At 51.5% G+C, this 141,775-nt stretch overlaps 3 protein-coding genes across 3 annotated transcripts in view; 1 reads left to right on the top strand and 2 right to left on the bottom strand.

Moving 5' to 3' along the window:
- The first annotated feature begins 84,756 nt into the window (after positions 1–84,756).
- RNF24 (ring finger protein 24) lies at positions 84,757–115,048 on the top strand. The gene is made up of 7 exons (XM_084262778.1): positions 84,757–84,791; positions 92,044–92,125; positions 102,143–102,292; positions 108,617–108,659; positions 109,577–109,618; positions 112,329–112,408; positions 113,225–115,048. The coding sequence occupies exons 3-7, from the start codon at positions 102,150–102,152 to the stop codon at positions 113,361–113,363; spliced, it is 447 nt and encodes a 148-aa protein (XP_084118904.1). The 5' UTR covers positions 84,757–84,791; positions 92,044–92,125; positions 102,143–102,149; the 3' UTR covers positions 113,364–115,048.
- Positions 115,049–117,332: 2,284 nt separating this feature from the next.
- Positions 117,333–134,186, bottom strand: PANK2 (pantothenate kinase 2). Its single transcript, XM_084264019.1, has 7 exons — positions 133,950–134,186; positions 123,553–123,905; positions 122,255–122,508; positions 120,967–121,143; positions 120,604–120,727; positions 118,463–118,588; positions 117,333–118,065 (listed from the first exon to the last, which is right to left on the bottom strand). Exons 1-7 carry the CDS (start codon positions 134,140–134,142, stop codon positions 118,015–118,017), a joined length of 1,278 nt encoding a protein of 425 aa, XP_084120145.1. The 5' UTR covers positions 134,143–134,186; the 3' UTR covers positions 117,333–118,014.
- Positions 134,187–139,528: 5,342 nt separating this feature from the next.
- MAVS (mitochondrial antiviral signaling protein) overlaps positions 139,529–141,775 on the bottom strand; it is a gene marked incomplete at both ends in the record, with an annotated part of 4,573 nt that continues 2,326 nt past the window's right edge. The window contains 2 exons of the mRNA XM_084263285.1: positions 139,529–140,194; positions 140,693–140,814. Coding sequence (XP_084119411.1) covers positions 139,529–140,194; positions 140,693–140,814 — 788 coding nt within the window. The remainder of the gene's footprint in view (positions 140,195–140,692; positions 140,815–141,775) is intronic.

Here is a 141,775-nt window from a genome sequence, read left to right as displayed (position 1 = left end):
TGACCTTCAGGAAAGATGGCAGTTGAGGTGGAAGAGCATCTGTCCTGTTTTCAGAGAGAAATAAAGCCATTATGAAACCTTCCACAATAAAACACTTCAACCATACTGTTTCCAGGAAGAAATACATCCATCAAACCCCAAAGCCTACATACAAGAGTCATAAAATTCTCTCTCAGCTGAGCAGAGGTAGGTAGCAGATGGAGAGCTGCAGGCAAGTTCTGGGCCCTGCAACTCAAGAAAGCCATGGCCCAGGAACTCAACAAAGGCTGCTGCAAAAAGAGGACTGAACAGCTCACTCAGAGTAACAAAAGGGCAAGAGGTCAGCAGTTTTCAACTGCAGTACAAGCTGAAGTCAGCAACTTGGAAAAACTTGGTAAGAACAATGAAAGACTTTAAAGGATCACCCAGGGACGATGGGGAAAGCCCATCACTGGAGGCTTTTAACAACTGTGTTGGGCAAACATCTGCTGGGAAAGTTTAGATAGATCTGCCCTTGTCTTGGGGCAGGAGGTCACGTTAGACAATTTAGTGGGGACCCTTCCGGCCCGGCTGGTTTTCGGTTATAACCACAGTATGGCCCGAGAACACAGCAGCAGCAGCAGCCCCAAAGCACACAAGCTGCCCCAACGTTTCCATAACCCATCAGAGAAACCCTGTGAAATCCCATGTGCAGCAGCTGCCTGTTCCCCCGTGGTAACTTCTCCCTCTGTGCCTGAAGGAGGAACACAAAGATAATCAATCTTCAGAACTCCCCAGCACAGCCTTCCCAACAAGACAGTCCCTCTTGCATCCCACCACACTGTTAACAGGAGCCCAACTGCACTTTTTCTCCTTCACACATCACCCTGCAATCAGAGGAACTCTCTCCCCACCCCATCCCTGCCCCCTAGGCCATTCCTCTGTTCCTCCCTGCACTTTCATGTGCAACATCTTCAAGACTGGATCCCTTTCATGTTTCAGAGAAGCCCCAAGCAAAATGTCTGTGCTTCTAAGAACAAAAAGGCTTGCAGATCATCTGCTTAGCATTACAGGCTCTCATCTCCCCTCTAGCACCACCTGTCCCTCAGCTCAGCTGGGAGCCTGCCATGAGAAATCCCACCTGCATAAAGCTCTTCATGTAGAAACACCTCATTAGTGCTCAACTTTCAGTCATTCCCAAGATCTGCAACCTTCAGTGCTTCCTACCAGCTTGCCCACAGCAGCTGGTTATTGAAAGCCAAGCTGACTTTATGTAGTGTTCCCAGCAAAACTTTGGATCCCCTCCTAACACTCCACTGTGTCACAAAGGGAGCCCACCACACAGTCCTGGATCCCACCCCAAGGGAATGAGGAAAGACAAAATGGGTCCAGTGCCTTAACTCTAAAGCCCCTGATCACATCCAGCCCTTCACCAAGTCCTCTTCAAAGTCCAAGCAGAGGCACCAGTTGCTGTTGTGTAACTGGTGTGGTGGTGTGAGTTCCACATGACTATAAAAGGGACATTTAATTTAGTCTACTACATTACTGGAAGCATGGTACTTCTGCAAGCAGTAGTTAACAGCACAGAGTGTTCTGTGAGGTCAGATCATCCAAGCAGCAGAGTGCTTTGTCTCAGTTAGATCTCAAGCTATCAACTTCAGTAGCACAGCAGGCTTTTAGGAGTTTTAGCTTCCTTTTGTGCCCCCCCACAACTCCTCCCAGCTCATTCCTGGGAATGCAAAGCCACTCTCCAAGCTCTGAGTCACGTCTGCCCGTGGAAGCCCACAGGAAGCAAGATGACAGAAGCAATCCTAGGCAGAAACACCCAGTCCTGTGTGCATGCAAGTACACCCCAAGCACATCTGAGGGCACAGCTTTGCCACCCCAGGAAACCTAAATCTAGGTTTGCACTGTCCTTGAGACAGTCAGGCCCCTGCTTTTTATGTAGTGCTGACAGCAGCAGCCATGGGATGGGCAAGGGATTAGATCCCATCAGAAAAAAACCCTGTAAAAGTAATAATCTGCTGCCAGGTATGTGAGCTCCTTGATCAAGATCTCCTGCCCACACTCACAGCAGAACATACCCAAGCACAGGACCTACCCTTTCCCTGGAAGTTGAGCCTTAAATCTGTATACATCACACACAGGACTATGGCCTGGTGGGGGTGGAGAGTTGTGCAAGAGAGGAAATGAGCAGCTGGAGATAGCACAGCACAGTGACACTGCCTTCATGCAGTTTCACTGCTGAAGCCAGTGTGTTGCAAAATGAGGCTCCTTCCAGCAACTCAGACTTTCCAAAAGGGTCTATGGTTGAGTTCAACTAAAGGATTACCAGGGGCTCTAGTGATGCACATCTTCCTGGCACAGGCATCTGGGGTCACAACTGTTAACTGATTCCAAAAAGGAATATCCTGTTAGAAGAAGACAGATCACAGCAGGAGGTTACACCTACCTACATCCCAGATGCCATTCGGTTTCTGAGTCAACATCTGTCTGCCCAACAGAATCAGTGGGTTCAAGCATACTTGAACACTACACCTGTACAGTGTCTTTGGGAGGAAAAAAAGACCCAAACACTCCCCACATGCCAGGCAAAATGAATTAAACTGAACAGAGCTCTTCAAGGAAAAGAAACTGCCCCTCTCCTATGCAATTCTCAGCTTAGGAGTAGGCCAGGACTACTACCTTAGTAGGTATTTTCTGGCTACACTAGGTACAAGGTGCCTTGAGTACCTGTGTCACAACACAAATGATCCAAACCAAAGTGCTAACTTTTTTTCCCCTCCCCTCTCCTGGAAGTGCTCAAACATCACCATATCCTGCCCAACACTTCAGTCATTCCAAGCATGCCAGCAACCTGCCCTGCTAAATGCCACTCAGCTGAACCTGAAGGACTCACTCCAGACAAACTGGGCCTTAGGCAGAGTAACGCAGGATGACGAAGTTAATCACTTCTGAAGAATGGATAGTTCTTTATCTACCTCCATTTTTACTTTGTCAGACAGGAAAACAAATATTTTATTTCTTAAAAGGTAGTTCCTGCCTTTGAACTCAGTAGACACACACATCAAAAAGAAATTAATGACATTTTCAAGCCATTATAAAGACTGTACAACCCGTTAAAGACCTGATGGATAAAGGAAATCCAAGTGATCGAAACCCAAGACCCCTCACAAACTGAGGTTGTCTATATTTACATCAGTTCAGTGCTCTGGGAACCTCACAGCTGAGGATCTGCCTCACTGGGGATCTGTTCTGTGGTCTCCAGCTTGCTCCTTCCGTCCTCCTATTCGGAGAGGCGAGACATAAACACGGTCTCAGAGGATGATGTGGAAAATGGCTCCGCAGAGGGTTTTTTGTGCAGAAACCAAAGCTCTGAGCTTCACTACTCTGGGGCTGCAAAAATCAGTTTCCCTCAGACCCAGCAAGTTCCCAGCCATCATCATTTTGAGTTATCTGACAGCACTAACAATAGCAGTCTTGTTTTACCACCGAGTCTTACAGAAAACCTCAAAGGATAGTCTGGTAGCAGAGAACTACCCTGAAATAGCTCAGGGATTAAACTCCAGTGTGAACAGGAGGGAGGGGCTTTTTCACACACACATCCCTCCTCTTGAATTACATTCCTGCTAATGGGTTTGTCTCACTACCTTGAGAACAGCCCAGGCCTTCATCAGTACCAAAACACTCCTGCTGCATCCATCCTCACAACCTCCACGCGACTGGCCGCAAGACGCCACAGAACAAAAACCCAAACTGCCCTCAAAACCAAGGACATGATTAAAATTCACCAAAGCAACACCACTCTCTCAAAAAAATCTGCCACATTTCATGAACTCCAGAGAAAAAAGGTCACCAACCTATACGATGCATCCCGCACAGTGAAGGTCTGTGCCACGCTGCTGTCCGGTTCAGCCTGCAAGCAGGTTGTTCTAAAAACCCCTGTGTGCTGCATGACCCGCAGCCAGGGTAAGGCACCCACAGTGTTCCTCCAACCTGCAGTCCAGCCCCTACCCCAGGGTCCCACATGGGTTCTGCCTCAGGTACCCAACACCTTTCCTAAACAACACGTTGTAAACTTGTCCCTGTACTGGGCATTGGTGAGGCTGCACCTCGAGTGCTGGGTCCAGTTCTGGGCTCCTCACCATAACAAGGACATTGAGGTCCTGGAGCGAGTCCAGAGAAGGGCAACCAGGCTGGGGAAGGGGCTGGAGGGCAAATCCTATGAGGAGCAGCTGAGGGAGCTGGGGTGTTTAGTCTGGAGAAGAGGAGGCTGAGGGGAGACCTTATCACCACCTACAACTACCTGAAGGGAGGGTGTAGAGAGGTGGGCGATGGTCTCTTCAGCCAGGGGACAGGAGATGGGACAAGGGGAAATGGCAAGAAGCTGGGCCAGGGCAGGGGCAGATTAGATATTAGAGACAAATCTTTCACTGAAAGAGTTGTCAGGGGCTGGAACAGGCTGCCCAGGGAGGGGCTGAGTCACCTTCCCTGGGTGTGTTTAAAAAAGGGTAGATGAGGTGCTTCGGGATATGGTTTAGCTTAGGATGGGAATGGTTGGACTTGATGATCTCGAAGGTCTTTTCCAACCTGGTGACTCTGATTTGGTGATGTGATGGACACACTCTGGTCAGGTGAAGGACAGTACCATGAACTCCATGAAGAGTATATGCCCTGCACAGCCAAACAGCAATACTGCTGCAACACCAACTGATGATATCCTACTTAAGACAGTTGCATGTGTCAAGTTTAACCTCAAGTGGCTTTATTACAGGTTGCAGTTTACTCTCAGAAGGTACAGGGAGGAGCCAAACCTCACAGGCTCCTCAAAATACATTCCCACCTCTACACAGACACAAACACAGGACCTCAAACTCAGGCTCATACAAAGCCACTCTCCAGAGCAGACAGGCATCACATGAAACAACCACACCAACATGCTTTCCAGGTGCCACAATGTACACAGTGCTAACTGGAGCCACCAAAAAGTCTTACTTTCCAAGTAATTCATACTCCCACCCACAGCATTTCTGGAATTTACTCTTAAAATAAAAGGAAACCATAGAAACATTAGCTTTAAAAAAAAAAAAAAAGCCAAGATTTTTAACCAATTTCCATGGTGACCACTATAAACTCATGTTACTGTGCATACACCCACATGCCCTCTATGGGGAGCATGGGATACCTGGACACATCAACATCAATACACCTCCAAGAACAGATGAAAATGGGACACACCGAGGTGCCTGACAATTGTCACGTTCCCTCAAGGGGAACACAAGGAGGATGACAGCATGTGCTGGAAACAACACAGTGTTTTATGATGCTATTTGTTACCCAGCTCACTTCTTAGGAGTCCATAATAAAACTGCAACCAGTTCTTTGGGTTTTAATGGTTATGCTTCTATCCCTGGTCACAGACCTGCTAGCACATCTGTTGTGCAAGAGGATTTGAACCCCAGCTACCATCACTCGTTACCACATTACTGCTGTGCTACAGGTGAATTTGTTCACCCACCAGAGCAAGCCAGGTGGTTTAGATGCTCAAGAAGAATTCAAATCTATTCTTCACTCCATTTCCAGGAGGAAATAATATTTGTATCTCTTATTATTTACCACTCTGATGCAACATTTTAGCTCACAATGAGAGCTAAATACCTGTTTTTTTTGGTTTGGTTTTATTTCATTTCCATAGTCTTGACTTCATTAACTTCTGGAGAGAACTAATGTTTGTGGCTGCTGGGAAAGGATATTTCTACATTCTTCCATTTTCTGGTCTGTTAATTATGGTTACTGAGAGAAGATGACAGCAGTTAGATTTGTGAAATACAGTGGGCTGTATTTCAGTACTTGTCAAAGGCACAGAGAAAATAATCTCAATTTATTTTTTTAATACAACCCCATCATGCAAAGTAAGTAAATCCACACACTTCAGAAGTCGGCATCACCATTCTCACTAGACCCTCACCTGGGCCAGCAGGAAGTTAGATGGAGAATCTTAGATGTTACTAGGAGGGATTATTTTCCTGTGGGAATATGGTCACAGAAAACATGAAGCACTCTAACTGGGGACAGGCAGCAGAACACCCCTCCAAGCCTCTGAGGCTGAGGAAGGACAGCAATACCTCCTGCAGATGGAAGACTGTGAGAACCCCTCACCATAACACCTCATTAAAGGGACAACCAAAGAGTATCATGGCATCTTTTAGACCAAAGGGAGCACATAAACTATGCATTCTTCTGCTTGAGAGGAACATTAGCAACTTCACAGAGCTCTCCAAACTCTACCTCAACCTCTCCATCCTCACCAAGTCAAGTGAGATTCCCCCACCCCAGGAAAAGACTGACTCAGAGACAGAGTTGACCTGTGACAACATTTGGACGCATTTCTGTGGAAGAGACACTACAGAGAAAGCCCTTCAAGTGAAAGCCAGAGAGGGCTATCCAGGAGTGCTTCCAGCCACAGTAGGGATGGGGACAGGGGCTCCCCAGACACATGTGCTGTAGCAGTGTGCATGGCTAAAACACTATGGACAGTTCAAGGAAATGTGGCACAAAACAGTACAGCTCAAGAGCAGCCGCTCCACCAAGTCAAAGTGTTGAGAAAAATGAACCACCAGACTGCCCAGCATCAGCTTTCATTTTCAGGATGTGAAAGACCCAGACTGTCACACCTATTTCCACATAGAGCTTGACCATAATGTCAGCTAGGTGCTCCTCTAAACCCAAAGATGCCAGGTAAACACTTGAGCAGCTCAGCCATGCTCTGGATCAGACCTAAGACTGTCTTTTTATTTGCTAGCTCAGTAGTCATCCAAATCCGTTTTCCCAGTCCAGCTCCCCACTCCACAATGGGGAGGTCAAAAGAAAGACATAATTCTGGTTTTTTTGGAAGCAAAGCCAGCTGAAACTATGGACCTAGTTACCCACTGAAAAACACCGTACATCTGTTCCACAGCAGTGCCATAAAAGATTAGTAAGTGCTGGGCTAACAATCTGGAAAGGGAAAAGAATCTAGGAGAACAAAACGTTATCAGCAAGTCAATAAAACAACATTTGTAAAAGACTGAAAACATACATCATTCTTGCACAAGGTGCAGGACTGCTCCTAGGCTGACTCCTCACCCTCCACGAAAACCTGTCTGGTAACTCCCTGAACAGGACTGCGTCCTACAGGCTAAGGGAAGAGTGGATATCAACAGGGTGAACTAAGGACAGAGCTCTGGGCTCGACTCTTACTCGTGCAGGACTGAGTGGACGCGCGTTAGCCGATACATATGGTTTCACTTTTAGGTAAAGCTTGTGTTTACATCTAATACAGCAGGGCAGTTACAGCCAGCCTCAGCACTGAGCGTGAAACAGAGCGTCTAGACACTAAGTAAAGGATTTTTAGGGCTGGTCAGAGAGTAAACATCAAGCCAGGCAGCTGTATTTCAGAGGCTGAGGATGTAAATGACTGAAAAGCTTTGTTTTGAGGTCAGGTTGAGTGACTGGCAGGCAGCTCCGTGCATTTCGCCACCGCGGGTCCAGGGCTAATCCCTCACCCGCTGCAGCAACCGAGAGACGCTGCAGTGCCGCAGAAGTCAATGGATGGGGCTGAAAACACGAGCCCAGCGCCGGCTGCCCAGCCCCCGGCATTGTAACAGCTCTGTGTAAACAAGAAGCAGCAGCAGGCAAACGACCTGCGAGTCTTCACAGCTCGTAATTCACACCCCGCCTCACGCACCGGATCATGGCGACCTGCAGACCCAACCTCCACTCGTGTCATCGCCCGAGACGGGGAAAGCGGCGGCACCCGGGGGTGCACACGGCAATACGCTGGCATAAACACACACACACGGGGAGGGAGGAGGCAGGGGGGAACGCCATAAACCCCCAAGAAAACCCCAGCGCAACGGCACACATCGGAGGGTTGTCAGCCCTCGGCCGAGCCCTGCGGGCCCAGGGTGAGGCGGTGGTCCTTCCCCCCCCCCCAAAAGCACAGGTAAGGCTAAAAGCACCACCCCGCTGCCTGCCTCCCTCCGCCGGGGCTCGGTGAGGCACCGGACAGGCTTCCCGGAGGCTGAGGAAGGAGGCTCGGAGCGTTTAACGAGGCGATTCCCAGGCAAGTTGGGCCTGAGGTACGGATGGGACCCCCTACCCGGCCCCCCACGGCGGTCACCTTCTCCCGCCGCAGCCTGGAAATCCTCCTTAGCCATGTTATTAGCCGAGGAGAGCCGGGCTGGCCGCCGCTGACGGGTGGGCGCCGGCCTTCTCACCCCCCGCGCCCCGAGGCCGGCAGCGCTAACAGCCGCAGGTGCCCGAGGGGCAAGGCCGGGGCGCGGCAGGTGCCTGCTGAGGGGAGGACGAGGCGACCGGGGAGCTGCGGGGGCCCCTCGCCCGCAGTGATCTGAGGAAGAAACGGCCGGCAGGCGGGGAAGGAACCGCCACCTTCCCCCGCACGCAGGCACACACACACACCCGCCTTCCCCCTACCTCTCTCTGCGGTGGCCGGATGGGACGGGGTCTCGCCGCCCGCCCGGCTCGCCTCAGCGCCTCGCTCCCCTCCCGCGACTGGCGGCTCCCGGCGCGGCTGCGGCGGCTGCTGGCACTGCGAGGCGAGAACCAGCGCCGGCCTGTTTTCCAGCCGCCTCCCCTTCTGCCCGCCCCGGCTCCGCCTTAAGGATCCCCCGCCTCCTCCTCCTCCCGCTTCCCCCCCACAAGCTCCGGCCCGGCAGGGCCTGCAGGGTAGCTGGGTTCATTCCCCCCTTCCCGGGCAGCAAGCAGCCTACCCGGGACTAAGACCCCCTCAAACCCAACCCACCGAAACGGGCAAAGCCCCGGGGTTAATAATTCCTCCCCTCCTCCTCCTCCTTTAGGACGGGCCCGGGAGAGGAGGGTGCTGAGGATGGCAGCGTTAGCCCCCCCCCCCCAGCGTCCCTCAGGCACAGCCCCTAGTGTGGGGTAGGGACTCTGAAATACCTCTGGGCATAAAGCCTGCACCCCTCTCCCGACGGTTGGGGAGAGCAGAAAATCTCCTTGCAGTTACCACAAGCCGGGAGACAGCATCCAGAGCGGTAAAGCAGAGGGGGACAAGGCTTATCCATCTTCTGACTGTGATGCCTTTCACGCAGCTGAAGGGTAAATGTCTTGTCTGCAAGCAGCAGCCCTGTAAACAGCACGTTTTATTAAATTATAGACTCCTCCTGAAAAAGAGGTTGCAGGCAGGAAGGAGCAATGTGTAATGCAGGGGATGAGGATCCACCAGTGAAGCCAAAATGCTTGGACATCCCCCAAGCACAGTCTGAAACTGCTTTTGGGTGGCTGGAGAAAAGATGCTGCCTGCATGAAAATAGTCGTGTCTGCAACTTGCCTTCCAGCATCCCAAGGCTTTATAAAACATGCTCAGCTGCCTGCTGGAGGTTTGCACCTTTTACAACTGGGGTGAGGTTGCTTAGCCAGCCAAAAGAGCTGGGGAAAACAATGATAATATGGTCTTGGGGCTTCTCAGCTTCACTCAGATATTAAATAATAACTGTGCAACATTTTCCATTTAATTTATACAGCGTTCACAGGTGATTTTCCTCCAGACCTTGTGCTCTTCTGACTGATCTTTACTGCTGCAGTCACTGCTGCCAATGATGCTTACAGAGCACCTCGAGGTACCCTGATGCTGAAGCCACAGTAGTGTTTAACAACCAATATAGGAGGACAACAGGTATCTCATGGCTACACACTGTGTTTGAAACGTGGTCTCTGAGCCTGCAGGTCATGGGTGGCTGTCCCCATCCATTCCCAGGCTGGGAACCGTGGGATGCTAACAGAGAAGAGGCAGCAGCACTGCCCACAGACATGCCCCACAGCCTCAGCAGAGGGTCTCTGGTGAGCCTACAGATGGAAGCAGAGCTTTGCAAATTAAAGGACTTGAGAGAAATGAGACATATCCCTGTTTTAACCAGGGAGGACTTGGCAACAAAGTTGGTTATATTGGCAGCTGGAAAGAGCAGCCTTTCCTATGGGATCAGGAGGAAATAGGGTCAGTTTGATAGTCCAGGTTCGAGCTACCTATCTGTAGGGAATGGGGGGAAAGCCAGGATATCCTGCTTAAGAGTCTGACTCTCACAGAGGACTGACTACCTGTCCCCAGGGCTGCCTCTAACTGAAGCTGACATCTGTTTGTAGCCAAAGAGGAGCCATGGTGAAGAAGTGGTTCTTCCCTTTCCAACAGAGAAGCTGATCCATGAGAGATGCTAGTCATCCAGCAGCTGGGAAAGCTGGTGAGCCAATTCCTACTGAATGGCACTTCTATTTCCTCCATAGCAAATAAACAACCATTCTCCAGGACTGCACTAGCTCTCAGCTCACTTGGCTGCAATGTGAAGGATTTGAACTAAATCTAGAAAGCTCTGAGTAGCTGGGGTCCCCTGGGCTCTACCCTCTTTCTCCAGTTTAAATTTGGCAACAGAGCCCAGCCAGCTCAAAAGCCCTAGGCATGCTCACAAGACATTTTGAGGCAATATAGAAATGCAGTTACATGTGAGAAAATAAAGCTAAAATACATTGCAACTACATGTTTAATACAGTGTTCAGTGCATTAGGAAAGAGGAATTGGCAGATCTGGCTGATGTTGTTGCCATACTTGGACAGTAGTTCCAAAGAAATTTGATGAAAACCTAAAATAAACACTTTTTGTGCTTCTGGCAATTTGTTTTCTTAGCCTGTGGTCTGTGAACAGCTGCCCTTCAAGGTAAAAAGAGCATCTTTCCTGGGAAGAACCCACGAACCACAGCTTTATGAATGAGATGCAAAGTGATCAATGAAAGCCCAGAGAGTGTAACCAAAAGCCTAGGGAGAAAGATCTCCTTGTGCAATGCACCTAAGAAGACCACTAAGAGCTGCAAGCCAGAGACCTAATCAGCATAAAGAAAGAAAAGGATATTGCTGCCTGGAAGGTCTCTTTCTGGGATGGTTGTTGGGTTTTTTGAAATACAGGAAGATCTCCCAGGGACAGACAGAAATAGCTCAGGTCTCCTGTCCTTCCACACAGGTTTAAATGGGGAAGGGAGCCTGGCAAACTCATTAGGACAGCTCATGGTAGATATAAGTGGGGTGGAGGGCTACCTGGGGACAATACTCAGCTGTCCTTCTGAGTTTGGGGGTCTTTGAAGTCTGGTCAAGGGGGTCTATTGGATGGATTCCTCCTTTTTTTTTTTTTTCCTGCCAAGCAAAATAATGATTTAAAGCCATCAAGCCATTCTCTGCTAGATTCCTATTGACCAACTTAATACCCCATTCCTAGAACTGTCAGACAAGATGAGGATCAAGCGTGGCATGAAGGGTTTTTTTGGGAAAATAAAGATCCAGCTGCCTGGAAAAGAGAGCAGGAGCAGAGATGAAAAATAGGCAGCATTCAGTACCCTTCCACGCTCCAAAACACTGCATTCCTGGCATGCAGAATAAAAGCACTTTGCCTCTTACTGTTCTCACGCAGCGTTTTTCATCCCAGATTTAAAAATATTGGTAAAAGTGCCATTAACCACTTGGAAGTCAGCAATTTTTGCAGGCAGAGCCATCTGATACAAGACACAGGGAGTGCCACTGCCTGCTCTTGCTAGGATTGGGAGGGGGTGTTAGGGGCATGTCTGCAGCCAGAAGGCCTGATTGCATGTCAGGAGTTTGGCACGTGCTCAGATCTTTGGGAGATCCACTCGCCCACTGACAGCTACCAGGATCCCTGTCAAGTTAAAATATAGTTCAAAAGCAAAGACAAAATATGTAGCTGGGAAGAGGGGATTTCCAATTTTCTAACCCAGGGATCATTGTCATAAAGGCACCTGGGTGCTGATTTTGGCTCTGGGCCAGGCAACGTGTGACATGCAATGACAGGGCTGCTTGTGTTCCCCCCACGGAGTGCAGTCGGGATATGCCCATAGTAAAGAATTGCATTGCAACAACTCAGGGAGGGGATTGTCCCTCTCTGCTCTGCCCTTCTGAGGCCCCAGCTGGAGTCCCATGTCCATAGCTGGGCCCTCAAATACAAGAAAGATATGGAACTGTTGGAGGGGGTCAGAGGAGCCATGAAGATGATGACAGGGCTGGAGCAGCTCCCCTACGAAGAGAGGCTGAGGGAGCTGGGCTGGTTCAGCCTGGAGAAGAGAAGGCTGTGGGGGGGACTTCATTGCAGCCTTCCAGTGCCTGAAGGGAGCAGAGAAACAGGAGGGGAATCAGCTTTTTGAAAGGGTAAATAATGGCAGGACAAGGGGGATGGATTAAAGCTAAAGGAGGGAAGGTTTAAATTAGATATTAGGGGGAAGTTTTTTCCAGAGAGAGTGGTGAGGGGCTGGAACAGGCTGCCCAGAGAGGGGGTGGATGCCCCGTCCCTGGACGTGTTCAAGGCCAGGTTGGATGGGCCCTGGGCAGCCTTGTGTAGCTCCAGGCCTGGAGGTTGGTGTCCCTGCCTGTGGCAGGGGGGTTGGAGCTCTGTGATCCTTGGGGTCCCTTCCAACCCAGACCATTCTATGATTCTATGTACTCCAAACAGCCAGGTGAGTTTTCCATCCTCTGCACTCTTTGTTTACTAGAGACTGATCCGTTTTACTTGCAAAGCAGACAAAGCAAACTTACCTCAAGGCCTCAGGTAATGCTTTACTATCTTTCCACCCATCCACGAGATGGAGTTTCCACGATTCCTTCACTCACTTGAGGAACACTTGAACAGTTAAACAAATACACACGTTCCCAGGAGAAAAAGCAAAACCACATCCAGTGAAAAAGAGGGAAACATCCTAACATAAATACAAAATCCTGCTAGAAGTTTTATCTGAAGCAAGACTACTGATCAGGAACACAATGGGGAAGGGCAGAAATCAAACGTTACCACTTCTTGTGAATGTTTTTCCCCTTTTCCTCCCAGTCCCTTGACAATAAGTCAATAAAAGGTTTTAACCAGACTACAAAGAGCATCTTGAAAGCCCAGCCACCTCCCTGTGAAAGTATATTCAGGCTACAGGCAGATTCAAAAGCCACTTCACAGAGTCCGCCCTTAGCTAAAAAGCCTTGTGACCTTCCAGTCATTCCAGCGTAGCTGCAGTAATTCATAGGAATGAGTAACAAATGACGTTTGCTATTGAGCCATCGTTTCACAAGCTAAGTGACAGGGAGATCTATCATAGATATTTCCCTGTGATGATAAACAATCTACACACAGAACCACCATCCAACTCACCTTAATGATTAGAAACAAACAAGGCCAGGTGAAGGGTCCAAGTCCCGCTGAAATTCCCCTCGCAGTTTTTTTCTACCTTATTTCCTTCTAGAAGGTGATTTCCAGAATGATACAGCTTAAGCAACAATTTCTTTCAATACCCTGAGAGCTAGAGGCTTTAACACTTTCCTACAGGGGTTCCTGGAAGGCTATACCTAATGAGAAGAGGATCCAACCTCAACAACAGAGACGAAGAAGAATCTGTGTGGAAGACCCATTTCAATCCTCATGTGGCAAGCATGCAGCCTGATGGTTTGAAACATGTCCCTATTCCCAGCTTGTGTCTGTCAGTCTTGAAGTCCCAAATATTTATTCTTACTGCAACCTTCTCTCTACTAAATTAAAACTCCTTTATTGTTCCATTTCTGCAAGTTCTTGTAGCCCAAGTACCCCTGTGGTTTCATTTGGATGAGGAAAGGAGCTTGGACAATTTCTGTACCTTACATGGGCTGCATAAGACTCCTCAGCCTCTATGGTGACAACAACAGCCACCAAAGCTGTTGTCTGTCAGCACCAGACAAAGAAAGTACACAGGAGACAAATCCTTCCCCAACCTTCAGGTCCCCAGCACCATCAGGTCAAAAAGGCTGTTAGTGTATAGATTTGGGCTTTTATTTCACACACTTTTCCCTCGCAGCTTGCTACAACTCGCAGAAATCCTGGATAAGGTCATCTTCAGGAGACAACAGGAAGGACAGCAGTAACCCAGACACACCATAAAGCAGATGCCTCTGAAAAAAATGGTGAAGAAAATATAGAGGCAGCAGCAGAACTGTCCTGGGTGAGAACAAAGGTCTGTCTAGGCCTCCACAAGTGAAAGAACAAAACTCACCCCTCTCAGCTCCCTGTTATTTTCTGCTCAGGGACTTTGTGAGATGGATGTGGCTTCTCTGTATTTAGTAACCTTCTCTGGATTTTGTTTTCATGACATTGTTTGCTCCCCCTCTGTCTGTATCGATGACCCCAACAGCCTGCAGCAAGGAGCTCCACAAAGTAGCCATATCAATGACACGACCTTTGATTTGCTTGGAGCTTGCTATCTTCATGTGATGCCCCCATGTTCTTATACTGGAAGAGACAGTGACCAGCCAACTTCTTTGTGAGTCTCTCTTTTATATACCTCTCTTATATCCTCCTAAAGTTGTCCTCAAGAAGTCCTCACGCACCTAGGGTGCCTTCTTACAAAAGCAGCTGTGGATCTTTACTGCATTTTGTCACCAATTCAACGTAGGCTGCGTGAAATCTCAATCACTTAAGCTATTCTGGACACAAAGAATCAAGGAAATGAAAATTTGGCAGATAGAAAGGAAATCTGGGAGGGGCCTTTGCCTAGAATAGCAGTGCAGCTCCTGCCTTATCGCACAGCAGGTAGCAGAGGAAGGAACCATCAATGGCAACTGCAGTGAGAACAGTGGAAAAATGCAAACTAGTCCTACAAATCTTGGTTTTGATTACCTAGAATTGGCTAGGTCACAGCAGTGCTTCCAGCCAATATATATATTTTTCCTGAATATATATATATATATACACTCTTCCAGCCAACATCTCACTGGTTTGGCCTTAGAGGCCAAAGGCTGATACCTGCAGAGGCCAGTGAATCATCCTGAGAGCCCTGCTGCCCCCACCATCATTTTCATCCCAGTATCAGCAGCCCCTGCATCTTAGACTCAGACTCCTAGCAAGGTTTTTGTGAGGGAAGGGACCTCAGAGCTCTGCCTGTGCTAGCCACTGCTATGGACAAAGACATCCCCCACTAGCCCAGGGTGCCCAAAGCCCCATCCAGCCTGGTCTTGAACTCTGCTAGAAATCCAGGGGCAGCCACAGCTGCTCTGGGCAGCCTGTGCCAGGGGCTCCCCACCCTCCCCAGGAAGGATTTCTGCCCCACACCTCCTCTCCATCTGCCCTCCTGCAGCTGAAGGCCATTCCCCTTGTCCTGTCCCTCCCTGCCCTTGTCACCAGCCCCTCTCCAGCTTTCCTTGAGCCCCTCAAGGAACTGGAAGGTGCTCAAAGGGCTCACTGGAGCCTTCTCTTCTCCAGGCTGAACCAGCCCAACTGTCTCAGCCTGCCTCTAAAGCAGAGGTGCTCCAGCTCTCTGAGCATCTTCATGGCCTCATCTAGACTTGCTCCAACAGCTCCACATCCTGGACATGAGACAGGAGAATGGCTTCTCCTCGCCTGCCTTCACTCTGGGCACTGGGATGCCTGCAAATGCCTGCTCACAGACTGCAGCTGTTCTCACTGACCAGAACAGCCTTGTTGTTTCGCTGTGCCCCACTGTCAGTCGGTGCCTGTCTCTCAGCTCCTGACGATGCTGAGTTTGTGAGCCATCCAGTACAGTCTGCCTTTGTGTTCTGCACATGTACAGTGCCAAGTGCTATGAGCCATCCTGGTACTGCATTTCCTAAATAGAGTTTGCCCCACACACAACCTGCAGTCTTTAAAAGGGGCAGGTCTGGAAGATAAGCCCTAGTGTAACCTGCACAAAATGAGAAGCAAAGGTGCTCCTGGACTGAAGAGGAAAGCTCTGAAGAAACAGGCTAAGTGGAATATACAGCCTCAGCACACCCACAAGCAGCAGAGGAAACCAGTGGCAAGGGGCCTGAGGAGCGAGTGTTACATACAACCTGCACACAGACGTAATACATCAACTGCTGAGCAACAGGGTTGGTGGTTTTTTACAAACAGCCTCCAAGTTGTGAGCATAAAGATACAGCACTGTGAGCAAAACTAATCCAAAAGAGTAACAATCTGCCTAAATTATCTGAAAAAGCATCAAATTTAGCTCCTCCTTTACACAAAGGTACACATTCTGTATACAAAAATACATCCAGATAGCATTGCACCCTTCCATAACTTGCAACATACCCATTTACTCTTTCAGATTTTTATTTTAATAACAGGGGAGTCAAACAAGCTGGATTGACAGGCTGGTTCCCAGGGAAACACGAGCAACTTGTTTCTCTTAAATAGCAGGCACAAATGCTGCCTGTGTTAAACCATGCAGCCTGCTGTGATGTTCAGATCTCTAGGATATAATTCCAAAAGGACAGAATACGTTCACCTGGCTCTAAGGTGGGGAAGGAGAAAGGCAGCAGCACACTACAGCAAGCTGCAGGTCATCCGGCACCCAAATCACTTTCATGGGAACAGGTCCCTTGTCCTAATCCTCAAAACAAGGGCAAAAGAAGGCTTGGTGTCTAGGACCACATTCAGCTTTCACTTACCTCCTCTGAGTCAATAAACTAAACTGGGGATGTTTAGTCTGGAGAAGAGGAGGCTGAGGGGAGACCTTATCACCACCTACAACTACCTGAAGGGAGGGTGCAGAGAGGTGGGCGATGGTCTCTTCAGCCAGGGGACAGGAGATGGGACAAGGGGAAATGGCAAGAAGCTGGGCCAGGGCAGGGGCAGATCAGATATTAGAGACAAATCTTTTCCTGAAAGAGTTGTCAGGGGCTGGAACAGGCTGCCCAGGGAGGGGCTGAGTCACCTTCCCTGGATGTGTTTAAAAAAGGGTAGATGAGGTACTTAGGGATGTGGTTTAGCTTAGGATGGGAATGGTTGGACTTGATGATCTAAAGGTCTTCTCCAACCTTGTGATTCTGTGATATTCCAGTGTTTTTTAAGTAAGCAAGTGATAATTTGGCCTCAGGACAATTCTCCCCCTCTCCCCTGCACAGTTTTTGTTATTAAAAAGAAAAACGAAGATTAAAATGGGGATTTTTTTTTTTTTTTGCTCCGTTGCTTTTGGGATTCAGAAATACAAGTTTTGCATGCCAAAGTTTCCAGGTGCCCAAAGTCCTGTTCCCAGGATGCTGAACAAACAGCCTGCAAACATGATCCCCTGCCTTTGTTCTGCCAGCTGGAAACCGCAGGTCAGTCTGCACCCGGACACCACCACGGACCAGCTCCTCAGGAGGTGATACTCTAATGACCAGAATGGTCCTTTCATCAGACAAAGGACAGAGAAAAGGGACCTGGAGTTTTCTTACTGAACTGGTGGTTATTTTTGTTCACTGAGGAACATTTTCTGTGGAAAGGTCTCTGATGCAAGTGCTTGAGCTCCACAAGCAGCTTCAGTGATTCATTACAGTGGCTGGTGACCTGTGTGGTGCTGAGTCTCTTCCTCACCAGGAAACAACCTTAATAAATAACATCAGCAGTGTGATTCAGTCAGCAGGACCATGGGCTGCAAGTCTCCCACTCAGGTGCTCATTCATGATTTCCCTTCCCCAACTAGCTTTTTCTCTCTGGTTTCCTTCAGCTGGTAGCTCCCCATGCAAGGACTGGCTCTTGCTGCTCATCTAAATCACAGAACCATAGACTGGTCTGGGTTGGAGGGGACTCCAAGGATCACAGAGTTCCAAGCCCCCTGCCACAGACAGGGCCACCCACCTCCAGGCCTGGATCTACACAAGATCTACACGATGGTGCCCAGCACAGGGGAAACTAAGGTGGGCTTCAATGCACACACCAAAGTGCACAACAACTCCACTCAAATGACAAAATTCCAACCATTTCCCTGAACTTTCCATGCACACACATCCACACCCACAGCCCAAAAGCGAAACACCAAAGGTTACCAAAATGAAATGGAATGGGCCAAACATCAAAGGGAAAAGCTGATCCTTCATGGAATTACTTGCTCACAGATACACATCCCAGCTCACACGTCCCAGTCCAGCTCCAATTGGAAACTTCTTATCAGGCCATTAAAACAAGTCAAAATAGGAGATGAAGCAGATTTCTAATGCAGTATGAGAAATGGTGAGAGTCCATGGAAGCAGCCATTTCTCTTTTCTGCATGCATGCCAAATACCCCAATACCCAGCAGCTCCTAAAGTCCTGATGTTTCAGGTTTGTCTGAATAAGTTCCACACAGCTTGAGAAAAGCTGTCTGAAATAAAGTAACTCTGGTCCTACACAACCTAAACATAAACCTGCAAAACTAAGGGTGACTATTTGATGGAACAATCACATTAAGCCCTGTTGTCTTCCTAAATGTGAAAGGTCTTTTCCACCTTTTACAATTGCTGCTGTACTTCGTGGCTGCTGTGAGATTCCTGTTACTGAGGCGTTGTCCAAAGCACAGAACAGAAAGGCACAGAACATAGAAAGGTACTTAATTCATGTACATTTTTTCCTTTTCCTCTCCAGATAATGAAATCAATCTCACTAGAGTCTACCTCACAACTAAAGCCCAGCCTGTGGACCAGAAATCCACAGCCCAACTCAATCCTGTCCAAACACTGACAGGTTTTCATAGAATCATAGAGTTATAGACTGGTCTGGATTGGAAGGGACCCCAAGGATCACAGAGCTCCAACCCCCCTGCCACAGGCAGGGACACCAACCTCCAGACCTGGAGCTACACAAGGTTGCCCAGGGCCCCATCCAACCTGGCCTTGAACACCTCCTGGGATGGGGCATCCACCCCCTCTCTGGGCAGCCTGTTCCAGCCCCTCACCACTCTCTCTGTAACAAACTTCCCCCTAATATCTAATTTAAACCTTCCCTCCTTTAGCTTTAATCCATTCCCCCTTGTCCTGCCATTGTCTACCCTTTTAAAAAGCTGATTCCCCTCCTGTTTCTCTGCTCCCTTCAGGCACTGGAAGGCTGCAATGAGGTCTCCCCACATCCTTCTTTTCTCTAGGCTGAACAAGCCCAGCTCCCTAAGTTTTCTTATGTCCCCATGTTTTTTCCCCCTCTGCTGCTCAGTCATACCATCATTCATGCTGTTGCACAAGGCAATGCGATACCCAGGAGGAAAAAATGCTATATAAACACAAAACCAGATTTAGCTTTCAACTTTTTTACAGCTGGAAGACCCTTAAAAATCTAGTGGAGGACCAGACCCCTCTTGCGGCCTACAGGCCATGGTCCTACTTGGTTTATTACCTTCTGCTGAAACTTGCTGCTGGTGTAGGTGGATTGAAAGCAGGTCCCTTTAAATCCTTTGTTGTGCTTGCACAAGTGGAAAACAGCTCCTATAAAAAAAAAAAAAAAAGATCTTCTGTGTTTGCCAAGCCGTGTGTAGAGATTATGAATCACTAAATGGCAGCCACGTGTCAGCAAAAGTAGCAGGAAGTGTCTTGTGTTTGACCTTTATTTATAGTAGCAGGAGCACTTTGCAGCATATAGTTAGGCTGATCTAATTATCCTTGCTCACCAAGAATTTTTCCATTAAAAAAAAAGAAGGCAAGACTACTATCTGGCTAATAGCTATGGGGCTGAAGGAGTTGTGAGGAAACCCTTTCAGTCTGTGGCCTGTTTGTGTTTGGAAGGCTGAGGACTTGTTTGGAGGTTTTTCCCCCTGGGATCCTGATGGAATGGGGGACTCAAGGCAGCTTGAGCAGCCTCTTGGCTGGTCTTTCAGCACAGCTCTCCTGTTCAGCATACACCCCTGAGTCACTGAATTGAGCTGTGAGTTCGGGAAGCAACAAAGCTTAACATAACAACCCCATGCAGCCCTACAGGCTTGGGGGAGACTGGCTGGAGAGCTGTCAGGCAGAGAAGGACATGGGGGTGTTGGGTGACTGCAGGCTGAATATGAGCCAGCAGTGTGACCAGGCGGCCAGGAAGGCCAATGGCATCCTGACTTGTGTCAGAAATAATGTGGCCAGTAGGTCTGGGGAGTGATTGTGCCCCTGTACTCGGCATTGGTGAGGCTGCACCTTGAGTGCTGGGTCCAGTTCTGGGCTCCTCACCATAAGAAGGACATTGAGGTCCTGGAGTGAGTCCAGAGAAGGGCAGAATCACAGAGGTTGGAAGGGACCTCCAGAGCTCATGGGGTCCAACCCCCCTGCCAAAGCAGCTCCCCAGCTCATATTGCACAGATGGTCCAGATGGCTCTTGAATCTCTCCAGAGATGGAGACTCCACACCCCCTGGGCAGCCTGTCCCAGGGCTCTGGCACCCTCACTGGGTAAAAGTTCTTCCCCATGTTGGTGTGGAACTTCCTGTGCTCCAACTTGCAGCCATTGCCCCTTGTCCTGTCCCCACAGACCAATCAGGCCGGTGAAGGGGCTGGAGGGCAAATCCTCTGAGGAGCAGCTGAGGGAGCTGGGGGTGTTCAGCCTGGAGAAGAGGAGGCTGAGGGGAGACCTTCTCACCACCTACAACTACCTGAAGGGAGGGTGTAGAGAGGTGGGCGATGGTCTCTTCAGCCAGGGGACAGGAGATGGGACAAGGGGAAATGGCAAGAAGCTGGGCCAGGGCAGGGGCAGATCAGATATTAGAGACAAATCTTTTACTGAAAGAGTTGTCAGGGCCTGGAACAGGCTGCCCAGGGAGGCACTGAGAGCCACACACAGGGTCACACAATGAAGTAGGTGAGAGGCACATGCTGGGACACAAGGGAGCACCCCAGCCATGTGACAGAAAAAAGGGATATTCCCCAGAAGGGATCCCATGAGCACAAATCCCTGATAATAACACAGCCACAGTGCCAGTCCCTCCCTTGTCTTTGGGATGAACGATCAAGACAACCTACTGTGTCTGGCATGTGGGAAGAGAGCAGGAAGGCAACCAAGGGTGATGTATGAGAAAAGAGTGAGATGAGGGCCTGAAGCATAAAGATTAGTCCCTTGGGCTTCCCAGACTCCTGCCCTGATGAGGAAAGCCAGTGATCACCCTCTTATCACTAGCCTGAGCCAAGACAGAGCCAAACAGAAACAGGTTTTGGCCACCTGAGCCCTTCAACCCCACAGGTCCCAGTTAGCAGCACTTGGAAGAACCAAACCCAAGCTGAAGAGCCCTCTTGAGCTCTGTCAGCCATGGCAGTACAACAGGCTACTCTCTGCAGACCTCTCCCTGAGGATCTGGCAAGGACATAGCAGAGAGTGGTCTAACCACACTATCAATTACCATGTGCTGGCTTCTCCGTGCTCACCACAGACTACACTTGGAAGTTCAAACCTGCCAGGAGAAGAGAGCACTCCACTGCTCCACGGTCTCCCTCTGCCATCCCCACTGTGATCTTCTCCATTAGCCCCAAGACAGAGATAAGCCAGAATCCCTCAACTGTCAGAGCCTTGGATCCACCCTGGAGTAGACACTGCTGCCACTACCCCAGTAGCCAGCTTAGTGATACCACACTGGGCAACCCTGCTCCTTCTTCAAACTTTTTTTAATTAAAGCTCTTCTTATCAGGTAGAGGTCTCCATTCTGCTTTGCACATGTGTCAAGGATGCAAGAGCAGCCTGTTGCCTCCCCTCCACTATTGGGTCTCCCTTTCTACTCAAACCAACTCAGCAAGAAACCAAATGCTGGATGGTCAGATGCCACTGACACCTAGGTTAGCTGGTGAACACTCCCAAGTATGGCATGTATCAGGGGGACCAGGTCTTTAATCACATGCTCCTTCATGGATTCCCATTGTCCCCCTGAAATTCCTTTATGGCTCCTTCCTGCACTGCTCCTCCCCCTGCTTTGTCTGGTTTAAAGTCATGGTGATCCCCTTGTTGGGCTGCTGTGGAAATCCTGTCACTGCCCAGCACACTCAGGGCTCCTCTGGAGATTTTCTCCAGTGCCCACAGCAGTGCACTGGAGGGAGTGACCTCAGTGACTGTCTCCAAACAGCCCCAGAACCAGCCAGATCTCACCCAGCTTGTCTGAGGAGCTCTGACTCCACGTCAGATCTACTCCACAGCCACATTCTTGGAAAGGGCACACACCCCATGACGTCAGGTTGCTGCAGTGACCACGCTTGACATCATCACCTTTCCCCACATCCACCGCTGTCGTGCAAGGGGTTGTGAAAGCCTCTTTGGCACTGTCAGGCAGCTGCATACTTTAATGTTGGTGAAGGGACTCCTATTCAAAATCAGGAGCAGGAGGAGCAGATGTGTCGTGTCTCCAGAAGAGCAGGATCAGAGAGCAGGACAATCTGCCTTAGCACAACATCCAATGGAGACACAAAGCAAAACAAACAGCACGGCCCCACGGGGCTGGAGTCTGCGGCCTCCAGCAGCAAAGAGGAGCAGGTGCAGAGCTGCCTTGGCAGCACCAGGATATTTTCCCAAGATGTCCCTGGCTGGCTGCACAGGGGCTTGTTACAAAATCCCTCTTTCCTGCAGTACTCCAGGGACACAGCTGGGAGCAGAGCCACTGTTCAGCCCACATAGTCCCAGCAGAGCGAAGCCGCTGTGTGGACTCCATCCTCAAATGACTTTGGCATCCTTGAGGGATGTTGAGTCCTGGAGCTTGTTCCAGGCCTCCTGTGTAGGTGGCTCTTACTTTTGGTGCTAACATTTTATAGCCAGGACAGAATCTGGATGCCCAGAACTTCTACCAGACGCCAGAAAACATGTTGTTCCTGTGTTGATGCCTTTTGTCCCCCTGAAATGCTTCTAGGGCAAGGGACATTGCCAGCTCACACCTCACCATCAGGAGTGTCCTGATCTTTGGAATCTTTCCTAAAACCTATCCTTGCTGTTGCCTAATTTGAGGAATTAGGGTTTATGATGTCACATACACAGCAGAACCCTCTAACTCTTCTAGCCTCCAGTTTGGTGCTTTATGTGGAAGAGGCAGGAAAGCCTAAAACTTTGGTTAAATCCTGTGTCACAAAGAGAAGGAGGAAGGACTGACTGACAACTTCCAGATGTGTGAGGTGGTTACTCCTGGAGTGTCCTGGCAATCCCTTGAGCAGTGTGTGAATTTCCAAGCAGGAACATCTGTTGTTTCTGCAGCAGTGCTTCACTAACATGAAACATCAACATCCTCTCCTTTTGTAAAGCTGAAATCTCATAGGGCTGCAGAGGCCAACACAGGGTCTAGGAGGCAGCTTCATGGGCTGGTATTGCCAGGTCTCTTCTCTGCTCCGCTGAGCAACATCCAGAGGAGAAAGAGAAGGAAGCCAGCCTGATTCTCAGTTGGGGAGAGCTACTATGGACCCCCACATAGGAGACAAAAGAGTGACAACCTTGCAGCTTCCTTCTTCCAGATGTGAATTCAGACTGTGGACCTTCCCTAGCCCCTCCAGACTGACCCTGCAGGGACAGAAAGAGGAGGGGAGCAAGAACAAGTAGCTGGATGTGCAACAGGGATGATAATAGCCAATGACTCCATGTGGATTTGTGCCTTGTTGTCCCACTCTGGTACAAGTTGACTAACAAATTGGCACGAGCTTTATATCTACGATTCTTCTGCCATTGAAGCTGGAGGAAGTTGGTCAAACACTTGAAGAGAAGGGCAGAGATGAAGCCAGTCCTCCCTTCCATACACAAGCAAAGTGTGCTCACAGAAGTTACTTTTCCTTAGGAGACCAAGATAAAGCTATCTCCATGGCAGACACCTATGGAAACAAGCTCAGGAAAGACAGGGGAGCTGGGAGCAGCCAAAGCCTTCAGCCAAGAGCAACAGGTTATTCAAGTCTGGGATGAGGTTACACCCAACAGATGGGATGGACAGCATGACACAGTCGTGTTTCTCAGCACCACCCCACTCCTAGTCCTGCTTCACACCACACCGACCCAGTCAAGCTGTTTGGGAATTTTCCAGACACACTCTTTGCCATCAGAATATGCAGATTCCTGGAAGGCTGAACATTTCACAGAAAACATATTACATTCAGTGGACCTTTGATGAAGCACAGGCAGGGAGAGGTTTCCACTGGAGGAGACAACTTTCCATTGGGAACCTGATGGCTAGTTCATGTGATGGAGTGAGGAACTTACCAATCAACTTGTCCACACTTCTAGGGAGACAGACTTGTAGATTTGCAATATGGATCCCAGGTTATCCAGGAAGAGGACTGATGAGCTCAACTTACACAAAAGCCTCTCTGATAGCTCCTAGTCAGCTCTGGGATAAGTGTGGTGGTTCACGGCTCATGGGCAGCTCGTTGCAGGTGCAGTCTCAGTTCCTATTCTCTCCAGGTTGCTGGACTGTCCTTTGGGAAGCTTCAGTGCCCATCAGCCAGGCAGCACAAGGAGTCATCCAACCAAATGGCCTAGATAGAGCTAAATGTGGTTGGACTGCCTGAGGTCATTGTTCCTTCTCTTACCCCTAGAAATCCCTGCTGCCGCCACCTGAGAACAGCCCAGTTCTTGTTATCTTAAAACAGCTTTAAATTGGGAAGAATCACACCAGCTCCAGTCTCCAGTGCTGGGTCCTGGTGTCCATGGTTGAGTCTGGAAGCAGTGGGTTGTGGCATGGCCTCAGAGGAAAATGTTACCAGATTTCCTTTTAGAAGGGAAAATACACCTTTCTGTAGCCAGTGAGGACACACATGAAATTCACCCTCCCAAGAAATTCCTAGTGCTGACCAGGCTCACTCTGACAGCCCAGAACCCTTCAAACTCATCTGCCTAGCCATGCTTTTCTACAAGTTACACGATCCCATCAAACTACGTTTCTAACATGGTAGAAGTCCTCTTTTTCCTGATCTCAGGGCCAAGCATTAGCAACTCTGGCCAACAATTTCATGCAGAAGATGAAACGTAGGTGAGGGGACAGTGACCCGTTACCATGAGCTGTGGGAAGCTTGGGAAGTAACATGGTCAGGGTTGTCCACGCAGAGTATTTCTCTCCTCCAGAACTCAGAATCACAAGGTTGTAAGAAACCTTTGAATATCATCAAGTCCAACCATTCCCATCCTAAGCTAAACCACATCCCTAAGTACCTCATCTACCCTTTTTTTGAACACATCCAGGGAAGGTGACTCAGCCCCTCCCTGGGCAGCCTGTTCCAGGCCCTGACAACTCTTTCAGTGAAAGATTTGTCTCTAATATCTAATCTGCCCCTGCCCTGGCCCAGCTTCTTGCCATTTCCCCTTGTCCCATCTCCTGTCCCCTGGCTGAAGAGACCATCGCCCACCTCTCTACACCCTCCCTTCAGGTAGCTGTAGGTGGTGATAAGGTCTCCCCTCAGCCTCCTCTTCTCCAGACTGAACACCCCCAGCTCCCTCAGCTGCTCCTCACAGGATTTGCCCTCCAGCCCCTTCCCCAGCCTGGTTGCCCTTCTCTGGACTCGCTCCAGGACCTCAATGTCCTGCACCATGTATTGGCCTTGAGAGCCCTAATGTGTGGAATGGAAACCATTTTACTCTAGATCCTTGTCTCATTTGCTGCAGGTATTGGCAGATAGAGTGACAGAGGCAGAAAAAGACATGTTATTCTGTTAGAAGTCTCTAATGACATTATCACTGACACAAAAAGTGTCATTCCTGAGACATTTGCAGCCTCAGCTTGTCATTTCTTCTTACTCTTCAAATGTCTTTTGCATGGGGAGTGTGTTCAATAGCACTGCCCTGCCACATTTTGACTACAAACCCCACAAGGAAGCTGACAGCAGAACAATTATGGACAGACACCTCAGCTATGTCAGATAACCCCAGGTGACTCTCCAGAAACACCCAAGGGAGGAATGGGTCTGGCTCCCTACACCAAAGAAACAGCAGTCTCCACTCTGATGTAGAGAGTGGCAGAGGGTTTTCATGGGCTTGGAAGAATGTTTAGTGCTGATGGGAGGAGGGTTTTATTTGTAGAATGTAAAGCAGAGGATTCACCTGGGGATGTTACATGTTGTCTTGCAGCCAGGGCAAGCTCATAGCTTCTGCCATAGGATAAAAAGTTGGAGCCTTCCATCAGGAAAAAGGATGAAGTGGATGGAGATGAGACAAAGGAGTGGAGCACGAGTCCAGGGGAGCCAGGTTTGCTTTTTTTGCTGCTGTGGCTGGAGAGGACAGAATTGCCAGGAGAGAGGCAGTCACTTCCCCTCTCTCCTCTCTGCCACCTCCCCCCAATCCCTTAGCCAGGGTGCCAGATAAGAACTCATGCTTGAATAGGCTGCTGACCCAATTAAAGGGGCCCAGGAGGGGCACAACAGTTCAGATTTTAGGTTAGTCAGAATAAGAGAATAACAAAAACCTGTAACAGAGTTACAGAGGGAGCAGTGGGGCAAGAAGTGACATTCACTGCTCACTTCAGGATGCCATCCCAGCAGGATACTCATTCCTCCATACTCTGCATTTGCAAGCAGATCAGTGCACAATGGTGGTGTTATGGGTAACTCCAGGAGGCATCTCTCAGATCACACATTAATCACTTTCAAGGTGTGTATCTACACTTGCTGTCTATATACACATATATTGACATATCTCAAAATCATGGAACATTCTAGGTTGGAAGGTACCTCTGGAGGCCTCTGGTCCAACCTGCTGCTCAAAGCAGGGCTAGTTAACTCAGGGCCTTCTTCAGCTGAGTTTTCAGTATCCCCAAGGATGTAAATTCCCCCAGCTCTTGGTGCCTTGGTCCAGTATTTGACCATCCTCCCAGGGAATAATTCTGTTTTCATATCTAATTGGAATTTCCCACGTTGCAGACTGGGCCTGCTGCATGCTGTCCTTCCACTGCCCACCTCCAGGATGAGTCTTCTCTATCTTCTCTACACTCTCTAAACAGCAGTAATGTATCATCTTAGCCTACCTTTCTGCCAGCTGAACAAACCCTGCTCTTTCAACCCTTCCTTCTATCTCAAGTACTCTAACACCCTGGCCATCTCAGTACTCTCCCCTGGGCTTGCTCCAGTATAGCAATGTCATTCTTTTACCAGGTTGACCAAACTAGGACAGAGTAGCTGGATGTGTCTCAGGAATGCTGAGCAGAAGGAAATAGTCACCTTCCTCAGCCTCCACTCTTGCTATCCCGGTGTTACTTGTGGCTCATCACTGTGGCAGATGTCCAACTTGCTGCCCACCAAGGTCTCCAGGATCTTGCATAAAAGCAAGGTTTGGGTTTTGTTTGGTTTGTGGGTTTTGTTGTGGTTTTTTGTGGGTTTTGTTGGTTGTTTTTCAGGGTTGTTTTGTTTTTTTTTTCAATCCAGGAGACTCATGGCCAGCCTCACATTTCTATCCACCTCTAAACCAAAACAGTGGTTGTGGTTACTCAGTGGAAAGGCAGTCAGAGAACCCTTCCCATTCTCCTGCTGGGAAACTCCCTTCTCTCTGTCACTGTTCCCACTGCTCCCATTGCAAGAAAACACACAGAAAACCTCAAATAAAAGCAGGCCAGGACTCCAACTGTCCTGTTTCAAGCTCTCTTTGCAAAGGAGAACCTTGCAAGTCAACTAGTCACATTTGTCGAGCCTAAGTACTTTCTCAAGGGCTTAGACCTTCCTGTTTTACTCTGTAAAACAAGGCTGTGGACTTTTTGATTGCAAAGTTAAAATAGATCCTTCACACACACACACCTTGAACAAGCTACAAATGATCCAATTAACTCCAACTATCTCTGTACTGTCAAAATCACCCTCTCCAGGAAACAGCTTCTGGTCTCCAAGCTAAATTGTGTAGGCCTTTGTCTGTAAGATTTGCCTGGAATTGACTAGCCATGTCTGCTCTGAACCCTGCTTGCTGCAAGTCTCTTTGGGTCCCCTGGTCCCTTTGTGTACAAAATGTAATTATTATTGTTTTCTTCTTTTTCCATTTCCAAGACCTTGCAGGGACTGTGTCACAACGTGCCAAGTGATGTCCAGGGTCTGTGCTGAGAGCTTTTGGACAAAACTGTAGGCATATGGGCATGGCAGATGGTGCAAGACATGCTGGGATAGTGCTGGAGAAGACCATCTATTTGGCCAGAGCCTGTCTACAACCTGAGTGATTTTAGCCCTGATACCCTGATGAGGCAGCAATGATCCACACGTTCCTCAGCCCCAACATAAGCCCTGAGCCAACAAACATGGGTCAGGACACTTCCCCATGATGAGGTTGTTCTGTCAGTGCCCATTGTGAGTTGCAGCTCACAGGCATCACCATGCTCAGTGGGTTGCTGGTCTCATTCCAAGGACCAGTTCCTGACCCCCAGGACAACCTCAGTAGCTACATCTGCTGCTGGGACATCAGCTCCCAGCCCAGCTGCCCTTGAGGTCCTGGCAATGCACACATTGGGCAGATATATGCTCTGCATGACACCTACATGCCATTACTTGTCCTGTCACCATGCAGAGTGACACCTGGTCTTCTGAGCAGTTGGGCAGCTGCCCCTCACTTCTTCTGCAAGCCAAACCACTCTGTCCTGCAATTGTCTTCTTACCCCCAAACATGGCATTTACCATTCTCAGTCAGCAAGCCCATGTTACTCAAGGTCAGGCTATTTAAACACCAGCTGCAGTGTTTCTCTTGCTTTTTTGTCAAGGAGACAGTTTCAGCATGTACAGCACTTCCTCTTCTGAGACATTTGAGGACTGAGACTGTGACCTTTGGCTGCTGTTTGGGTTCAGCAGCACAGGCAGAAATCCCAGGAGTGAGTTGAAAGAGAAAAGCCCTATCTCCTGATGGACAAACTCAGGGCAAAGCAAGCAGCCAGCTGCAGGAGAAACACAGGGTCTGGGAACTGCAAGGAAGACCTTCTCCATGCAGACCACAGCTGAATCAGTAAAGTGGCTGAGTACTGTCTCAAGCACAGGGGTAAATCCTCAGCCCATACTCTGAGCCTGGGCAGCATTTAGATTCAATACCTGACTTTGGTAGGGTTAAAAGTAAGTGAAATTAACCCCAGTGGAAAGTCTTTACAGACAAGTATGAAGAAGTGCCCAGATGTCCTGTCTGGGTGTTGACCAAGCAGCACATCTAAACCAGAGGGTACTCAAGGGATGGTTTAACTTGTAAGTGAATGCACTGACCCAGCCTCAGATGCCTCCTTGAGAGCAACCTGGCAGGACACAGTACACATGCTAAAGAGAAGCGAAGCAAAGTCATGACCAGAGTGCTGGATCTTGGACTCTCAAGTCCTCTGTTCATGGTGTCCATCTCCTGATAAAGCAGAAAAACCTCCAACCTAAGACTATTTTAAGCTAACTGGTGAAACTTGCACTTAGGCACACAGAAACACCCAGCTCTGTAAGAAGGCCAGCCCTCTTACAAACCACAGACTCACATGATTGGAAAAGACCTTTAAGATCACCAAGTTCAACTGTCCAAAGGCTCCTGATATCTCAGCTCCAACATGTGTTACATGTAGGGCTGTTTGTTGCAGTCCATGGCTATTCAGGACATGGCCTGTGAACTTCACACCTCTGAATCCCAACAATGTCCTTTAGCTCATAAAAGGCTAATTGATGCCACGTTTCAGTCAGCAGCTCCCACACTAGCCCTGCATCAAAGGTTAAAGGGTTGGAAACCTTCAGGGTTTCTGGTCTGAGCAGAGAAAGAGAGACCTCATTCTTTTGGGTAGAAATGTTTGCTTTTAGGTCTTAGGAAGGTAAGCATAGAGAGAACTACTGAATCCAAGTGTTTCATTGGCAACCCCAGGGACAGGAGGTCTCCACTGATCTGAAGCCAGTGTGTCCCAGTGGAGTACTTGGGACTTTCTAGATAAAAGCAGCATTACCTGCAGTACTGCCCAGTTGTGGCTTCCCTCATGATGGGCAGAGGCAGCACAGAGACTCACTACCCCCAGTGGGATGATGTTACCCAGAGCATGGACTGAGAAAAGCTCTTCATCCCCTCCAAACCAGCCTGTCTTTTGTACCCTCACCTCCAGACTTCAGACCCTCAAGATGCAAATCTGCAAGAGCTGTCACAGTGACAACTAACCAGACCCGTACCTTACCTTGTGGATGAAGTCACCTCTCACTTCTGCCTCTGAACAGAGCAGCTACTAGCCAAGCACATGCTTCAGCTTTTCCCAGGCTACCTCTGGCATAAAATGCCCTCCTTGACCCTGTGGAAGGAAGCCAGATGGGGAAGCTGATGGTAATTTGCAGCTGCAGCAAAGCAGAGACTCACAGCCATCAAAACAGTGAGTGCAGGCATCGTGACTTCCCTCTTCCCTCGTGATCTGTGTGAGGCAGGAGAGCCAGGGTCCACACTGGGAGCCTCAAGAGCCTGGAGCTTCCCAGGCATAGGCACCTCTTTCATTGACTGAGTAGTTCACCCACTGGTAGCCAAAGGGAACATGATGCTAAGCCTTTAAAGGTCACCACATTGACCTGGGCTAGCAGGGACTGCAGAAAGCACAGTTCATGGCCCCACCACCTTTAGTCGTGGCCTTAAATGAGGGCAGCAGTTTCCATCCCTGCTGATTCCCCTGTGTGCCCCACTAGGAGGTCAGTTTTACAAGGAAATTAAAACCTTCCTCAAGTCCCCATTCTTCCTGACCAAAGCACAAGGTGCATCGAGTCTGTGGCTTCACAGCATCAGGTCTTGGCAGAAAAACCTGCTGAAGGTATGGCTGCCTGCTTCATCCTTCCCCACCCACCACTGCATCCTGCAGCCGCCTTGTCCTCCCAGTTGCAACCAGCACAATCTCTCAAAACCACCACATTTGCTGTTGTTGCTGTTGTCTGCCTGTTTTTCAGGTGGATCATCTCCCATAACTGTACCTCTGCCTGACTGTAGAGTCAACAGAGAGGATGTGGCAGGGACACAACTGGGGATGGGCACTGGGAAGGAGGTGTGTATTTATGTTTACCATGGCAGTCAGGGTACACAGATGTAAGGGCAGGCAAGTGCCTTCAGGTCACAAAGGTCCTGCATGGTCTGCCTGATGCTTGTGGTCCACATGAGGCTGGGGAAGAAGACAACAGCATCTTCTCTGATGTGCCTCAGCTGTAAAACAAGTACTTGCTCAAAACTGAAAAGAAATAGCAAAGCTTGGTCTGAGCCTTGTGAGATTACTCTTGAGGAATAGGATCAAGAAAACCATGAGATGTCAAACACAACCAGCCTTGTTGCAGGTGTCTAAGCTGTAATACAGATGCAGTTTGACCTACCTACAATAACTGTTTCCCATTGAATCCAGAGGCTCCAGCTGTAAAGGATCCACAGGTGATCAGCAGACAGAGGTTTAAACCAGCACTTTGGCTTGGTATTAGAAAGTTTTGAGAGTATGGTGACATGGAATATTAAGCACAAACAGTTTCTAAACTGTTTGATATGTGGGTTCTGTGGAGGTGACTTACCCCTTCCCTGCACAAAGCCTCTGGCCAGTAATTAGTGTCATATCCACCAGAAGACAGGAGAAATTCCTACAGCATCCCACCAAAACTCTCACAGCATCCTCACAATTCCTGAGACCTATAAAATAATGGAGACCCTAAACCCACTGTGACCATCAGAATGGCCACCAAGGTCTGTTCACCCCAGTGACTTGTCTTTGTCCATGGCCAAGACTGGATGTGTCAGAATACAGCAAATAGTTTGAGATACTTCCCCAAGACACCCAACCAGTTTCCTGTGGCTTCCTGTCCCACAGATGGTTTTCATATTTAATTACCTGTAGTGAATTTTTCTTCCATGAATTGATCTGGTTGCTCTATGAACCCACACTGATGTTCAACATCCACAGCATCCTGTTGCAAGGAGTCCTACAGCTTTAATTATACACTGGGAGAAGAACCACCTCCTCTTGTTTGTTTTGGACTTGCAATTTCTGGTTTCATCTCATGTAGAGATAGAGATGGTGAACATACTCTCCCTGTCCACCCTTCCCATACCACTCAGTGATTTCTAGTCCTCTGACATAACCTCTCTGACATGTCTTCCTTCCAGCCTGATGTGTCCTCACCTACTTAATGATACAGCAGCCACCACAGAGTTTTGAGTGTCTTTTCCAACTTCAGTCTGCATTCAGATGCCTTTTGAGGTCAGGGAACCATTCCTAACAGAGACCACAAGGCCCCTTCCCATCAGGGGGTGTATATCACATATGGGATCAAAGCAAAGGGGCAGCCAAACACCTGAACAGGGAATTCCACCAGGCCAAAGCATCTTTAACTCTAGTAGCAGGTTCTCTCACTTCACTGAGGAGTTGGGGGTCAGCACTCAGTGTTTGCACATGGTCTCAGAGGGCTGCATTTTTTTTTTAAAGGGAAGAAAGGTGCCAATATTTTTGTACACACTGCAAGGGTACTGGAGGGAAGACAAATAGCAAGAGGAAATTCAAGTTTCTCCAGGGTGACTTCCCTGAATGAAAGCCTGGAGGATGGCTGTCACAGCACTGCAGATATGTCAGAGCAGTGGCATCCTCCATGAACTTCCCTTTCTACCTGTGTTAGCTCAGGTGCTGGGAGAACCACGTCCAGCACCAGCATTGCCAAGGAAGTGATGTCTGCATTGGCCAGAGCAGCTCACACACATGCTTTGCCAGACAAACATTCATGCTTGCCCATTGTTGGCAAAGTCATCAGAGAGGAACAAGCCCCAGTTTATAAACACTGAGCCATGAGGCAAGAGCTAACAGCCAAGAGAGGAGGCCCTGGGGTAGCCCAACATGTTGATCCCAATCCACAGACTGGGAAGGTGGGAAGTGTAAAAGGATTGTCAAGTAACTTTGGTGTGAGACCATTCTGCCCCTCACTCTGCTGCTTTGTTGTTGTCAGAGCATCTGAAGAGGTGTCCAGAGCACAGTGTGTCCAGAACTGCAGTGTGTCTGGGGGTGTACAAACATGGACAGCCCTCCCTATGAGCACAGCTAAGCCTTTAAGAGGCTCAAACTGAAGTACAAATTCACCAGCAGATCCTGTTTGAGACCAGCTGGTGTTGGCTGGCAATAACAGCCTGCCTGCCATGCAAACATCCATCTGTCTCCCCAGCACTTACGTGTCCTTTCTAGTCAGCATCCCACAGCTTTGTCTGTCTGGGATACCCCAGGGAACCAGCCTCATGCCTGTTGATAGCACAGTGCCAGCAAAAGAGATTGCTTAAATTAGAGACACTTCATAATTCTGGGAGCATCCAAACTCCTGCTCATTCAAGCCCATAAGCCCAGGATCCAAGCAGAGACCATTAGTAGACACTAACATGAATGAAAGCAAACACAAACCAAGATAAAACATACAATGCTGGGTCTTACCAAGCCTTCCACTGTGTACCATCACAGCACTGTGGTGTTTTAAGAAAGCACTTGAAGGAGATCAAGGATGTTTAAAAGAAGTTCTCCCCACTTCTGTGTGGGGAGTGACCATAGAAGCAGGTCTAAAAAAAGAGCAAGGAGGCCTCAGACAGCATGGGCTGAACAGAAACAGGGCTCAGCTCTTTGGTAGAGAAAGGCAGTCATCATAGTGATGAAGGTACCAGATGGCAAGGGCAACAGATGAGGCTGGCAGCTTGTGAGGACTAAGAAGGACCCAGCACAAAGGGCATCAGCAGGATTTTGCCACAGCACAGTTTTCAGGGGCTGGGATAAGATGTGTGTAAGCAAGAGGGGGCAAATTCACTGTGTCAGCAGACACAGTGGTGTCCTCAGGCTTCAAAAAAAAAAAAAGACACCAGGGCAGCACAGGAGGCATGAATTAACTACGTTGAGCACAATCCAAACTGTATGAGGCCTTGTCAGATGCTGACCAAGGTTTTAGTGAAGACATGAGCTAGGTCTTGGCATAGTATGTGCACAGAAGTGGCAATCAGCTCGAGCTGGAGGGGGATGTCAGAGCTGAGGGAGAGTTGTTTCAGATGGGAAAGATTAAAACTTGTTTGGGCTGTGAGGAGGAGAACCAGAAGCTCCTGGAAGGGTAAGCAAAGGGAAGAGCCAAAGCAGCAGGGAGCATCAGGTGACAGAGCGAGGAGGATGGCAGGGACGGGTCTGGGGCAGGAAGGGGTTGCTAAAGGGAAAGGAAGAACTGTGTGCTTTTGCCAAAGTCCCTTTGGAAGAGAACAGAGAGCTCCTGTTCAGAGCCAAAATGGGGGGAGGGGGGAGCATGGGGGAGGATGAAGGAGGAAATCAGCTTTATCACGAGATATCCCACAGCAGGAGAGCGGGGGAGGGAAGTGGAGGCTGGAAGGCGGCCACGGCTGGCGGGATGGCCAGGGGAACCTGTGGTGAGCTGGAGAGAGCCAGGCACTGAGGACAGAGTTTGTGCTGTTGCATTTCAGCAGCAGCCCCCACAACTCCTTAGCCTGGGGTCACTTTCCAGCTGAGGAACTGTGTCCTTCAGGTTAGGGGATATATACACAGGTAGCAGTGGTACAACTCCTGCCCACAATAACTTGAGGGACAGAGGACTCGTGTTCTCTGACAGTATCGTAGCTCTCCAGCAGCAGAACAGCAGTGTTTGCCTTGGCTGGGATGTGAAGCCAGGTCATGAGGCAAGCAGATAAAAAGTGGAACTTAGAAAACTGGCATTGCAGCTCTGAGTTGCATAGGTACCCCCAGCCTGAGAGGATCAGGAGGCTCACGGCGGCAGCTGTGACTTCACCCACAGCCCCGCCTAGACAACTACCCAACCTCACACCTTTCCTCTTCTTCCTCCCCAGACCTCTGCTCCTTCTGTTACACATGACATGAACACTACTTGCCTGTCCATCAGCCCTTACCCAATCTCTTCGGGCCAGAAGTGATGCAGCTGGGCAGGTCACACCCCCAAAGCCAGCAGTCCCCTTACCCTGACGTGTCTGCCCATGCAGGGCTGCCCCAGCAAGGCACAAGGCCAGCACCAGCTGTGACATGGACACCCTCTAGAGGCCACCCCTCCTCTCATGGAGACTCCCCATCCTCATCGTGCTCACCCATTGCTTACTACTCCTTCATAAGAGGTTAATTCAGGTGCACAAACCAACCATCACAGAAACCCTTGCTTCTCCTTCACCCCCCCAACCCTTAGCAGCAGCACTGTGTAGGCTCACTGAGCAAGAGTTCACTGCCTGTGCATTAAAAGTCTAGAAGAAACTGTAAAATGAAGGTGTCCTCAACCATCACATCAGTTCCTCTTGACTGTGGCCCAGTCAGCCCATACAGCACCAGCATCAGAGACCAAACAGAGATCGAATGCTGTTAGCAGGGGGAAACAACAAGTTTTGTCTGGGTGCACTTTCTTCCTCTTTGATTCATTATTTTTTAAATGGAATATTCTGGACCTCCAACTTCCCCCCCCCCCTTTGTTTTCCCTAAGAACTCCACATAGGTTAATCCACCTCTACAGTCTGTCTCACATTAGGTGGGCATGAACACCCAGGGGAGAGTTTGGTGAGGTGAAAGACACAATGCTGAGGGACAAGAGCTCACATCCTTCTCTGCCTCAGGACAACAACAAGCTGAAACGTTACAGCACTGAGAACAACTTTTCTCCCCCTGGGATATGTGAGGGCATCTTGGGCAGCTCCTGACACCATACCCATGGCTGCTGTGTCCACTTAAAAGCTTCCCCCCACGATGCATGCTGGTCCCCAGGACACTGTGAAGGTTGCCCAGTGGGGTGCAGCTTGAGGACTGCTGGGTTGGGACCAAAACTAAAGCTGTATCAAGTCAAATGGGCAAAGAAGTGTAAATGTTTTCAAAGAAAACATCCCACAGTGATGCTAAAAATCCAAACACATGCTGCTTCTGTGTGAGCAGGCAAAAGAGAGCTGGAAGCAAACTGGAAAGCAAAAAGGAAGTCAGCAACCAAAAGGTGACAAGTGATTCTGATTTCTTGCATCACTGTGGGGTTTGATCCATCCCTCACCAGCTCCAAGTCACTGCAGAGGGTGAGAAGAGACTCTGGAATTACTGAGCCCTGCTCCAAACTCATACTGGGGGATGCAACTGAGGAATGACTTATGGCAGCACGTGCAAAGACAAGAGAGTCCTCTGCAGCCATCCTCCAGGGCAGCATTAAAGCTGCATTTGCCACTGTACAGTGCATGCCCACACCAGGTGGATGTTGTAGAGGATGCCTGTCAGCCATCTCACTCTGAGCTGACAAGTAATTGAAACAGTAAAAACAAGCAAGGTGAAGAAACCATATCTGATTTCCTGAGATTGAGACTGTTTGTCCAGCCACCTCCACTTGAGGACCCCTAGTTCTCCAGCTGCATGAGACAGACTGGCTAGTCTTTGTCCATACTCTCCACTCATGGGTCTCTAGACCCCTTCATGTCCTCCAGTGGCCACCTCCTTTCAAAGCCCAGAATTACCTACCTGGCTATTTCTCATGGGAATATCCCTCTACGCCACTGCTTTTCTCTGGGCCTTCCCCAGCTCCTCTGGGATGGTGGTCACCATATCCATGGCACAGAGCAGAGCCACTGTGATATTTCCCCTGTGTTCTTAATTCCTGCATGAGAGTTCCTGGCACCTCACCCTGGCTTCACCCAAGGATGAAGGTATCCGAGCAGGAAAGGCTTGGAGGAAGGGACTCAGCAGCAGGGAACATGCCTTTGATGAGGATGGGGGAGGAGAGGCTTGAACTATCCTCCCTTCTGCCCCCATAACCTGCATGGGGAGGAGTCAGTGAGCACAGTTACATCACCACTGCAGTGAGAAGGGTCTGAAGCACGATCTCACACTCTTAAGTCAGGAGCTTGGAGGGCTACTGACAGTGCAGGAGAGGGCAGGAACACTCCTGGGCTTGCCCAGAGGTGTCTGGGGACATCCATAGCCCCCAGTGCTCTCCATACCAGATGGTGAGGGTTCAGTCTGAGCTTTCAGCAAGAGGAAGTGGCTTATTTGTACCAGAGGAAGGGAAAGGCAAGAGAGGTCTATTCCTGTGTTATTCTTCCTTGGGAAAACCCCTCTGGACATCAGCTAGCTCTGTGCTGATGTTGCTGTGGCTCTGGCTTCTGCAGGCTGCCAGTCTCTCTCCCCCCAAGCCAAGGCCACATGTGTGGTGCAGCTCACAAGCCAGAGAGAACACCAGAGCTTGAGCCAGCAAGGAGGACAGGAGCCAGCACTGCCCGTGGCAGGAGATGGCCCCAGATGGGTCAGCGTGGAGGCTGCCCTACACTTCTCCATGATGCTGTGCTCAGGACAAGCAGAACCACTGCCAGCCCTCAGCTTTGCCCTCACTCTCTCAGTGGGGACACAGGGATGGGTTTTTCCCCAGGGGGACCAGGGCTTTTTCTGCTCTCCCATCCCTTTCCCAGGTGTTTTCTGCTGATCTTCCCTCCTCAGATACCTTTTGTCTTTTTCTCCAGGGCTGGGCTGGTGAAGCTGATTGGGATCACATGTTGCTTAGCAACATTTATTATCCCTGACAACATCCAAGTTTATTCTGACTGCCAAAGGGAACAGAAACGAAAAAAGCCTCCCCCACCTCTAACACTGAGAGCTTCTAACTAAATTTGCACTTGTTGCTACCCTCTCTGCACACTCATGTTACAGGTGCTCATCCTTCCCCTCCATCACTGTCCAAATCCCTTTTGTGGGAGCATCTCTCTACCAGGGCAGGTCCCAACTCTCCAGTGTGATTCAGCAAAGCTAAGAGATGTAACCAACACCAAAAACACCTGGTACATGAAAAGTTAGGCCAGAGAGCAGCATCTGAGCTGTTTCCATCAGCTGCAGGATGTTTACAGACACTCATTCCAGCAACACATCACACACAAACCCATCCCATCAGGGGACATTACCTGACACACCTTCTGCTGCCAGGCGTTGCACCATAGTGCACCAAAAATTGCACTCAGGTATTGGCATCTCCTGGGATGACACAGGTTACCAAAGGGATGCAGCTTGTGAGTGAGCTGGAAGATCATCTGTAAGGCAGTGACAGCATGGATGTGTCACCCACACCATGACAAGGGGGAAAGAGCCTCTTGCAGATGGGTCAGCATGCCCTGTGAAATGCTTCCTCTCTTTAAGGGCTTGGAGTCACCACTGATCCTTTGAGTCAGCAAGAATGGGGGTTCAGCTCACACTGGTGTTCGGTGTCTCCCTGGAATCTAGAGGCAGGACTCTGCTACCTAAGTGTAGGCATCCATTCCTGCTGGGAACATCCTTGGGTAGCCCACCCTCTGGAAACACAGGGATGAACCATGCATCCTGTGCCACACCTCTGAGCCCTTGCAAATGTTCCTGGGCATGGTACAGCAAATCTCAACTGAACTTAGCCAGAGCTGTCCAAAGGCTGGTTGTGGTTCACAGAGGTTTAATCAAGGGACTCTAAAAAGCAATCCAGCTCAGCAGAAAGTACCTGTGTGTGGTCAGATGAATTGTCCTCCAGGCACTTTTGCCTGTACTGGCAAGAGGTTCGATGTGGTTGCCAAAACTTGGATGCATGGAGTGATCTGAGACCTGCTATGGTGTCTGAGACATCCCCTTGGGGATGCAGCACAGGGTCTACAAGGATGGAGATGTGACCACTGAACCAGCAGCTAGAGGGAGAGATGTACTAGGCAGGAGACCCTGGGTATCTAAAACAGCACTGGAAACCTGTATTTCAGCAGCTTAATCACTGCCCAAGAGAATCATAGACTGGTCTGGGTTGGAAGGGACTCCAGGGATCACAGAGTTCCAACCCCCCTGCCACAGGCAGGGACACCAACCTCCAGGCCTGGAGCTACACAAGGTTGCCCAGGGCCCCATCCAACCTGGCCTTGAACACCTCCAGGCATGGGGCATCCACCCCCTCTCTGGGCAGCCTGTTCCAGCCCCTCACCACTCTCTCTGGAAAAAACTTCCCCCTAATATCTAATTTTAACTTTTCTTCCTTTAGCTTTAATCCATTCCCCTTGTCCTGCCATTGTCTACCCTTTTAAAAAGCTGATTCCCCTCCTGTTTCTCTGCTCCCTTCAGGCACTGGAAGGCTGCAATGAGGTCGCCCCACAGCCTTCTCTTCTCCAGGCTGAACAAGCCCAGCTCCCTCAGCCTCTCTTCACAGGGGAGCTGCTCCAGCCCTCTCATCATCTCTGTGGCTCCCCTGACCCCTCTCCAACAGTTCCACATCTTTCCTGTATTGGGGCCCCAGCTCTGGACACAGGACTCCAGCTGGGGCCTCCCAAGGGCAGAGCAGAGAGGGACAATCCCCTCCCTGTCCCTGCTGCCACTCCTCTGCTGATGGAGCCCAGGATCCCATCGCCCTTCCAAGCTGCAAGAGCCACTGCTGGCTCACGTTAAGTTTCTCATCCACCAATCCTCCTGGTCCAGAGGTGTCTTCACCCCATAGAGAGCACAAAACAACCAGACAATACAAAGCTTGAGCTCTGCTCACTCCAGCCCAAGGGAGTGTTGGCAGCTACGCTGCCAGTTCAGCAGGTCTCTGAGAATGCCAACCTCCCTTCCAAAGCAACAAGCTTCACCCACGAAGGACGAGAACGCTGACAGCTCTGTTCTCTGGCAGCTGCAAGGAACAAAAGCTGAGTCGCAGCCCCATTCCAGCAAGGAGGCAAAAAGAGTAACAAACTGCCCAAGAAAATGCAAAGAATTTCCTGGCACCACCAGCTCCCCCCTCAGCTGCATCCATACTCACGGGAGAGAAATTGAAATCCCCACGTTGGTAACTAAAATGGGGTTTAAAATCACATCTAAGCAGCACCAGCACCATCAGAATAAGCAGCCTGGAAGGTGGAGATGCCTGGAAGAGGCCACAGAAATGCATTCAGAGGGCAGGAGGGGGTTTCTGAGGGAATTTCCTTGGGATGAGCCAGGGCAACGGAGCAGGGAAGCTACTGAAGTGGTGACTGTGGGCTACGAGGAGCTCGCTTTGTAGTGGAGAACAGAGCAAAAACCACAGAGCTGGAAGAAATGCTGCTTTGGATGACAGGATTTCTACATGTAAACACCCCTGTAAGAGCATCAGAGGCTCTCAGGAAGGTGAAGAGTGTTGTAACCTCTGTTTCACAACAGGAGGGAAAGCACAGAGGCTTCAGGGACAAGCCAGAGGCACAGATCACAACCTTTCTTCTTGACCTAGCTACAAGGACAAGCTGTTTCTCTCACTGATATTCTTTGGGCTAAAAGTCAAAGCATTCAAAAGGGTTTCTGGACCTGTATCCAGGACTCCCTGAAGGCTGCCAGAAAACATGGAGAAGGGCCAAAGTCATCTACTGAGCAGAAAAGACCATAGGCAATGCCTAAAATCCTTTGCTTCTTGTGGTCCCAGATGTCCCAGGGGGCATCACCTTGTGGCTTCAGCCCTGCTGAGGACCCTGACAGCACAACCTGCCTGCAGCATGCAGGTAAGCTGAAGCCTTTGTCATTGTTCAGCCTCAAACAGTGGCTGAGCACTACACACAGCTTGCTCGCTCCCAGAACAGAAACAGAACTCCTCTGGGGTGGGATAAGGACAGTTTACCAACAAAAGCACCCTGAAAGGGGAACAACATCAGCCCTGGCAAGTTACACTCACACCCCACGATAACAGAGTACCTTACTGACCCAATGATATCACAGAGCACTGCACCAAGGCAAGGGCTGACCTGACACCCAGCCACACTCAGACTGCTCTGGAGGCACCCAGGAGCACCCTGCCCCAACCAGCCCCTTTTATAGGGGAGTGATGTCAGGTGGGGTGGAAACAGCCCAGGCCAACTCAGCCCACCTGGGCTGGCTGCTGGGGGAGGTTGGCTCTGGCCTGGCCAGAACCAACCAGAACCAGGACACTTTTATGTGGTTTTGGAGTACAACAGCACAGGGCTGGCCAGCCTTCACTATCCTTCCAGCCCCTTGGGGCTGCTGTGTCCTGCATCCAAGCTACACCAGCTAATGCCTACCTCCTGGTCTGAATGGTTTGCTGAACTGCTTTTGCTGATGGTTGCAGCCTGGGGTGGGATTGCTGAGCATGCTGCAGAAGGGCTGCTGGCACAGGGTCTCCTGAATGCACTGAGCTCCCTGGTACTGAGCGCCCTTCTGGACCAGGGTTTGGATCAGGGAGGGTGTCAGCTGCACCACAAAGAACCTAAATTAAGGACTTCCTCCACTGGATCAGTTCGTGAAGAATGCAGCCCCTCAGTGAGGTGCAATAGGAGTGAGAGGAAACTGAGGCACAGCAAAGCTATGCACCCCAATGAGAGGAACCCATTCCCATGCCTTCCTCCAAAGCAGCTGTGCTCCCTGGTAGATGAAGACAACACATATAGCAGTGGGTAGTTTCCAAACCAATGTTTGGGCTCTGCATCTACTTTGTCCGAGCCCCCAGCCCATGTCCAGTGGCTCAGATGAAAGGTTTCTGTGCTGGCCCTGCTCTTGCTGGACCTGAACAAGGATGAACAGCCTGGCTTCAACCCCCAAACTGAGCCAAAGCCCTAACAGAAATCACAGGAGGCAGCTGAGCAGACTCCAGGATGTCCTCTCATCCGCTTCTCCCCGTTTGCCACAGGAAAAAAAAAAAACCCAAAAACAAAGAGGAGAGGGCTGGGACATGTCCTGATTCCCCTGCTCTGGAAAACACTTTGCTCTGCCACTGTCGTTTCCTGCCCACCTACAAGGCCAGTGGCCTTGGTGTTTGTGCTCTTGGCAGAGCCCGCTGAAGCTGGGAGCTCAGACAACATTCAGCAGGCTCCAGTGAGTAGCGGCCCTGTGTTTGGGCTGAATAGCAGAAGGAGCTTGTGTGGGTTTCCCTTTCAGAGCCGGCTGAGAAAAGGGTTTGTTGCGACTCCCTGTCAGGCCAGAAGCACCAGGAAGTCTTGAATTCTGATCTCTGTGCTTGTTTGTGCCTATTTAATGTTGTTATTTACTCTTTAGCTGCTGGGAGGGTTGAAGCGGCTCGGGGCTCTTGCAGAGAGGGCTCCTTGAGGTAGCGTCTGGTGTTTGGCTCTGAGACCCAAACACCCTCCTCCCACGCAGGACATCACTGCTGTGGGAATGGCCCTGTGACACAGCCTCTGTCCTGGCCCAGACCCTCCATTTGGCAGGGCCCTCAGAGGGTCCTCTTGCACTCACGTTTGTTTCCATTCCAAACACGAGAGGAAGAGAGGCTGAGACAAGCGTGTGGATGGAGCTGTGGCTGCTGGAGATCTTCTCTGACCTCAGACCACCACGTCATCCCACAGCTTCTGTGTCCTTTTCAATTCCCCCAAGCATCCAGCAGCCATGATGGGAAAGATATGCTCCCTCCTAGCTAGCCCTGACCTTGATCTGGCACCTCATCATCTCCTCCTTGGACCTGGCTGCAGTTTCCCACAGATCTCCAGGCTTAATGGTTGCAAGTCACTCTGCCTTGGGAGGAAGAAGACACAACACATTGCCTGGAAACTCTCTCATACCATAAACATTCATCTTCTCAGGAAACCAACACCATGGGAAGCCACAACTGCAGTGGCCTCTGGTGCCTTCAGGGTGCAGGTCAGCACCTCTACAGCCACCACTCAATGGCATGAGGCACAGATGAAAGAGGGGCTGCCCTTAGCCCCATCTTCTACAACTTTAAGGTATCAGCCAGAAGCTGAACCCTACAAGGTGGCCACCCTGGCTTGGAGACTGCAGTAGTCATGGTTCCCATGGAGAGCACAGAATTTTGTGCTCAGCACACATGCTCCAGGCCATGGGGTCCTCCCCTCCACCAGAAACCAACTAGGACAGCACCTTCACTCCTGTTATTAAAGTGTATCAGGCACTTTGGAATACAGTTATCAGCTTATTCCAGGTAAGCTGCAAAGCAGGGACCTCCAGGAAGATTTTGGGTGACGTTGTTGGCATGGCTTTGTCTTGAGTTACTGAAGGAGGAGCATCAAGGAAGGGGAAGAGTGGAATGGAAGAGGATAAGGATAAATACTACTTAATGAGTATTAATATCTAGTGGCCATAAACTCAGTCCCTGGGAAGTCTGTAAATTTAGATATGAAGCTCCTGGAAGGGCTTGGAGGGAATTTTGTGCCTCCTATTCCCACAGGTGCCAATGAATTGGATGCAAAACACTTGGGATGAAGCAGGATAACAAGAAACTAGTCTGTAGGAGAAAAAGCTTTCTGAATAATTCAGAACAAACACAGAAATCCCAACTAAGGCCAAACCTCACAGAGGGAAATGCAGCTCTAAGATATTTTTTTGGATTGAATGTAGAGTTCAAGTTCAGCTTCGGAGTTGCAGTGATGTGAATTCTAACTGCTGGGCATCCCCCCAGGCAGCTGTGTGCCTGTGCTGCATGCACCACGTGTGTGTGCTGTGCTTCATAGACAGAAAAGCGCTGACCCAGCCACATAGGTAGGAATCCAACCCTCCACTGGCTGCTGTCACTGCACACACAGTGCATCAGGTGGCTCTGGGGATGTTTCTCTTCCTTCCCCTGGAAATCTGACCTCAGCCAGGCAAGGGTCCAGCAGAGGGAACGTGCTGGCCCTGGCTTCATGGTCACTGGGGTTGACATCAGGATAAGCCCGTTAGTGTCTGGGGACAGGCTCTGGCTCTACACGTGTGTAACCAGGAGGGAGATGACCCCTTTGTGCTGCTGGCCCTGGAGGTCTCCTTGAAGTGTTCTCAGCAGCACCCTGGGGATGATGTGCTCCCTGCAATGCCTCACGTCAGCTTGTCTCCCTGTGCCGTGCAGCCCCCCAGAAAGGCATTGGTGTTTGACCCTGGCAGCAAGAGGTGGCCTTTCCTGCACCCAGACCAGTTAACACTTTGTGTTTTGTCTTCTACCAAACTCTATTCAACGTGACACTGCAGCCCAGGTGTCCCACTGAACCCCTTCTCTGCTGCAGGAGCAGCCCCTTCCCTTGCTTCCCCTCACAGACCACTCAGGATTTCTCCAGTTGGAGGCACTGGGGGAGAGATCTTTGCTCCCTGGTGTTATCCCAAGGGAAGTCTCAGACTGGGCTTGGGCTCCCCCATCTCTGGATACTTGAGACAATGTAGATGAAAGGATGTGGGCTACCAGGCTGACAGCAGGGTATTTCCCATTTCCCAGCCTACTCCTCCCCATGGTGGTGCACCTCTCCTCACCCTCCTTTCCAGGGAAGGGAGAATTTGGCACCTCTGGACAGGCTGAATGACCTGCTGGATGAAGCCCAGAGTAGGGAAGCTTTCAGGGTGCCCCAGAGAGATGTCTTTCCCATCTGCCCCTTCCAGCAATAACCAGTGTCACATCCCATTTGAACTTCAAAAAGAGGTATCACTACAGAAAGGGGAGGATGCTTTTGCCTCCCCTTCCACGCAGCCCCCATCAATCAGAATCCCCAGCTTCCCAGAAGCCTTCTGCTCACTGCCTTAAGAAATAAGGAGAAGGGGGAAAGGCAGCAAGTCTTGCCCTCAAGCTCATGCAATTTCACTCCTAAGAAAGCAATTTCAGATGATTACAGAGCCTTCTGTTCAGGTCTGCAAGTGCAAGTGTATTAGTAAAGAGCAAGCCAGTGACATGGAACCGTGACTGCATTAGCAGAAGCCTCATCACCTTCTGAATGAGACACTTAAGGAAACATCCACAGCAGTTGTAACCTTTAATGGATCTCTGGCATGACTTGATGTGTCCATGGTGGGAACAAGGGGCATCTGGGGTACATTGTGGGATGAGAGAAGTGATCAGAGTCCTGGTGTGAGTTTTTGTGGGATCGTGGGATGGGATTGTAACACCCACATCAGGGGATGTGACTGAGGGGACACCATTTGCACGTGGCCTTGCTGCCTAAGTAGGAGCTCCAGTGACCCCTGAGCATGTCCAGCAGACATGGACAAATCCAAGAGCCCACCAGGAGATGGGGAAGTTACCCTCATGTCACAGCAACAGGGAATTATTACAAGCACAGGCAAGGCAAGGACAGATTGAGATCCCAACTCCTAAAGGACCTAAAGCCCCTTGACCAAACAGCCATTCTTTTCAAGGACATAAACCTTAAAAGGTGAATAGTTGATGTATTAAAAATTTAACAAGATGACTCAGATTTACAGCAGAATCAGGGGATGGATTATTTTTTTATGTTTTCCCTGAGCCACAAACATCTTCCTAAATTGTTAAATAATCCTTCTGCTCTGTCATTTAAAATAAGTGACTACAGAAAAAAAAAAAAAAAAACAAACCAAACAAACCAGAATCAAAACAAAATCAAAGGAAATTTCAATGATACGACATTAAATTGCTTTCTGAATGGGAGAGAACGAGAATCACAGAATCACAGGGGTTGGAAGGTTCCTCCAGAGATCATGGGGTCCAACCCCCCTGCCAAAGCAGCTCCCCAGCTCATATTGCACAGGGCGGCGTCCAGACGGGGCTGGAATCTCTCCAGAGATGGAGACTCCACACCCCCTGGGCAGCCTGTCCCAGGGCTCTGGCACCCTCACTGGGGAAAAGTTCTTCCCCATGTTGGTGTGGAACTTCCTGTGCTCCAACTTGCAGCCATTGCCCCTTGTCCTGTCCCCACAGAGCACTGAAAAGGGGCTGCCCATTTCCCCTGCATCCCATCCTTAAGATATTTATAAACATTAATCAGGTCTCCCCTTAGTCTTCTTTTCTCCAGGCTGAACAGTCCCAGCTCACTCAGCCTTTCCTCACAGGGGAGATGCTCCAGGCCCTTCATCATCTCTGTAGCCTCCTCTGGACTCTCTCCAGGAGATCTCTGTCTGTTTTATCCCAGGGAGCCCAGAACTGGACACAATACTCCAGGTGGGGCCTGACCAGGGCAGAGTAGAGGGGGAGGATCCCCTCCTGTGACCTGCTGGCCACAATCTTGATTGTGCTTTGTGAAGGAGAGGGCCCTCTTTAACTCGGATGCTATTCCAAACAGAGCAGCCCAGTCTAGAGGAGCTCAGGCTGCCCCCTCCTCCAGCAGAGACAAAATGTGGCTGTCTGGGAAACCCAGCAAATCTGGACCCATGTTTCCTGAGGATGCCCTTCCTGCAGAGTCACAGCACTCCCAGGGGAACCACAAGGATTACTTGGCCAAGATCTGCAAAGCTACATCAGGCTCCAGGAAAATCACCCCCCGTGTCTGACGTTCCTTCCCCTCTGAAGGGCCTGGGTGAGGTTCAGCCCTGGCCCTGGAAGTGTAGCTCCAAGGCTGCCCTTCAGTGGGAGTGACACAGGATGGGGTTTATTCACTGAGCACAGGCTGGGCTGACAGAATTTCTGTGTTCATGGGGTACAGCCTGGCATTCTCTGCCCTCAGGTTAGACTCTGCCATCCCACCACTGCCTCTCAGATTTATCTGCAAGCACGGAAGGTCATTTTCCTGGTCACCACACAGGGTCCAGCCCAGTGACAGCATCAGGGTGCTGTACGCCTGGGCCAAGCCCTGCTCAGCCCCTGGAGTGCTGCTCAGTGAAACAAGAACACCTTTTAAGCCATAATGTTCAGCCATCCACCGGCCGACCAGCTCCCTCTGCTGCTGCTTCTTCCAACTTGACCCAAAATACATTTTCAGAGATGAGAAGACATCAGAAGCAGGTGATGATGAGCTTAGCCCCAGGGTTGGCTGGCAGAGCACAGGCTTTGGGATTTAGAGGTCAGCTGGCTCCCTGGAAGATGCCCAGTGGTATACAAAATGCTCTGTGATACCTGGAAACTTCTGCATGTGTTCCAGGTCCTGTGGAAGACCCACCACAGCTGAGAGCCAGCAGATCCTAAGGCACCTCCAACATTCTATGGCTGCTGGCACTGGACTGAGCCCCTCTTATCCATGTGAACAGACTTCACACTGACCTCAACTGGAAGGGACTTTCAAGATCATCTAATTCAAGGTTCTTCAGGGTTCTTGGTTTATTTTCAATCCTTTAGGGTTTTTATATAAAAGGTCAGGGTTGTACCAATACCAAACAGATGCCTTCACTGTATCACCGAGTGCAGGAAGATCTCATATCCCTCAGTGGGACCATACCCAGATCAGATGAGAAGAAATTATGGGCAGGGGACATCACAGCAGCCTTTCCCTGGTTTATTTTGAAGAAGTAACTCTAACTGCTGCACACTCTGCCATCAATCTGAATTGGAGCACTGAGCTCAATGGCTTCTGTTGAACCATGGTGTTTTACCAGTCCTGGCATTTTCATCACTGGCCCTTGGAGATGTGGGGATGCCAGAACCTTCTGAGCTGGCAAAGGAGGGGATTGGAAGCAGAAAGGTGAGAAAATCTGCTGGTTTGCTGAGCAGCAGCACCTGTGACCACTGCAGGAGGAGCTCCCATCTGCCACAGTCACAATAATCTGGCAGCTACCTCTTGTCCCCAGGACATCCAAGCCCCCCACAACGTGCTCAGCAGTGCATTTGACATAGCAGAAAACCACCCATCTTGTGCTTGAAGAGCACAGAGGTTAACTAACTTCCACCCCCAACCCACACCTAGTGAAACTGAGGCACACAATGGCTGCAACAGGCCTGTGGCTTTGGAGAGTCAGCAGCACGTGTCCTCCATGCTCTGCCATGAGGGTGAAGCTGCCATGGAGGGGAGGGAAAGGTGACTGGGTTTGGTATATGTTTAGGAGTGAGGGAGGTGCTGCCAGGACATTCTGGCTGTGGCAGAAGCAGCCTGGAGGGAAAGCAGGGGGGTCATGCAAGCTGCTACAGAGTCAGCCCATGACTCCTCTGTATGGACTGACAGCAAAAACACTGACCTCCTGTCAGTCCTGCTAGTGGGGTGGAGATGCAAGGGGTGGGGGGTACCCATCCACCAGGCACATGGAGGAACCACCAATTCACTTCACCCCTGACCACCCAACAGGTGCCAGATGGGACCACGTTTGGTTCCTCTCCCACCCATGGCCAGGTTGAACCTGATAACCTTGGGCTGTTTGAAGCCATGACCCAGGGGTGAACAGCAGCAAGGTTTATCTCAGGAGGTTTATTTTTACAAGGGTGTCCACCCTGGAAAGAAAACAGCCTGCATCCTGTTTTAGAACTGTACTGTGCCACTGCAGCCAAGCAGCTCCTGTGGGACAGCAAAGCCCTTGCCAATGTGTGTGGTGGGGAAGAGTTGTACACCACACAATCATGAATCCATCACCCTGAGCCTCTGCACAGACCCCAACATCTTGCTTCAGCATCCTCTCCTGCCTGCAGCCTGGGACCACTAAGGAGCAGGGACCTAGTAGGACTTACCCCCACCCAGGAGAGGAGGAATGGTTGATCTTAAAGCATGGGAGCTGCTCTGATCACAGACACCAGCCCAAGTCACTCTCAATATGAGGAAACACTTCTTCACTCTGTGGGTGCCCGAGCACTGGCACAGGCTGCTCAGAGGGGCTGTGGAGTCTGTTTCTTTGGAGACATTCCAAAGCCACCTGGACACGACCTGCTGTAGGTGACCCAGCTTCAGCAGGGGGTTGGATTAGATGATCTCCAGAGGTCCCCTTCAACCCTGGCCGTTCTGCAATTCTGTGATCAGGATGCAGCCAGTCACAGGCCATCTCCAGGACTGGTTTGGTCTGTCTCCCCCAGACCAAGTATTCCCAGCCTAGGGATACAGGCTACTATTTGGGCTGCACGTGATGACACTTCTGTTTGGGTGAAAGAAGAGTGGGAGAAGACTGGTAAAGAGACAGCAGAAGCTGTGCAACCTCCCTGAATGAGTGAAGCACTGTGGGAGAGTAACCCAGGGAAGGAATTAAGGAGGATGCACCCCCTTCCCAGAACGATGTCCTCCTGCTTGCATTCCTTCTAGGCAAGTCCAGACTGTGATGACAAGGGTCCAAAGAGAGATTAAGGGGGATGAAAGAAAAGCAATGGCAGTTCCTCATTCATCCACAGATGCAGATGGGGAAACTCAGACCAGGACTCTGATCACAGTGTTTCCTTATAAAGGGTGAATTAAGATGAATTGTGCAAAAACCTAACCCAGCACAGGTCTGTCAACCACCCCCTCAAGTTGTGCTTGAGAAGGTGTTGAAGTAGCATCACCACAAGCGGTGAGCACAAACCCTCCCAAGAGAGCTGCTAAGGAGAGTCCACCTCTGCCCACATAATGAGATATGCTCTCCACAGCAACTACCCAGGCCCCTTATCATGGGTGCAAGGAGCCAGTTTTGGGATGCTCCACTTTTTGCTCATAGCTGGAAGGCCACCAGCTGCTGGATGCATCTAATCTTATCTAGCAGTGTGGAGCTACTGGTCTCTTGTCTATACATTTGCTTCCACTGAACACCAGCGATGGAGGAGCACAAGTTCATGTGCCAACATCAAGAGGTTGGATGGAAGGAAGGGGAGGTCATGGGTGGGAAAGCTCAGCCTCTGCTTGCTTCTGGATGCCTGACTGCATTTCACACCAATGATGTTTCTGCAAATTCTGCCTGGAATGGTAGCAACTAGTCAGGATTGCTTATCTGCTGGCTCTGAAGTGGAGCAATGTCAGCCCCATAACCCTGGCAATAGCTTAAGAGGAGTCATAAATCATTGACAATAAGTTAATCACTTGTGCTAATAGCTAAGACAAGGAATACATTGTTCTAAAATGAAGCCAAATCTGCCAGTGACAACAACAACAAAAAGAAGTATTCCTCCTCATTGCTTTCTGCTGTTGACAGGAGAGCATCCTCAAAGAGATCTGCCATGAAATCCCACCCAGTCAGGCAGGGGGAAGACAAAAGTAGCTTTTAAGGTTATTCCAAATTTAAGATCTTATGTCACCAGTTCATTCAGAAGGACAGCTTTGTATGAGAAGGAACCCCCCCCAACCCCCCATCCCCATCCCTCAACAAAAGCATCAACCCCTCTCCTCCTCTATCACATCACTGGGCAGCCTTGTGTCAGCTTTCACTGGAGGATGTAAAAGCGCTATGAATGCAGCAGGATGCTCCCCCTTCTCTCCTAGAGGAAGGTGAAGTTACCCCTCTTCTGAAGGAATACAATAGGATGCTTCTTTTCCAAGTAATTTTTAAATTAATTAAGTAATTAGCTGTGCCTTTCTCCTTCTGCTCCAAAGCCTAAACTGGCCTGGCCTGACAAAGAGTTTACTGTCTGATCCCCCTCCCCACCCCTCAGCAATGAAAAACACACAGTTACAGCTCTGGTGTAGGTATCCAAGCTTTTCCCCCAAACTTGGGCCAAAAATTCCTCCAAGAAACCTCTTCTCAATGAACAAGTCATTCCCTCTCACCTCTCCAGGACTTGCTGGATTTGACAGACCTGCTGTATTTCCCTTCAGCCTCTTCTTTCCCAAGCCAAGGAGTCCTGGTCTGCCTAACATGCCTCTTACAGAAGTCCTGCCAGACCCTTGCCATCTTCACGGGGCCACGAGCATCTAAGGGGCCTCACTGGGAACCTGAGAGAGACCCATGTTTTCTGGGCCAGCAACCAGAGGGCAGAGAAGAGATCCCAGATCATGTCAAGCAGCACTTGGCACCTCCACCTCAGCAGCTGAAGTGAGCTGGGTGGACAGAAACCAGAAGGCAAGGAAAGGGTGGGCAGATGGTGGGAGAGTTGCTGGGACACCCGGTTGTCTTGCAGGGTGTGCAGCTTTCCTCCATGGGACACAGTAGTGGGTTATTTACTTATGGATTTGTTCAGAAGTCTGGATAAATTCCTCACCATGGTTTACATCCTCACCTGAAAACAGTCGTTCTTTCAAAGCAAACTAGAAGTAAGGACCACCTAACTTGGCACATGTGGGCAACTGAAGCCAGCAAGCCTGGAAATAGGGTATCAGAAATGAGACAGAGAGGAGCTTGTCATTCACACCTGACTCTGTAGCTGTTTGGACAACAACCAGACACCAGGATGCAAAAAGCCAAAGAAAACCCAGCCTGGGAGGGGTGGGGAGATGTTTCTCCTCACCCTGAGCTGTTTGTGAGGTTTTTCTATGGTGATGGGGCTTTTTTTCCACTGTGGAACCCTGATTAATGACAGATACATGGACCTCCCAAGCTAAACGTGCCTGAAGTCAGGACAGGAGAGGGACCAGCACTCCCTGTTCCCAGCCCTCAGCCGGAACCACGGTCAAGGGGGCCAGTCTAAAATAAAAGGTCTCTCCATGTGAACTTTCCAGAGGAAGCAAGTTTTCTCCTGGAAAGAACAGAAAGCGTGTGTGGTGGGAGCAAGCAGCTCCTTGGAGGCTGCCTGAGCAGGAAGGAAGATGTTTTGATTTATTCTAGGTGTGAAACTTGGCCAGGGAAGCTTGCCAGGTGTTTGTACTGGCTTCCCTTCATCACCAGGCTGTGCTTCCAGCAGGAACATCGCTCCTCAAAGCTGGACATTTAGTATCCATAACCAGAAAGAGAAGATGGGACAGCCAGCCACAAGGTCTGGCTTGACCCAGGGGTAAGGTTGGTGGAAGGACTCAATGTTGGACTGAACTCAGCCTCCACCAGCATCTGGCAGGGTTATCAGATGCACGTGGGCTCCCCACACTGTCAGCCTCACCACCACCTCCATCCCAGCCACCTCCTTAGTGCTGCAGAGGGAACCAAGAGCCCAGCTTATCATCAGCACTTTGGCCCCACGCATTTCCCCAGCAAGCACCTGCAAGCCAGGGTGTGAGAAGCCCAAGGCATCGGGGTGGCCAGCCTCTGGTCAGCCACAAACACAACAACTTCCTGCAGACTCAGCCAACTCAGATCAAGGGTTTGTGCTTCTGGAGAGCACGAAATCGGGCCAGGGGACAGCCAACAGCCTTCCCACTCTGCAGGAACTGGAAGGTCCTGAGATAGCCTGGCACAGGCTTAAAGCAAGTGAAAGGAAGCACTATTTCACACCACTCACAAGGACTGTGCAGCTCGCTGCCAACAAACCCAGCCACGGCAGATCCACCGGAGGGGATGGGAAATCAAGCAGATGGTGCTGAGGCCTCCATCTGGCTCAGTATTCCTGCTTCCCTGAAAGCAAAGGGTTTCCTTCCCCTCCCAGGGTGTGCAGGCACAACACTTGCTCCTTTAACTCTTCCCTTTCCTTTCCCCATACCTTACTGCATGGGTCCTACTCAGGTTGGTGACCCACTAGCATCACGTCCTCCCTTCACCTGAATTGCTTTCTCTCTGTGTCTCCTTACAAGCGGGGTAAAGAAAAGGTCTGAGGGAGTTGTTCCTCCTCTGCTTTCCTCTAAGCTCCCTAACCTCCCTGGCACCCCATTTCTTTCTTTTTACTTCTTTCCTCTAATTTTTCCCCTCCCTAGTGCCCGTGTGACCTGCTTTAACAGACCCAGGCAACCACACTAGAGCATGAGAACTGACCCTGGGTCCCAGCAGTGCAGAGCAGCTCACCTCTTCATGCCTAGACCACACTGGTGCACATCCCCACTGCACCTCCTGGGGCCTTCCTGCAGCCAGAAGATACCATGGTCACTTCTCATGCTTCTGTCCCATCCACACTGCCTGGGACACTGTCCCTGCAGTGTGACAGCGCAGAGAGCTGCGTGTGGAGCACAGCAGCGTGTTGCAAAAGGGCACATGCCTGTGTGGGGAACCTCAGTGTGGAATTCAGAGGGTTAGAGGACTGTGTGGGGTTCAGAGGACCAGGTCTAGACCAGTTTCATCCATGTAGCATGAAATGGATGAGAGAAAAGTTTCTGGTGCAAGCTATCCCCAGAATCATGCTCAGGTTCCTCTCAGAGGGGACATCAGTTTAATCCCAAAGCAATAAAGGCTTCTGCATGCCCTCCCACTGCTTGTCCTCCTGTCACTTTATCATCTCCTTCACCCTTAAGGGCAAGGACCCCCCCCTTAGACCCACCCCATGCACTGAAGGTGTTCAAGCTCTCCTTCCTGCTACCCATGCCACTTTAGGCATGGTCACCCCCTGCACATCACCTCAGCCTTCAGAGCTACGAGAGGTGAGACAGGTAGACAGAGCAAACAGCTCGTGGCTTTGCTCCAGATCAAGCACACCCCTTTCCTCAGGATGAGACCAAACATCCTGCACCTGCCCTTAGCAAGGCCCTCAAGAGGCCATTTAAGGACAGTCTCCAGTTATGAGTGCTCTTGGTTTCACTGCTCAAAGTCAGACCTTTATTGTGATGAAAAGGATATTGTGGCAAGCGCTGTCACTTCCACTCACTGCTGGGAAATGGCCCTTGCCATGAACTAGCTCTCACATTCCCTCAAGTATTAACCCATGCATTGCTTTTAGGACTTTTATGAACAATCCTGCTTCTATAGCACTGAGTGCTAGGAAGAGAGACCTGCTCTAACAGACCCAGGCCACCAAATCCACCTGCTTGCTGTCTGATGCCTCCTCCTCCTCCCAAGGCACACACAAGAAACCGCATGAGCAAAATCAACTCCATGGCTGAGATCCACGTGCATCAGAGCTGACACAGCTGCAGAGGGGAAGAGTCTCAGCTATTCACCCCTCCCTGCTTCTCCCCAGCTGTGTGGCCCTACCCCATCCCAGTACCAGGCCCTGACACAGTACCAACCACAAAGACAAGTCAGTTCGCATCCGTGTCGTTGCAGATCCCATCTCTCAGGGATGTGAGAGGATGTGGTACAATGGCATGTGATGTTACAGCTTATTGCAGGAAGTCTGTCCCTTCAGTGGGAGCTCCCTTGCTGAAGTGCTCAGCTGGATTGTCACAGACCCCAGCATGGCTTCCTTGTATGTCCATGCAACTCCTGTCAAACACCAGGATTGCCACTTCTTCCAGGAGGACACAATCCTGGTTTTACCCTGCTGAACATCCCTCCTGTGCAAGCAGGCTGTGTTGCATTTCTGAATTTTCCTGGTTTTCTATTTTTAGGGAAAAAAAAATAAATCCCTAATTTCTAAACCAGTTCCTGGACCCTCCTGAGTTCATGGTGTCTTCAGCATGCTTGAAGAGGACCTACAGCCTGGGTCCAGCACTGATTGCTGCCTCTTATCAGGGGACTCCCAGCAGCGTGGGGCAAACCACACAGAAGAGCTGCTGAAGAACCCATCCCAAAGGGCTCGTCATCAGGACAGGCAGCAACGAAGCCCCAGCTCCACAGGAAAGCACCTGGAAGCCCTTTCCCTGGAGAGCAGGCAGATGAAAGCACCCAGGTGCAGAAGCAAGCAGCTGCATGGGGCCCTGGATCCCATCCTTGTGCAGCATGCTGTGCTCCCAGAGTGGGATCAGGGTGGTGTCACCCACTCTGGAAGCACCCAGGTATACCTGCATACCTGCTTGGCTCATCAGTTGGGTCATCTCTTGGATGTTCACTGGGCTCTGATGAATCCTCAGTACTCTGACCTGCAGAAGTGGGTATCTACACCAGGAAAAGGGCAAAAGGGGCTGGTTTTGGGTGGCACCTCGCTTCAAATGAAGAGATTTAATTTTCCCCAAGGAGTTCTTATCACTATGATTCTGTGATACGACGTTCCCTTGAAGACCTCCTCATGCAGGTTGACAAAGGCTGGATCTGCCCCCACATCACCCACTGGAGCCAGAGCTGCTCCCCCAGCACCAGGTACATCTCCAGGTCAGAAGCTGCCTGTCTGCCCAGCTCCATGTCCCACCTCATCCCCAAAACCCAAGCTCATGACCAAGAGCTTGAGGGCTGCTCCCAGCAGACGGGTCTGAGCACGCACTGTATGTGGCTCGGGGTGATGGCTGCTGTGGTGCAGGAATCCACCTCAAACACAGGCACAAAGTTGGAAAGAAAAGAAAATGAGAGATTAAATATCAAAGCTAAACCCACCAAAAAACACAACCCTGAAGGGACAAAATCCCCAGCCTCAAAGCAGCTTATGTTTCTCAAGTTGCTGGTGGTTTTCTGACCAACCTTAGCTCAGTCCTGCCCAGCTATCCTCCCCCAAACACTGTGCTTCCTCACTGTGAAAGCCCTGCTCCCCACCTTGCTAATCCTTTGCTTCCCTGCTGCATCTCCCAGATCTACCAACTGTGCTTTTCCCCCTGGACCCCCTTTCCCAACAGACCCCTCTAACTACAACCCCCACAGTCCATCTCCTCCATCTGTTGGTCCCAAATGGTCTGAACTCACTGAGGTGTCTGAAAGATCCACCCCAGGTGCAATGGGTCCTCCTTCAGCTGCCCAAGGCTCTGGGGTAACCTCCAACTCACCCAAACATCTCCAGGAATGTCAGCCCCAACAGGCTTTCTAAAACCCATCATAATTTATCCAGCACATGCACAAATTTAGAAGAAAGTGAGACACCTTTGTACATTTCTCTAGCTCACCCCATGCTGAGTGTCTTGTGGGTTTAGGGCAAAGCTTCCCATAAGGTAGGTATCCAGAACCCTACACACTGTTCCTCCACCCTCACATAGGCTGGGCAAGCCTTGTTCTCCCCTCAGCCCCCAGCCTCTGCACTGGCCATCATGCAATCTCATCAGAGGTAGGATTCAACTGGAAGATAGATACCTAAACATGCATGTCTTGGTGTTGGACATCAATGGGATAACAGAGGGGTCTCTAAAGTCCCCTTTAGAGGTGTTTCAGGTGTTTTCAGGCTACCAAAGCAAGCCTGGGTGCCAGCTTTCAGAGAAGCCTCTCCAGTCAGGTTCTTCATGTGATCTGCTTCTGGTCTTGTGCCAGCCCTGGGTACAAGCCACATCTTCTGTTTACCCAAACTGTCTGGATAACCACTTCTCCAAGATCAACACTTCCCATAAACAGCCCCCGCAGCAGGAGCGGGAACACCTCCCATCACATCCAGGTGATTTCCCCATGCTGGCTTTGGGGAGGCAACAAACAACCCATGTTTAAAATGGATTTTGCAGACTGATGGCAGCAGTCAACAAATCCCCATTATGGGGCAGATCTCAGGCACTGCACACAGATCTCAGATCATGCCAGGGCTCAGCCAGCTGATAGAGAAACCTCCACATGGAAACCATCCCCAGCTCTGCTCCCTTTAGACCTGATGATGGCATGACCCAGGTTTCCACCATGAAGTTCCCATCCTAAACACCCTATGGAGGCAGAGAGGGGCTGTTTATTCTGTGAGGTTTATTTTTAACCCACATACACTCCTCACACAAACACCCTGCTCCAGTCCCTGCTACTCTGCCACCATGGGTACCTGAGAACAGGGGTCAAAGAAGTCATTTCAATAGGAAAAATAAGGCTAGGGAAGGGGTACAGAAGAGGACCCAGGGTCACAGGACAAACAGGGACATCCAGACCCAACACTCAGCACCAAGACCTTACTGTGGCTGTACTGTAATGATTTTATGGTTCCACCATGGCTAAAAAAAACCCCAAGAAAAACCCCAAACCCACCACAGACAGGAGAGAAAAATTAAAATTACCAAATGTCTCCACTTACCTTAAAAGAAAAAGATTATTTAGGTAAAGATAGAAGAGGAAAGATGTTGCCTTTCTCCCCCACTTCCAGGAGCTGATCCAGGAGGGCAGGAGTTACATCCAAGTCCACCTCCCTGAGGAACGCTGGGTTTTTGCAGTGCTGCTTAGGCCAGAAGGACACTCTGAATTAAAGCCCCACATGCAGATGTGGGCACCCTTCTGCACTGCCTTGCTCTGTACCCAGCACAAAGCATCTGCACAAATGCTGCCAGCACACCTCATCCAGAGGAAATTATCTGGGGATTAGCAGAGAGACATGATCAAGCAGGCATGGGAAAAGCCACCACCAGCAAGGTGAGCACAGCAAACTCCTCCAGCCTCAAAAAGAAATAGAAAGTTCACACAAACAAAATCAATAAGGGGGGAGGAATCAATTGTACTTTAGGAGCCCTAAAAATAAAACCCCAGTTGTAAGTCACAGAGTCACAAGGATGGAAAAGACCTGTAAGATCAAGTCCAACCATTCCCATCCTAAGCTAAACCATATCCCTAAGTACCTCATCTACCCTTTTTTAAACACACCCAGGGGAGGTGACTCAGCCCCTCCCTGGGCAGCCTGTTCCAGGCCCTGACAACTCTTTCAGGAAAAGATTTGTCTCTAATATCTAATCTGCCCCTGCCCTGGCCCAGCTTCTTGCCATTTCCCCTTGTCCCATCTCCTGTCCCGTGGCTGAAGAGACCATCGCCCACCTCTCTACACCCTCCCTTCAGGTAGCTGTAGGTGGTGATAAGGTCTCCCCTCAGCCTCCTCTTTTCCAGGCTGAACATCCCCAGCTCCAAGTCACATTATCCCCAAATCCAACATTGCTTCCCACAGCCAGCAGGAACAACGAGCCAGTGTGTCTCCTGGGGGGAAGAGCACGGCTCTGCCAGAGGCAGCACAACTGCCGTGAGAAATACCACGGCCTCTGACTTCCACCTGGTGACTTGCTCTCCACAGCACAGGGAATTTCCAGAGATGAAAAGATCTCCAGGCTTTGTTCAATAATTACCCTCTGACAGCGACTTCCCTTCATCTCCTGTTTTATTTTGACATGTTTATCAAGCTCTTTTGATCTCCACCTTCACAATGACACCTCGGAGAGTCATTTCCAACAACGGATTAAATATTTTGATGTCTCCACGTGTAGTATCTGCTGTCACTCTGGCTCAGAGACAGATGCAGTACCTCACATGCTTCAGGGCACAGAAAGCTGATCACCAGCTGAAATCATGAAGACATTTCCTCCTGAAGCAAATGGCATGCACAGCTATGCAAGGAGAATTTGAATCCCATCCTTTGCAGGTCCTGGACCTTGCAAATGCTCCTCACAGACTGCAATGGGTTTTGCCCTCTGGAGTCCAGCCTGAAAGACCAGCATGGATCTCCTCCCACCCAAGGAGGCTCCTTGTTTTAAAGTCAAAGGGTAAATGTTCAAGCTGAACCCACCCTGTGGTGCAGGACCCTGGACTGGAGAGAAGCAGCTGTATTATTTTTCCTTGCAGGGGAGAGTTTGCAGCTGTCTTGGGAGGTGCAGGTTTGGCAAGGGAAGAGGAAGGAGATGCTGGTGGAAGTCCATAGCATTCCCTCACCCTGCAGCACTGAGAGCTGGGAGGGCTACCCAGCCCAGCCCAACCCAAGGCCCTCAACCCACCAGAGCTCATCCTTGGGACCAGGGAGCACAGCCCCCAGCCACAGAGCCTTTGCAGAGGCACTGCAGGCATCCAACCTGCTTCAGCACAGCCACCCCACCCTGTATTTGCAAGGACCATCCTTAGTGTTATCTCCATCTTCAGGGTTCATTAGCACAGCTGCTGCCTGCAGGTCCCCAGGACAGAGACCCCAGCCATTCCCTGGCACAGGGCACTGGAGGGGACATTGACACTGCCCCAAATCTGAACCATGTAATAGGAAATCAGTCAGGGTCGGTAGGTCTCCTGAGGAGTTTTGAGGAACACCCCCTGCATGAGGGGTGGGATATTAGAGAGAAGGACAGCTATGTTCCTTGCTAAAGCCATTGTGTGTTGCCTGCAAATGCTGAGGCCATCTCTGCTACAAGGAGGAGGAGGAAGGGGTCACTCACTTGCACTTTACTCCCTAGGTGCCTGTGATGACAGGGACATCTGCATCATGAAATCACTCTTGTCTCTAGCAGTGGTGTAAGCCTAGCTCCAGAGCTGGGCTTGAGGGCAGTCAGTGACTGCCCAGGCAACACAGGGCAGCAAGGAGGAAACATCCTTCCTGATGGACTCTTAGCTGCATGTGTGGGGAAAAGAATGAATGAAATAATCATTTAGGTTGGAAAAGACCCTTAAGATCAAGTCCAAGCATAAACCTAACACCTCCAAGTCCACCACTAAGCAGGAGGAACCTGGGAAGGCTTGCACAGGCGTGAACTGCAAGACATGAACTGACTCTAGCTCTTGGCAGAGATGAAAACTTCCAGCAGTGCCACAGTGCCACAGCCTGATCAAGAGCAGCCACCCTGCACATGAGCTACATTTTGTATTGTACTCACAATTACAGAGGCACCAGCACATCCATCCTAAGAGACAGTTTATCCCATTGCCCCCAAGCCCCGGGGTCTGCTGACTGCCCCACTGCAGACATCTGACTGCCCAGTGCTTGTAACCAAAGACCTGTGCTTTGAGCTATGTGGCACCTTTGGAACTTGAACCTGAAGTGAGCAAAATTCAGCCAGGCTTACGTTACAAACCCTGAACTGACACCAGCACCCTGGGAAACCCCAGGGGCACCTGCAAGCTGTGTCAAGGCTGGATGGTAACAGGACCATGGGCCTGGTTCTGCTCTGGATGGCAACTTGCCATGTCACAGGGCTTCTGATCCCACAACACAGAGCAGGGAATCAATCTTGTGGCCATTCTCCCTTGTCTCCTCTCCCATTCACATACAACCCAGTGGGTCAAACAGCCATTGGCCTTAGAGCAGACCAAGCTGATGGATTTTACAGCACTTGAGATGCTGGAGCAGCAAAAAGACCTTAGTGAGGTCTGGAAAAGATACAAGGTCTAAGCAAGACCTGAGGGGCTGGAAGACTGAGTCTCAGCCATAAAGAGCAAGACATGATGGATCTGTCTCTTTCACTGTGTCCTCACCTTGCAACACAACCAGCCTGATCCAGGATCTGCAATCCTTCTGCAGTGAGGGGGTGGTATCCACAAGGAAGGGGAGGAAACAAGCAAAGCTCCATGCTGGCAGCACCACTCTCATGTCTCAAGTGAGCAAGATAATGGTAACACAGTAAAAGCCAGCAGTTGTGAGGTGAGAGTGGACTAGAAAAGAGGATGGGCTAGGCTGGAGGACACTCCCCACCATCCTACCAGGAAGTTCCAGCCAGAAGCTGTCTTAGATGGCTGAACATCATTCAGTTGCTTAGACATCTGTTGCCCTTGGAGATGCTTTAGGCCTGCTTCCACACTACAGTGCTCAAAAAGGAAGGTCTACTTTGTCCCAGCCATCACACTGTAGAAGCCCAGGATACTTTCAGGCATCTCAAACAGCATCACACCTACCTTAGGACACCCAAACTCACCCTGTTGATACCTCCACCTACAGACATCTCAGTCCACAAGCCAAATTCCATACTTGGCTTCTGCCTCTAGCACACACATGCTCAAAATTCTAGCACAGAGCTGGTTGTGGCCAGTGAACCAGGAGATACCTACCACAGGCTCTGGTGCTTCAGTCCAGGCTTTCATACAAGAGAAATGGAAACCAAATCTCAACACAGCCAGCCAAAAACTAATAGGCAAGCCAAAGCCCACTTCCAAAACACTGCAAAGAGAGGGTGAATGCTCCAGGTTGAGCTTAAATATATTTCCAGGGTCTATGGGTAGGGGTGGAGGCCCCAGGTGAGGCTGGTCATGGCCATTAAGGTTATGTTAGTGCCTTTGGAGGCCTAAGAGCAAGGGTATTTCCCAGGGCACAAGCCATTTCTGTGTAGGCAGCTGAGTGGAGCCTTATTTCTGGGGAATTACAGCTCTTCATGCTGTGGCATGAGCCAAAGGTTCCAGCAAAGGGGACTCAGCCACAACAGATCAGGCAATGGCCAGCAGAAACCCTTCACCTAAGAAGTGCTCAGGTATGGACTAAAGCTAAAGGAAGGGAGGTTTAAATTAGATATTAGGGGGAAGTTTTTTCCAGAGAGAGTGGTGAGGGGCTGTAACAGGCTGCCCAGAGAGGGGGTGGGTGCCCCGTCCCTGGGGGTGTTCAAAGGCCAGGTTGGATGGGGCCCTGGGCAGCCTTGTGTAGCTCCAGGCCTGGAGGTTGGTGTCCCTGCCTGTGGCAGGGGGGTTGGAGCTCTGTGATCCTTGGGGTCCCTTCCAACCCAGGCAAGTCTATGATTCTATGATCTTGTTTGCAGATATTGTAACCACCCTCCTTCCCTTCTACTGCTGACCTCACTTATTTTAGGGGTGGTTTGCTTCAGTGCAGCCGGGGTCTGGCATAGTGTCTGCTCAGTGAAGCGTTTGAGGCCCCCCAGCAAGCAGCGCTGCCTTAGTCCAGAAGACGTCTGCAGACCGCAAGTCTGCGTCATCTTTCCACGGCTCTTTGAAGTGTGGAAATCACCTAATTAGTGGGCAATGCTAATGGGAGTTAAGGAGCTTAGAAATCCTGACATTTTAGGTTCAAAAGTGCCTGGTTTTACTGCGGCCCAGCGGGGAAGCTGTGCTGCTCTGACGCCAGCCGATGGCTTTGGGGATATTATCTCTTCCCAACATTAATACCCACGAGCAAACAAAGGCATGTGGCTGTAGGGGAAAGAGCCCCACCCAAGGAAGGAAGGAAGGCAGTCTTCTCTTTATGTCTTTGCACTAAAAACTGATTCTAAATTCAGCTTTAGGAAAGGTCAGTTCCCATGCAAGCATCAACGGGGAGCATCCGTGTCCACAGGAAGGTTTGTGGGTTGTGACGTTACTGCCAAGAAGGTGGAAGACCCTGGGCATATGACACAGCAGTGGAGACCTTACAGTTGATTCACAAAGCAAATGCCATGGCAGTGTGAGCCAGAAGCCATCATGGCACTGGGATGAGTTGTGGCTTCACACTCCAAGGACACAAGCACTGAGAAAGGGCAGAGCTGAGCCCCAGCTCCTCATCACCTAACCCAAACGCTCTTTTAACCCATAAGGTGGCAAACAAATATCTTTGGGACTCCACGAGGCTTTGAAACCCAGTGAAAAGGCCTTGCAAAGAAAAATACAGCATGTGACCTCTGGTCCCAGCTGGCCCCAGCCAGTATGAGTTCTGCTACTCTTGCTCTTCACTGATAAGATGAGGTAATTCAAGAATCAGCATGACACAAGCAGCAGGCTACTCGCTTACATGGAAAAATACTTTGCTGCTCATTCTTGCAGACACACATGGAATCATCCTCAGATGTAGAGATCTGGACTGAAGCCCACTGGAGCACACAGTGCCTCTTGTTTCCACAGAAAATGCACAGGATTTAGGGGGAAGGAGGAACCAGATCCCTTTTGGAGATTCTGATGGAGGAGATGGTGCTGCAGGTCTGCTCTGCCAGCATGTGGGAAGGGTGGGAACAGCCCCTCCTAGGGGCTGTGTCCTGCTTTCTCAAACTAGGGAAGCCTGAACAGAGTCCCAGAATCACAGAGCAGGCTGCCAAAAACTCTATCCAGATACGTTTTGAGGATCTCCAAGGACAGAGATCCCACAACCTCTCTCTGGGCAACTTGTCCCAGCACTCAGTCACCCTCAGAGTCAACAAATGTTCCCTGATGTCCAGAGGGACCCTCCCATGACTCAGTTTGTGCCCACTGCCCCTTCTCCCTTCACTGGGCACTGCTGGGAAGAGCCTGGCTCTGTCCTCTTTGCACCCTCCCTTCAGGGATTTACAGACACTGATGAGACCCCCAGAGCCTTCACTTCCCCAGGCTGAACAGCCCCAGCTCTCTCAGCCTCTCCTCACAGCAGAGATGCTCCAGTCCCTCCAGCATTGTTGTGCCCCTTTGCTGGACTCTCTCCACTATGTCTGTGTCTCTCTCATACTGGGGAGCCCAGCACTGGACACAGTGCTCCAGGTGTGGCACCCCCAGTGCTGAGCAGAGGGGAAGGATCACCTCCCTCCAGCTGCAGGCAGCACTTTATCTAACACAGCCCAGGACACCACCAGCCACCACTGCAACAGGGGCACCTTGCTGGCTCATGGTCAAACCCAGTGTGAAGCTAATCCTGGGAAGTGCAAGAAGGTACAAGCTGTCCAGGCAGTGGTGGAACTGGTCACTTTGGAGGGAGCGGGGAGGAAACCTTCACATAAAGAAGACGTAGCCAAGAAGGTGTCAAACCTTCCCCTCCTGTGAAGTCTCACCACCCCTCCACCCATCACTCCTTTCTTCTGGTAACATTCTCCACCTGGACCTGGACATTCAGGGGCAGGAAGGGTCCTCCAGGTCCACCTCCAAAGTGGGCACACAAGGCCAGGCAAGACACAGACTCCATCTGGCAAAGCCCTTTGGGGCTCCAGGCTGGTGTGCTCACAGATGATCATGTTCCCTTTGACCAGGGATGCCCAGGCATCATATGCTGCAGGTGGGACATGAAAGCAGGTAGGTCAATGTGTTAGACATTTCCAGATCTCACAGATGCTGGCCAAAGGGATGCACATCCACTCCTAGCCCACTGCAGTCAGCTCTCACAATATGATGTGTCAAACCACCTTCATCATTACCTTAGGGGATGTCACTAAGCTTTGCTTTCTATATTTTGCTCTGAAGTCCTGTTATTGTTACATCTTACTCTCTGCTGTCCCAGTAAACTATCCTTACCCCAGCACACAAGGTTTGCCTTTGCTGGGGGTTTTTTTCTCCCACCCTGAGAGTGGCAGCGTGGTGCTCAGCTGCCAGCTGGGGCAAAACCCTGACAGCCCTTTTTGGCAACCTGAGATGGTTGACCTGCCTCTCCAGTTTGCAGCCACTGGTGGTGTGGGCCTTGGCACATCCTACCTGCACATGGGAACACTGCAGGATGCTTGTCCATTAAATACATAAGGAATCTGACCATCATGCGAGAGCTACACAAAGTGGTCTGTGTAACACTACTCTTGCTCTCAGAAGGACACGGTGATGATGATGAAACACCAGATTGTACCTGAATCAACTCAGATCATGGTTGTAGCAGGTATTTCCCCAGGAGATTTTCACCTCAGAGGGATGGAAGACCCACTGGGACATAAATTTCTGTGGCAGTGCAGGAGTGGGAAGATCAGGTTTGGCCACAGCTACATGCAGTTAGGTAACTTGCTGCAGTTGCTTCGAAGCCTTCTGTGCACCTTCCTTCAGAGACCTCCTAGTCCATCCAGCCTGAACCTCGAAGAATTTGGCTGTTGCTTCTTTCCCTCAGCCCCTGTACCCAGCTCAAGTTTCTTGTCTGGACAGCTGGGAGTTGATGGATGGCTGAAGGGTCCCTGGATGCTTTTGCAGTGCCAGTGGCTCCAGCTGGTCTGCCTGTGCTGGGGAGAGGAAGATGCAACTGTAGCTCTGTTTTGCAATCCAAGGCTGCTCTGGTTTTAATCTGGTTTGGGAAAACCCTGAGGGCTGTCTCTGTAAGGAAAACAGACAGAGAGCACACCGAGTTGTCAAGGTCAACCGGCTCCTCGTGTCTGGAGAAAGGGCTGGGCCTGTGACAGGGCTGGGCCGCAGACAAGGCTCTGCCTGAAATACAAGGCCAAAGCAAGCCTGAGGCAGGCTCCCGCAGACCACAAGCACAACCCACACTATTTCCATCGTGCTGTGGGTGAACTGAGGCCAGGACAGCCCCGACAGACGAGCTGCATCAGCCACTCACCCTGGCTTCAACCTCTGCCCTACAGCCTGAATGAACAAGGCCTCGGACACCATTAATGAGCTACGGTCCGGAGGACCCAGAGCTTGGCCGAACTTGGGCCCAACAGCACATGGAAATGCCAGCAATGGGGAGGATGGTGGAGCACAGGGTCAAGCAAGACCCTCTTCATTACCAGCACAGGTGTGACAAGAGTTGCATCAGTGTAGCACTGTTTCTCATCTTAAAGATGCTGCTGCCCAGGAAGATGTGCTTACACCTGTGCAATACACTCCCACATCATCATGCTTACAGCAACACGGTGCTCCCACAAGGAGAAACCATGTAAGGAGCATGTCTAAGGAGAGTAAATCCTTTGAAACCCAATCTCTGTGCAGCAACTGGGGGACCTCAGAGGCCAGCCAGGTCCCAGCTTCCCCACTCCACATCCAGGTGAGATCCTGGCTTGCATCAGCCCCTTCCCTGTCATGCCATGCTTGCAGTCTCATGTCAGGGGTTGGGACGCTTCTTCCTGGCCCAAGGGGTGTTTTTGGGTCCCCCAGGAACTTTCATCCTGCTTGGTTTTGTCCCTTTTCCCACCCCAGTCTAGCCACAAGCCAAGGACATAGGTGGGAAGCCATGCACACGTACACACGCCTCTGCAATCCTTTCCAGCACAGGGCTCTGCCCACTGCCTCCAGGCTTCAGCCAGTCAGGAGTATTTGGACAGACCTGTCTTCCTTCCCTGAAACTTACAGAACATCTAGATATGTATCTCAGTGGAATACATTGCCTATCCCAGCCCAGGGGAATTAGGGAAGGTTGGATGTTCTGCAAACATCCAGTTTTGCATCCTCCTAAAATGCAGCATTATGGGGGGAGGATGGTTCTTTGCTGGTTTATTTGAGATTTCAGTGATTCTTGTTGCACTTGCAGACGTCATCATACCAACAGTTTGGGGTATTTTATGTCCCCAGAAGAAGGATTCAAAGCTTGACCTCTCCTTTAGCACACACAGACCATTCCCTTCCCAAATCAGGGGAACTTGCAGGGCCCCTTGTTCCCACCAGCCCTGTATCCCCATATAAACCCTTGGCAAGGGATGAGCAGGTCTCCTCCTCTGTCCCACAAGCATCCACCTTCTCTCCAGCAACAGCAGAGTCTGGAGGCAGCTCATCACACACCAGAGATGCTGTCCACAGGGAGCCCACCCTCTCAGAATACAGGTCCCAACACATTTTAACTTGTGCCAAGCTTGAAGAGTCTTTTCCTCCACCTCATGCTCAAACATGAGGGAGGAAGGCGAAGTGTTAAAGAGGTGAAGAATGAGACCTCTGGGACCTCCCACCTCCAGCTTGGAAGGACATAGAACAAGGGGGCTGAAATCAGACACTGGACCTTTCTGCAATGGAACAGCCCAACACTGCCAAGGTTTCTTTCCACTGTAGAGCTACTATAGGGTTGATGACCGGAAAGCTAATTATATCAACATCCTGTTTACCCTCCAGCATGGAACAGGAGCGCAGATATACTTGAGCTGTGAGGGCATCCTCTGCTCCAATGGCACAAAGGAAAAATCTCAGACATGTCTTCTGGGTCATTTTGTTCTGCAGGTGGACTGCCACCTGCCTCCACTGCCCCAAACCTTGTCAGTTTGCCTGAAGAGGTGTCTGGGGAAGCCAACCACACAATGCCTATCTTGTTCAGTTCCCACTCTGAGCAGCTCACAGAGCTGGGAAGGTGTTTACCCTGCTCTTGCCGGAGCACCTGGGGTTCATTTAAATCACTCTGGGTTCCTGCTAACCCTGCAGCAAGCCCCAGCCCAGAGCCTGGGATGGACCCTTCCCTGGGAACACCCTGACCAAGCAATAGTTTGCAGAAGAAACAAAACACCCAGCAAAAAACACCCAGCAAGTCAGGACACCTTGCCTCAGTTTCCCTCTCTGTCAGAGCTCTATCCAACAGACCAGTGCCTTCCTCCCATGCCCTCTTTGTCCAAGAGCTAAGACAGTACTAGAAGTGTGTGCCTGCATCCTGTGTGAGCACTGCACCCTAATGTAATGGGGCCTGGCTGAGACTGCCTTTTCCACTGAAAAATCATTGAATCATAGACTGGTCTGGGTTGGAAGGGACCCCAAGGATCACAGAGTTCCAACCCCCCTGCCACAGGCAGGGACACCAACCTCCAGGCCTGGAGCTACACAAGGTTGCCCAGGGCCCCAGCCAACCTGGCCTTGAACACCTCCAGGGACGGGGCATCCACCCCCTCTCTGGGCAGCCTGTTCCAGCCCCTCACCACTCTCTCTGGAAAAAACTTCCCCCTAATATCTAATTTAAACCTTCCCTCCTTTAGCTTTAATCCATCCCCCTTGTCCTGCCATTGTCTGCCCTTTTAAAAAGCTGATTCCCCTCCTGTTTCTCTGCTCCCTTCAGGCACTGGAAGGCTGCAATGAGGTCCCCCCACAGCCTTCTCTTCTCCAGGCTGAACCAGCCCAGCTCACTCAGCCTCTCTTCGCAGGGGAGCTGCTCCAGCCCTCTAAGCATCTGTGGCTCCTCTGAACCCTCTCCAACAGTCCCACATCTTTCTTGCACTGGGGCCCCAGCTCTGGACACAGGACTCCAGCTGGGGCTTCATGAGGGCAGAAGAGAGAGGAACAATCCCCTCCCTGTCCCTGCTGGCCACCAGATTTGAGTGGCCAAGAGAACTCGTGAATTTGGCAAATTGCTCTGTCCAGATTGGAAGGGAGAGAAAGAAAAAAAAGGGAAAAAACCCACAGAAAAGTTGAGGGGGGTTGTTCAGAAAAGTCAACATCTGCCACAGCTTATTCACACCAGCCACACTAAATCAAAACAGAGGCTGGAAACAAAATAAAAACAACTCTTGTTTTGGGTCAGGTTTCCTTTTTTTAGTTCCACAGCCTCTCTTTTCAGTGGAGGGTGTCCTGTTTGTTGACTTTGTCTGACTCAGCCCCAAAATTCCCTTTGATTTTTCAGTGCAAGCTGAAGGTGAAAGGTGGTTATTTGCACAGCTGCCTGCACACCCCCGCTGCAGAGCACAAGCCCCTCGTGTTGGAGGGTGTAGGGACATCCCCTCAGAGTCAACTCAAAGCTGCCACAGGAGAGTTCACAGAATCACAGCATCACAGGGGTTGGAAGGGACCTCTAGAGATCATGGGGTCCAACCCCCTGCCAGAGCAGCTCCCCAGCTCATATTGCACAGGGCGGCGTCCAGACGGGGCTGGAATCTCTCCAGAGATGGAGACTCCACACCCCCTGGGCAGCCTGTCCCAGGGCTCTGGCACCCTCACTGGGGAAAAGTTCTTCCCCATGTTGGTGTGGAACTTCCTGTGCTCCAACTTGCAGCCATTGCCCCTTGTCCTGTCCCCACAGAGCACTGAAAAGGGGCTGCCCATTTCCCCCTGCATCCCATCCTTAAGATATTTATAAACATTAATCAGGTCCCCCCTTAGTCTTCTTTTCTTTGGGCTGAACAGCCCCAGCTCACTCAGCCTTTCCTCGTAGGGGAGATGCTCCAGGCCCTTCATCATCTTTGCTTTTGGGAAGCAAAATGTTTTCATAGAGTAAAAGAGGAGATAAAATGAAGAACCAGATGCTCTACTGAGGGCCACATGTTCTGTACTCAAGCTGGCACAGCATTACAGTCCCATCCTACCATTCCAGGGCATGGATTAGGACACTAGGGCTTGGGTAAATTGTGTCGGGGTCCAGTTATGTAGGATTGGGATTGGGGTATCCCACCTGCCTCTAGCTGCTGTTCCAGAAGACCCCAGTGTCTTGGAGGTCCTCTGCTAAATCTACAAGCTGCCCAGGGCACTGTTCCAGTGAGCAACATTGCTTTTCCTGGATTGAACCTTAGGGAGATAGCACTGCATCTGTAGAATTCACATATTACAGACTTCTCTGGGACTGAAAAGGAATGTCAGGAAGGTGCAAAGAGCTTCAGGGCAGCTGCATCCAGCCCTTTATCCAGCACAGGGAAGGCACAGCCTTGCTCTGCCAGGAGGCTGCATCGGGCACATGGCCAACAGAGGGGAGTTTGCTGCCAGCCAAGGACAGGAGCTGCTCAAGGACAGAGCCCCATCCTTGGCAAGTACTGCTGGTACAACAGTGAAGGCAAGGACCTTCTCCACCCCCCAACTTTCAGCCCCCCCCCAATGCACCAGGAATGAAAACAGCTGGAAGTTTCCCTCCCCACCCAAAAGGGGCAAAATGTTTTACATTTTTTTTTCTCCTAATCTCAGTATTGCAAAATGCTGAACTATTTTAGCTGAAACTTTCCAGAAACATTTCAGCCTGGAGGCAGCCAGCCAGCCTGGAGAAAACGTGGAGTCTGGCAGAGTTATCAGGAATTAAAGGCAAAGTTTTATAATAATAGGGAACAAGGAGCATGTTAATGATAGGTACCAGGTCTGGAACAGAGCTGCCCTGGGGTACCAGAAAGGAGTGAGTTATGGATGGATGGATGGATGGATGCATGGATGGATGGATGGATGGATGGAGCAGTGTTGAAAAACTAGAGAAGCTTGTTCCTCACTCAGGACAAAGCACAGGGTACTCTCCACAGCCTCCAGATAAAGCCCTAGGAGCACAACCACAGTGAGTGGAGGTCCTCTCAGACCCTTCTCCAGAGCCATCAGACACATGTTTGGGTTGCCCTTCACAGCTGCCCCACAGCCTGTGTTACTGGTGTCATAGGTTGTCACCTGTGGGAGAAGTGGGGAAGGTATGCAAACTAATCCATTTCATTTACCACCAATATCTCAGAAGCCCGTGGCCTTCTCCAGACCACGAGCAGCTCCTGGAGCATCAGTCTTCCCAGAAATGATGCTGCATGTAGAATTACAGTGAAATCATGCCTGGGTCATGGAAGGTGGCATCTCCCTGAAATAAGAGCAGTGCTTTGGGATGTAGCAAGGGGACAGTGCTACCGAATTAATTCAGCACTGCACAAACAAAGCTCTGCACAGAGCAGTCCTCTCAGCCCTGGGAAAAGCAGGGCCATGACTGATAGGCCCCCAGTGTGGGTTAAAACCACCAAAAACTCCCCAGGATGCAGTCCCAAATGCAAAGACTGACCTGATGGAAATATCATTGCAGAGCTCTCTGGTTTGCTCACAGCAGAGCTGGTGCTCAGTGAGAAGTGCAGCTAGAGACTGTAATCTAGTGAGAGGCAGCTGGAGGGTAGCAGATTTCCATCGAAGCCACGAAACATCAGAACTGCAGATACAGGAAAAGCTGTGAACAGTCTGAAAGCCTGCTTTGCCTAACAACAGTTAAGATCAGCAAGATGGACAGACCAGCATGTACAGACCTCAGGGACACTAACTCAGGAATTTTCATGTTGTTAGAATATCTTGTTTGGGTTTGGGGTTATTTTTTATCTGTCTTCTTGCTTTTGAACCATCAGATCCGATCTTTTGAGCCTTCTCTACACAGCTGAATGGACCAGACATTTTTCTTGCATGAAGGTCTATCCCTCTGAACACTCACACAAGTCAGGGAGTAAGAAAAAGCACCGGAGATACCAGCCAACATCATCTATATCCCTGGAGTATTTTTCTTAATTAGTTTCTATAATAACTTTTCTATTAATTGATTTTATTGCTGAGGCCTGGAGCAAATCCAGAGAAGGGCAACCAGGCTGAGGAAGGGGCTGGAGGGCAAATCCTATGAGGAGCGGCTGAGGGAGCTGGGGGTGTTTAGCTTGGAAAAGAGGAGGCTGAGGGGAGACCTTATCACCACCTACAACTACCTGAAGGGAGGGTGTAGAGAGGTGGGCGATGGTCTCTTCAGCCAGGGGACAGGAGATGGGACAAGGGGAAATGGCAAGAAGCTGGGCCAGGGCAGGGGCAGATTAGATATTAGAGACAAATCTTTTACTGAAAGAGTTGTTGGGGCCTGGAACAGGCTGCCCAGGGAGGGGCTGAGTCACCTTCCCTGGATGTGTTTAAAATAGGGTAGATGAGGTACTTAGGGATATGGTTTATCTTAGGACAGGAATGGTTGGACTTGATGATCTTAGAAGTCTTTTCCAACCTTGTGATTCTGTGATTCCTAAGCTGTCCTTTCATGGACCAGGATAATTTTGTGCAAGATAAAATGCATCATGATCAGTCTCCCATCCCTCCTTCCCCCAATTCCTATATCCCTCTCCATTGGTGCCTGAGCAAAGGGTGGGTCTGTGGCAGCTAGGACAGCTGTGTCCATTGCTGAGGGAAATCCTGCCATGAGAAAGGGTCACGCTGGGGAGAGGATGGCAGGCCAGGCAAACGGGGCTCTCAGGATTCCAAGCACAAAGAAAAGAAAACAACAATAAAACTACAGTAATATTCATTTGCTTTGAAGTTCCCTCCTGCAGAAATCTGTCTTCCATCCCCTTGCTCCTGCCACACAGCTCCTCATTCTAGACAGGCCATAGGAAATTATCTGGATAAATGGAAAGAGTAACTGGCCCCCAAATCCACCCCCACCTTGACGAGCCGGGCCCAAGATGTGTATCCCACAGAGGAGTTTGGTGTCCTGCAGGTATCGGTCTGGATACAGAGACCTGCCCACAGTGAAGTTGGGGTTTGGGTCTCTCTCCTGAGCCCGTGGGGATGGTGATGGGTTAAATATACTGGAAAGCTCTGCAGGGCGGTGTTGTGGCCTTCACACTTCGGTACTGCCACAGCCCCATTTCTCTTGTACCAGAAGAACGTGCCCGACCCCGGGCAAAGCGTAGCCAAAACAGCAACAAGCTTTACAGACAGGTTCCCAGAGCCTGGGGGGTGGGCACCGTGCCACCCGCGGGCAGGAGGAGCTGCCCCTGGCCTCTGTGCCCACGGGGGAAGGGAGACGGGGAGCATCCGTGGAAGGACAAGGCCCGCAGGCCCTGGAGGCACCGCTGTGCTTCTGGAGGCAGCCACTAGAGGATGGCAACGTCCCAGGCCGCCCGCTGCAAGGAGCAGAGGCCCAGCTCTGGGAGCTGGCTGCACGGGGAATCCCCACAGCACCCAGGACACCAAAAATACCCGCCCTGCATCACTCGGATCACTTGGATTTGAGTCCAAATCGCAGCCTGAAAATCCCCAGCCCCTCAGCTCTCTTCACATCCCACGCAAAGGCAGCCCCTTCGGAGACTGGTAATTGAGGTTTTACAGGGGTTCAGCCCACACACGCTCCCTGGTCCCCTCAGGACACGGGCGTGTGGGTGTTTTGCTGGGCTACCTGGTGCGTTTCCAGATGTTACTGTCCACCACCACCATCCCACCACCTCCACCCAGTTTTTGTGACCACAGGATGGTCAGCGCCCTGTCATCAGAGAATCCCTGCAACCTCCCCAGCTGTCTCGCATCCACCATCAGGTGGTTTGGCCAGTGCTGTGTCCCTATGGGCTCTCCATGGGGCTGTGATTTCCAGCAGAAAGCAGGGAGCCTGATGAGCTCAGGAGACACAGGCATCCTGGCACCTCGACACCAGCAGCCCCCCAGCACGCTTTGCAGGGGACTTTCAAGGCAAACAAATGTCTGGGAATGATGAATGCCAAAGTAAAATCCTAATTATGCCCAAAAAGTCCTGCCTGAGCCACAGTTTCAAGAAAATCATCCTCCTCATAAAAGAAGGAAGCATGAAAGCACTGCAGAATGAGATTACCTTTGACCAATGACTCACTGGGGAATAAAATAGCATCAGTTGTTTCAGATCACCCTCATGAGTGTGATCAAACCTGAGGCTCTGCGTGCTTTATTCGTGGGTGTGTATCACCCTGCTGTGGCCATGGAGCCAGAGGCATTCAGCAGGAGCTGATCTCTCTTCTCCCTGGGGTTGAATTCTGCCCAGCCTTGCAAGCCTTTTGCTCCAAGCAGAGTAGAAAATGTTCGGTTTCTGGTGAGTTTGAGCAAAGCAACCAGGATAGTCCTCCTAAGACATTGGGAGGCATTAATTATTTCAATACAATATGCAAATAGATCTCAGTATGCAAATACATAAAATCTGCTCGTTCCTGCCTTGAAGTGAATATTGGCAGCTATGATGACCTCTTCCCCCAGCTAGGGGACAGGTGTGGTTTCCCCTTCCTTCCCGCTGAGAAGACAGACCCTGCTAAGCTGAGTGCATCCCTGTCAGCCCAGTGGATCTTTTGGGCTGGCCCTAGTATACCAAGACCTCTCTTGGGGGGAGCCCCAAATGGGATGTGGTCTCCAGATATGCCCCTGTGGTGATCCTGGATCCTGCTATGGAGGCATCAAGCCTGTCCCAGGATGCGGCATTTTGCCTTTGGTGAACTTCAGGAGGGTCCTGTTGGCCCCTTTCTCCATCCTGCTGAATGTGGTGTCACCCACTGGCTCTGGGAATCCCCATGACAAACCTCAGGAGACTGGGGGAAAAAAAGGAATAAAGCCCTACACATGTTGGTCACATTTTGCTTTGGCCATCTGCACCAGTCGTTGGGTGCTTTGGGGGGCCAGAGGGGCACAGTGATACCTCACCCTTCCCAGCCCCAGGGAGGGGCACCCATGGCACAGCATCCACCCACAGTGTCCCCGAAACGCTTTCCTGCTGCTAATTAAAGCCTCTTGACGTCGGTATTTTGATGCCAAGTGGTTGCATAACACCTAAGGGTGTCCAGGGCTCCGCGCTGCGTCAAGGGCAGGGATGGAAATAGATCCCCCCAAATCCCAGCTCCCTGCTCACCTCCTCCCTCCTCATGGTCATGCCAGTGGCCTCCAGCCTGGCACAGCTACAGGAGGGACGGACAGAGCTGCTGGCCCTGGGGAAGAGATGGTCCCCCTCCAAAATAAAGGGATGGGTGGTAGCAGAAGCAGGACAGATCAGCACAGCTGATGTCCCACCCTGTGGTGGCCTTCAGAGGTGGACCTCACCTTGATGTCCCTTGGCACCTTCATACAGACTGTCTAACCAAGCACACGCACCCCTTTTCTCTCTGGTAGGGACTTTTACGAGGTGTCTCAGCCTTCTCCACCCAAACAGAGTTATAAAAAGATACAGAAAGACCTGAGGTTCATCCAGCAAATTCCGTCCAGCGAGAAGAGTAGGTTTTCACAAGAGATCGGGTTGGAGTTTCAGAGCTGGAGCCAAGCCCAGCTGAGTCAAAGCTCCCTACCTGCTTGCCAGCTGGATGTGATGCACCTCAGTTTCACAGGAAAGGCATCCAGCCAAGAGGCATATGAAGCATTGCCCAGGTCAGCTCCTCTTCACCCATGCATGGAACAGGGGGCATCGGCTGCATGAATGCTGCAGATGCCTCCTCTGCAGGACCAGCCTCCTCCACAGATTGTACACAATCCCAAAGATGCTCATCTTAAAAATTCCCACTAGCCCATGGGAAAGCCCTCGCTTGTCCTGGCAGGACATCAGGTGAAGAGCATCTTCTGGAGCTCCCCAAGGAGGGTACCTCTTCTGTAGCACCCAGGTTCAGGATGAACTTTGGCCAGCTGCCAAGCACGGTTACCCAATGCAGCTGCCCAAAAAAGTCTGAGGACACATGACAGGTTTTCTGTGTCAAACCAGCAAGACTGGCCTCTCTCAAGGCCTCAGGACAACTTTGCATTGAGATGCAGGTCTCCCAGCTCTGCTCTGAAGTAATAATTCTCTTTGGTCCAAGCCACAGCTCTGACTTCCAGTTCTCTAATTTTTGGGAAGATGCAATATGTTTTCCAGGGACTCCAGCTCTGTCCTCTCCATGTGATGGTGTCCCACAAATTTCCACACATCCATGGGAGATATCGATCTTTTCTCCCTCTATTCCTGAGGGCAACATGAAAGGCCTTCACTTGGAGCCCTGACAAGGACATTATGAAGCTGGATGTCTCTGAGGAGAACGGGTCACCCCAGCGGGATGTGCCTCAGTTTCCCCATCTATCAAAAGGGGATTAGTTCATTTCCAGGATGTCATGAGGCTCAGAAATAAACATCACTGGGGCAGGACCGAGCATCACACAGGCAACAACTTATCTGGGCTGCTCCCAGCACTGCCCAGGAAGAGGAGATCCAGTGAAGCCTTGCCTCCCCAATTAGCCTGGTGACAGGCAGGGATGTCACGGGGGTTGACACGTGGCATGCAAGGTTTCCCTGTGCCCAGAAATTATTCCAATTGCTAAGCCCTGGTTCTTCCAGTCTCTCCATCTATCCAGAGGGTAAATGCAGAGAGGGTTTGTAGGGAGACTCCCAGTGCCACATCTGCCCTGCAAGACCTGCCACCTGCACATCAGGGTGGGAGGAGAGGTGGAGCCCTTTTTGGCATGACTGCCACTTTGTGATGGTGCTTCTGGGCTTGTGTTTCTCCTGCTGGAGACATGTTTGCAGGGGGATTTCATAGCAGAGATGAGAAAAACACCTGAATCATCCCTCCGTCACCCGATTTATGAAGCCCCAAGCCCGCCCAAGAGCAAGAAAATCCCTCTCAAGAGCTTTCATCCACACTTTACACCTGGGGAAACTGAGGCACGGGGATGCAGCTCAGCCAGAGAGCTCCCAGCCAGTGTTTCTCTACAAGCATTGGAGGATTTCGGGGTGCAGTCAGGCTCTTGCACCTTCTCACTTTCTTGGCCCACGTGGTGCAGAGAGAGGAATGCCTACCTCCCCTGCTCCCTCCTTGCACAACCACCTTAATTACAGCTTCAGCAGAGAATCCCACCTCTCCCTCCCCATCCACCGTTTCCACCTGGGTCATTGCAGGCTGATTTACTGCCCTGTGAGCGGCTTTAATCCCCAGCAGGGAGCTAACCTTCTCCCGTTACAGGGCCAGGATGGCTCAGAGGAGATCACTTGGGATCATTTCCCACCCTGTTGGGTAATGAGATGTCTGGGGTTCTCTCCCTGGGCTCATGTTGCAAACCCAGCGCTGCCGCTTCTCACCAGCGTCCTGCACCCAAACCCAGAAATTCCCCAATGAGACTGTGATGCCAACCTGGCAAAAACCAATCCATCCCCCTCCATGGCTAGTCAGGATCAGGGAGGCTTTGCAGGAGCATCGTAGCTGTTGGCTGCAGGTGACATGGCAAGACCCTTGTCACCCTGGCTTGGTGCAGGGGGGGCGATGACAGTGCTGGGAGCTGTTAATGCCCCTTGGGGCTAAAGGCAGACCCAGAAATTCAGCTCAGGAGGATGGGGGACCAGCATAACACCGTGCTTGCAGGCTGCTCTGGTGCCTAGGTCCATGGAGGAGGTTAGAAATGGCCTGTGGGAAGGATTCACTGAGCCATCAAGCCCTCAGCTCTCTCCTTACACACCAGGAGGTGCTCAGGGCAGGAACTGCATTTTCCTATAAACAGGAGCAACGTTTCCCATGAGGACAAGGCAAACAGTTCTGGGACACACACCCCCTCAAAGAAAAAACCCTTGGAGAGTCAAGCATTGGAGGAAGGATTAGAGAAGAGCCATTTTGGGTGGCCTCTGATGATGATGATGCATGCAGCATCTCCTTCTCCCCACTCTCCAGGCCGGGCTCGGCCGGCTCCATGGAAAGGCTTGGCTGGCTCCCTGTGGCGTGGGATGCTATCAGGAGCCACAGCTCTGCCCGTACTTGCAGGAGGTAAATGTGTAGTCGGTATGAAGGGTGGGGACTTTCCTTGCTCCTGATGAAAGGCAGCTGCAGAGGAGCAGCATCTGCCTCTCAGCAGCACGGGAGAGTGGGACTTTGATGACCCCTTTGCCAGATTTTTGCTGACGTAGAAGGGGGAAGTTAATTGCTTCCCCCCCCCCTCCAGCTTGGGGCTGGAGGGTATCCATGAGAAGGGGGGCTGGGGGAGTCATTTCTTGCAGAGACTCCAGGGGATCCATTCTCCTCTTTTTGTTTTTCTTTTTTTAAAATTTAATTCAGGATAGAAAATATTTGCTCTGCACACACATGTGCTCGCTCCACGAGGGACCCACTCTTCAAATGGAGCAGGAGGGTCACCAAGAGTGTGCTGGGTCCCAAGTTCAGCGTCCTCAGCTCCAAAAGCATTAAGCAACCAGAACTCTGGTCATCCCATCTGCTGGATGTTGCAGTGGTCACCCCATACACCCAGAGAGCCTTGACATTGTCCATTGCATGAGCTCCCCTCGCATTCACAGAATTACAGAGTCACCAGGTTGGAAAAGACCTTTAAGATCATCAAGTCCAACCATTCCCATCCTAAGCTAAACCAGACCCCTAAGTACCTCATCTACCCTTTTTTAAACACACCCAGGGAAGGTGACTCAGCCCCTCCCTGGGCAGCCTGTTCCAGGTTCTGACAACTCTTTCAGTGAAAGATTTGTCTCTAATATCTAATCTGCCCCTGCCCTGGCCCAGCTTCTTGCCATTTCCCCTTGTCCCATCTCCTGTCCCGTGGCTGAAGAGACCATCGCCCACCTCTCTACAACCTCCCTTCAGGTGGTTGTAGGTGGTGATAATGTCTCCCCTCAGCCTCCTCTTCTCCAGGCTGAACACCCCCAGCTCCCTCAGCCGCTCCTCATAGAATTTGCCCTCCAGTCCCTTCCCCAGCCTGGTTGCCCTTCTCTGGACTCGCTCCAGGACCTCAATGTCCTTCTTATGGTGAGGATCCTCCCAGGTGCTGCCATTCCTCACACACGGCAGCATCCCCATCTCCTGTTGACCTGCCATGGGACAGGGGACATCCCACACCCCTGCCCACCTGCATCCCCACCAATTTCCTACACCACAAGCCAGGGAGCACCCCATCCTCTCCAATTTCCATCATCCCCATGCAAAGCTGTCCCCAGCTTTACCCAAGACCTCCTCTCCCAGCAGATTCTGCTACAACTTTGTTTCCCAGCCTAATTTTAAAGCAATCCTAGCTGATGAGGTGTGGTCTGAAACTGAGGCATCACCACAAGGATCTGAGGAAGGGACAGTGTTTTATAAAAATGCTTGGGCACTCTGCTCCTCTCCTCCTGCTTTGGTTGCAAGATTTCTATTTGTAGGGAAAAAAAAATAAATCAAAAACCAAATTGCCCTTGGAACCCTTGGGGTGGTGATGGATTTGGGGCCACCACTCCACCTTACAGCTAAATTAACGTGCTAGAGGGAACCAGCTGCTCCTGTTAAGGTGGGAATTACCTTCTCTTTCCAACAAAGCTGCTTGGAGGGCTCTCAAATCCCTGAAGCTGCTGAATCTCAGCAGAGATGGGGGGGCAGAGGTGTGACAGATCTTGGGAGCTGCAAACTCCAGCACCCACATAGACTTACGACCGGATGTGCCCCAAAAATCTGCCTGGGATGGATCCTGTCTGCAGCCCCCAGCACTCCTGGATGGGATGCAAAATCCTGACCAAATCCCTGGCAGAGCTTCAGGCAGAGACAGCACGTGAGCGTGCACGGGACCGTCTGGGTCTGCAAAGGGCAGTGTGGACCCGTTCCTAGTTGGGAGCATTCCTGTCTCTTCATGGCTGATGTTCTCCAGATGTTTCGTATTGCAGCATCATGTGGAAACCCACTGGCCCTGCAGCTGGATCCCACTCAGCCCTCCAGGGCAGAGAGGAGGAGGAGGAGGGTGGTTACATCACTGCATGCATGGCATTTATTAGATGTAAAGCATATTTAAAGTAGCACTGGGGCTGAACCACTGCTGCCTACTCCAGTGCTCGCTCTTCCTTTCGATCGCTTTTTCCCAAGGAAACACCCTGTGTGGGATCACCCCCTCTCCTCCAGGCTGTTAAATGCTGTTAAACAGAAAGATATGGATACAACCTCTGGCTCAGGAAGTCCCGAAGCAGCAAATTGCCGGAAACTGAGAGAGTATAATGTGGAAAGCATTACCCTGGCTTGGCCCTCGCCTTGCATTCCTCCTGAGCAGCACCCCTTGGTCCCAGCCAGTGGATGGATACTAGCAGAGAGGGACTGTGGCTCTGAGCCAGGAGGATCTCTCATCCCACCTTGCATGCATGTCCCTTGCCCATCCTCTCCAGTTCCAGTGGATTTTGTTGAACCAGTGGAGGTTGCAACCAAAGACCTGGCTGGTTTCACTCCCTGCCTGTGTCTTCTGTGGGTGGGATGAGCACTCGGCGCACTCCTGAGGGAAAAGGGGGGATTTGCTTCCCCTCCTTTGGCTCTCAGAGCTGGTTTTGTCCCTGTAGGCATTGAATGTGGCAGTTCTTGGCTTGGTCCCTGTTGGCCAAACCCCGTCCCTGAGGGAGACTGTGGGTCCCCAGCACATCTGTGATGGCCCCAGCAGCACCAGTGCACCCAGGCATTGCGTTTGCCTGCATGAGTCACCGTACAGCCCATGCAGCACACACTGTCTCAGACAAACCAGTTCCTCCTCTGTTTATGAAACTTTCATTTACTATTTATAGATTAGTTGTGTTTTCTTTCCATAGACATCACTCCCCCCATCCTTCCTGACCCCCATCCCTCTGCAGTCTGTAGGTCACCACAGGGTGCTGGGCTGCCCTGGATGCCCAGCCTGGAGACATGTGACCGTGGAGGCTTTGCTCTGCTCGCCTGTCCGTGTGCTGGTGCCAGACCCCACACAAGACAAGGGCACACAGACATGATGAAAGTGTTTTTCTCTGAGCAGAAGGGTGCAGGAGGAGCCCCATGCGATCAGTGGGGTGAGGGAGGGTCTGGCTGCTCAACGGCAACTCCCCCGCGCTTCCTCCCATCTCAGGAAAGTGCCAGCTCCAGAAGATAGCACTTGGAAAGCTTTCCTGACCTCAGTGGTAGGAAAAAACCTGTGGCAATTGGCTCTTCACCCTGAGTGGGCTGAGCCCAACTCTGGACCACGCCAGACATCCCAACCTGCCAGGGCTGGGCACTCACAGCAGGATCGGTGCCTGCCTGTAGCTCTGAGCCCCACAGCCATCTCTCCCCCAGCAAAGCTTTCAGTATTGCCCAGCAATGTCCAGGTTGATTATTTTCCCCTGACATGTTTTTCAGCATGGTCTGGGCCAGAGCAAGAGGATGAGGAGGATGAGAAGGGTAAGGCTGTGTTATGCCACCTCCAAGCACCTGGAAATGGGCCCAACCCCACGTAGTTCCCAGCGCGGGTGCGAGCGGTGATTACACGAATTCCCCTTTCTTATCTGGACTGGCAGGATCCTGCCCTGCAGCTGAGCCCCACAGAGAGGAAGAGCTGTGAGGTTTGAGTTGCCACCCAGGAGCAATTACCTGCTCCACTCCTTAAGCTGGACGTGATGCTCAGAGCAAGATCACCCTGGGTGGGTGTAAGGACCAAGGACGTGGGGTCACCTTTTGGGTAGGTCCTGCAGAAAGCCGCGTTGCTCTTTGACTCACAAAAGCCATTCATGAGTCAAAGCTGCCAGGTAATCGCTTCCTGCTACAAGGAAGAGGAAGAGCCTGCCCCGCTCCACCCTGCTCCACATCACTCTGGCAAGGGGCGAAATCAAAGTCCTGCTGACGCTGTCAAAGCTGTGAAGAAGAAGAGGCCTGAGAAAACAATCCTGCACCCCGAGCCTGAAGCAAGGCCTGCGCTACCGGCTGAACAAGGCCGCAGCAGCAGGGAGGGAGGGAGGGAGGGAGGGAGGGAGGGAGGGAGGTTCCCCCACATCCCGTTTTGGAGGCAGACAGGATGGGCATGCTATGCACCTCTGAACTCCACCAACGTGTGTCCTTTCTTGGCCCTGTTCTCTCTTAGATCAGTGGGCAAGGGCATCCCCTAGACCTGGAGTGAAAGGAGGGAGAAGGGGAGGCAAGGAGTAGGGAGAATAAATGGTCGTGGTGGATGTAGAAGGAAGAAAAGGGCAATCAAAAGGTTTCTCTCCCCACCGCCACCTTGTTGGTTTTCTTCCCAGAAAGAGAAAATTTCACCCAACCCTGCTGAGGTCAGTGTTCCCCTGCCTGACAGACAGATTCTGGATTTTCTGCTCAAACAAGGACCCTTGGGCAGTGACAAGTTGGGTCTCAGCATTTGCTTTCAGAGGGCTTGAGAGCACCAGAAGTGGAGGTACCTCACTGGGTTCAGGTCCACCAGATCTATGGAGCAGACCATGTCTTTTCTTGGGCTGTAAGGTAGATGTAGGTCTGAATCACCACCAAGAGCCCAAAGTTCTGCCACCACCCACAAGCAAAGCTGAAATGCCATTGGAAAAGAGCTTGCCCCTGTCCCACAGCCCAGCCATGCTCCATCCAAGGCAACCTCAGAGAAGCAGGAGATCCTCACAGGATGCAGATGTCTCCCTGGCTGTTGCCATCCACTCACTTCACAGGGGCACACAGCTTGCATCCCTGGTACCCTACATGTCTTGGGGTGACAGCGCATCTGAGGTGGCATTCGAGGTCCAGTGCTATCTGAACTCAGGACTGGGGTAGGAGGAGAGCTTTGCAGCTCATTTCGTTCATGTGCCACAAGAAGAGCATCCCAAAAATGAGCTACTCCTCCAAGAAGTCCTTAACCCCCTCTGCTTCCTCTCCAAAACCAGAATAAAGACTTTGGGGTATCTCTACGGGCTGGATCAGTGCAGGGGAGCGTCACGTGTGTTGCAAGAGGAGCAGGAGCCCCCCTGCTTCTGCTCCACCTACTTTATGTATTTTGCCAGAGGGTGCTATGCTTGTGCAGCCCAGAAGCAGCTTTGCAATGGGATGGAAGGAGGTGCTGGAGGTCCACCAGCCGACTCCTACAACTAAGGAGAGGTGATTGTCACAATGCAAAACCAATCCAGAAAGGGATAAGAGGAGAAAGGAGACCCTTCCACCTTCCCAAGGAGACAGACCCACTCTCCCTTGTCACCCCATCTCCCTGACATAAGGTCTGTGCTAGATTGCAGCCGCCTTCACTCATCGAGTAGGAAAAACTGGATCTTCTCATCCATTGAGCAGAGTGTTACTAGCAGGGTGCACAGAGCAGGAGAAAGTGATCAGTGTGGTTTCCTCTGTGGTTAGGATGGTGATTCAGAGCTTGGAGATGTGTCCCTGCTCCCCCAGACGAGACCTTTTTGGGTGCTTCTGTCACATGAGCCTGACATCACCAGCCCATGGGCAGGACACTGCTCATCCAATTCTTCCCCTCCCACCAAAGGGACTTTCTTGGCCACGTCTTCCCCCGTAGAGGTAGCAGCACTTCCCAAAGGGGAAACTGAGGCAGGGAACCATTTGCTATACCAGGAGACAGAGCCTGGATGTAGGGCTGTGTCTGGGTGCTTTGTGACAGCATCAGCAGGCCCAATGGCCACTTCACCATCCTGGGCACCCTCACTGGCAGGAAGCTGATGTCCAGAGGCAGAAGGTCCCTGACTGCAGGGCTAGTTTGGGATATTTTTTCTGTCTTTCAGGGTATTTCTCTCTCTAGTGAAATGTCACAGCCTGGTTGCCACCCACACCCCAAACTCCTCCGTGCCTGTGTTCATCGCCTCCTCGGGGTGAATGCCACCTCCTCTCAGGTCCCAGAAGATCAGGAGAGCCAGAGGAGGTGGTGGCATGTGAGCCATGTCCTGAGCATGGCAGTCCTCAGCTCCCTCTGGTCCCAGATGGACAGACAGACCAAGCTCAAGCCCCACTCTCCCACATGCAGACCCCAGTGCAGTTCCTGTCCCTCAGCCATCACTCCTCACAGACCTCCCAGCAGAGCAGCCTGGGGACACCGTGTGTCCTCAGACTGTGGTGACAAGAGAGCGGGGCCATGCTGCAGGGCTGCTCAGGGTCCATGGAAAACCCGTGCTCACATCCCATCAGCTTCTGCTGCCCAAACCCAGCTGTCAGATTTAGGATGGACAGTTTCTCCCTCTGCAGCCTCTCACATGACGCCTGGTGAGACACGAGAGCCAGTACGTGTCCCCGCAGCTCCACCAACCAGCTCAATAAGGATTTATTCATCAGGGTCAGACTGCTTTGGGCTTGAATATAGGTAACAGGGTGGTGTGATTTGATGCAGCTCATTGCTGGCCTTCATGGGAGTGCTGCATCCAGCTCAGGGGTCCTCAGGACAAGAAGGACATGGAGCTGTTGGAGTGAGTCCAGAGGAGGCCTCCGAGATGATTTGAGGGCTGGAGTACCTCTGCTCAGGCTGGGAGAGTTGGGCTGGTTCAGCCTGGAGAAGAAGAGAAGGGAGACCTCAGAGCCCCCTCCAGTCCTTCAAGGGGCTCCAGGAAAGCTGGAGAGGGACTGGTGACATCAAAATTAGTTACATCAAAATTCAGAGAGATGCAAGAAAGAGAGAGAAAAGGATGGGAAAAGGAAAGGAAAGGTGCAGTATCTCCCACTGCAGAGCTGAGGTGTCCCATCAGTCTGAATCGACTTCACATCAGGTGGGGAATTCCATTAGTTGCTGGTTGTCAGCGCTGGGTGCACGGGGCATTGCTCCACCGCAGGCATGCACACTAATGTGGCAGTTCTTCTTTGTTATATTCAGTTGAATGATACTCATTCATTAGGTTACCTCATACACCTATACATATCTATCACCTGTCCCCACTTCGTATTAAAATGAGTTCCAAGAGGTGATTTCCATAATCTCCTCCCCACTGCGCCTGTGCGCTGCTGTCTGGTGGTGGTTGAGGGTCGTGAGGATGAAGGCGGTCGGCTCCTCTTCATCACTGCAAGGAACCTTCTGTTTTGTGCAGACTCAGTTATCATCCCTTGACTCGTATCCAAACTACCAGTTCAGTTTCAGCAGGTTTTGTATACTTTTCCTGGACTCTTCAAAGACATGGGGGAGCTTGAAGGAGCTACAGAGAAATGCTTTGCCTGAACGTATGAGCAGTTAGGAGACAAGCAAGGAAGGAATTCGTCCAACAGATGAGGAGTTTGTTAGATAGATGGGGGACTGGAACTCCTCAAAGAAATCATTTTACTTTCACAGAACACATAGTCCTTGAGTGTGTAACTTACCCAAAAAATGGTGTTGGACTCACACTTATGTATCAATGTTTCTTCTTTATCACTCTTGGGTTTGCTTTAAATTACTAAAAACGAGCTGTTCAAACAAGACATTGTTTATGCAAGGTCATCCCCCAACACACTCACTGTGGCACTTCCAACCATCCTCCTTAACCGTCCTCCTCCTGCAAGCCTCCCTTAACCCTTTTCAGGCATCTTATTGTCAAGTCCCCTTTATCACAGAATAGCAGTAATAGCAGGAGGTGCAATATTTCAGCCACGTTGAGACAGATGCCCGCTGGTACAGGCATCCATTGAGGGACACAGTCCTTCACACATTCCCACCCAAGCTTTGCTTGGAGTCTATGGGTCTATCTGTGCCAAGGACAGCGTGTGTGTGGACAGCAAAGCTCCTCTCCTCCAGCCATGGCTTCAGGGGTTGCCCCGGGGTGCAGAGGGCTGGCTAGCGTGGGAGGAACAGCAGAACCTGATCTCCGAGCCCATTTGCTTCCCAAATTCATCCTGTCAGCCTCTGGTGGTAGATCCCCGCAGGGCCCCGACATCGGGACTCTCAGCTAAAGGCAGCTCCAGCGTGTTTGGGCAGATCCCTCCCACGCCAAGTGGGGATTCCCACAGCAAAACCATCCAGCAAACCGTCTCCTCGTGCGGGCGTCCCGAGGTCAGCGCCAGCCTCCTCTCCAGAGATGCCACGAGTGGTCCCGTGGCAGCTCGTTTCGGCATCCCGCACTCCCGCCGCTGCCTTCCTCTGCTGGCACGAGGGGCAGGGTCACAGCGGGGATTAGCTGGGGCAGGCAAGCAGCTGGGAGAGCTTCCCACTGTCACGCCACTGGCAAGGGCCGCCTGGTTTCACTGGGATGAGTGGGGACGGAAACATGGTGGATAAGCTGAACGTGCATGTTTCTCACCGCGAGCCCGCAGCTAACTGCAGCCCTGCCTCCTCTCCCTAGCTCGCACGCGACCAGACCTGGCCGTGCCTGGCTTCTCCTGCTAGGAAGGAAGGAAAGAAGGAAGGAAGGAAGGCAATTCTCTCATTGCACATTGGTAACACCCCCCAGACAAGCCCAAGCACCTCAAACCTTGTGAGGAGCTCTGATAAGGTTGAAATGAGGCACAGATGGACCCAAAATCAATCTCTGCACGTGCTGGTGGGCAGCGTGCACGCCGCCATCGCACTGAGTGTTACTTGGTTCCTGTTGTGCCAGGATGTGGAGCCCTGGTCTGTGTCCTCCTGCCAGCCCTGATGGTCTCCCGAGGGCGGGAAGAGAACATGCACTGTCCTCGGGAGGAGAGCTCGTCCCGATGAGGTCACGCTGGCCAGCTTGGGGGTGATGTCATTTCTCTTGCAAGTGCGGATGGGGATAGGGATGGGGATGGGGACAGGGACAGGGATGGGGAGGGGTCTTTGCCCCTGCGCAGCCGGCTGAGATCAGGTGCTGGCAGAAGTGAGCAGTGCAGGCCAGTGCCACCTCCAGCGCCCTGTTGTCACCAGTCCTGGCCCCGCTGCCACCCTGTCCCCCAATGCTGCTGCTCACTGCCATGGCCTCACGCTGCTGTGACCTCACGCTGCCGTGACCTCACGCTGCCGTGACCTCACACTGCTGTGACCTCATGCTGCCGTGGCCTTACGATGCCATAGCCTCATGTTGCCATGGCCTCATGTTGCTGTGGCCTCATGTTGCCGTGACCTCACGCTGCTATGACCTCACACTGCTGTGGCCTTATGATGCCATAGCCTCATGTTGCCATGGCCTCATGTTGCCATGGTCTCACGCTGCCGTGACCTCACGCTGCTGTGACCTCACGCTGCTGTGGCCTTACAATGCCGTGGCCTCGTGTTGCCGTGGCCTCACGCTGTTGTGACCTCATGCTGCCGTGACCTCATGCTGCTGTGGTCTCACGCTGCCGTGACCTCATGCCCCACAGCCCCACTGGCCTCTCAGCCACCTTGAGTCTGCACTGTCACACCTGCCCCCAGCCCCCGTGCCCCTGCGACACCTCCCCGCATCACCCCGTCCCCCCACCGCCCCAGTGTTGCCCCATGTCACCCCCTGTCCCCACGTCACCCCTCGCCGCCTTCCCCCCCCCGCCTCCACGTGCAACGACACCTCACACCCCGCCGTGACGTCACCCGCGCGCTGCTGGCCGGGGCGCGGTGCCGCGCAGGCGCGGTGCCGCCGGCGAAGCGGCTCGGCGGTGCGTGCCCGGCACCGGGCGGGGGCGGGGCGGGGCGGGGCCGCTTCCATCCGGGTCCCTCCCCGCCGCCGGGCAGTGCGGGCGGCGCGAGCCTCGGTGGGACAGCGGCGGGTGAGTGCGGGGCGGCCGCGGTCTTCTGGGAGGGTCGGGTATTCCTTCTCCGTGCGCTGCTCTGTGGGGCAGGGTCTTCCCTCTGGAACCCAGGCGGGCAGAGTCCCCTCCCCGAGCCTTGTCCTGCGGGGCAGGGTCCCCTCCGGCACCCTGTGAGGCAGGAGTGTTCCCCCCCCCCCCCGCCTCAGCAGCCGCCGCGGGGGCCTGGCCGCGCTGCCCCTCAGCCCTAAGGTCCCCTCTGGGGCAGAGGCCTCCGCAGGGACACGGGGCTGCAGCCGCCTGTGCCGTGCGGGGGAAGGCCTGTCCCTGCTGTCCCCCGGGCAGGCCCCCATAGGGCAGGCCCTCCTCAGTGTGACCGCGCTGCCATAAGGGGCCCGCAAGGTCCCCGCTTTTGTGACAGAGGGGACAGCCCACGGGAGGTGGCAGCGGAGGTTGGACCACGGCCTGGGACTGCATCGCCCAGGAGTGACAGAAGAGGGGGCTGGGATGGTGCGGAGGGACGGGGGACGTGTCCCCAACCCAGTGCCCTCTTTGCGGGGGGGGGGTGGGGGTGCTCCTAGGGGGTGCCATGCTCGGCTCGGGGTCCCTGGGTCACCCCTTTTCCCGGTAGCTGCCAGTGTGGGTGCAGGCGTATTCCATCGCTTTCCACAGGCGCAGACAGGACGCTGCGGGGTTCTTTCAGCTTAAAAAAAATACAGAACCCAAACCACCAAACCACCCAGAAATGGGAAAAGCTGCTTTTTGGAGTTAAACGGGGCGGCTGTTCCTGCCGTGCAGGCACGTACGGAGCCCTCCCAGCATCCGCCGCGTCGACCGCTTTGGCAAGGGACGTCTGTGTGTATGTGTGTGGTGTGTGTGTGTGTGTCCCATGGGACTGCAAACTGATGGGTAAAATTGCTCCTCCTGGGGTTTTTGAGGGGTTTTTTTGTTTAGTTTAGCCTGTCTTTGTTGTAGCCTGGGCGCACAGAGAAGAGCATCTCCATAGGTCTGGTCACCCTGCACGCCTACGAGCGGTGCTGGATCCTTCGGATGTGCCAGCGTTTGTGTCTGGGGTTTATTTCCCCGCTCCCCTGTGCACCTTTGGCAGGAGGTTTGGATGACATCTTGCTCTGGCACGCTCCTCTCCTTTGATCTCGAGTTTCCTGCCATGTATAACGTGTTCGGCAACACGCGAACCCGGCTCCGTGGCTGCCGGCGAGGGCGATGTGAGTGCCTCCTCATCCCGGTTTTCCCCGACCGGCTTCTGCCGACAGCTTTTGGCTTTCCTTTGTCTTGGCTGCTGCCAGGATGGGCTCTTGCAGCCCAAGGATGATCTGAGCAGAGCAAAGACAAGCACAAACCCCCCTCCCGGTCCCTTTGTTTCCAGCCCTTTACAGGCTCAGTGGATTTTATGCGGTGTTTTGTGTTTCCAAGCAGATAAACCTGACTACTCACATCTCCTTCCTTTTCTTCTTTTTGTTTTGTTTTGGTTTTTTTTCCCCCTGGGTTATTTTGGGTGATGTAGTTTGCAGGGAGCGTATCCCAGCTGCAGGCTGTGCTGGAGGGATGCGGCGGCTTCCTAGAAATGGGGTGAATTAGCCAGAAGTGTAACTGGAACATCTTGTAGTTGTCCTCTCATGTCTCCTCAGGTGAGCAGGGACACGAGCTCTTAGTACTGTACACTAAGATCCAGGTTCCCCAACCCTTCTCCTTGCTCGTAGGAGGAAAAGATCAACCCAGTTTTGCACAACCCGCTGTCAACAGCAGCTGTGGGGCCAGTGAGGGTGGAGGAAGGTGAATGAAACCCAGGTCCAGGCTCAGACCTGACTGCCTTGATGCCTGAAATAAACCTGTCCTTTCCTTTTTATGCTTGACCTGCAAGAAAGCAAAATACAAATTTTAATATTATTATTGGTATTTTAGATTCCTATTATTGTTTCAGTTCCCATGGGTGTTCTGTTTGATAACAAGACTGTAGCCTGACTTCATATTAATGCTGCTTTTTTATGACGTGTGTAAACAGAGCTACCTTGAGCGTGTCAAACAGCCCCTGAGTAAATCAGGTTATTTGCTCTATTACTTTATTCATACAGGTTAGATGCTCCAGCTGATGCATCTAGAGTGCTGTGCCATCTGGAGCAAAAATTAAATACAAATTTGGCCCCCAGCCCGGAAAAATAACAAGCCTTTGCTTCCAATAACTGGCAGCAGAAGAATATAGCCCCTTGCAAAAGAAATGCTTGGGGGTAACGTGGAAGGAACCCAAAATGCAGTAACTGAGGTATTTAAAACATGCACACAAAAAGAATAAAAGGAAACAAAGTGAATCCTTCCAGTCCTGTGTGCTGAAAGCAGCCAGGAGGGATGGTGGGATCCAGTTACCCAGTCACAGGGCCTGATTCCCAGCAGGTGAAGGTCCTCATCCTGAGCAGGGACTTGGTACAGCTGCTGGAGGTGATAGTGGTGATGACCTCATGAATCTCCTGGTCTTGCTGTCAAAGGAAATGAACTCCACAAGCTCCTGAAGCTCAACTTGCCCACCTGCTTGGCTTGGGTTTGCTTATTTTGTCCCTGCTCAGCCTGGTAAAAGTTCATGCCAGGGCTGGCCCTCTGGCCAGGACTATCCTTCTCATCTCTAGCTGGGTTTGGACACTCTAGGTCTGCTCATCGGGTTGCTGGTGTTTAGTCTGAGGCCATCAGATTTGGGGGGGCTGGCTGTGGAGGAGGGTAAGCTGTGGTGGTGACTTTTGTTTGTGCAACCCTGGCTCCGGTCCACTTACCTCCTAGCATACCTGTGACGTACCAGCTGTGAAGGACACCTTGGTCAACATGCTCTGGATGTTAGTGGCATCTGTCCAAACTTCAGATAAGGAAGAGACTATGTGCCAAGTGGGATGATGCTGTTCTTGGCCAGAGGATGGTCCTGGCCGTGTCCTGGGGAGGAGGTTGAGGGTTATGTGTTGAGGAAGCAGAAGAACAATTGGTGGAGTGTCTCCAGACCGTGAGACCGAACCAAGCCTGCAGGTTTTATGCCAGAAGGACTGATGTTTCCAGCTGATCTGCTGTACTAAATGCTGTGTGGGATGATAAGAGTACACCTTGCTTTCCTTAGGGCTTTCATGCTCATGGACCACCTCTCCATGTGTTCCCTCTTGTGTCATCCCTCTCAATGCCCTGGCCATCATCTCCACATCGGCTGCATGGCAGAAGATGTGTCCAAGTGATTAACTCATACCTGTGAAACACCACCTGTCACAGCTGGGACAAGGTCCACTCCCACTGTGTCAGATTCTTGCTATCTTACCTGGGTACACAGTAAACCCAGGCAACACCATCCCTCAGGCTGGTGTGGGAGGTGAGGGTGCTTCTTGTGGTCTTCAATCACCTTGGAGCTGTCAGTGTCAAACCCTGGAGGGCTTTGGGTTTTTGAGGGGTTTGAAGCTTCCCCTGATCTTCGGGTGTCTCAGCTGTGATTGGAGTCACCGAGCTGGGTTTCTGTTTATTTTTGTTTCTTGCAATTATTCATCATAAAGCTGAGTGTTGTTGACATAAGATAACATCTGCCTGGCATAGACTTCCCTCCTCTGTCCCTTTGAAGCACTGAAGCTGCTCAGGCCACCTTGCCCACATCCCCACCCTGAGTCACAGACCGCTTCAGAATGACATCAGCGTGATGTGTGGTTTATCTGCAGGAGAGCTCAGCTATCAGCTGACCCCAGTGGTGCCTGTTGCTGGGTTGAGAAATGCAGGTGGTCCCATGAAACCCACGCTTGAGGCGAGTGTGCAAACCCCCCGTGGTTTCAGGGTAGCCATGGGCAGAGGTAATTTGCCTCCTCACTTGAGGAGTGGGAAAACCTTGGGATCTTCTCCATGGGGGGAACAGCACCCGGTTCCCCCCATCCCGGGATGCAGTGGTACCTGAGTGCTCGCTGGGGCTGGCAGTTTTGGATGTTTTTCCCTTGCTGGAGTACTCACACGGGCCAGCCAACGTGTGGTTTTACTGCTGTGCGGTGTGTTTTGTTTCCATCAAAGGGAAGAGGAAAAAAGAAACCTAAACAGTTCCAACCACGTGTCAAGGGCTGCCGTGTCCTGGTGATTAGCTCAGTACCATGCCAGAGGAGGGTGACAAGAAAGAGCAGCCATCCAGAGCACCTTGAAAAGGAGGTCCAGCAATAGTGTTGGTAGTGGGGACGGAGCAGCTGTGAAGCCCCCAAGGTAGGGCTGAGCCGTAGCAGGAGAGGAGAAGACAATCTCGCTGCTCCAAGAGAAGCCAAAAGCCTCAACGCCGACGCGTGGACAGTCGGTGGGAGCTGCGTGCCAGAGCCCACAGACCAAATTAGCTGCGAGCAGCTGCCTCCTCTGCGTAGCCAGAGGCTGCCAGGTCTCGGGTTACTCCAGCGCTGGAGCTAAAACTGGATCAGCCTTCGGAAAAAGCGGGCGAGACGCCGAGAAGCAGGAGGAGGAGCGAGGGCCGGGCTGCGGGAAGTCCCGGCAGGGAAGTCCTTCAGCCAGTTGCTTTTTCTGCTTCAGCTCCAGGACTGTGAATGTGAGAACCGAGCAGCAATAGCGTCTGGGTTACTGGTTTTTTATCCCCGTGGAGGATTAATCTTGCCGCTAATACAGCTTTTAACTCGCAAAGCGCCTTAGAGGAACCCACGCCAGCAGTAAGTTTGCAAGAGAGAAACTGAAAGTGCTGAGCGGGGAGAGCAGCTGCCTGTCTGATTTCAGTCTCCCGGCTCGGGGCTGTTACTGCTCTCCCTGCCTGGAAATAGCAGAGGCGTTTCCCAGCTTCTTGCCTTGGAGGAATATTTTGGGGAAAATACAAGAGCCCCAGAGCCGTGCACATTCCCATTCCAGGAATCCATAAGCTTGGAGGTAGGAGGTTTTGACTCTTCAGTCGGTCCGTTTGGAGCCAAGAGGAGCAGCCAGGCAGGTAAGAAGATGCGTGAAGCCAAATTCCTCATTAAAATTGGGCGTGAGGGAGTGCAATCTCCCACCTGACTGCTTCCAAGTAAAATCAATTCCTCCGAGCGCCGTGCCTCCTCTCCCAGCCGGGCTCTTCGTCCTTGCAGCCTGCACAGAATTAAATCTCCAGCGTAGTGTAAGGCTGGAATTAAACTTCTCTCCACGCAGAGCCTTCTCCCGAGCAGGCAAACGTTTCCGCGGCGCTTTAAAGACTCTCGTTTTTCTATTGTTCAGTATAAGACCCGTTGCCAGGCTGGGCTTCCCCTGGGGCGGTTTCCTGGCTAGTTGGTTATTAACACAGCTGTGGGGTTGGTTTGGGGGGGGGGGGGGTGTGTGTGTGGAGGGTGTTTTTTGGTGGGGTTTTTTTCCCCTCTCTTTTGCTTTATAGCTGAGAAGCACTGGATTAAGACCCAGCATCTCGGTCTTTTGGCGTCTGAAGTGAAAGATGAGGCTTTTGGAGACTGTGTGGTGGTGGTGGCGGGATGGAATTGTGCAGTGTCAGGTGGTTTTGTGGCTGAATAAATAGTGTTAATCTTGCCTGAGAGCTGGCTGGAGCCTGTCCGCCAACAATTGCGTAGGTCGGCTGTCCCAGCTGACCCCTGCACCCTGGACTAGCTTTGCATCCACACCAAAAAAACCCCCCTTGGTTCAGGGACAGCACTCTGGGAGTAAAAGCTGGAAAAATGGATTATTTTCTCAACTGTGGCTTTGCCTGGGGGATGCTGAATTGTCATGTGCTTCCAACTGCCCTTGGGGCTTCCCCTTTGTTTCTTTCCCCGTGTACTTCCTGCAGCATCCTGCCCCTGCATCTGCAGCAGGAGGAGGAAGTGGTCGGGGAGGTGACAGCAAAGGGCTTAGGATGTCTTGCAGTGGGGTGAAGGGGTGGGGATGAGTCCAGTGTCGGGTGGTTTATTCCAGTCTGGAGGAGCACTGGATGCTAAAGTTGAGAGCCAGAGTGTTTGCAGGAGGTAGGAGTTGGACTGTGTGGGGAGGATGAGTGTTTTCCCAAAGCCATGGGTATGTTTTTCTGGGCTTAAGGAATGAAAAAAAAAAGGGGTACCCCATTAAAATGGGCAGGAGAAGAGGGATTTGCTGCCATCCCATCAAACATCTCCAGAAGGAGTGATTTTAAGACAAGCCCTGATGAGATGGAGTCCTGGTTTAACCTGAGCTTAAAACTGAAATCTCTTTGCATGTCTTTTTTTTTCTGGATGCAATTTAAAGGGGGACAGAAGAAAGCACCACCCAAAATCTGTGTTCTTTGTGGCTCACTAAGGGATCACATGCACCCTTTTGGCCTGAAGCCTCCTTTAGGTTTTGATTTAGCTCTGCTGTTAACGTTTCTCTGAAGAGCCAGAACATAAAACTTCTTCGGCGCGAACCGTGGCTGGTATCAAAAACCAGGTTGCACGTCGCCTGCTTCATCTAAATCAAACAATTTATTCTTTAATATTATAAATTATTCCTAGCAGCAGGTGCTGGACTATTTACAGGAGGATTCTGTGTTTTATTTTGCCACCTTAATAACGCGAGTCCCTGCTACAAAGCTCTGCAGATAAAGGTTGCTGAGAAGTTGGAGAGAACTTGGGATTTATGTGAATTATCCAGTTTGCTGCTTAGAAAGTTTGCCCTCTTTTTTTCCTATTATTAAACTAACGTTTCCCTTAGCCAGTGCAGAACAAGTCAAGGATTTGGGGGCATGGTGGGTTGGTTTTTTTTGGCTGGAGCATCATTCCTCTTAAGAGCAGGACCTCAAAAACAGACGAGGTGCTTCGTCAGGATGCTCACCTGGGATGGGATTCCACTTTTTGCTTGAAGCTGGGCAAAACAGTTAGGGTCTCCTCAGATACCGACATCCTTCTAGCTAACCCTCTGTGGTGCTGAGATGGAAATTCCCCTTTTCCACCCCAAAACTAGCCCCGGTGAGGATTTCTCAGCAAGGACTCGTTGTGTGGCAGCCGTCTCTGCAGGCTGCTCTCCGCTTTTGTTTACATCTGGTCGAAAACTTCTTAAATTTACTGGCAAGGGAGTAATTCTAATCCTTTTCAATGAGATCAACGGATTAGTGTCTCAGATGCTTATAAAATTGCAAGGATTAGCTGAGCTTCCCCCCTGCTTTTTTCCCCCCTCTATGCTGCGTAACCTCATAGCTGCGTTTTAAAAGGGGATCTCTCTGCTGTTACTAAGAGCTGAACCAATTTATAGGCGTCTTTGCAAATCAGAGAGTTTAAAAACAATATCTTCATCCTCTCCCTCGCTCACTCTGGCTTTTTGTGCAATATTAGGGTGTTCTTTTTCTTTTTTCCAGTGTCCCTGGCAGCAAACCACAGTAGCCGTTCAGCAGATACATTGGGTTTGCGTGGCTTGGCTGCGTTGCGGCGCCTGTGCGGGTAAGTAGGGAGTGACCTGACAGCTTTCCTTGGTGGAGACTTGCAAAATCACATATTGAGATGAGCAGATCCTGAAAATTACGGTTTTTTTCCACAAGGTTGCCCCTTATTGCAAAGGATTTGGACTTTTGTGGTCCATCCCCAGAGGGGAACAGCACTTTTGGGTTGATGGGATGCTCTCACCCTGGCTGTCGGGAGCAACGGGAGCGGGATAAAAGTCCACACACTCCACATTCCTGCATCCTCTTAATTATCACCTGCACTTTCACTGGGACTAACAGGCTCCCAAGAAAAACCACGCACAGAGCTAGTGTGAAGGAGGGTTTAAACCACCATGCTCTGCTTCCTCTGGCGGTATCGCCCCAACCCTTTCCCTGCAGGGTATTTTTTTAAGTGCCTTTTCTCTCGGGTCAATGGCTGTGCGGTCGCTTGACCTGCATGAGTGAGGCAATCCCAAACTGTTGAGTGGTAGGAGCTCCAAGCCAGGAATTTCTGGCCCCGACCCAATATACTTTCAGAGGCAAGCTTTTAAATATATACAAAGACAAGCTCATAATTTCCACTATACTAATGAGGCCACGGCGTTTTCATTGAAATGTGCCAGTAGCCGCCGCGGTGGTATTTTAGCAGGCTTGTACTGTGAATCCAAATGTGATTTAACATGGCAGCCCCCACAGAGCAGAGGAAAACCGACTTCTCCCACTGAATTTCAATGATGCCTCTCTGTGCCGCTACCCGAAAATCCCCGTGGCGGTGGGTCCTCTCCTTGCTTTTCATCTCAACGCGAGTCTTCCCCTCAAATGCCACCGTTCTGGTGAAGATGGGGAAGGGTAGGAATGGATTGAAAGAGAAAGAATGATATTGGAGGATGGGGAAAATCTTGGTCTTAAAGACTGGTTTTAAAAGACGTGTGGCTGGCTGGTGTGAGGTGGCAATTCAATAGCCAGGCTCGCTGGAAGTATCTTTAACTCGTAGTAAAAACTGAACTCCAGGGCTCCCAGGCATCATGTGCTCTCTTGACCTTTAAAAAGACACTCGAGGCAGCCTGCCTGCTCGTTGCTAAGCCGACTCGTTACTGCCACTCATATATCTTGCCTTCTAGTAGGCGATTCAGCGCCTGGGAATCTGCAAAGAACTGACAGCAAACTATTACGCGCCTGCAAGTCGCGTCGGTGTTTTTCAGAGGAGCCCCCGGTAGTCTTGAAGCAGTTGGAGAATATTTAGCAGGTTTTGTTCAGTTGGATGCAAGGGAAATGCAAACTTTAAGTAACCCCTCTCAAAAGCTGGTTGTCTGATTTGGATTTTTTTTTTTCTAGTCCTGTATCAACAGCACAGCCATAACTTGGGTTTTGACTCACTTAGGGCTCAATTTTATGAGAAAGCCATGTAGGAAGCAACGTCCTTTGGTGCTGAAACTCTGCGTCACAGAGGGGGAAACGTGTGCATTGGCTTTATCTGTATCCATCTCCATCAAGCACTGTGAGAGTTTGGAAATGGAAGAGTTGAGTTTTCCATTTCCAGCTAAATTTTGAGGGATTTTGTGATTCTTGCGGCCACCTTTGCTTGTGAGCATCCTGTGGGAGTGAAGCGGTTTGTGTCCCATATCTGTACAGCTCCGGACCCTAAAGTGTTACAGAATTCCTCACAGACTCTTAGCACAGCAGAAGGAATGATAAAAAAACCCCAAAACTCTCCCCAAACCCTGTACTCTTGTTAAAACCAGAGGAAGGGCGAGCCGACTGCGCAGCTCATTCCTCTGTAAGTATTGGGGGAAATAGCAAACGGCAGTGACGTGGCATTAGTGTAAATTCCCAGCAGCCTGAGGTTTGGGTTTGTTTGGGTTTTCCTGAAAGCTTTTTAGTGCTGTCAGCATCTTGGAATACAAACCTTGCCCAATTGGCGTGGGCTTCAGGGGCCGGCTCCTCGGTAGGATTTGTGTTAGTGACTCTTTTCCGCTCATCTGCATCCAGCTAAGCTCTTCACCTTAATTTTTACCACAAGGAGAAAGGGTGTGATTAAAAGGGTCTGCGGAGAGCATTCCTGAGGACTGAAATCCAGGATCTGGGAGCAGACAGCAGCAGCATAAAGAGGAATTCTTCCCTCCCTTGGCCTCATGCTGATTTTCCACCACGAGGCTTTACAGCCATCTGGATACCCTTTCAGATTAGGCACCCCTCAAAAAAAAAAAATCCATAACCTAGCAACCTTATTTAGTGTAAACGAGAGCATTATGCCTTCCTGCATCCCAAATTGTGCTTGGCTCCTCTTACTGCCTTTACAGGATGGCTGCTAGCAGCTGTGATTCTCATTGCCAGCACAGGGTGCCTACCTCCAGGAGCATTTTGTAGGGATTGTTGATCCTTCGATGTTGCACTGATTTTTTTAAACTTATTTTTTTTCCCCCATTAAAGGAGCTTAGGAACAGGGGAAAAAAGTTTCATGAGGGCACTTAGTCCCATCTGCTTCTCAATAGAAAAGAGCAGAAAAGCCTGATTGCTCTTCTGCTCTGCAGAAAGTGATTTGCTTCTCTTCAGCCTGAAGATGACTGGATCAAAGTGAGATTTTCTTCCACAAGTGATTATTTTTGGAGCCCTGGTTGCTTTCCCGGGCTCTTAGTGTCATCACCCAGGAATCTGCAAATTCCCTGGAGCATTTAACACCAGCTTCTCTGTTCCGGCCCTTCAGTGGCATAGCCTTAGTGTTTCTCCTGGAGTTCCTGATCTGCTTTCCCCAAGGAACCCATTTAATTAGGGAAAACTCTCTAAATGAGGAAAAGCAACTGCAAACGAAGGGCAGATAATAATTTCCACCAAATCAGGCTGTAGGGGTGTGAGGGCTGCAAAGCTCAGCGTGAAGCTGCCCACCCAACACTGATGCCTGACTTCAGCCATGGCTTCTGGTGCTTCACTTGGTCTAAAATACTCCAGTTTTTAATAACATACGTGTTAGTAAGGTTTTTAGTGCCTGAGGTACATGGAGTGGGGCGATGCTGCTCATTGAGTGCTGCAGCAGCCGGCAGGGATGGGGTGGTGGGACCCTGTGCAGGGTACTGGGGTGCTGCCGCCTTCTGCTTTCACCACCATGAGTGTGAATGTGGCTGGGGGCAGGAGGAGGCAGTGACGTGTCCTTTCCCACCGTGCTTTCAGGAGGAAGAGTGACCTCAGTGGCTTGTGACGTTGGATCTGGGATGGAGCCACATGTCAGGAAAAGCATTGGGGTGGGGGGTGGGGGAAATAAATTCCCCAGGGCCAAAGGGAAGAAATTCCTCAAGTCTTACTTCATTGCTGAGAAGCAAACGGAGCCGCGCTCGGGCAGCTTGTGGGGGCGTTTCAAAGCAAGAAGCTGCCGACTCCACGTCAAACCCCCCTGAGAAGTGATTTCCATTTCTCATTTCTGTGATCCGATGGGAGCCCAGGCAGGGCTTTCCTCCAAACTCCACTTCCCCCCTCCTGTAGACTGGATTAAAAAGCACTATTGATTTTATTTTTTTTTTCTTCTTTTTTTCTGTTTGTTTTTGCCTTTTTTCCTGGAACTTGCAAAATCAGCCCTGAGCAAACCTCTAGTTTGTCTTTCCAACGATGCTGGGCAAAAGCACTTGACTTTAAACTCTGCAGTGGAAGCTGCAGCTGACCTATTTTCTGCATGTTTCTCCTCCAACGGGTAGCAAAAACATTTTCACATTTAAAGGTGCTCTTCAGTATTCAGGTCGTGGGATCATTTCCCTGTTAAACCATCCAGAATCAAAAGAACTTACTGAAAATTGCAGTGGTACCAGTTGCACTGGGGGGGTATTTCTTCCATTATAAAGGCTTTTCTTCTTTATTTTCCAGTGGCTGATGGCTTTGTCGTGTTGTCACCTCGCCCTGTCTGTGTCCCCCTGCCCAAAGGTGGTGGAGAGGGTTAAGGTTTTGAGCTCAGTGTCGGTCAGCTGGGGAACACAGCCAGGAAGTTTCCTGATTTCAGTTCAAAAAAAGCATCAGATTCACTCCTGGGGAGAAGGGATCAAAGGTTCAAAGCAGTTCGTGGTCGGAGGTTGGTTTGATTTCTTGGTTGTCCAAGGCACATAACAAAAGTCCACCGCCACCCCCCAGACCCGCACGCAGCTCAGATGGGTGAAATAAACAGGTTTTGTCTCCTTTGAGACCTGAAAGCTTCCCCTGTTCCCCAGCCATGGTGCAGCATCACCCCAGACAAGCTTTGCTGGGTCTCAGTATGACTCTGCCCTGTAGTGTGATGGGTCACGAGGGACCTGTTGGGATGCCGCCGTTGCCGGCCATGCGTGAAGATGCTCTGGGCTCTCTGTTCCGCTGTGCAGTCGTTAGTGCCACTAACCAGTAAGGCTGTCGAGCTGTGCACCATCCCTCACTCTCCTCTGCTTGCTGCCAGCTCTTCACAGTGAAGGCGGTGGGTTGGGTTGGATGCTTTGAGCCTGTGCTGGATGCAGCTGAGCTGCAGCCTGACAACACCCCCACAGCAGCATCGTAGCTGTACTAAAATCTCAGCGTGACGAGATTTCTTTCCCTCCCACCTACTCTGTCCTGTCTTCTCCTGGTCTTGGATGGCAAAGGACATCGCTCCCAGCTGAAGCAGTGTTGAGATCTCTCCCTTCTCCATCCCAGGCGAAGGCGATGCGGCCACGTGGCATCTCAGCATCTCTCGGGCGACAGCGATGCTGCTTTCGGGGGCTGGCTCTGCAGCTGCTTGTGATTTTCCCACCACTGTGCTGCGGATCCTTGTGCTGGACTGGCTCCAGAGGTGGAGCTGAAGGAAATTCCTTCCAGCTGCTTGAGGTCAGGGCTTCGCTTTTCTTTTGGGGTTCACAAGGGGGTATTTTTGGCTGTTAAAAGCAGGCATCTCTCGCTGCTACTTTTGAAACGCCCAGAAAAACCTTTCTTCTCTTTAATTTTTAAAGAAATATTATCCTATCAGGCATATCCATTAAATAACCTGCAAGTTGTAGATTTATTGCATGGAAGAACACCTCACTTTGCAGTACAACTTGGGGTATTTCAGAAAGGTCTTGTCAGCTGCTCACAGTTTAACTTTCAACCGACTTAATAACCACTTGGGTTAAACGTGTATCCAACACGTTGCAGGCTTGCGTAACGCCTTTGAAACCGGAGTCGCCGTTCGTGCCCGCTTGAAATCCTTCCCATCAATAAAATATTTCAGCTTGGAGTTTCGCCACAGCTTAGCATTTTCTCTTCCCTGAGATCAGTGGGTTTGATCAGATGACAGGAACCTGCTTGTGTCTGGGTTTGTAGAGTTTTTAAAGCTCAGGATTTTCTGGAGAGGGGTTGGCTTCACCAGCTTGGCTGGTGGGATGCTGGGTGGGGGGTGGTTTGTAATGGTTCAGGAGGTTCAGAATAGCCTGGATTTGCATTGAATCCCCAGTGAGGAAGTTTTTAGTTTCGAAAACAGAAGGTAAATCCCTCTGGAAACGAGGTTTTATTTATGGCAGAAGAGACAGAAACCACCCCCACACACAGACCAGTGTGTGGGCTATATTTAGGTATGATGCACAGCATTCGCGTGGCCCCTTTATGTGCTGCTGTCATAAATAAATAATAATACAATTTTAAAAAGCGTGAGCAGCTCCTTTTAACAAGTAGGGAAGGGTGTGCACAGTTCAAATCCAGGTGACAAAGCAGCAGGAAAGGAAAAGTCTGCGGCTTTCAGGCCATGAATGATGCTTGTGGCATCACCTGCAGCAGACCAGTGGCGTCCCTTGTGTCACCCCCCTCCCCACCTTGGGGACCATCTGCTGCCTCAGTTTCTCTACCTGTAAGAAGGTAATTGCCTCCTTTAATAACCCCTTTGAGGTCTCCAGATGAAAGCTCTGGATAAGAGGTTGACCTTGATTATTAAGCGCATTAAGTGCTTGCTGTGATGATAATGGGGATTCATTTGGCTAGGTGGCTTACTTGGGTTTACCTTTAACAGCCCAACTTGTAATCAAAGCATTGCAAAGCCAGCAAGTTAATGCTGACCTGTAGCACTTCCTGACTTCTGGACATGCCATTAACCATAACTTGGCTTTTAATTAAAGCTTGGGTTTGGAGTCATCGAAGAAAGGGGGCTGCAAAGCCCCACACAGCTGACTCATTGGAGGGTGTAATGAAGGAGGAGGCAGGTCGTTCTTTGTGGTGTTGCCACCCCTGTCTCTCTCTGCATCCCCCACACAGCCCCAGTGTGAGGACATGGCTGGGCCTTTTTATTTTTGCAAGCTGTTGCGTTGTTAAATAAATATCCCCTGGTTCTCTCTGTGCTGCAGCCTGGGAAAAGCAGATTATTCTCTGCTTTAGTCAAAGGTGTTTACAAGGGGGGGGTGTGTATATTGCAGTGTGTTGCAGTACAAAGAAATATTCATGGGGGTTGTGTGTATATATATACATATATATATATTTGCTGGGGGGAGGGTTATGTGCACACTTCCCAGCCCCTGATGTTTAGCAGTCCTCTTCCTGCAATTTCACACTCTGTGAGGACTATAGACCTGGTGGACCTCTGGGGTCTTGTTGCAGCAAGAGACCCCAGCAGAAATGGGGCATTGGGCAAGTACCTGCTCAAATTCCCCACTGCTTCATCTCTGTTGTCACAGCAGGTTCATTTTGTAGACAAGGAGCAAGTCGACATCTTTCTAGCCACTGATAACCTCACGCTGCCGAGAGGGTCCCACCCAGCCCTGGGGAAATCCTCCCCTCTGCGATGTTTCTGTGGTACCGACCCACTTTGCTTTGGACAGCTCATGTTCCCCCCCCCATCCTGGGGGCTGTGGGGATTTGCCAGGGTGGTGAGTGCCCCAGGAGGGGAATCTGCCTGGGCTGAAATGCCTTGGCCAGGGAGAGAGAGCAACAGGGAGGCTTTTGTTCTGCACCAGAAACTTTTTATCCTCCTTTACGGCTCCTTTTTTATTTCTTTTGGCTGCGTGCTCCCAAATCTGAAGCAGATTAAAAGACAGTTCCTTCCCCCTGCTCTCCTAGAGAAAAACCCAACCCCAAAGCTTGGCTGCCTAAAAACATCAGATTTCAGTGAAGTCTTAAAGTTAACAGTTTCCTGGATCCTGTGCAGGCTAACGTAATTTTTCCCCTCTAACCTCCATCCTTTCTGCCATAACGTTTCTCAGCTGTTGCTGCAGCCAGGGGGAGAGAGAACCAGGGCAGCTCCAATGTGGAGAAGGTTATTTCACAGGGGGGTTGGATGAATCTGGTGTGGGACTCGCTGGACTTGTACCATAGGGGACCAAAGGGTTGTCCTCGGGAGGCAAAGTTCCTACAGTATGGCTGGCAGGTAGGTCACCACAAAACGTCCTTCTGAGTGGTTGATGTCCCTCTGGTGCAAACCATGAGGGAAGAGAGCAGGATGCTGTGTGTGGGATGGCAGCTCTGTTTCTACTGACTGCTTGTTTGCCTTTGGCTGAGGTGGTTTTGTGCTGTGGCTGTGGGGACTGGTGGAAGAGCTTTGCAGCTCTGGCTGGACACGGCTAAGGAGTTTTTCTGGCTCAGTGAGATTGCCTGCCCTAAATGCATCCTGGATCTTCCTTACCTGCCATCTCTGCTGCGGCATCTCCTGTGGGAGAGCTGAACTGAAGCCCCTGGCTCTGGCATGAAGAGCATCACGAGTTAATGCAGTTGCAAAGGAAAAAAAAAACCCAAACAAAACAAAACCTACTCCAGTGCTGGTCGGTTTTGTTGTCTCTTCTCCAAGAGTGATCTCTCCTTCCTTGCAAAAAATGACCTGAAGCTTTCCCGGACAGAGAATGTTTGTTTTTTCTCATGGGTGGTTGAGGCACTGGAGCCAGCCCTACCTTGGCCAACACCAGTGACTATCAACACAAGCCCAGTGGCAAGCAGGGACAGCCTGAGCCTCGACCTCTGTCACATGAATGTGACCAAGGGGAGAGCCCCTGAACCGTCTAAAATCCCTTTGACCCAGCAAACGTCACGGAGATGAACACCAAACCCAAGCCTGCGCTGAGCTGTGCATTAACTCTGCCAGAGCTGGGAACAAAGGTTTGGGGGCTGGTTTTGGCTTTTTAAAATTTATCTGCAGAGCAGAACAGCTTCTCTGAGCTGTTGGTGGCGGAGGGGGAGCTGCTGGGTGGTTGCTGTGCTGTAAAATCCCATCCCCACCAGTGCTGGCGGGGGGGTGTGCCGGGCTCTTCGAGCTCTTGTAGCATTTCCACGTTGGCTGGGAGAGTTTCTGAACATGCGTGTTGGTCTCTGGAGGCTTTAATCAAATCCAGGCTTCACCAGAAACTGCCTCAAAACTTCCAGTGAGCTGAGGAAACTGAAAGCAGCCGGAGCGAGGAGGCTCCCCGGGCGGGCGTTCGGTGCTGGCGGAGATGCTGCCTTCGGCGAGGGGCCCAAGGAGGGTGCGGGTGAGGGGCTAGTGCCGGCAGAGCATCTGGGAGGAGAGGTGAGTCTGCTCCCAGCACAGCAGCTGGGGAGCATGTAACATATATATGAGCGATGTATATATGATGGGAAGGCAGAGGAAAACCTGGAGGGCTCAGCAAAAAAGAGGTCTCGGGGGGGGAAAGGTGATGCAGGAACTAGGATGCCGCTTGGGGTGGGATGTTTTGGAGGATGCTTTGATTTTTTTAGAGCATCGCTCCCTGGCACGTTTGGGTTCAGGTCCCACGGTTTCCCTGTTGTCTTCTCACCCCATGCAAAGTCAGGAGCTATGCAGTTAATGTGCTGTTGAAAACTTCCCACTCCGGGGGAGGGTTTTGTTATCCCTCTGTAATTTTATTTGGGAAAGTGGGTTTGGACTGCAGGTGCTTTCCCTGCTTGTTGTGAAACTGAATTGCATGCCATGTCCAGCTCACTCCCGTGGGCAGAAAGAAAAACAAGGAGTATTTTTTTAACTGCCTTTGCTAAGCTGGGGGTGGGTGAAATTCATGCCTGGCTAGAGATGGTTGTGATCACTCAAGGATGAATGGCTTAGACAATGATTGCAATAGGAAGGAATAAGAGGAAGAAGAAATAAATATGTTCTTTCCAGTTAGAAGTTGCAAGCATCACTGCTGTGGCAGTGAGGGGGGGGTTACATCGGGCTGGATTTCTGCCTGACTCCTGAGAAACACCCTGCTGGAGTTAATGTAAAATATTAGTATCCTGTGTGATGGATTGTAAAAGGAAAATCATGGGAGAAGTGATATGCTGAAGTGGTTATCCCAGACAGCTGCGTGTGGTTTAACTGGGTCTTGGTCATGTGTCCAGGATGGGGTATGTCAGCAGCCAAAATCATCACATCTTTCTCTTGGGTGCCACTCCTGGGTGCTTCAGGGTTTTATTGGGGGGAAACAGCTGGGGATTGTGTTGAGGAATAAAGCTGAAACCTGCAAAAATGTCCTTAAACCACCAGACAGAGATCCCACATGGCAAAACCAAAGCCCTATGGCCCCTGTAATTTCTCAGTGGTGTGACCATACAGCACAGGAATGCCTTGGCCCTTTCTGCCAGGGATGCACCGGCGGCGTGTTGAACCCGTGCCGGTTCATATGCGTGCTCAGTGGGTTTGGAGGAAGCATTTCTATGGAATGAGGACTCAGTTTCAGAAACCACAGGAGGGGGAAGGAAGGAAAACCTGCCTTGCTACAGAGCTTTCTGGTTGCTTTCAGTATTTTGGGCTAATTAATTTGGGAGTGGGGGACATTGGCTGCAGCCGGGGCTGCGTGGATGGCAGATCCTTGCTGTCTGTCAGTGTTTAAGTTCAAGGATGAAGTGTGTAAGGAAAAGAGGAAAAAAGCTGGAGGAGAAGCTCACAGCATGACAAGAAAAAACCCAGCCCCCCTTGATTCAGCCCTGCTTTGTGTTCAGGGTTACTGAGCTGGGGGCTTGGTTTCAGGCAAGGATGCCTTCACCCCAGGGGAGGCGAGGAGAGAGAAGGCAGCACTGCTGGCTGTCCTCTCCTTCCCTCCATTGCCTTTGGAGAGCTGTTGGCCTCCTCCAAAGGACATCCCATGCTGCCAAAGGAGCCTCATGCCCATGTGTTTTCTCCCTGTCTCCACAGCCTACCCATGAGCTCGGACTTCCAGCATTACAGTTTCAGGATGCCGAACATTGGATTCCAGAATCTGCCTCTCAACATATACATTGTGGTTTTTGGCACAGCCATCTTTGTCTTCATCCTCAGTTTGCTCTTCTGTTGCTACTTGATCAGGTAAGGGAATTTTCCCCATCTGCTTTCAACAGCTGCCCTGGTTCAGACCGAGCCCAGCACAGATCCCTTCATCCCAAAACAGGGACAGCATCGCCATGTCTTGCCAAAATGATGATACTAATGAGGGAGGTTTAACTTTCCCTTGTCATGTTGGGCTCGATGCTCATCCCTAGTAGAGCCAGTGCAAATACAGTGAGAACCAAAGCTGTCTGCCCAACACAGTTAGGAGCTACCAGTCCCTCAGGGCAGTTACATTATTCACTTTAAAAACAGGAGATCTATTTGTATGTATACTGAAACAGCCATGAAAACATGGTTGGCTTCTCCAAAAGGTTGGAAAAGGGGTGTTTTATGGTCCCTGCTTTCTGCTTAATGTTTCAACACGTTTTCTTCTGTAATGAGTAACTTGTGTACTGTGTGCTTAAGAAATGTTTAAAACCTGCTCCGTTCGTTATTGTACACAAATTGCTCATTCAACAGCGCAGTTTAGAGATTAATGATGCACAGTTGATTTGTTAGTCTGAATAATGGGATGTGGGACAGGAGGGTTAAAGGTTGTTCTAGTTTTGGGCTTCGTTTAATAATTTTATGGGCCATTGAGGAGAGACTTTGGCCACTCTAATTGAGTCATAGAATCGTGGACTTGTTTGGGTGGGAAGGGACGTCAAAGCCTGCCCAGTGCCACCCCCTGCCATGGGCAGGGACACCCTCCACTAGCCCAGAGTGCCCAAAGCCCCATCCAGCCTGGCCTTGAACCTTGCCAGGGATCCAGGGGCAGCCACAGCTGCTCTGGGCAGCCTGTGCCAGGGCCTCCCCACCCTCCCCAGGAAGGATTTCTCCCCCACATCTCCTCTGCATCTGCCCTCCTGCAGCTGAAGGCCATTCCCCTTGTCCTGTCCCTCCCTGCCCTTGTCACCAGCCCCTCTCCAGCTTTCCTGGAGCCCCTCAAGGGACTGGAAGGGTCTCTGAGGTCTCCCCAGAGCCTTCTCTTTTCCAGGCTGAACCAGCCCAACTCTCTCAGCCTGTCTCCATAGCAGAGGTGCTCCAGCCCTCTGAGCATCTTCATGGCCTCATCTAGACTCGCTCCAATAGCTCTGTATCCTTCTTGTCCTGGAGACCCCTGAGCTGGATGCAGCACTGCAGAGGGGATTTCACTGGAGCAGAGGGGCAGAATCCCCTCCCTTGACTTGTTGGTCACACTGCTGAGGATGCAGCCCAGGACATGGTTGGCTTTCTGGGCTGCCAGTACACATTGCCTGGAGAAGACTGAGGAGAAACTCTTCCATCCAGATGAAAAGTAGCAGGAAGGCAGGAAAACACACAGTGCCTGGGGATTGAGGTGGCAGTGGGGCTGATAACCTGGGATGCAGGGCTGGCTGCACCTCTCCCTGCAGCTGGGAGCAGAGGCCATGGCTCTGCTGGCTGTGGAAATCCTGCATGCACAGAGCTCTCCCACCAAGGCACAGAAGAGCTTTTCCATCCCTTTTCCATTCCCTCTGACTTTTTGGATGGCTGCAGCTCCCTCTTAGCCATGCATCCATTGCAGCCCCTCTCTCCATCACTGTAAGACATACACATGGTCTCTTCTTGCACCCCAGAGACTGTGTCTGGCTGGCTCACAGCAGCCAGTCCCGCCCAGCTTCCTATCCTGAAGGTGCTGACAATGTTTTGCCCTGCTTTTATAGACCAGAGAAGCAAGATTCCAGTTTTGCCTTCTAAATATTGTATAATTTCCACCTAGTTTCAGCTCTGTACAAAGCAAAGCCTCATAAAACTTGCAGTTGAGCCCAAACTCAGGCTTACTCAAGGGTAATCTGGGCTTCTTGAGCATTGTATCTCCACTTTTTCAGACAATTATGTGCAAGAAAAAGAGTGTTTGAAGGTGTAATGCATCCATCCAGCCTGGCAGATGAGGCAGATTGGAGGGGTCATCCCTGGCCAGGTGATTTGTATCCCAGTGCTTGATGTTAACAAGGTCTGTGCTGGGATATTGTATCTGTGTCCAGTGTTACCATTTCAGCTGGGACACAAAAAAAACCCCAACAAGACAAATGGTGTTCAGAAGGCTGAAGGACCTGTTTTGCCCAGATTGAGCTTGAATCTATACATCTTGCTTGCAAAATGGAGAGGTGTTTGGACTTCCAGAGTATTTTCCTGGGCACTGGGTCTTGCTGGGTGTGTTCTCCCCCAAAGAAGAAATAACAAGTAGTAATGTCTGGAAGATCAAGCCAGAAAACCTGTAAATTTAGAAGCTGGAGGTGTGTTGTAAGAGAGAGGGTGAGTAACTGGTGAAACAAGCCAGCAAGGGAAGTGGCAAGTCCCCTGTCTCCTCATGTCTTTAACTCAAGACAGAGGGCCTTTCTGGATGAGAGGTTTTGGCTCCCATTCCCAGGAGTAACGAAGTGCTATTTAACGACCTATGATAGATGGGAGGTTGGATTAGATCATCTAATGATCCCTTTATAGCCCTAAACTCTAAAGAGACTTTATTAATCGCTCTTCAAGCCACCGTCCCCCAGCTCTAGCATTGGCCAAATGGAACCAGACAAAAATCCTCCAGCCCCTATTAGGGAGGGGTTTAGCTGTGCCTCTGTGCCCAAGGAGCACCCACCTCCTTTGAAGTTGCTGGGTAACCTCAGCTTGTGTGAGCTATAAAAGCTTGAGCACCAGCATGGGTTGGACAGCAGGACAAGGACTGTGTGCCAGCAAGTGCAGAGCATCCCAAATGATCGCTACAGGGAGGGTTTGCCATGTCACTCCCCTCTGGTGCCATTGCTAGTGCCTGGCTGTGCAGCAAGTGAATGGTCACAGCCTTGCAGCAGGAGGGTTTGGTATACAGAGTAAGACATTGAATTTAAATTGAATGTTCCTCCCTCCTGAACCAGCTGCTAAAGCCTCCTGGATTACCCCATGCATTCCTGACCCCTTCTGGAATGAGGTGCGTGGCTATAATGCAGGATTACATCTGGAGGCTGTATAAAAGAGGTGTTAATGTAACAAGCAGATGCAGCAGGGGTTGCACTGTGTCATCACAGAGAAGGGCAGAGGGGGTCTGTTCCCCCATTGGGAGCTCCAGGGCCCACAGGGATTATTTGCAGGTAGCAGTGGCTCATGGCTTTCCCCAGACCCTGCTTAGGTGTGGAAGCAACGTAGCTCATCCTCTTCCTCTCCCTCCTCTCTCACAACTCACACATCAGCAGATACTTGGCTGATAAGGAGCAGAGCTTGTGACACCATCCTCTATATCAGAGCATCCCTCCCTCTTCCCCATCCCCAGCTGGGGAGGCATCCAGAGCGTGGAGGAGCCAATACCTGCTGTATTTACCCCAGGCAAGGAGGCCACGTGGGCTGCGTGTCGCAGCCATGTTGATACAGAGTGTGCTGCCTGCTCCAACAGGAGGAAGGAGAGATGTTTTGAAGTGGGTTGGCTCCAAATGGAGTCCCAACAGGAGTTTTGGGTAAAAGCAAAGCCAACAGTTGTCAGTGTCCTGGTGGATCTCGAGTTGTTCTGCTGCTGCGAAGCACTCTGGTACAGACCTCTCAGGTCCCACCCTCTCAGCTGCTGCCTCTGCTTGGGAAAATTAAGAGAAACAAAAAATAAAAGGGGAAGAAAAAGGAAACAAAAATTGTCAGGCTGCTGTTTGTGTCTCATCTCTGCTGAACTAATGATGGCAGTGCTTCCCAGGCACTTCAAAGGTGTGCATGCTTGCCCTGGGTAAAAGCTGCAGCATCCTTTCTACCTGTGCCGTGCTGAGCGTTGCATGGGGCTCATCTCTGCCCAGACTAGAGCAGCTCAACATCTACAGCAGGCATAGGGCACGTAGCTCTTAAAAAGCCTTGTTTTATTGGACACTCACCTGCCTTCAGACCTGCCAGGATCAAAGGCAGCTGTTGGCTTTGGAGAGCCCAGGCAGGCTGGGCAGAGTGATGCAGTGATGGGGCAAAGAGCCAGTGCCCAGCACCTTTCTACTTGTTCTACTGCAAAGGGTCAAATAATCAGATCTCAGAGGTAAACCTGCAAAAATTTGTTTCCTCTGCATTTTATTCTCAGGGTTGTTTGCTTCCTGTAGATGATTCAGACTCCCCCAGATAAAGGGGGTGCTCCCTTCCCCACAGGCAGTGTGGAAAGCTTGAGAAAAGATGGCAAGAAGTGGTTCTTAAATTCAGCGATGGGTGACGGCCACACTCTGGCTCTCAAGACACTGTGTGGTCCTTTATCTCCCATCTGCTATCTGCCAGAAATTCCTCCCAGCCACAGCTCTTGACAGGAGATGGATGAAATCCTGGGTTCGACGGGGAATAGCGCCTGCCGGGATCTGGGGTCTCATTCCAACAGCTCTGCTAGGTCCGACCGGCATCCATCTGGCCCAGGATCCTGGTTTTGAAAGGAAAGCCTGGAGGAGCAGACTGAGCTCGCACGCTTTGGGACCAGATGTGCTGATGGTAGCCTTCAGGGAGGTGGTTTGGTTTGTTTTGGCAGCCTCCCCCATAGAGCTCAGCACCAGCCCTTGCTGTTGAGCATCCCCACTCCTCCGGCAGCAGGGAGCCGCAGGGATCCACGGCCAGGCGGACGCTTCTTCCCCAGCTGCCACCACCATGGGCTCCTTCTGCATGACACCTTCCCTCATGGGCTGCTCGGTGCTCCCTAAGACAGATGCTTTTTCCCATGCTGGGAGAGTTTTTCCCCTTGCACAGAGTCTCCAGCCGTGCATCTGGCTTTGCCCCATCTGTCTCTCATAACCGGTTTCCCAGCCGCCGGCATCCCTGCGGATTGGGCCGGTTTCATCCTGTTTTCTCTATTGTTCAGGCATCTTCTGCTTGTGTTTCTGCTCGGGGTCGTTGGCACAGGGATGCAGCTCCTGCCTTCCTCCTGCCTTTGTCCTGCCTGTGCCTCTGCAGGCAGGTTCCCTGCCATGCAGCAGCATTTCTACCTGTTCCTTGACTTTTGAGCCCCCTGAGGTTTTGGGGTGGTGTTTTCAAGCAAAAAGGACAGAGATACCTTTTTACATCCTGTTTGTGGAATTCACCTGCTGCAGCCTTGTGGGGCCAGAAAGCCTCTGAGAGCTCAGGGTGAAACAGTCAGGGTTCAAGACAACCCAGAATATTTTCAGAGAGGTGAAATTACAGACAAAAGGGGTTTCCCATCTGAAATCACGCTCTGGGCTGGCTGGGCAAGTATTCCCACAGCTGTCCAAGCCCTTGTTAAAAGTCCTTGGCCAACTCTTCAGCCTTGATGAGTTTTCAGAGCACTAAATGCCCTGGCTTCTAATGAGAAGCAATGTTAGTTTTGGGGTTATTCTAAGCTTGTTCTTAGGAGTGTAATTGGTTTCTCCAGCCAGCTGATGCCTGCTGAGCGCTCCACCAGGCTGTGGAAAATGGGCTGCTGGTTGTTCTGCCATGGAAAGATGTGTTGTTAAGAACAGTTTGAACTGAAAACTCTGGAGGGATGTGATAGGTTGTTGTGTCTGTGGTTTCACTTGGTCCCCAGGAGCAGGGGCAGATGCTCCCACCTGCATCTCCTGGAGAGGGGAGGATGGAGAGAATGGGATAAAAAACCCCAAAATCCCAAGGGAGATGGTTTTTGGAAGCTCTTTATCTCTGGTTATTAAATTGTCCCCTGTGACAGGAGGTGAGAGATGGAAGAAGTCCCATCACTTCTCTTGCAAAGCTTTCTGCTCCAGTGTTGTCTTGGGATAAATCACCATCCTTTGCTTGATCAAGAGGATCACCTCTCCTTGAGTGCTTCTTCCTGAGAGCTTGACAGGCAGAAGCAGCACGATTGATCTAAGATAAAACTGTGTTTGAGGCACCCAAGGTCACCCATGATGGGGGGGGTCAGTTGGGAGGTCTCCTTCCCTGTCCTCGCTCAAGCAGGAGTGGAGCTTTCCTTAGCTCTGAATACCCATCGCTTGGAGGAAGGTGTCTCATCCCATCTAGAAACTGTTGGCAAGACACTGGGGAAACTGGGGTGGGTTTATGGCAGCTTCTGATTCACTCAGCAGCTTTTGCTGCTCTTTACCAGTGCAGGTGATGTCTGTGTGGAAAGTAGGGGAGGTGGAAATTGGAAATGGGCAGGAGGTTGTGTGCTTCTGGGTGGAGATGTCGTCTTCTCAGCTGCAGGGAAAGCTGGCTGTTGCTGAAGCAACTTTTCCCTGTAGCTGGGAAGGCAGCATGAGTTGTTTTGTGTGGCCATTCTCAGTTCTCAAATGAAAAATGTTTAAATATATATTTATATATGAAAAATCTGGAAGTGAATGTTTGATGTATTTCTGTAAAGCTGATTTTTTTAGCCCACCTTCACATTTCTCCCTGTTTTTACTGCAGGCTCAGACATCAAGCACACAAAGAGCTTTACGCCTACAAACAGGTGAGGTGATATGCAGCAAGTTGTCCTCTTCCCTTCTGCTACATCCAAATTCATGTTGGGGTAGTCCTTCCATGGGGTTTCCCGGTGCTGTTCTTCTCCTTAGGAGGCTTTCAGTCTTCAAAGTGAAGTTGTAGCATCCTGGCAAACCTCTGTCCCTGCTGATGTAACCTTTCCCTACTGGCTGGGCACCCCAGGAGCATCTCTCACCTACTGGTCTGCAGATCTCCACGAGGTCCCTGAGTGGTGGGGACATCTTCACCCCTGGAGCAGCTCAACTGGCAGCCTCTCCAAACCCTCACCTTACTTCCCTGGCAATCAAACAATGTTTTGTGGGTCTCAGTCTGGTCCCCAAGTTGGACCTGGCTGCTCTGGACCACCCATAGCGACCTCTCCTGGGGAACACCTTTGCCACCTTGGCAAACCCAGCTGTTCTCTGCTCACGCTCACATGCACTAATGTCCATGACCAAACAATTGGCCTCGGGGTGCTGCTTCAACATCCTGTTATTCCCCAGGGCTTGGGGAATTTTTCTGCTTCTGATCTGTCGTTGGAGCAGGAAACCAGGTGGAGTTGGGCTGACATGGTAACACGTGGACTTACAGCCCTCCCCAGGTGTTCAGGCTGGATGGAGTGAAAATGAAGTAGCAGTGTCCATGCAGGAGCTCGCTACACAGCCTAGGAGCTCAGGAGGTTTAGATGTGGCAGGAGAGCTCCTGGGTTTGGACCTTGTGTTAGTGGTTGTAGCTGTGCTTGTTCCTGCACGGGTGTGAAGATCCGGGTGTGCACCCTGGCTGTGCCGGGCTTACTGGAGCTTCCTGGTTCAACTGGGACACTAACTGGGTGCTCAATCTCTCTGTATGGAGATTTGTTTCCTCATGGTAGAAGCTGTGTCGTGACCCCAGCACTCTGTCTTACAGGTTATACTCAAGGAAAAGGTGAAGGAGCTGAACCTACACGAGGTGAGTCCATCCCTGGGGCGGTAGCGTAGCAGCAAACACTCCTTCACCCTCCTCTTCCTCACACTGGGGAGGGGATGGGAGACAGGCAAAGGCAGTCACAGGTAGGAGGGTGCCAAGACTTTGCTCTGCAGCCTCTTGCCCGTCACAGGGAGTGTGGTGGGGCAGGTTATGGGCTGTGCCCACAGCTCCATCTCTTCCCAGTGCTGCTTTCCCCTTTCACAAGTCTGATTGCTTGTTAACACAGCCAGTCAAACCACGTCTGCAAAGGGTCTGGGGCCAAACCCTCTCCCTCTCCCTGGGTCCCCTTTAGCTTTTACTGCAGCAGTATTATTATTACCATTATTATTATTATTACCATTATTTTTGGCACTATTATTTATTGCTGCCACCACGATAGAAAGCTGTGGAGGGAAGGGGAGGCAGACATGGGCCAGGCCCTGTAAACAGTGTCCCTTGGTGGCTGTGGCCCCGCTCGGCCCCGCCGCTGTCGGAGGGTGACGATACCCAGCGCAGCTCTGCCAGAGTAAACTCTGCTGGGGTTTAATTGAAATCAAAGATAAACACGGTCCCTGGGCTCCTGCCCCTCACACTCCTGCTCTGCAGCCTTGCAGGGAAGGGCTGGCTGGAAGAGGCAGGCAAAGGGGCATCTGCTTGGGTGCATTCAGCATTAAACCCCCTGACTCCAGCCCCAAAACCGTGGGGGTTTCTTTTGAGATTCAGGAGGAGGGCAGAGCCTGTGGCAGCTGAAAAGCAAAGCCCCAGCAGACACTGGATTTAAACTTTGCAGTTAAACTTTAAGTTTAAGCCCCATCCCCATGATATGGGCACAGCAGTAGCCCCTCACTGGGTCCCTCTGGGTTAACGAGTGAAGAGGGTGTCAGGAGGCTGAAACACATCTTGGGAGTATCAGTGTTACACTAATCCTGTTCCTTGAGGTTTTAAACCCATCAGTTGTTCTCTGCAGATCTCTGGGCTGTTTTGGGGCTGAGCATCCCTGTTTACAGACCATTTTTGCTGCTGAAGTTGAGCAGCAATCTGCCTGAACCCTCCTTCCAACACAGGCTGGCTTTATTTCCCCCTCATGACCACAGAAATGCCCCTGGAAGCAAGGAGGCTGCTCATCTGTTCCACACCAGCTCCCATGGTTCACAAGCTGCTATTTTTACTGGCTTTGTTTCAGTTCCCCAGCAGAGCAACACCAGCCTGTCCCAGGTTTCCACCTCACCCTCCTCACCCTCCACTCCCCACACCGAGGGGCTGAGTCCCAAGGGCAGGAGAGTGGTGGAGGGATGGAGCGGTCCCTGCTCGAGGCCCCTCTTTCTGATCCTCTCCCATTAAATTAACGTGCAGGGGGTGGGGTGTTTCTGCTCTGAGTAGACTTAAAAGCAGTTCCCGAGGTGAGGAGCTCATTGCAGGAGGGACTTGGGACTGTGCCAGAGCCCAGGCTGGCAGTGATAACCCTCCATCCTCCTCTGTCACCTCTGTTCCCATCATCTCCACAGCTGCCCCAGCCCAAACCCTCTCAGGGAGGACGAGGGATCCGTGGGGAAGGAGGTGGAGCAACTTGAGCTCTTCCCGGAGATTTGGGAAAGGCTGGAAGGGTTTTGTGTTCCAGCTCTTTCCAAAACATCCCTTTTTGGGCATTTGGAGTTTGGTATTTACAGTAAGCAGCTCTGGAGAACGGAGCACGGGGGAGGTGGAGGAGGGGGGGTGTGTGGATTTTGCAACATCACGGGGCGGCTGCCAGGGCTCACCCAGAGCTTTGCAGAGGGGAAAGTCCCCACCAAGCCCTTCAGCCCTGTGTTCCTGGGTTTGCTTTTCCCTCTTATTTTTTTTCCCCTCTTTTTTTTTTCCATCCTGCTGCCTCTCCCAGGCTTCCACAGGGCTCGAGATGTCCCTGTTCCTCGGGCACCCACCCGAGTGGCTGCGCTGGCATTTGTTTGCTCCATAAAAAAGGTCTCCAACGAGCTCTGGGTGGCTGGAAAGGACGGACAGGCCCAGCATTCCCGGGAAAGCCGGGAGCCTCCTGCGGCGCTTGCCAGCTGCCGGGCACGTCCCCAGCGGGGCTGGCCCTTGTTTCAGGCAGTTGGAAACTCCCAGGCTGAGGGGGGCTGGGAAAAAAACAGCTGGAAATATCCAAAACCCCCAGGAATATCCACAGTGGGTCAGGAGAAACCAGCAGCGCAGGGGGATGTGATTTCAGCTGGGTCTCTTGCCCCCTGGTTAAAGAGCCACCAACCTTCTCAGCCCTGGGGATGGGGATGTGCCCTTTGCCTTTTCCCAGAGGTGTCCCTATGGATGCAGCTCAATCCCAGCGTGGATCCCTCCCCCTGCACCCTAAAACCTTCTGACATGTCAAAATGCATCCCAGCCTTGCAGCTGCTGCTCTGGGGTGTGCTCCACCAGGGAAGGGAGACCCAAGCCCCAGCCTGTGATCCCAAAGCCTGGGCAGGAGTTCTGGGAAGCTGTCAGGAGGGATTTCACCTCCCAAACAGGCAGAAACCTCCCAAACATTTCTTCCCCATCAGAAAACAAATTGCCCTTTCCCCCTCCCCCCCAACCAAAGGCAACCGAGCGCTGGGGAGAAGATGGAAACTGGCAGAGGGCATCACTTAGGGGGAGGGTTGGGGGGTTTTTTTGGGGGGAGAGTGGTCTCTTTTTGCTCCCCAGCAGCTGACCACCTTCTCTCCTTGTCTCCCACATCTTTCAGATCTGCGCTGTTTGCTTGGAGGAGTTCAAGCCCAAGGACGAGCTGGGGATCTGTCCCTGCAAACATGCCTTCCACAGAAAGTAAGTGTGGCAGCTGGGGCGCGGTGCGGGGCTGCCCCGAATCCGGCTGAGCCCCGGTGAGGTGCTGGGGCTGCTGCTGCGGCTCGCCTGGGGTTTCTTCCCGGCCTGATTCCAGCAGCATCGCACCAAAACCCCCCCTTGTTGGAGACCTCTGAGCATTTGGAGCTGCAAAGGTCCTGTCCTGAGCCAGCAAAACCACTTTGCTGTTTATCTCAATGGGCTTCACACAGTCCCAGATGGCACCTGCACAGCTCTGTGTGTGTGTGTGTGTGTGTTCCCAGAGACACGTGCAGTGCGTCTGCAGCACCACTGCAGCAAGCTCCCAGCCCAGAGCTGCACTCCCTGATCCTCCTGGGTCCATTCCAACTGGGATTTATAAGTTATATATATATATATGTACTTTATTAAAATGTAAAGCACTGAATTTTATAGGTATAATACACACACATTATAGAATCACAGAATCACAGGGGTTGCAAAGGACCTGGAGAGATCATCGGGTCCAACCCCCCTGCCAAAGTGTGGGGTGCAGTGTGTATCTGTGACACCTGTATACATTCTGTGTATGGAATGCAGAGTCACAGGTACGTGGTGTGTGTCCCTGTGTTTTATAGGGCTTTGTGGACACATCTGCATCTCTCATAGACACACAGAGATGTTACAGAGAGAGTGTGATGCCTGTGAACAGAAAACCTGTGTGCACACACCATGTATAAGTAGTTACACCTAAATGGTGATGAACAGTGTGGGACGGGTGACACCGGCTGCAGCAGTGACCCCCCCACCCATGTCTGTGTGTCTGTGTGTCCCCCCCAGGTGCCTCATCAAGTGGCTGGAGGTGCGGAAGGTGTGCCCGCTCTGCAACATGCCGGTGCTGCAGCTGGCCCAGCTGCACAGCAAGCAGGACCCCGGCCCCCCTCAGGGCCCCCTCCCCGGCGCGGAGAACATCGTATAGCTCCACCGCCCCAGGGACTGCCCCGCTGCGGGGGGGGGCCCGAACCCGGCCCCGGGGACTCGGAGACAACCAAAGCACTACGGCACCAGCACGGAGGGACGGGAGAGGGCGCAGGCGGCCGGACGGGGAGCTCGGAGCACTTTAGTGGGGGGAAAACGTTCCCTCCCAGCCGAAGCAGTAAAGCCCCACGCCCCCAAAACCAGCCTCGGCGGAGCCGTGCCGGGGTGAAGGCTCTCGCACTCGAGCCCAGGCTCGATCCCTCTCCTGGGGGAGAGGAGGGGGCTTGGGGTCTGCGGGCACTCTGCACATCGTCCTTCTTCCAGCGCATCGCTCCTCCAGCGTGACGTCTGCCGGGAAGCGACAGTGGGGCGCGGCGGAGCGATGGGGAGCCCCGATGATGCCGACGGCTCCCTGCAGTGCCCACGGCGTCCCCCACAAGTGCCCCGGTACGCTCCCCAGCCCCGCCGCCCCCCGCGTCCCCCCCCAGCCGCCATCGAAAGGGCTGGAGGGCTGGAGGGAGGGGTCCCGCAGCAGCACGGCTGGTCCCCGCCCCGCTCGCTTGGCCATTATCTCAGCGAGGTCACCTTCGCCTTTGCAATCCCTGCCTAGAAAATCGGGTCTTGGCACCCCCCGGGCGCAGCAATACCCTCGGCTGGGACCCGCTGCTCCGAAAGGGCTAACCGGGGCGGGCAGGACGTGGTGCCGTGGGGGCTCCTGGGCTTTGGTTTCCCCATCCACCCTCCCCCCGGTGGGGTGGGGGGGCTGCCCCCTTCCTCGGCGCGATGGGCTACCTCAGCGGGGCCCCCGGTCCCCGCGGCGGGCACGATCCTGGCGGAAAGCGCCGACGGCGAGAACCGGCCGCTGCCTCTTCGCCACCGCGGCCGGGGCGGTGGGGGGGGGAGTGCGGGCAAAACCCCCCTCCTGGGGGTTCGTCCCGTCACTCATCCCGGCCCCGGGGGAGGGGCAGTTGGCAGCGTTTTCCTTTGCCAAACCCCCCCCCCCAAACCCAGCCCAGCCGCCGTGGGGTGCAGAAGCTGCTGGGGAGGGGGGGATGCTGTGCCACCCCCTCGCCTCTTCGGCCACCCCCGCAGGGTGAGTCCAGGCACCGTAGCAAATGCCCCGATCCCCCCCTCTACCCCTCCCTGTCGTGTTTGCAGCTCTTATTCCCCTGGGGTTTGTTTTTTGGGGAGGGGAGGGGGGGACGGAGGAGTTTCAGTATTACACGGTGGCGGCTTGCCCGCCCCCATCCCCCCCTTCCCCTCCCCTCCTTCCCCCCTCTCCCCGGGCGCGGGGCTGGGAAGGCTCCGGGTGTCGTTCCCCGCCCCCTGTAAATACTGTGCTACCCCCGGGACTGTTTATGGAGCGCGGAGCCTCATAGACGTGTTTGTACACTACGAATTCTGCAGCAGAATATTTTTTAAAAACATTCGCTGGGGGATTTTTTGGGGGGTTTGGGTTTTATTTTCTTTTTTTTTTTGTTTTTTTTTTGTAAGCTCTATTTTTGTATATTTAATTGCTATTTTAAAATTCTAATAATGCGTCTTTTTTGCTAATCACACTATTCTTAAGGAAAAACCAGGAAAGGAAAAAAAAAAAGACCAACCACCCCACAAACCAACCCAACAAACCACACAGCGGTTTGCATGTGATTTGACTTGAAATGTAAATAAACGCAGGTTTTGGAAGCGCGGGGGGTGTGTTTGCGGGGCCGGGGAAAAGCGGGAGCGTCCCTCAGGCTCAGCCCTGTGTCACCCCGGGGAGGGCTGGGACCCGCCGTGGCCCTGCCGATGGGGCTGGTTGGGGGGTGGGGGTGTCCCTTGTCCGCGTCGCTCCCACGGTGCCGGTTGGGGGAAGCGCCCCGGGCGCTGCCCGACGCGTTCCGGGCCCGAGGGGGGGTTTGTCGCTGTCCCGCTGTCCCCGTCCCCGCCCAGCGCGGGGGCTGCCGCCCTCTAGCGCCGGCGGCCCCGCGGTGCTGCGGGCATCGCCCCCCCTCGCCGCCCCCGTTGTGCTTCCCCTCCCGCAGGGAAGGCAGAGCCGCCCCCCGCCCATGGCCCGCGGCGGGGGGCTGGGGGGTGTCCCAGAGACCAGGCAGCGGAGGGGCTGCGGCGTCCACCGAGCCGCAAAGGGCCCCTCACGGCCAGCAGCAGGCGAACAGGGATCTACCCCGCCCAGCACCGTGCAAGGCCATTTCCAGAGACGGCGAGGGTAGGGGCTGAGCAGCAATTAAGGGCTGCTGGCAATTAATGAGCTGCTAAAGGCAACTGGAAGGTGAAGGGCTGGGTTGCACCCGTTTCACCCCATGTCCTTGATGATGCTCAAGGACATCAAGGTTCTTCATCCCTGTGTGGCTCCAGGTGAGACACAAACCCCCCACGCTGGAGTGTATGAAAATAACCAGGGTTTTATTGTGAGAAGAAACCCAACACTGCACAGAGAAGCACAGGCAGCACAGCAGGGCCCTCGGTGCTGGACCTCAGACCACGCAGCAGCTACTCAGCATCCACAGGAAGAGGAGTTCCAGGAGCCAGCAGCAGGACAGGGCGCTCCAGAGGTTCCCAACACCTCAAGGTGATTCCTTCCTGCCTCCTTTCCTTCCTGCCCTCAGGCTTCAGCTCCCTGGGATGTGGTGGGACAGGGATGCCACAGAGGTTTCCATGCAGGGTTCTGTGCAGTCCCCACATCGGCTGATTAACGTCACCAGCCCCGTGCGGGGCCGAGGGCCAGGGGCAGCTCCCAGGCACAGGGAAGCTGGTTCTGGTTCGGGCCCCCTGCCTGAGGGGGGAGCTGCCCCCGGGGAGCTGAGCTGGTATTTTACACCGAGCTCAGTGTGCCGAGCCCACAGGCAGCAGCTCACAAGCAGAGTTGGTTTTGATGCACCTACTTGGGAGTATGGTTTGTGTGTCTGCACAGGAGGAGAGGAATGAATGAGGGCTTGGAGATGGGGGGTCCCAACCAGGGGCGCTCAGAGCCCCTGTGACTGCCCCTGGATCCCTGGCAGGGTTCAAGGCCAGGCTGGATGGGGCTTTGGGCACCCTGGACTAGGGGGGGGTGTCTCTGCCCATGGCAGTGGGGGTGCTGTGAGGGCTTTGGGGTCCCTTCCCATCCAAACCATTCAGAGGTTCCCCAAGACCCTGCTCCCCCCCTCCCCTCCAAGTACCATGTTCAATTGAGCACAGAGTGGGGACACAACCAGAACCTGTGCAGTGCTGCAGGGAAAGCACACAAACCCTCTCCCAGACAGCACGCTGCAGACAGTACAGGCAACAGAGATGACCTTTCACCCACACCCAGTCCTTCTCCTCCCAGCTGTTGCCAAATCCCTGGATAGGTTTGGGAAGCCCCAGAGCCCAGCCAAGTCCAGGAACAGCCTTGTTCCGCGAGATGCCCGCTGGCAGGAATGCTGCCCCTGCAGAGCTGAGGCTCCCAGAAAACCACCACAGGATCTAATCTAGCCCAGAGTACGTCCTCAGCCATGCAGCTCTTCCCTTTTCAAGCCTAAGAGAGGGGCATGTCCCATGGCCAGCTGCTGTGCCATGCTGAGGTCGTACCTCCGGCTACCTTACATCATCCAGGGAAGGTGCAGGTGCCTCTGCAGCACCAGCTTGCTCTTGCACACCCTGACAGGCACGGTTCTGCTGCAGCGCCCAGTGCTGGCACCAACCCCCTTCTCCCCCTAAAGATCCTCATCTCCTCCCACAGGGGCCATAGCTGGGAGGAATTTCTGGGAAGAGCAGGGCAAAGCAGAGGGAGGAAGGTGAGGGAAGGACTGCTGGCACGTGCCTGCTCTTCCAAAGCGCTGCCCACTGTGTCAGCACCGCTGGTTCCCAGAGATGGGTTACTCAGGGTGCACTAAGCCCCCCCTACACCTGTGGTACTTTCAGGGGTGCCACACTGCAGCAATCTGGTCTGTGGGCCGTAGGTGCACAGGGAGGAGAGAGAGGAAGAGCAGGTGTACGAAGGGGAGACGTTTCCACCTGGAAACAACGCACACAGCAATGGATAAACACCAACAGAGAAAGATCCCAAGCGTAGGAAAGGAAAAGGAGTCTCTTTGGTATCGTTGGACACAGCTGAGTTTTACCCAAACAAAACCACCCAACGCTGTTTTGTCTTCCCATCTGCTTGTAGCAGGCCCTGGGGTGGGGGGCTGACAGGCGCCCCTAACACCGTGTCACCACCACGGCCTGTCCCAAGGGGTGCTGCGGGTTGGACAGAAGCATCCCAGGCTGGAATGGGCAGACAGGGGGTACCTGAGGCACAGGGTCGGTGCTTTAACCTCTTCATCACCTCCACACGTGGGTCAGGAACTGTCTGACGGCTGCATCCTCCTTCCCCCCCTCACAATTCACAGCTGAACGTGGAACAAAGGGCTACAGGCATCCCATGGTGGGGCCACAGCGCTCATCTGCTGCATCACCACCCACACAGCCCCAGGGGCCACACAAAGGGCTGTCTGATGCCAGCGACTGACAGCTTGATGGATGTTCACTGACCCAAGCTGGGGGCTGTATCTACACCCCCTCAACGAGCCCCCCCAGGTGTTCTACAGAGGCTCCTGGTCCTTTCCCTCCTCCTTGGGTCACGCTGTGTCAGTGTGAAGCGAGACGTTGGCGCTGTGACCCAGGGCGCAGCGTGTAGGATCTGCACAGAGTCAGGCTGAGCCCAGGAGCTCCAGCAGCGCACCCACTGCACCAAAATAGCCCTGCAGAGCAGACAGGAGTTTCTTGTAAGAGGCTGGTGACTCAGACAGGGATGAGAGTAACACACACACACACACACACACACGCAACTGCAACAGTGGGAGGAACTAACCAACTGGATCCTAACTGGCAGCGCTGCACTGGGCAGCGGAGCTGCCTGGAATCACCCACACTGCCAACAGCCTGCCAAGAGAGTTCACAAGCAAGATGACATGGGGTGTGAATGGTTCCAGTATTAGTGAGTGGAACAATACACATGGGCTTCTGTGACCCTGCACTGCAGTAACAACACCCCGGGAACCGGTGCCTCTGGAACTGGCCACGGAGCCCACACACGCCTGTTTGGTGAAGGATTTGGGTTTGGGCACAGGGCAAAGTTAATTTAAAAGGTCATTTCACCTCATGTTCCAAGAAAAGTGCTTTTAACTGTCCCTTCGACCAGTAGTCCAAGGCGTAGGCCAGCAGCCTCATGGAGATGGTGTTGATCCGGAGGAAATTGCCGACGAACACCACGCGATTGATGTTCTGTGAGGATTAAGGTGGGGGAAGAAGTAGCATTAAGGTTAAATTTCTGCTTGCAATGATAAAAACCTGAGCAAGACAAAAGGGACCCTTAGGGCACCTTTCCAACATGCCACATGCAGAGCATCAAAGGTATTTTCCCTTGAGATTTGAGGAAACCAAACCCCAAGCAGCTGAAAGCAAAGGGAAAGCCCCAGCTGCCACTGAAGCAGTGAGATCCAGAGGAACCACATCACCCTGAAGAGCCGCTGCTGGCAGTGAAGAAGCATCAACTGCAGCAGTGAGTGGGGACAGGAGCTCAGAGAGAAGAGTTCAAACGCCTTTGGAGCTTTCTGAATTCCTCATTTTAAAACTAGGACCCAAAAGAGCCGACACCAAGGCACCCAGGGGTCTGGCAGCAGCAAGAGATGGGTCAGAGGAGCATGGAGAGGTCAGAAAGGTGTGCCCAGACAGCTGGGAATGGGCCAGGGGCCATGGCAAAAGGCTAAAATCCAACTGAAATCAATGAATGAAGCGACTGCTGAGTGTCAAGCAGGGTCTGCAGGACATTAGGAACACCCACAACCCTGCCAGAAAGCAGCACCCGACAGGTCACGTTAAGACAAGTTCTTCTCCGGACTCCTCTGCGCTCCCCAGAGCCCCAGAGGTGTAACTACAGCCTCTCTGGCTCAGGCACCTGGACAGAACGGTGGGGTTTTTGCTACAAGACCCTGATGCTGGCTAGGAACACTGATCATCAGGTGCCATCTCCTCTCTCCCCCCAGGTCCAGCCTCTGACTCATCACTGAAAGAGCTGAACGGCTCTCTAACAGTAGTCTGGGGAAAAAAAAAAGTGAAAGAAACAAACAAAAAAGACATTTAGAAACCCAGAACCAACACAGTTCTGAAAAAGAAGAGACCAACCAAGTAGTGGTATTTCAGTTTTACATCAGACCTCCAGCCAAACCTTTCAACCCCAAAATGGTTCTCCTGAGCAGAGTGATGAACACCAAAGCTTTCTTCTTCTCCAAGAAGAAAATCCTCTTACCATGGCATCGGGATCAAGCCCTACCTGCTCCTTCTCTCATGGCCTGCCACGGATTCTCCTTCCATCCCCACCCTCACTGACACTCTCCCCCAACCATCCAGCCCTGCACTCTAGAGCGTGGACTCATCAGATGTGTTGTGGGTGAGGCTGTTCCTCACACCTCTTGCCTAATTTCAGCAGCAAACCACAGTCAACAGTAATCATCTGCCAGCAGCCAGAGGAGTCAGGGGGATGCTTCACCCCAGGCTTGCTCATCCCACGGGAAGAGGCTCGGAGCGGAGAGCACGTCTCTGTTCTTTCATAGCCCTGTACAATGCTGCTTGACATGAACGCAACAAGGCAGCACTGTAAAGAAGCTGAAAGCACAAAGATGCAGGAACAGCTGTGGAAGCAATGGGGCCTGGCCAGGAAAACACCACGGGAAAGGTATCCAGCCTCTGAGACCCCCTGGTGACCTTCCCTTCTTGCAGGGGTCCTGGGAGCTGTGGTTTATCACACTCCCCACCCTGACCTTCCCTTCTTGCAGGGGTCCTGGGAGCTGTGGTTTATCACACCCCCCACCCTGACCTTCCCTTCTTGCAGGGGTCCTGGGAGCTGTGGTTTATCACACCCCCCACCCTGACCTTCCCTTCTTGCAGGGGTCCTGAGAGCTGTGGTTTATCACACCCCCCACCCTGACCTTCCTTTCTTGCAGGGGTCCTGAGAGCTGTGGTTTACTGCACACCCCCACCCTTCCTCAAACCAAGGAGGAGCTGTGTAACTCTGGGCCAAGCAGAGAGCTGAACAAGATGGGCAGCACACCACTAACTCATCCACAGCGCAGCCACCCCGCTCCAGCTACACAGATGAGCAAGGAAGGACTTACTGAGGAAGCCAAAACGAGCTCACACCCATCTACACAATCCTGAGCAGAGAGAGGTACTGTGTGACAGCAGCACACAGGGGGTGCTTCAGACAGGAAGCAAGACAGAGGTTTTGCCTTAATGAATACCTCGTTAAGCGCACACATCCGCGCTATGGAGCCGATGTTGTTAGTGATGGTTATTAAAGTGGCCTTTGCAAGGTCCTCTTTGCTGACAGATTCCCGCTTCTCCTTGCTCATCATGTTTCCAAAGCTGTGAAGACACATGTTTTGGGTCCATTTGTATCAGAATTTCAGGAGAAAATGGGAGCTGCTGGTTTAACTAAGAAGTGATTCCTCTTGAAATATCTATTTCAAACTTCAGAAAGCGCTGCTATCAGTGCTTTTGATCTGCTGAAACAACAGCAGAAGGAATGGTTCCTCTCCTAAAACATGCAAATCCAGGTTTTCATGCCTGCAGAATCCCCAGTGAAAATAAACATTGGCCATTACCTGGATGCTACAGCCCAGCCTGGCAATCCAAAGCGCTCGTAGTCGCCTCCGTAAATGTCCCGCACGAGTTTGTCCACCTTGGTGCTGTCCCCGCGCGATGCCATCTCCAGGGCCTCTTCAAAGGTGGAGCATCCAGTAAGGAGGCAGCAGAGACCAAAAAAGGTTCCCCCACCAAGACTGCAAGAAAGAATCATAGAATTAGAGAGTATCCTGAGCTGGAAGGGACCCATAAAGAACATGGAGTCCAACTCCTGGCTCCACACAGGACCAGCCAAGCCAGAGCATGTGAGTGCGTGTGTCATCCAGGAGCTGCTTGAAGCAAAAGCAAAGTCACCCACCCTGGTCCTAAAGAGACAGGAAGAAAAAGGACTGTTCAGATTACTCAGCTACACAACTGAGTTAGCTCTGGCTGTCCCAGACCTTCAGGGCTTCTCTTGCCAGTGAGAGCCATCTTGGAAGAGCAGTGGTTGTTTTCCAAGTAGCTCCCAGCTGCAAGGCTGGGACTCGTCTCAGCCTCCTGTGGAGGGCACATTTCTAAATGAGAAGTTAATTTTCTTATTGTACAATCTCCACCTCCTTCCCAGCACTCAGAGAAGTCAACCTTAAAAAATATATTAGAGGGGTAAGTGGAGTATTAGAGCACAGATACTCACAACTTAGGGGGGGGAAAGAAACAGGTTCTGTTCCCTTTACCATGCACACATGCCAATAATCTGTACTGCAGGTTTTTTAAATTATTATTATTATTGCTAACTTTTGGGAAATTCAGGAAAGCTTAAAGCCACTGAGCTCTCTGGCTTTGCTGGGCAGAAAGAGCCACGTCTTCAAGCAGGGTAGCAGCAGCAGTCTAGCAACTGTCTGGGGAAGTAGTGCTGCGGCAGCATCCCTTCCACCAAGATAAGGAAACTTTCACAAGTCAAGATGCAGATCTCTACTGCAAAGCCAAGAGCTGTGAAGGGAACTGTTAGGAGTGATCTGGGTTTGCCTCAAAGTCTGGGATCTCTCTGATGGCAAATTAACCACTCAATTCCTGCAGCAAGGCGACTGGGAAAAACAAGGCGGTTTCTGAAGAGATGGGTTGTGGTAGAGAGACCAAACCAAGAAACTGAGATTCTCTCTTCCAGGAGGGATGGCTGTCAGCTGAGATAAGGGGCTGCAGTAAAAGCAGGGGCTCAGTTGCTCAACTTGCCACCTTTATTACAGCTTGTCTCCTGAAAATGCCACCGACAAGGCAGAAAGTCACCCCAGGCTCCAGAGTCACTCAGCTTACCCCCCTCATAGCACTCACCTGGTGCCTGTAACCCGTTTATAGTTTTCTTTTGAATAGACAGCCAAGATGCTGACCCCTGAGCCAATGTTCACCAAAAGGAGGGGGTAAGGGTTCTCCAAGTTGAACGGGAGCTTCTGGCATCGCTCGGCGTCCGTTGGGTTTTCAAAGTAGTAGCACTCCGAGTGGCCGTTGAACCCCACTGAATCGATGTACAGAACTCCTTTAATAAGGCAGTCGAGTTCATCTAGCTTGCAAAGCTGGAGGTCACCCATCTGGCAGGAAAAAAAACCCACAACAACAACAAATAATATTCAAGGAGTGGCTCAGGATGTCAGGTGTTTATGCTCAGGGCTAGGAAGCCGCATGTGCTGCCAGCTAAACCCAGCTATCTCTGTTACTCCCTGTGGTGCCCCAGAAGCACACATCACAGGAGGGCTCTGTCTGTCTCCACATGCACCAGGAGCCCACTGCCCTGGGCTCTGAAGCCTGCAGACATGGAAGAGCAGGGAAACAATTGGATCCACAGATGGACACCAAGAACGTGCCATCAACTTCCAAGGGCATGATTCAGGCCCTGACTCTGAGCATGAGGGAACAAACAAAAAATGAGAAGGGACTTCACTGCTGGACAAAACCAAACCAACAAAGCCAACAAGAAACCACCCAGAGAAGAGAGGAAGTTATGAAATTGTTTTCCCCTCATGTCACTGCCCTGACTGCACAAAAAGCCTCTTTATCTGGCGTGTTTTTTCAAGCCCTGGTTAACCAAGGTAGTCATCACACATGTTTTTCACCCGTGAACAAGGATCAAACTTGTAACAAAGCCACGTGGTGATGTCAAATTCCAGCTGCTAACCTCCTCTCAGTTAGCTCACTGCTAAATCTGGACCTCAGCTCACTCCACGTGCATTAGAAGTGAAACCACATTGAGCAAAGGAACAATAAACCCAACATCAAGCATGTGACAGACAGCAATGAGGAAAAAATAAACCCCTCAGGACCTAGCCCAACGTAGTCAGAGATTAATAACACAAAGGAGGTCTTGTAAGAGCACAGGCCACAGAAGTCAGCCAGTCATTTCAGTGACACAGGAAATGTTATGTGCACTTTCAGGATCCTATTCTGGAGGTGTGAACTTGGCTTCACGTGCTCATCCCTGAACCAAATTTAACTCAGGTTAGGTACACTCATACAAAGCTAAGATTTAGAGAAGTTTTAGAGTCTGCAGAGAAAGTTTCCTTAGTTTCAACCTTTAAACAACCTCCCCAAACTCTTAACTACAAGATCCTAAGCGTAGAGAAGCCAAAAATGCATACTGTGAGAAAGTCCTGCTCAAATTTGTACGCTCCACCTCCCGTGGCACATAAGGTAGAATGGAGGCTCGAGAAGTGTTTCTCGCTTCCCATCTGAATAAAAGCAGGCATGTCATGAGTAGGAAAGCGTATAAAGTGCAGATTGCCTTTACGTCCACACAGGGTAAGGTCCTTTAGCTCAAGGTGCACGTCCCGAATGCCTGTGGATCCGTAGGCGACGTTTGACGTCAGGTATTTGCGGATGCTTTTCAGGTTTTCCACCTCCTCCTCTTCCTCTTCAGCAGTGATGTCCTTCGGTTCGAAGTAGACAAGTTTGACCAAGGTCCCTCCGATATCCAAGCCAAACCAAGGGAAGACTAAAGGAAAAAGAAAGATAAAGAAATTGGGTATGATATAGTCACACTGTATCACAGAATCACAGGGGTTGGAAGTGACCTCCAGAGCTCATGGGGTCCAACCCCCTGCCAAAGCAGCTCCCCAGCTCATATTGCACAGGGCGGCGTCCAGACCGGGCTGGAATCTCTCCAGAGATGGAGACTCCACACCCCCTGGGCAGCCTGTCCCAGGGCTCTGGCACCCTCACTGGGGAAAAGTTCTTCCCCATGTTGGTGTGGAACTTCCTGTGCTCCAACTTGCAGCCATTGCCCCTTGTCCTGTCCCCACAGAGCACTGAAAAGGGGCTGCCCATTTCCCCATTCACCCCATCCTTATAAATGCTTATAAACTAAATTAATTCACCCAGCACTCCAGGGATTCTGAAATGCAGACCTGGTTGATCTATTCATTTATAAGGTGGAAAACACCCCCCCAAAAAAAAAGGGACTTAACTCCTACTTTGAGATCCCTTATGTTCAGGACCTCCCAACACTTGATACACAACACTCAGAGTAGGTGCATCACCACCAGGCAGCAGAGATACCCACTGTGGTGGTCTGGCAGTATCCATACGCCCACCAGACCCTGCTGTAGTTTTCATCCCCAGCTATTCCTTTCTATGAAGCTCTGACCCAGAGCCAGAGCCAAGGGTAATACCAGTGCTTTTACATCAAAGGGAAGCACAAACGTTAACTAATTACAACACAAAACTGAGGTAGGCAAGTAATCTAAGATGCCCCAGGGAGACAAAACCAAATGTCTAATTGGATTATTTTATTAGTGAAATTCCCCCACGGTACAAAATATGCATTAGTGTCAGCCCAGCAACATTTACAGCTGTGTTGGGTAATGAGATGAAGAGAAAACCCTGATCAGATGGAATCTGCGATTAGAGCTGAGAACTGGAACAGATTAATATTACTATTAATGAGCTAAAGGATAGGCTACAGCTAACGAGATACATGGGATCCTGGGCAAAGAGAAAAAAACATGCAGCCACATATTACAGCTGCTGGCAGTAGGATTAAATCCTTACTGCTCTTTCCCAGAGGAAAAAAGGAATGGTTTGAAAATAAGCCTGAATGCAGCACAGATGTTCCTAAAGCTCCTCTGGAAAAGAAGGAGCTCAGGTTTTAGTGAAATTCTTACACATCAGAGACTGGCCTGGTAACGTGCTACTGTTACTAATGCAAAAGGGGGTGCTTGTCTGCACAGAGCAGCATGTGACACCAAGCATCCCTCATCCCTACGCATCCCTCCCACCAAACTCATGGAAGCAGCAGCCATCCCTAGAACAGCCCAAGCAAGAGCACATTCCTTGTGTGTGTGTCCTCAGCCCCAGCAGCACAGGAGATGCACACCAAGCCCTGCAGCTAAGCAGTCAGAGCCCAATACCCAAACACCCAGAGGCAGCACTTAAGAAAGCTGAAGAGCAAAGAAAACAACCCATGGGCAGGAAGGGAAACTCACTCCCAAAGAAAACCACCTTTGAAAACCACGAGCACAGGCTTGAGGACACTCTCCCCTCAGTGGGGTAACTCGGCTGCCATACAGACTGGAGGTAAAACAGGCCCTTTCACAGCATCACAGCTCCCCAGGAGCTGCCACCACCATCAGCTACCCACGTTATTTTTAAAATCACTGAGTTATTTTTATATATTTACATCAAGGCCGCCCCCAACCATCACCAAAAGGAATGCTCCAAATCTCAATCATCTGCCATTTCAAATGGATTTACTTCACACACACACACAGGCATAAAAACAACTGTTTGTGAATGAGAAGGACATTTGACTCAGTCCAACAGAGAGAGAAAAGCAGAAGGAGCAATTCAAGGACTTTCTGCAGGACAATTTCTCACTCTGCACTCCAGAACTGTGTCACCATTGCAGGATGGAAAGTCTGCCAAATGACTGACTTGGAGAAAAGTTTAGTGTAAGGATCCTACTTCAAGAGTTGCTCATGTAAACCTCACTATAGCTACGCTGAACAGTCACTTCTCAAGGGAGGAACGCTGGCTGCCTGGGTCTCACCATGGAATGTCAGGAGAACCATTCTCAGGGGACACCAGACCAGGAGGGAAGGGGAGTCCAAGACCCCAGAGCTATTAAAGTGCTAGGAGAGGCAGGGAGGACAAACCCCTAAAAGAAAGAAAGGGCCTTGTAGAGGAGGAGCATGGCAAGAGCAGCTGTGCTGGCAAATGTGACAGAAACCGTGGCCACCCCAATGAGGAGATGGCTACTTCTGCATGGGGGCATCAGGGCAGCAAGCACCAAGCATCTGCTGGCTTCACTCACCCACTCAGCCTGACACCTTCAACCCACAAACCTGTACACAGCCTCCTGATGCCCCATCAAAGCCACCTCCAGCCCAGCATACACCCCCCCAAGCCCGCAGTCCCTGGGCAGAATAGGACACCCCCCCAAAAAAAAGTGTTTTGTGTTTCTTTGCACCAGTCCCAAATCTGTTGGGTAACTACCACAGAAAGATGCTCTGAACAAGGCTCATGCTCTGTTCTTTGAGAGAAGCAGCAAAACAAACACCCTCTGAGGTGCACAGGTGAAATTAGGGTATTGGCTGCCAAACCAGGGCCACCTACTGCTGCTCCAGTCCCTCCAGTGACTGCAACTGGTCTGCAGTGCTCTGTTTAAACACCCAGTTCATGGACAGAATCACTAACACCAGTTTCCTTGCATGCACTGGGCTTTTCAGTACTGCTTAAACTCTGCTGGAAAACTAGCAAGCTCTGCACAAGAAGAGGGGTTCAGAGGAGCCACAAAGATGCTCAGAGGGCTGGAGCAGCTCCCCTGCGAAGAGAGGCTGAGGGAGCTGGGCTTGTTCAGCCTGGAGAAGAGAAGGCTGTGGGGGGACCTCACTGCAGCCTCCCAGTCCCTGAAGGGAGCAGAGAAACAGGAGGGGAATCAGCTTTTTAAAAGGGTAGACAATGGCAGGACAAGGGGGATGGATTAAAGCTAAAGGAGGGAAGGTTTAAATTAGATATTAGGGGGAAGTTTTTTACAGAGAGAGTGGTGAGGGGCTGGAACAGGCTGCCCAGAGAGGGGGTGGATGCCCTGTCCCTGGACGTGTTCAAGGCCAGGTTGGATGGGGCCCTGGGCAGCCTTGTGTAGCTCCAGGCCTGGAGGTTGGTGTCCCTGCCTGTGGCAGGGGGGTTGGAGCTCTGTGATCCTTGGGGTCCCTTCCAACCCAGACCAGTCTATGATTCTATGATTCCCATGTTACTTGGCAAAGTCTTCTGTGGTCACTGACATCCTGGGGTCCCTCTCACAAATTTCCTGCTCCTAAAGGCACTCAGCTGCTTTGTCATCTCTGCTCTGATGAAGGGGTTGGTTCCAGAAAGCTCCCGTCCTAGTGCTGGGAAACTTCCCTTTGATTTCTGGAATATATTTGGATCTCCAGCCACGAGGGAGCCAAAAAACACTGTTGTGTGGCTGGTACTTTTGAAGGGATCCCCACCCTCACATTTAGAGACAGCAATCCTCTCCCCAACCTCGCTCTGCCAGGCTAATGCAAGGGCAGAAATGGGGAGGGAGCACAGAGCAGGGTCCTGGAGATGCTCTCATGGGGATGCAGCAGAAAAGCATCCAAAACCTAAGGCACAGTGCCCCACTGAAGCCACATCACTCAAGCCATCACAAAGGCTGCTTCACCCCAAGCTCCCAGGCTTCCACTTCGGTGCAAAAAGTGCAGCTGGCAGTATGTGTGTAGATTCACATTTTAAGGCTGGCTGTGAAGCTCACACCCCAAACTCCTGCATTCAGGGAAACAAACCTTCAAGATCTGAGGACATGAGAATCATCCACTGGGTCCATCAGTTTAGGAAGCCACAAACAAAACACAAAGCAAACCAAACCAGACAGCAGCTCTTTAGAAACACCTTTCCAACTCACTCTCAGTGCTCTCAAGAGCTTCAATTTTTTAATATCTATAAATTGACTTTTTACTCAGGTGTTGCTAGAGCTGCCACTGAACTAGCAGAGCATCAGGCATGGGGTTAAACCACACCAGTTATCAAGTGTCTGGCACACCAGAAGACATGACAGACTGACTGGGAAATGGGAATGCTGCCTGAAGAGCTGGGTGTAAGCTGCAGTCAGGGGTGAGCTCAGGGCTCACTGGTCTCCACCCAGAACTGGCCCTGCTAAACCCCAGCTGGCCCCAAAAAAGAGCATCTGGGTGCAGGGACAGAGCCTCAGACCAGAGCTGGCTTCATGCAGTCATGCAGCACCAGCTGCACAAGCCTCTGCACAGAGCAGCTGGTGTTCTCCATCTGCCAGCAGCTCAGCTATACCTCCTGTAAGTCACCAGGGATAAATTCTAAAAGATAGGCTATTAAGGTAATTAACTGAAACCAAATGATTCTTAATTATGGATCTCTTGTTATATACATCCCAGCCACAGGTTAAGAATCCAAGGAATAAGCATGCTAGCTGGAAATTAAGCCCTTCTTTACCAAACTGTGAAGGATTTTTTATGCTCTAAGACCTGCACTCAATCTGGGGCAGGGACAAAACTGCCCTTACAAAGGTGTTTGTGCAGGAAAGGGGTGCAGCACACACAAAGGAGGGGAGGAAGTTATTTCAACGACACATAGAGCTGCTTCCCCCCAGCCTTGCACTGACAGGAAGTCAGCCAGCATGGACACAGGGCAGCAACAGCACTTCTGCAGCAGAGAACTAGAAAAATCCATGCCTTCAAAGGGAGGAAAAGGAGGAAGCTCCCTTGGATGAATGCCATCACCATCTGCTACTGAGATTTCTCTCCAGACATTGCTTTTCCCCAGCATCTACAGAGCAGCTGAAAGCTATCCAAAGCTCTCTCCCCTCCAAGCCTCCACAGCATTTTTTCCAAGAGAGCTGCTCCAGAAGACAGCAGATCTAGAGTGAGAGCTGGTGCCATCCAGGAGCCCTTGGGCAGCCCAGAAGCTGTTTTTTTTTCCCCCTCAGGCAGAGAGTTCTGCTGAAATAATCACTGCAAGAGGATGCCAGCTTTAATGGCCAAGGCAGAAAATGCAAACGCTGCCTCACTTCATCACCTCCCTGCTGCTGCTTGGGAGCTCTGGGTGCTGTGAAAGAGCCTGGCATGTCTCTCCTTTCCAAGCACTCACCAGCCAAAGAATGAAGGTGAGGATGAGCAACCCACAGGCAGAGCATGGGAAGAGCATCACAGCGTGAACCTTCGGACTCTCCTCCTTCCCAGCACCTTCTGGGAAGCGTTTAGGCTCTCGCTGGGTGTTTGGAGATTCACAAGGAAGGCAGGAAATCCTCCTAAGCCAGACCTGCTCTGCGTTCAAAGCATCCTACAGCCTGCTCCTTAAAGAAACTCTGTGGTATTTTGCTAACATGATAATGGCCACAAACACCATGTAAGGGAAAAATTAAGCATTCAGAGTGAAAAGTAGCATGGGTAGGAAAAAGGTGGCTTAAGGAACCAGCAAGATTCTGGCATCACTCAGCAAACCAGGCACAGGACAAGCCTTATTTTCATTTGTTAAACCACAACAGTGGTTATAAAACATCTTTAAAGCCACTTTTTCTCCCAAGGAAAAGACATCCTTCATCTTTTGGCCTGACAAAGCACAGAGGCTTTTAAAAAGCAGCTCTATACACAGTATTTTTGCACACACACTGTACATAAGCTCTTTTGTCTTAAAAATAAACTTTCTTCTAAAGGGCAGACCTAGGGGTATGCAACAAACAACAAAAGACCAGTCTGCAAACAAAGGTAAGGGCTTACAGCAAGCACTCACAACCTCACACACAGACAAGCTTAAGGATGATACTATGTGTTCCCACAGCAAGAGCTGCCACCCCCCCACCCCCATTCATCTTCAAATCCCTTTAAGAGTTAGACTGTAAGCTCCTTGGGGCAAGAAAAATATAATGCCTTTATTTATTATGTAAATTACTTGATAAAACTGGACACTATATAAATAAAACCCAACTCTCCAGACTTATTTTTGAAAGCTGCAGAAGTGTCAAGATGAAAGAGGAGATATAATTACAGATCTCCACGGTGGATTTTCTTCCTACCACAAGCCTCTCAAGTTGTATTTCAGACTAATCCTTAAGTTATGAGCCAATTATACCAGAAACTAAAAAGATTAGCCTTTGGAAGAGCAGAGACTGATGATTTAGTTGAGGGTATGACAGCATCTCTGTGCTTACTCCAAAATATTCAGGGTTACATTTTAATTGTGTTATACCAGCTGTAACTCACTAGAGACACTAAGCCTACATATCCTCCCCCATCTCTAAAAACAGAGGAGTTCACATTTCATATGCAATTCCAAAATGTGGAAAGGTATTTTAAAATCAAAGCTTAAATTGGGAACTGCAAAGGAGCTGCCAAACCAGCCTGTTTGTACCTCTACTTGGGCCCTGCCTGTATTGAGAATTTAAAGCAATGTGTACATTGTGTCTCTGTGTGACTCTGAGAGAAGATACAAAAACTTCAAATAATAAAAAAAACCAAACCAAACAAACCAACCACACATGCAGACATTTCTAGAGACAATTTGCAGGACTTTCTTCTTGCTGTTTTGTCTAGGCTTTCTTTTGGAATTCAAGAGTACCCTGCAACACAAACACACTTTATGCAACTTATTTCCCTTCCCCTTTTGTGACAGTAAAACATTACAGAAGATGCCTGGCAAAAGCACCAAAAAGAAGGTGATTTTATTTTTTCCAGGGAACTAAGCAGCAGGCTGCAGAAAGGAGAAGCAGAAGCACACTTTGCTACCCAGGGAAATAACCTAACCTCATCTCTGGGACAGAAACCAGGTTTTGGGGCAGGAGCAGAAGAGCAGTGCAGCAGCACAGGAGAGCTGGGAGAGAGGGAGGGAAGGGGAACAGTGGGCAAAGCTGATGAACTGAATCGCCGACCTATTTCTTCCGTCATAAAGAAGACTCATTACAAAAACTATTCCCCTGCTCATTAAGATTTGGTCGTCATCTGGTTTATGCCTGGCATTTAACCCTACCCACAGCAAGCCATCTGGCATCCCACAGTTACCTTAACCATCAGTGTGAATACCCTCTTTACTCATCTGGGGTATTTCCAGTCCAGTTGGTAAGCACAGATTTCACCAACAGTACCAACAATTCATTACCAGGAAGGGATTCTGCTGTATTGCCTCCAGAGCCAATAAAGCCTTTGCTGTATTATCATTTCTGCCTGTAAAAATAATTCCATCCAGCTCCCCCCTTCACTCCCCACCACCATAATACTCCAAAGCAGCTCAGAGCTTCATCAGATCTCTGCTTCTCAGTGTTTTCAGGGCCATGTCTCCCTCCTTTCAGACAGCCACGGTGTCCTTGACTTCTCCCCCTTTTTTACCAGGGGCACACTGAGAATCACACCAAGAAACAGTTAACAGCCTGAGATGCACGACAGCACGCAGCCTGAAGTCAGCTGTACTGTCACAGGTTAGGTTATTTCAGATCTATCCAGTCTCATTTCCCTCCATCTCAAGGCCTTCCCCGGGTCTCTGCAGTGAAACAACCCTGGCTGCCACAGAGAGACAGCGCGGGAGGGAGAAGAAAGATGACGAGCTCGCAGGGCAGCCTGCTGAAATCCTTTCATTCCTGGGGAAGCGGGGCTCATCTGCCAGGGCATCTGCCAGCACAGGCAGGAAGACAAGCCTCAAGGTCACCGAGCTTGTTTGCCACATACCAGGAGCAGACAAGTGGGAGCTAAAGGAGGCCAGTTTGGATCAGAGGCCCACGAAGCGGTTTGCTGACGGTTCGCCTGGCGTGGAACCTTCCCTTAGGCAGGATCGAGTGCTTTGCCTTCAAAATGTAATTGGTTTTGACACCCAACGTTGTCCCTCTTCAGGGAATACTCTACTGGCTCAAGCACAGCTCTCTTCCAGTTATCAGCAAAACCATTTAGGAAAGATAGGCCTACGTTGGAACCCCAAACCACACTGCGCTGACCTTCCAGACCAGATCCAAACCCTGCCTTGGAAGCTGCCAGAACTCCTGTTTTCCTAACAGTATCCCACACCAGTCTCCACGCTGAATTTACAGCAGCAAAACAGGACCTCAGTGCCCAACTTGAAACGAAATTTTCCACATAAGATGCAGAAACTGCCCTTGAGCAAGGCAGGGAAGTGTAATCACCTAACCTACGGCTCCATCGAAGTCCACCCTAATTTTCCTATCAGAGATCTCCTTCACTTCCCTAGAGCTGGCTGCAACCTATTAACTAGCATGTCTCTAGCCAACAACCCCACGGCTCACACTGGTGGGTTTGGCTGCGATTTCCTCCAAGCAACAGCCACAGAAGTGGACTTTCACACACAACGTTGGGTTTGCTGCACCCAGATCGCATGGGCGCTCACCGCTGCGACCACCATTCACCCCAATGCTGAATTCCTCTTTCACTCTACACATCTTGGGCACGTGGAAAACCCCCTCCCAGGTATTCCTTCCCCGTTCAACATTAACTTGCCGGTCATTCCCTGGTGCAGGAATCCAGCACGATCGGGAAGCAGCAGGAAGGGAGAGGTGAGGGGAACGCAGGTTAGCACAGGCACGCTGACTCTCCAGCATGGCTGTGCTGCCTGAAATCAGCGTAAGGCAAGCAGCACCCACTTCAGCAAATACCTCTGCAAGTCTTTTGAGATGCAATTCCTATTTTTCACACTAAGGGCAAAAGAGCAGCTTTTAAAAATGTTTTATTTTCCAGCAACTAAAAGAAAAAAAGGGAGAGGGAAAGCTATTTGAAGCATTAAATCTACTAGGTAACAATAATGGCTCAGCATTGCCAGCCAAGCCTTGTTATGAGATGCAAGACAATTCTGATTCCTGTTTCCAGCTTGGACTCATTTGCTGATGTCCTTTTAATTGCTACACAGGTAACAGGAAACTACATTGATGCTATTTCGTTTTCTGGGTATGACAATTTCAGCCCGAGAGGAAGGAGGCCAGGTCAGGTAAAGGAATAAGCTCTTAGTTCCACTTCAAACATGGCTGAAAGAAGTCAGCAGCCACAGCCACCTGAAACGGCAGCTCCTGCTGCTGCCAAAATGAAGGCTGCCATCCATTTTGCACCTACTCACTCCATGGACCGTTTCCAACACAGCTTTTAGAAACGTGGTTCAAGGGAACCGGTTTTTTTCTTTACAAAGCCTGGTTCAGTCTGTGCCCAGCCCCTGCCAAACCTGTGGGGCTCTCCCCTCCCCACATTTACACCTTTCCCTTCGCTCTCCGTTGCTTTTCTCCCACCAGTGAGCAGTCCTGCCACGCAGCCCTCACCCCCTCAGTCTGTCCTTCCATCTCCTCTTCCTCCACGCTCTGCGTCCCCATCACCGACCCTCCCTTTCCCCCTCCAGCCCAAGGGCCCCACTCCAGCACCTCAGCGCTGCCGCCGCAGCCCCAAGCTCTGCCCCCTACCCCACCAGGCCAGGCATCACCTGCCTCCCACCATCTTCCAGCGCTCCTGCAGCTCAGCCTGTGACCCCCCCCATCTCCCAGCGCTCCTGCAGCTCAGCCTGTGACCCCCCCACCCCCATCTCCCAGCGCTCCTGCAGCTCAGCCTGTGGCCCCCCCCCATCTCCCAGCGCTCCTGCAGCTCAGCCTGTGACACCCCCCCCTCCCCATCTCCCAGCGCTCCTGCAGCTCAGCATGTGCCCCCACCCCCCCCATCTCCCAGCGCTCCTACAGCTCAGCCTGTGCCCCCCCTCCCCCCCAACCTGCTCAGACAGCGCCCGCATCCCACCCTGCTGCCCCCAAACCGACCGTGCCGTTCCGGTCCCCATACATTACCCTCCTCCCCCCCCCCCAATTTAAGAGCCCCCAGCCCCACCCCACCCTCCTGCCTCAGCCCCCCCAGACCCACCCACCCCTCCCCGCCACAAGCCCCGCCCCTTCTCCCCCAGCCACCCTCTGAACCCCTCCCACGGCCCCGCCCCTCCGGCCAAGCCGCGGCCCCGCCGCAGACCCGACCCCACCGCTCCCCTCACACCCCCCCCACCCCACCCCACCTCCCCTCCCCGCACTCACGCGGGCGGTTCTTGCGGACCGAGTCCCGGCGCTGGCGGCTGACGGAGCCGCCCCGTTCGCGGGGCTGCGGCCCCGCCGCGCTGTCAACGCTCGCCGCGCCGCTGCTCCGGCGCCGCTGCTGGGGTCCGGCGTCCGCCCCGCCGCGTCGCCGCGGTTTCTCCTCCGCGCTGCCGCCATTGCGCAGCGGCTCCATCCGCAGCGCGGCCCGGCCCCATGGGCCGCCCGCCCCGCCGCGCTCTCCGCCGCCGCCGCCACAAGCCGCAGCCACCGGTTCCACCGCGCCTGCGCCAAACGGCCCCCCGCGCGGCGCGCGCCCCCGGCCCCGAGGGGGGCGGGACAGGCCGGGAGGTGAGCCCCAATCCGCGCTCGCCGCCGCACGGAGCGACGGGTGGTTTGGCCAATAGGAGGCAGGGATTGGATGGCAGCGGGGCGCTGGGCCCTACCCCCGCGTTCGACCGCGGATAGTGACAAGCGCGGCGACCCAATCGGACGCGCCGGCTCGTTATGGGGCGGGGATTGAGGCGCCTGCGGGGGCGGGTCGATATGCGGCAGCGCCGGCCTATGGCGTTCCTTTGGAGAGAGATTGACGCGACAGTTGCCCAATGGTGTGAAGCAGCTGCCCTGGCGGGGCGGGAGGAGGCAGGCTGATTGACAGGCAGGGTAACCATGACAACGAAGAAGGGGGTCGAAGGGAAGGCCGCAGTAGGCCCGGTCGGGCTGATGCTGCGCGACCGAGGGCTGGTTTGCGTACGATTTGCGTGTGTAGACAGGCCTTCCCCTCACGGCAAGGCAGTTCCAGACCCACCATACCGGGGCTGTGCCTTGTGGCCGTTCAGGCCTGGGGCCTCGACCTCCCCCTTCCCTACCTCCAAGGCAGGCAGGCAGGCAGACAGGCCTCGGTTGGGCGAGGCAAGGTTTCCCTCCGTAGGGAAACACAGGCAGATGCCTCATCCAGGCAGACTGCAGAAGGAAGCCCGGTTCCCCTCCACCAGGCCTCGCAGATCAAGCTGGATCCAAGCTCCCTCTTCCAGTGGGGACAGGTGAAAACACGCAGGTTCTCCACAGATCTTGCAAGATCAGTACAAATGGGCAGCCCCAACAGAATGTGGGTCATGATAGAAATTTAGGAGGTGAGAGAAAGAAACAAGGGGCAGGGATTCAGGAAACGGTTAGACCCAATCAATCCTCAGCTCTCAGTCACAGTGTGATTTCCATCCAGGCAGCGGCAAAGTTGAGGAGACCACAAAGACGGCACAAGGAACGACCCACAGGATGACATTCAAGAGGAAAACAGGCTCTCAGATTGTATTATGCCATCACAGCTCTAGTTGCAGCATGATGAGGGCTCCTTGGTGGAATGTTAATTGATGCCTAACATACCTAGAGCACAGCCAAGCGTGGAAACACAGCCCAGTGACCCACGGTGCTCTTCACCTCCACCACGTTAATCTCAGCTCACGGCAATCCTCAAGGCATTAATTCGATACCAAAGGGATAAGCGACTGACATTCTAAAGAGATGTAATAACTTTAGTGAGAATTTGCTGAATTCTGGTTGCTGGGGTGAAAACAGGACAAAGGGATTGGTCTAATGTAGTTTGTATAATTTTAATATCCTGTTGGGCAAGTGCAGGAAGCATATAAAAGGGGTTGGTACTGATGTAAGACAAAGCATAAATAATAAAAGTAACCCTCCTTTGTGACAGTGTTGCCTGGAGCTTCGCTGACTGACGTTCAGAGCACTGCCAGGACTGAGCCCTGAATGTAGCTCATATACCTGGGCTGTAAGTCAAGAGCTCTAGCTGGGAAAGCTGAAGGCGAGGAGAGAGAGAGAGAGAGGCTCATTGTTAAAGGAGCCCAGCAAGGGGTGAGCTGAGGCTGGGTTTTGCTGATGTTCAGAGAATGGAGAAGTGAGAGCAGTGTGCTGGGCTTCTGCATGGGCTGTCCACCTCAGCACACATCTGCTCACGTGTCCACACAGTGACATCCAGTCCAGAGGGTCTTTCCCTCCCAGCCTGACACCACTCAGCCACAGCTGCCCGTGGCCCCCATTTCTCCTGCTCCTCTGGCTTGCAACGCTTTGCAGCTCAGACCTCTGCTTAAAAGCCTTTGCTGCATTTCTCTTCCTATAACTTATCTGGTTCCTCTTTAGCAACCACAACATCCTGAGATGATTTCCACAGCTCAGCTACAGGCTGCATCGAGAACCAACCTCCTCGTCTTCGTCCTCAACCTGCCACGATGAGCAGTGTCTGGATTGGGACCTGTCTTGCTCTGAAGCAAAGCCTGGAAACTGTCCCCAAATCCCATCCATCTCTTCCTGATACAGACTGATGGCTTCAATCTCACTGTGTAAAGCCAGTGGTGCCCTGCAAAACATTCCCTCTAGTAACAGTTCTATAAACCTCAAGTCCTCAGCCAAGATCCAGATGTTGCTGTCAGCAACAGAGAGGGGGTTACCAACCCTTTCACCAGTGGACCACAGATTTGGTGGTTCCTGGCTCCTGCCCAGAGGTAAAGGGTCAAGGAAGAGGAAGAGGTAAGGAAGCCAAAACCCCAGCAGATACTTCCCCATACCCAGGCAAGGGTTCTCCAAGAAATCCAAACACAGCTCCACAAGGGGAAACTGTTCAACTCCCATGGAGGGAGTTGCTTGAAATTGCATATGGCAAAATCTGTACAAACAGCCCTCTCTAAAAGCACCCTCTTATTTAAATGGGAAAACCAAGGTGCAGAAACCCTCCCCAAAATATCAGGAGGGCTGTTTGGATCCTTCTTTACAGACTCTGCTCCCTGAGCAGGTAAGTTAGGTGATTTAATTCTCTGGCCAACTTCTACCTGAAAACTTTCCCTGCTCTAGAGAGGCTTCAAAAGCCAACAGCCACCCCCCTCACCTCACAAACACACACAGCAGCCTCACAACTTGAGCATGAAGTGGCAAACAATTTTATTATGCAGTTAGTAAAAGGCTTTTTTTTTTTTTTTTTAAGAAAAAAATAAAAATTTGAAGGGACACTGTGCCCCCCCTCACAGGTTCACCTGCTCATTATGGTTTTAAAGTGCTACATTATGACTGTGAAAACACCAGCACTTGACAGCAGGAAACCAAAGGTGTGCTTTTATCGAGTCTGAAGCGGTGATAAACCAGCTGTTTCACAAGAGTGATTCGAAGTGAGAAGAGCAAAGCACGTAAACCACTGAGAAAACACGTGAGGAATTCTGCAGGCAAGTAATGCAAGAGAGAAGAGGGCCTTGGTACAGATGCTGCTGGTTTGGGATCTCACAGACATCTCCCAAATCACTCAGAAAGCACGTGGAGAAGGCACATGTGCCCTCTGTTTAAATAGGTTGAGCTTTGGGATGGATTCTGCAGTGTGGTTACTCTGCTTTACCATATGTATTCTGCAATATTCAACAGCAAGAAGGTGAAAGGATTTGGGGAGATTTCCATACCCACCACAAATAAAAGAGGAACTCTGAGGGCTGAAAAGAACTGCAGCTTTCATGGGGAGGTGACAAGCCTGTACAAAGCCCTGACTGACAAAATCATAAAATCCAACCCACTTTACTGGGGACTCCTGATGGGGAATCCCAGGTCCTCCTCCCTGCCTGCAGGGAGGTTTTGCACCTTCAAATGGGGAGCACAGCTCCCACATCCCCTCTCCCAGCAGAAGTGAAATGTATTTAAAAGCACTGGCCCTTCCTCTGACAGATAAAGCACCAGGCACTGAGCAAGCGATGAACATCCCCAAGTTCAGCTGGAGAGCACCCCTGTCAGGTCAAAACCAGCACCTCACTGTTGCATATATTTACTGGCATCATTTAAGGGAGGCACTTCTTGTGTTTTTGGGCAAAGGGAAAGCGTTAGGAGGGAGGAGCAGCTAATTCTCCCTGCTGCTGGGCTGATGGACCCTTCCTGACACAGCTCTGGGCACGATGGCTGCAGCCAAGCACCAGGGAGCTCACCTCACCCCAGCAGCAGAGGGGTTTCGGGAAGCTGTGTCAAACAGCAGGAATCCTGGAGGAATTCCTGGACACAGTAAAGCAGGGAAGAGGCAACAGCCTGGACAGCACCAGGTCACTGCAACTGTTTAAAGCCCACAGCATCTTTGCTGGATTCAAACCAGCCCACAGCACGAGCCTTCTGCCGTGCAGATCCACCACCAGATCACCAGACGTTTTGGCCAGTCCTGCATCCTGCCACAGGTCCCTTGTTGCCCTCCAACAAATCACAGGATGGTGGGAACACCCAGAAGCCTGCACTGGAGTCTTCAGACTTTAAAAAGTGAATTAAAAAATATATATTCTCTAGCTACAATAATTCTCTTAACTACAAAAATGTAGTTTGGTTACTTTCATGCCCCTGTGCTTTTGTGGGGGGGGGAGTAGATGATACACCAAACAACCCACAGCCACAGAAGCAGACAGGACTGCTGGGTATCTAACTCCTACTGGAGTTAGACATGCACACCAGCAGCAGCCAAGCAGGGTCACAGCTGCTGCCAAAAGCTGCCCTGGGTGTATTTATTTGATTTTTGTGGAAATCTTGCAGCCCGTATCACCAGGTATTGGGAAAGGTGAGAACCATATTCAGCCTCCTGGCCAGGCTCCAAAAATACATCCAAAAAGATCAGAACCCACCCAACAATCCTGTGTGGGACCAAGTCCACTTGATGCTGGCATTGTGTGAAACGTTCCTCTTAAAGTGTAACCTCCTCCCTGGTTGGAGGGGGTGAAATGAGGTTGATCCTTGAGCAAGCTGGTTAGATACAGCTCTTTCCTGACCCTCAAGCTACATCCCCAGGGTGTCAGTGCTGCACAAAATGATCCCAGATCCCATCTCTGACCCTCCAGGTCAGGGAAAGATGCTCCAAAGCAGAATGACAGCTCCTGGGAGAGGGGACAGTTTGCATGCAGTCTGGCCTGGTGCGTTCTCATCACAGGAGCTGTCATGAACGAGCAGGAGGCAGCATGACTTGGTGCCCCAGGGTCCTGCCCGTGCTCCCAGCACTGGGGGAAAGGAGAGGCAGAGATGAGACAAGGTGCCAGCAGCAGAGCCAGGCACTGACTAAGGCAAATTCAACATGAGGGACCCGGTGAAGGCTGCTGCACAGACCCTTGGGCACGTTTTCCAGCTGAGATGAGCAGAGCCAGTAAATTCAGCTCCACTTTTACAAGATGTGTGCAAAACCTCCCCTTGCTGCACTGCCCAGAGGGACCCTTTGGGCCCCCAGGACATGTTTCTCTACAGCCTCCTGCACCTAATGAGGAAGAACTGCCACGAGGATTATTTTTGACTCAAGAGATCGCTCCCTGAACAAGCCCCTTGCTATGGGTGTAAAAGGAGAAGGCTACAGACAAGACAGTTGGGAAATGGGGTGGGGGGGAACAGACCCAAACCCAACAGCATCGCGTAACCAAGGCCTCTTCCAGCAAAATCTTTCAGAAAGAGATTTAACAACATCTCTACCACTCCCAGCCCCACTGCTCTTCAGGTTTCAAATGCATGGGGCAAATTCCCACTGTGAAGTGGAACTGCACAGGCTGAGTGCTGGTGGTGGCAGCCCATCCACTCCAGTGCTATTTCTTCAATCGAGCATACACCAGAAATGCCATGACTGAAACCACAGCGAAGCCCACAGTTGGAATGATGTATGGCAGGGACAGTCCACTGCTGTTCCCTGGGGCAGCTTTGGCCTGAGACAGGTTGGTCCCAGTACCAGAGCCGCTGTGAGAGTTTCCTAGGGGATCAGCTCCAGCTCTGAGGTCATTGCCTGCCTCAAGCTGGATGCTGGGGTAGTGGTCCACATGGACCTCATGCATGGCCAGGGAGGAGCTCTCCCACATCGGAGGTGGAGAGCAATCTCTGTTTGCTCCAGCTGTCTCCTCTCCTCTACAGTCTTCACGAGCCACTGGAGCTGGCAATACTATGCTATGGAGTGCTTCTCTTGAGCTCAAGCTATCTGTGCTTATCATGAGTGGGTCGCTGCTGAAGGTGAAGGCATCAGACACCCCAGAACAGAGACTGCGGGGCCCATCAGAGCTCAGGCATCTGCCAGCCACCTCTGGGCTCTTCCCAGCCCTGGAGAGGAACATGACAGGCTCTCTGGGCTCCACATCCCTTTCCATGTTGCTGCAAGATGCCTGGATGCTTGTGGCAGGGCTCCCCTGGGACACCATCCTCCCAGATGTGCCTTCAAAACTTCCTGCAACGGTCCGGAGAGGAGCCGGTGAGGCTGGGAGCACCTTTGGGAGACAACAAGAGGGGCTGGGTGCCATGGGGAGCTCCCATTTGGCCTGGTCTCAGGCACCAATATCAAGCAACAAGCCCACTTCAGCACTCAAGGACCTGCCTCCAGGAACTAGGATCAACGTTGGGTGATAGGTGTGAGACAGGGAGGTGTTGGGGCTCCCAGAGAGCCTTTGGGATTTGGGGGTGATACAGGGAGACAAGCGGCAAGGAGAGGGGTAGAAAGAGGAACCTGGGAGCTAAGACACTGGGAAGTCAAGGAAGGGAAGTGAGGAGTCAAAGCACAACAAACCTTGGCTTCCTTCACCCATGTTCCAAAACACACTGTCCGGATGGGGACGTGAACACAGTCGGGGGGGGAAAAGCCCTGAATAAACTCAAGACCAGCTCCAAATCTTAAACTGCAGCAGGGAATCTCCTAATGGGGGGTAGGGGGAGGTGGGGGAGCACAAGGACCTGAACGAAATGCAAGTGGCAGTTGGAAGATCACTTACTTTATCTGGCAGCATGGAGATGGGGTAGCTGGCTATCCTCCCTCTCGACAGTTTCTTCTCTTGTACAGGAGCCTCCCTGGAGGTGTCATGGGATGGGAGAGCGTCTCCGGGCACAAGGGCATCTGTCAGGGAGAAAACAAAACTTACTGAGTTAAACAAGAGACCTAATTAACAAGGAGAGACCTAAAAACAAGGAGAGTTTTGCTGTTCTCCGAGGATGTCACACAGAGGAGTTGCAGAGGAGCAGGACCCAGCACCACTGGGTGCTGCCTGTGTAGCCCTGGCTCTGCCACAACACCCGAGCTCTCCTGGTAAGTGCAGGTAAACTGGACAGCACTGGCCAAGCCAGCACCCCCAATCTGTCCCCCCACTTTGAGAGCAGGGTGTGCCCAGGCTGCTGAAACATTCTGCTGGGGTGTTTTACATCAGAAGTGAAACAAATGCCCCTGCCAAAATCCTGGTCAGGATGTTGTGCCAAAATACAGTGAGCAACAACTGCAACAACAACTGGAAGGAAAACAAAAAAGCAGCTGGGCTGGATTTGTGCACAACCCAACCTCGCTGCCTTCCTGGAGGAGACCATGGGGGCCCAGGGAATGGGAAAGGAGATGGGTGACAGCAGCAGGGAGCTGCTCTCTGCTCCATGAGCGCTCACGGGTGTTACAAAGACAGATGCAACTTTGGGCTGTCCTGTACCAACAGCCACAGCTACCACCATTCTTTGGGAGGGTTACCATGGCCTCCCACAGGACCCTACCCCACACCTGTGCCTTCTCTGCCATCCTTCCCATCAAGCCAGGCAGGCAGAGAATCACAGAAGAGAATCATTTAGGTTGGAAAAGACCTTTAAGATCACCACGTCCAGCCATTAACCCAGCACTGCCACGTCCAACCACCAAACCACGTCCCACAGCACCACATCTACATGTCTTTTAAATCCCTCCATGGATGGTGACTCCACCACTTCCCAGTGCAGCCTGTTCCAGTGCTTGACAACACTTTGGGTGAAGACATTTTCCCTCATATCCAAATCAAATCTCCCCTGGCACAACTTGAGGCCATTTCCTCTTGTCCTATCACTTG

Source organism: Gallinula chloropus (genome assembly GCF_964237585.1).
Source record: "Gallinula chloropus genome assembly, chromosome: 4".
NCBI classification, from domain to species: domain Eukaryota; kingdom Metazoa; phylum Chordata; class Aves; order Gruiformes; family Rallidae; genus Gallinula; species Gallinula chloropus.
The sequence above is the reverse complement of the archived record's forward strand: the minus strand, read 5'-3'. Positions and strand labels throughout refer to the sequence as shown.

Bases quoted from the DNA above. Each gene is read 5' to 3' on its own strand.
- RNF24 (XM_084262778.1), top strand. From the start codon at position 102,150: ATGAGCTCGGACTTCCAGCATTACAGTTTCAGGATGCCGAACATTGGA. The intron at 102,293-108,616 runs GTAAGGGAATTT...TTTTTACTGCAG, and splicing joins TTCTGTTGCTACTTGATCAG to GCTCAGACATCAAGCACACA. The intron at 108,660-109,576 runs GTGAGGTGATAT...TCTGTCTTACAG, and splicing joins AGCTTTACGCCTACAAACAG to GTTATACTCAAGGAAAAGGT.
- PANK2 (XM_084264019.1), bottom strand. From the start codon at position 134,142: ATGGAGCCGCTGCGCAATGGCGGCAGCGCGGAGGAGAAACCGCGGCGA. The intron at 122,509-123,552 runs GTATGCATTTTT...TTTTCCTGCCAG, and splicing joins TTGAGCAGGACTTTCTCACA to ATGGGTGACCTCCAGCTTTG. The intron at 118,589-120,603 runs GTATTCATTAAG...TAATCCTCACAG, and splicing joins GGATGTGTGCGCTTAACGAG to AACATCAATCGCGTGGTGTT.